The sequence below is a fragment of the Acinonyx jubatus genome, chromosome A1 (genome assembly GCF_027475565.1).
Source record: "Acinonyx jubatus isolate Ajub_Pintada_27869175 chromosome A1, VMU_Ajub_asm_v1.0, whole genome shotgun sequence".
NCBI lineage: Eukaryota > Metazoa > Chordata > Mammalia > Carnivora > Felidae > Acinonyx > Acinonyx jubatus.
The window spans coordinates 26,396,513-26,540,691 of record NC_069380.1 but is presented as its reverse complement, the minus strand read 5'-3'; the positions used below and the strand labels follow the sequence as shown (position 1 = coordinate 26,540,691).

The 144,179-nt window shown below is 37.7% G+C and overlaps 2 protein-coding genes and 1 pseudogene across 9 annotated transcripts; 2 read left to right on the top strand and 1 right to left on the bottom strand.

Moving 5' to 3' along the window:
• Window positions 1-26,104: 26,104 nt before the first annotated feature.
• On the bottom strand, window positions 26,105-98,168 carry CCDC122 (coiled-coil domain containing 122). 5 transcript variants are annotated; one of them, XR_008295634.1, is made up of 7 exons: window positions 88,924-95,144; window positions 88,294-88,409; window positions 78,649-79,047; window positions 77,768-77,884; window positions 67,226-67,463; window positions 46,362-46,406; window positions 44,435-44,486 (listed from the first exon to the last, which is right to left on the bottom strand). XR_008295634.1 is itself a non-coding variant. In XM_053215959.1 (6 exons), exons 2-6 carry the CDS (start codon window positions 88,967-88,969, stop codon window positions 67,314-67,316), a joined length of 828 nt encoding a protein of 275 aa, XP_053071934.1. In that variant the 5' UTR covers window positions 88,970-89,013; window positions 98,037-98,168; the 3' UTR covers window positions 66,884-67,313. The 5 variants fall into 5 exon arrangements, 3 of the variants coding, with proteins under 3 accessions (XP_053071934.1, XP_053071930.1, XP_053071938.1); XR_008295637.1 differs by lacking the exons at window positions 44,435-44,486; window positions 46,362-46,406 and adding an exon at window positions 26,105-26,179; XM_053215959.1 differs by lacking the exons at window positions 44,435-44,486; window positions 46,362-46,406 and adding an exon at window positions 98,037-98,168 and having other exon boundaries at window positions 66,884-67,463; window positions 88,924-89,013.
• A 50-nt stretch (window positions 98,169-98,218) lies between these two features.
• Window positions 98,219-111,777, top strand: LACC1 (laccase domain containing 1). 4 transcript variants are annotated; one of them, XM_027064890.2, is made up of 7 exons: window positions 98,219-98,355; window positions 99,465-100,074; window positions 100,725-100,903; window positions 101,637-101,802; window positions 104,585-104,810; window positions 106,442-106,602; window positions 107,596-111,777. In XM_027064890.2, the coding sequence occupies exons 2-6, from the start codon at window positions 99,516-99,518 to the stop codon at window positions 106,599-106,601; spliced, it is 1,290 nt and encodes a 429-aa protein (XP_026920691.1). In that variant the 5' UTR covers window positions 98,219-98,355; window positions 99,465-99,515; the 3' UTR covers window position 106,602; window positions 107,596-111,777. The 4 variants fall into 4 exon arrangements, with proteins under 4 accessions (XP_026920691.1, XP_014924412.1, XP_014924414.1 ...); XM_015068926.3 differs by lacking the exon at window positions 98,219-98,355 and adding an exon at window positions 98,414-98,765; XM_015068928.3 differs by lacking the exon at window positions 98,219-98,355 and adding an exon at window positions 98,465-98,739.
• Window positions 111,778-116,444: 4,667 nt separating this feature from the next.
• Window positions 116,445-140,065, top strand: LOC128314142 (reactive oxygen species modulator 1-like; annotated as a pseudogene).
• Window positions 140,066-144,179: the final 4,114 nt, after the last annotated feature.

Below are 144,179 nucleotides of genomic sequence, written 5' to 3'. Positions count from 1 at the left end.
GTTTCATTAGCTTGAGGAAGCACAGTATCATAGCCATGCACTGACTCCAAAGTACCATGTGTTCTCAGGCCCTGGGACAATGGGGCATTATCACCGGAATGGCTCAAATGTAGAAAGATCAGCTTGGTTACACTGGAGTCTACAAACCCATAAGCTCACAAGCATCCCCTTATTTATATGTCCTGATTATTTTCAGGTGACAAATAACTCTCAAATTATGTTCAAGACCCAATGTTCCCATTATGTAGAAAACCTACCCAGATCTACTTTCTAAGCGTGTAGTCACAGACAAGGACAAGCTCTGGCCAGTCAAAATCCTGCAAAGGAGTTAAACTAATCTCATCATCAAATGGAAGGATGGGAACTGAGAGTTCTCACTAGAAGGATGAAGAGGCTGTCCCAGCTGCAAGTCATCGTAAGCTAGCTGGCCCATCATCCGCCCGGCTACAGCTGTATCCAACTCTCAGTTCACCCAAAGAGATTCACACTCTCGTGGGGCCAAAATGAGTGTCTCTCTTTAAAAAAAAAAAATGCCCAATTGAAAATAACTCTCTAATCTGCATCCTTTCAATAGAACTGAAGTGCACTTCACTAACACAGAGCACGGGCATCTTGAATTAGCAGAGAACTATTTTTAACACATGAAGGATAAGATATGAAATTAGTTTCACGGGGAATGAGAACCTTGGAGATTATTTACTTTGCCTTAATTACTTTGACTCACCATTAATTTAGCTTTCCTAGGGTACTAAATATTTCACGCTAAGATTTTGAGACTAAAGAAACTTGAGCACAAATTTGGAGCTTTGGAAGTCTGCAGCAGCACTTCAGCACCGAGGCACGGATGGCCCCATTGGGCATCAAAGGCTATTCATGGTGCACTGCTCAGTGACATTTTCAGTTGCTGTCTCCGTGTTGTTTTAGCCCTGGGACTAGAAGCTCTGCCCTGACTATGCAGGGAGCCACACTTTATCCAGCTTCTGTTTAACTCATCAGCCAATAACTTCACTGGTGCTCACAGCTACTCTCGAGACTGCCAAATAGGGCAAGCAGCAATCGCCTCGAGCCAAGGAGAGAAAAGTGTAGACTGCACACTTAAAGTTTTTCATGATTAGTGCAATTGGGCAATGGAGTCAATTCCCAGGGAAGGTGATGAAGGAGACACTACAGCAGGTATTCTGTCATCGGTTCATTACAGCATCAGTGGGAAAGAACGTGCCCGGTTCCCACCAAAGCACTTACAGCGAGCAGGGTCTGCCATATACAGCTGGCCATTTGCCAAAGCCCGGTCCTCTGCCCCATGGCTCTTAATCGGCTGTCCACTGGAAGACACCACAAACGACGGGCAGTGCATAGCAGCCGCCAGGAGCCCAAGGAGACCAATACACTTGTTGCCAGATGCAACACAAGACTCACCAAGACCACTCAATCTGTCAGTGCCCTCCAGCTCCCCCTGGCATTTGGCAATTAGAGAGGCGGAGGGTGGTGAGAGACTGCACAAGGTGGAGCTCTCCTTTTGGCCCCTGCCCAAAAGGAACTCTTCCTTCTTCAAAGTGACAGAAGGACTGACCCTGTGCTACATAATTCCATTCCTGTGAATTTAAGCTGTTGCTTTTCTCTACTAAACATGCTGCATACACCCTAACAGTCTTTCTTTTCTTTTTTAGTGGAAACGTATTTTTGCTTTTTAAAAACATAAGTTGCCTTTTTTTTCTTCTTGTTGATCAGGAGGGTGTTTGACTTAATTGATTCATGTCCATCTAGCAGTCTGAGCCCAAAAAACAGAGCAGCCAAGCTCACACATTTCTAAAATTCTATCACTTCTCTACTTTGTAATAAAATTCTGTCATGTAAATAGGCTTCCGTGATAAACCTTTCCAATTTAACAATAATAATTTCTTTCTTTAGCATATTCACAGCTTTAGAACATGCTCACATATACCATGCACTTAATCTTATCTATTTTTACCATTTGGCCCCTTTCCTCAAGTTTCAAGCTCATGAAACAAAGTCCCAACTCTCAGTGCCCACAGGTGAGCCTGTTCCCTTTGTCACTATTGATCCAAATTCCTTATTTTCTAGGTTGTACATCTCATCCAGGTCATTTGCACTTTGGGTTAATTTTCATCATTTAAAAATTTCAGGTGAATCTCTTTAATGCCATCTTAATTTTAGAACTAACCACTATATTCCTTCTTTTACATCATCAGTTAAAATAAAACAAAGCCAGTTGTTATCAATAATTTCTATTTGGGAGAGAGGGACCCTTATGGAGCAAAATGTGGTGGGATAAAAGGTTCAAAATTCTTGCTTCTTCCGCATACTAGCTATGACAGTGGACAAGTTAATCTTCCTGGGTTTTGGTTTCCTCTTACTGTTGACAGAAAAAAGGTTATTATGAGGATTAAACAGGATGGCATCTACAACTGTGCCAGAAAATACTCAAAGGGACATTCACTGTAACTCTGAGATCTTCTGCTCAGTTTCCACTCAAATGTCCTTCTCATTCACATGAATACGGGCCATCCTAACAAATCACATCTGTCATTGGTTCCCTGGAAGTGTGTCACCCATGAGCTGCCCCGTTCATTTCCTCAAAACAATGACCAAGGTCCCACCATCTCAGAGATCACTGATTTCTGCGTTAGCTTTTTCTACTAAGTTCAAAAACTTCAGAGGTACAATAGAAAGTGCAGACTAACTGCATGAATGGCCACCATCCACCAGCACTTTCCAGACATGGGAATGAAGAGGTAGACAATGCAGAATGACTGGAGAGCACATGCCACTGAGAAGACACAGGGTGGCACTCAGGGGCACCCAGTCAATTCCTGAGCCATCGCCCACCAAAAACTAGGCCTGCAGCTGGAAGAATGTATTCCTCTCCATCCTTCCCTCTTTGCCTTCCTGGTGAAACATCTTATACACGGAAGCTTTGATTAACCTCAACTTATGTCAGGTCAAGTTTGTCTTGCTTGGAGAAATTGTGACGCCTGAAATTCTGCTTCAGTTCAGAAGCTAAAAACAAAAAAAACAAAAACAAAAAAAAAAAAAAACAAAACCAAAAACCAACACAAAACAAAACCACACACAAAAAAAGCAAACAAACAAACAACAGCCTCTCAACAGGCAGTTGAGGGATTTCAAAATATAATTGGCAAGAGTATGGTTTACCAGCTTAGATGGTTTATGTCAATTAAAAAATGTAAAATGGGCATATCTTTTGACCCAGAAATTCCTCTAATAAGAATTTATCCAAATAGGATTACTGCAAAAGAATAAAGTATACATACAAGCAAGTTTAGGGCAGCAATAGTGTTTAGACTGAAAAACTGGGAACAACTTAAATGTCTATCAGTAAGCCCAGAGTAAACTCTAACAGAAACCATTAGCTGCCTCCTTTGCAAGTTGTTTCACCTTCTTTTCCAGAACTCTGAGTTCCTTATTCACAAACTTTGGATGGGATTAGCATAAACTGTTACCCAGATCTGAAACAATCAGAATAATGGCATTCCCTTGGTCACATTACCTAAGATGATCCAGGCAGAAGAAGCCCAGGATTTTAGTTCAGTGACTGGCAGAGGCTCTCTTTCTCTGGATAATGAGCCCCTGGAGCTGCAGCTATTTTGCTACCATGAGGAGCATGAAAAAGAGTAGGGAAAAGAAAACTATAAAGGAGAGAAATCCTAAGTCCCGATTAAATTATGCCTGAAGCCCTTACCAACTGGATTTTTACTATATTCTTATTATTTAAGCTACTTTGCCCTGGGATTTGTATTGCTTACATGAAAAGCATCCAATAAGAGTATTCAATTATTAAAAAGATAATATATATTTATTGGCATGGACAGTTGCCAACCACATGTTATTAGAAAAACATAGACTACAGAATAACACATACAGCAAAATCCCATTTACTGAGAACTTCATCTGTACATAGAATATACATAGACACACATAAATAGAGATGATAGAGAATTATACTTGGAAGAATTTTACAAAAATGTCAACAATGGCTAACTCTAGTATTTCAGAGGAATTTTACTTTCCTTTTTGTATTCTTCTATAGTGTATGCTCTTACACAACAACATGCATTTTTGTGGAACAGAAAAACTAAGCTTTGAAAAAAGCTGGCTATTTACTGATTCTGTTTATCTTTGGTGGAAAATAAATGAACCGCTTTTCTTCAGATCCCTCTCCAAACCTAAGTGGTCCAGGGAAAAAGATCAAAACCCATCAGGCACTCAAAATATTATTTCATTATAAAACTCTAGGATGAAGCAATGAAACCACTTTAAGATCTGAATTTGTACATGCTGAAAAAGAAACACAGCCAGAGGTGCCCAAGTGTCTTTCCAGAAGAGTGGAAATAATATTAATCAAAATGAAACATCTTGTAGGAGCTGAGCACTTCATACTCAAACAGAGGAAGTCCTAGTTGGGGAGGGAAGAAGGGATCTCTTGCAAGGATGCCAAGAGACACCAGCTACTTGCAGGAAGAGCAGGTACCATTGAGGCCGCTTACAACCACTTTGGCATGCTGTTATGCTGGGTAAAATAGAGGGCTTAACCCTTGACTGCTGCTGGATACCCACACCCTTTCCTCAGGGACCCTAATGCCCAAGGACCCAACGCCACTCCCTTAGTAGGAGTCTTCTTTCACTTACTTTAAGATCTCCAAAGGTAATAGTTTCAACAACAACAACAACAACAACAGAAAACTAAATTCTCTGTAATATCCTTCAGTTCTAAAATTATAATTTAACCAAACATGTTAGCGAAATTGTGGTGGGGGAGGGAATTATTTGAACGGGACAGTAACATCTGAATGTCGTAGACTCTGGCTGCGAGTTGACAGCTCTAAAAAGGTAGTAATGGCTTAGAAAAACCTACCGACGGCAAACAGAAACCAGAAGTCAAAGACAAAATCTTGATTTGTTGATTGGTAGATTTTTACCAAAGCTTGTAGGATTTTCTGACTATAAAGTCTCAAAAAACTCTGGCTTCTAAATTCAGTTAATTGGAGTTAACATGTCTTTAATAGGAATCCTGTAGCTACAAGGTAACCGCAAAATATACCAGGATAGTTGGTTTTATGTGTTAATTTCCAGCAGTTGTATGTGTCTCTTACCATAAATTACTACACTGTACCTACACTGTATTTCATAAGAATGTCATTGTTCTCAGTCAGTCACCATTTAATTCTGGGAGAGGCACAATACTCCAAGAAAGAAAAGAATCAAAAATAAACACCACCCATAGAACTGTCTGTATTACATGCTTGTCTTTAAGATCAAGTTAAAAATTCATCTCCAAAAAGCATCCATCCCACTCAAAATTACAAGCGTACACTAGGTTATCCATTTGTTTATTCTGTGTCTCATTCTAATTCATCCCACCTTGATGGACTGTTGACAGCCTGCAATCTTAAAGGGCATCAGAATGAGAAAGAATGACAAACAACAATAAATGGTTCTCAAACCTCAGTTCCGAGAAGAATCCCTTAAAGTCCCTCTTTAGTCCATTTGCATCAGTACCTTGAGGTGGGCTTACGTACCTGTACTTTTAACAAGCAGACTACCTAGATCTGAATAGGGGATGAATTATCCTTTGGGAAACAGTTACGTGGATAGTTAAACAGTGACTAAGTCACTTACACAGATAATCAAACTTAATTATATAACTCCATATTGGATCATTCCACTCTTCTCTTCACTAATCTTGTCCCTCATCCAGGAAGCCATCACCATCATCTGTCTCTGAACTTGACCACTACTTCCAAGTCTGCTGTCTTGCTTCCACTCTTCCCCTCTCCAATCCCTTCTTCAGAACTTGCCAGAAAGATCTTACATGCTACAGGTAACACGACATCACTCCTTGTAAAACTCTTCAATGACTGCTTAATGGGCATGGCGTTTCCATCAGGGGCGATGAAAATGTTTTAGAACAGACATACCAATGGTAGTTGGACAATATTGTGAATGTACTAAATACCATTGAATTATTCACTTTCACACAGTTTGTGTTATGTGAATTTCATCTCAACTTTAAAAAAGAAAAAAACAAACAAACAAAAAAAAATCCAAAAACTTCTCAATGGCTTCCCATTGCACTTAGGATAAAATCCAAAGTCCTCAGCATGGCTTAGCAGGTGTGGCATAACCAGGCCCTAAGCCACATCTCAGCGGCCTCCCCCCCAGGTACAGTCCACCCTCACTCAATGCACTGCACCAACCCGAGTATCTTTCAATGGCTCTAAAACCCAAGATCTTTCTCAGGTGAGGGCTTCACAAATGGTACTCCCCAGCTGGATAGCCCCAATCATTCTTCAGATCTTCATTTGTAAATTATTTTCCTCTATAAGCCTTCTCTGACTACTTCATCCTCTCTATACCCTTTCAGAGAAACCTGGTCTTTTCCAAGTTCTTGTCAAGAGTTCCAATTACAGAATTATTTGGGGGTTACTTAATGTCCTTTCCAGTAAACTGGGGGCTCCCAGAAGGACAGGAACAGTGATCATTTTTGTTCACTGCTGTATTTCCAGCACCTAGCATGAACTTGGCACAATAAGTGCCTATTCATTGGGCAGAAGGAATATGCAGCATGCTTTCCTCCAAAAACATTAAATCTTTACTACAGAATGAGTACCAAGCTAGGTCACAATATTATGTGAGATTTAAATATATATCTACCAACTTTATTCTTTTAACAACTAGATGAGAAAAATCAGAGACTACTCAGGGCCAACTCAACATAATAGAGTGCACAACCAATGCACAGAAAACAACTCTCACTTCTACAGTGCCTGCTTTGTGCTTCTTGATAGATTGAAGTTCCTAATGCCCAAGAAAATTCCATTTAAAAACTCTCTCCTCATGCCACAGCACATTACTGAGTAATGAGGAAAGAAACAGGGATTATATATTTACAGAAAGATGGAACCGAGGTGGGTAAAGACCAGGATTCAGAAGGATGTCTTGGGAAACTGTTGGCGGCTCTCACATAGGCTCCACTTTCCAGAATAAAACTGTATAGAGCACTCCCAGGGGAAAAAGGACCCTGAACTCAGTTCTGAGAGATGTAGGAAAAAGAGAAATAGAGGAGAAACTCGCGTAAGAGCAGGCATGATTGGTACTTTGTTACTAAACAAACTGTTCTTTAGCGATTAGAGATGAGCAAGTGATTTATTTTTTTCCGATCTTGCACTTGTATTAACTAGAACCCTAATTTTTCCATGAGGCTGAAACATGTCTTTATTACTTGCCTTCAAAGCTTATGCCCATTTAAAATAAGCTTATTTCTTTTCCATTGTCAGCTTGCCCAGAGCCGCCTAATCTATAATTCTCCTGCCCAACGCTCACCACTTCTGATCATTATGGAGAGCAGAGGCAAGCAAGTGGCCTTCCAGCTTCCAAAGAGATCCATCTGTTCATAACTGTGTGCACTAGCTGCAAAACACTCCCCAGCCCTGTGTCCACCACAAGGACAGAAGAACATCAGGACCTGAACACATCCAGAGCTCATGCCACAGGCTACTTTTCAATATTTAAATTCTTCTTCAGCCAAAGCTTTGGATTTTCCCCGACCCTAATCCACAGTCCCAGTAGTGGTTTGCATGGCTATCCATTTAAAGAGTATCCCACGTGTGTGCTGCAGTGCCTAAGGGTACTATTCCTGGCCTTGGAAGATGGGGCACCTACAACTGGATTATTTGTGTGACCTTTTACACATCTTAGTTGGAGATAGCTTGAAAGCATTTTCCTTGCTCCAACTCCCAGTTCCCTGTGCTCACCTGGGGACCCGCCTGGAGAAAAGACGAAGTTGCTCAATGTGACCAACTATGAGACCAATATGGTAGCAACCAATAAGACTGCTCTCCAACCGGGGGAGGAACCTGAGTGGTCAACCTTACCATCCCAACACCTTCCCTAAGCATACTGTTTCTCTTTCATATCCCTTCCTTAAGGTAGTATGTGTGGCCATCATGGTGGTTCCCAGCTTTGCTTTCAATGACATGGCTTCTAAATATGCTTTATACCTGAAGATTCTACGGAGTCCTATTACCTTCTGACAAAGACATTCTTATTCAAATTCTTACCATTGTTTTTGTTATAGAGTCACATACTCCTACTTTTATAGGAGAAGAGGCGGAGGACCCCTGTAATACAAATAAACAGCATCCTCATGCAAGAAAGTGAAGTGACAGCAAAACCAAATCCTAATGTAGCAGATGTATGCCCCATAAACCAAAGAACATTCAGGAGCGAGTCATGAGACCAATATGTTAACATGGGCATAAGGGTATTACACATGGAGATGAGGTCAGTAAGAACCGCTAGCAGAAAATAAGATAGGGAAGATTAGTAAAAGAGCGGCCCAAGGACAAAATAACAAAGACACTAGGGGAGGCTGCAAAATTACCAAATATATTAGACAAAGGGAAATCAGGTTGGAAAACCAAAGACTGGAAGCAGGTGAATAATCAGTCAAGAGACTGGGATTCTAGGTGGGAGAGGTGAGATTACAAGTTACAAATTCTGCCCTGACTAGAGTTTGCAAGATTTTTCCCTTGGAATACGCCAGAATGTCAGAAACAGAAAACCTCTTCAGATTTATACCATTTCCATGCTTTGAGGAACTGCAGAATATCTAACTAGGAAAACAGAAATCTCTTCAAGCATTTTTTACAAAGGAAATTTAATATAGGGACTTGGTTACTCAGGTGATGGTGGAGCAGAGAGCCTAACAGGATAGCGAGGCAATCCAGAGATCAGCAAGAGCAGGAGGCTGCTACCTCCCCAAGGCTGAAGAGACAATGGCAGGAGGGTATGTCTCTGGGGTCCATGGGCCAAGGTCACTTGTGAGCAGCTAGCACCAGAGCCAGTGTGTCAAGCACGAGTGGTGCTACAGAGGAGGGAGTCTCACTGCCAGGGATGCTGCACAAAGCTAGAGAAAAGAAAAAAATGCCTTGGTCTTGCCCTTCTCCCTGCCCTCTCTTCCCAGTGCCTCCCACAGGCTGAAGACAGCAGGCCAGCTGACTCAGGAATCTAGGAGCACAACCTGAAGGGGTGCGCCCCCTCCGACCCAAAGATGAAAAGGGGAGGGCAAGGAATGCCAGAAGGAAAGGACAGAAACTCTGGTACAAGAAAGATGAGTTACAATAGGATTTAATAAGGAAGCTTCTTTTGCAATAGACATACTTTTAAAAGGTTTGTGTATTGCCATAGAAAGGCGCCAGTAATAAAGTGGTTACCTAGTAATAAAGTGGAAGCTATACCATGGCCTACTGACCTTCCTGCCATGTTAGGTGGCCCTTGATTCCACTCTGCAGAATCCCAGACTTGAAAGGGGGTTAAGGAATCTATTCTACATTACCCTTTCTTCAGTTACAGCTAAGCCAGCACAAGTCCAACAAGTGAATTTTTTTCAAAATTTTAGAATGAAAAAGACTCCTTGAAAAGTAAAAAAATATCCCCTGAGTACTGACTAGAAAAAACCTGGCACATATACCCAAATGATTACAAGTAAAACTGGGGAAATATGAAGAAGATATGACGGACTCTATCAACCAATATCCTGGTTATGATATTGTGCTATAGGTTTGCCAGATATTATCATTGGGGGGAAATGAGCAGAGTGTACGCAGTATCTCTCTGGGTTATTTCTTGTAACTGCATGGGAATCTACAGCGATGTCCGAATAAAGTTTAATTTAAAAATATCATAAATACGTTCATAATATTCTAAGGCTGCTCTCCTTGAATTGTGTTGAACACAGTCTCTCCAGCCTCCTTATGCTCACATGCCCCATATTGCCACTGCCTTGACTCTGTTCTGCCTGTTAAGCAAGGCCCAATAAGCTCTCTGCTGACCCATTCTACAGCTTCTTATAATGCAGTCTTCTCCGTGTCATCGGCTCAAGGCTACTTTTGCAGAAAGGTGATGGTGTGAAGTTGCTCTTGTTTGACGATTCAGCCTTGGCATATCTGACTACAGACAGAGCCAGAATATAAGTATTTGTACATGGGACAATTAGAAGGCTGCCTCCTTTTATTTCATATCAACTAACAAGCTTTAACCTGTTCATTTCATGATTAAGCATTTAATTCAGAAGAGCTCTTTTTACAGATTTGCTCTTCCCTTCTCCCGCCCTCCTCTGTACCCTTTGGTCTCCTTTGGGAGTTGGTGGCCTAAGAGCTGGCAGGGGAAACTGCAACGAAAAGCCTGGCATTTTGACAGAGCAAGAGAAAAGAACTAGCCCCAACCCCAGCTACCACTCATTCACTTAGCTAAAATACAGGGTCTCAGAGAAGCAGGAAAAACAATAGACCTAAGTACAGGCTAGGACTTCCAGAAACTGATGGTGGATGAAAATCTCCTCTTAGTCAAGAGTACAGGGGTGGGGGGAGGGTGGGAATCACTATTCATCAGAAAAAGGACGTGCGTCACAGGCATCTCTGCAACTCTCCTTGTCTATAACTCCACAAATCCTTCCTGTAAAATGTAACTTTCTTCCTTTAATGATCTAGTAGTGAATTATTTATATTCTTCAATTTATCTTCTTGTCTTCTTTTATTTATTCCCAGACTTGTGCTCCTTAACTCTAGAAAGTCTGACCAAGATTACAGGCAAGGCACAGGAGTCTCAGCCCTTCAGGGGTGCTGAGCTTAATGCACAAAGCAGGGCCACGATGCATGGCAGAGAGAGGATTAAAATCTCATTTTTGGAACGGCAGTCAGCTAGGTGACCACACACATGCAGGCCTCCATGTCCTGTTGACTTTTCCAGACAGCTTTCCATCACAACCCATCCTGCATCCTTCCCCCACCTCCATCCCCACAGTTGCCACCTTCACTTTGGTGCTGACCATTGCTTGCCTGGGCAATGCCACCTCCTAACTGATCTCCAGGCTCCTGACTCTTCCTCCATGAATCCACTTGCCACACACCTGCGAGCATGATCTTGCTAAGAAGCAAATGAAAAATGACAATGCCTACGTCTTAATCCTTCAGTGGCTCTCCATCATCACCTGAGACCAAGTCTCCCAAATTTGCCTCTTTATAAAAACCAGTGGGGGCATTAATAAAAAATAAAATTAAATAAAGCAGATTCTTCAGCATCTTATGTTGGGATCCTCCAGAAACAGATCTTGAGACAGAATGGAAGTACAAGTTATTTATTTAGCAGAGGATCCTAGAAGCACTGGTAGAGGAAAGAGAGACAGTCAACAAAGCACAGATATCTAACAGATTGCCATTATGGGCAACTGAGGTTCAGTTTCACTAGGCAATTTAGGGACACAGTGTGGAACGTGTGTCAGTTATCACACCAGAAAGTCCAAGATGCTAGTGTATTACCTCCCAGCTCCCTTCTGTCATTGGCCTAGGTCCAGTCCTGAGGCCATTAACTTCACTGCCCAACCACGCTGCCTTACATGTGGGAGAAAAAGCCTCCGCGTAGAGAACAAGAGGTACTTGCAGAAGCATTCTGCAGACATGAACTGGAGCAGTGGGCATTTGGGCAAATAAGTATGACACTGACCATGTCTGCTCCAACAGGCCATGTCCCTGAAGATTTTGGTACAGTGGGTCTGGGGTGGGACCCAGGAATCAGTAGTATAGCAGGAATTGCATGGAATTGTGTTCAAGAGGCAGATTGTGAAACTAATATCATGAAGCTCAAAATCTTGTATGGGTTTCACTAGGTCCACCATTGTGTGTCTGCCGTCCTGCTCTCCAGACCTACTGATCCTCCTGCATAGTCACCTTTAAAGTCACATTTGTGCACTTCCCTGCAAACAGCATATTCTCGTCTATGAGCAAGAACTGTGCCTTAAGAATCTTTATGATACCCAGGGCCAAATACTGCACCATTCATGCAGTAAATGCTCAATAAATCTTTGTTAAAGAAATAATCCTAAAAGAAAATAATACGATATTATTTAAGTGTTCCCTGGATAAAACTACCTTCCCTATGCATCAAAATAGTAGGTACAATTCTACTAGTGAAACTAAACACATAATTATATTAATATATATGTTATATTACATAATTATATTTAGAACCCAATGTATGCCACATACTCAGGAATCTCTCCAGGAAAGTATTACAGCCTTTTAACAGTATACACCTTAACACATTTTTCCCCCAAAAGGGAGTCTTGATAGAGATGGGCAAAGAGGGGACATGACTTGGCCCTGGTCAACAGATGTGGTAGCTCCCTCTCCCCAACCTGGAGTGACCCGAGGTCGGCCATGGGAGAGGTGTTTTTTAAAAACATAGCAGGACTAATTCTCTCGCAGAAAAAGGGAACTCAGGAAGCAGTCTGCTGGAGCTTTGCTGATACGAAACTACTAATTAAGCCCTACAAGGGAGATAAACAGCTGGGTAGTGGTGGAAAGCTGAAGGATGTTTGAGACTAATTGGAAGCATGTTAAACTTTACCTATCTTGTGATCCTGCCATGGTTGTCCCCAGAGACACTATCACTCTCCACCTACTTCACAAGGATGGCACAGGACAAAGAAGAGAGACTTATTTCAATGTCACTGAACTCTTGGGATTATGACTTCATCCAATGACCAGAAATTTGGTACCTGGGATCTAGAATGGTAACTCTGGGCTCAATCCCTTAAGTGCAAAAACAGTTGTTGTGGTTTTTAAGCTACTAAAAGTGCTCTCTTGCAAATGAGACCATAGCAGAGGTCTGGCCACTCACAGTCACTAAAGACCTCATCCATGGCTTTTTCCCCACTGTTTGGGATGTTAACCACAGCCCCTTGGCCACATTCCAGTCTGGATAATTACACTGGGGCTAGCAAACCTCACCCTCTAGCTCCAACTAAATAAAGTATTCCTTTGGACTAGCTACCATAACCTTTGTTCTGCTGCTGTGGGCTATTAAAGAGCTATTCTGTACTTAGGATGGCTGTATTTGTGAAAAATCAATACTCCTGGTATAACTTTCTACACTGACAAGAAGTATATCCCACAATATCTCACTGGCTAAGTTATTTTTTTAATATAGTGCCAGAAACAATTAGAAAACTACGGTAATTTCTTCTCCATCTTCTCAACTTATACTATTCATGCAGACACCGACTGAAGTGTTTGCAACATTATATACACTAAAGGAGGGCAGGTGAATATTCCACAAAATAGGTACTGTGTGTCTACTACATGCCAGGCTCTATTGTAGGTACTGGGAACTGTCGTAAGGGTTGTGGGTTATGTTCTCAGCATAATTTGAAAATCTTACAAAGGGAATAATTCAATGAAATTCTTCCTATGCTACTATATTTCTGAAAATCTGAATATATACACTTTACTAAATATACCAGCATTACCATGCACAGAGCTCCCAATAAACACACTATTCCTGTCCACTCTTAGAAGAGTCTATAGGACCTTAAACTCAATGTCTGTGTAGGTATGTGTGTGGAAGGATATGTCTGTCTAAAAATAAGAAAATATGCTTTCTTGGCTAGCTTGGAGGGTAACAAATGGGATGCTGCCTATGTATACGTATATATACATATATATGTATATATACGTATACATATATATATGTGTATATATACGTATACATATATATATGTATATATATACACATATACACATATATATGCTTGTTTTTAGCAATCATCCTATTAGTTTGGGTGAGAGTTTACATGTTATAATAGCGGAAACAGACATAAGGAAATTGAAAACATAAATATCTTTTGTTTAAAGTTTCTCTTTACTGTATGAAAAAAAACCATAAATCAAGTCTTTTAGTGTTCTACTACAAAGATGAAAACAAGAAAAGGGGGGAAATGTAAGTATTGTGTGTTTGCACATTCACATACACACACATTATCTTGTACTTGAAGATAGGATAGGGAAGTTAAACATCAAAATTCCAGTGAGTTAAATTAAATGCATGAATGACAGAATATTTAACATCCCACCTCGCAAAGAAAAATGGCTCAGAAATTTTAAAAAATAATAATAGCAATATTGAAATTTCAATTAATCCTAGAGGATCTGAAACAAGTACTTGCCCTGGACAAACTATAACCAGACTGTGGAAAATAGTTTTAAAAATTCAGTGAAGTTCACTTGAATCTGCCAAATTATTATTCTGCTTGAAAATTCTCCTAGCTAGAACAAGTTAATAGCAGGCTTCCAAAACTAGGTTAAACATGCTCTAAATCAATTTATTCCCCCCTATAAATCTGCTAAAGTGCATGCTTTTCTGGTGAAAATGGTTCTTCAATGGTACTTAATACTGTCACTTTATTGTTTCTCCAACCAGACCACTTCAAGTTTTTCTACTGCAATTATTACATTAAAGTTAAATGCCTATCTTTGACATAAATAATAAACAATGAAATACAGATTCTTTAAAATAGCATAAGGAACCTCAAAATGTATCACACAGGCAATACATTTCCTAAGTTTAGAAGAAATGCCTAATGATGCATCTGTGATCCAAGTTTGCCACCCAGTAATTTATTCATTATCATCTTAGAGTTAAGAAACAATTGGCACGATTACATCTCCCACAGATACGCGACTTGTCCTCCACCAACATGCTTCAGGTAGCATCTTTGGCAAGAGAGCTTTGATAAAAGACTGAAATGAATATTATGTAGCGACACAGTCTGCCCCATGTACTTTAAAGAGCCCAAATCACTACACCAACAGTATTTCCACCACGTTGCAGACAGAAGACCAGAACGAGTGATTAATTAGCTGTAATGTTTAAACTCTCACTGGTATACAAGCTGACCAACACAATCTTCAATCTCATCCCTGTTTAAAATTCACTCAGAGAATAATAGATCATTAAAGATTGTCCAAAAGTATAAACAATTACCAAAGCAAGGGATGGGGCTTCCCCACTTGGGGGGAAAAAGACAGGAGTCCTAGGACTTTTTATATTGAAGGGAGAACACATGATATACAATGCCTCTAACACCATAATCTAGCCTGGTGTCAATATTGAATTTGTACTCCCAAATATTGCTGTATTTTCTAAGTATCTTTATTAGGATAAAAATCTTTTTTTATAAACTTTATGTAACTAAAGGACAAGAATAATTCCAGGGAGGAAATGGGGGAAACTTTCCAAATGTGACCCAAGGGAAGACATTCTAGAGATGGTTCTGTCACCAGGGTCAAGTCACATGACCTCACTGTGCCTCAGTGTCCCATGAAATTAAAGAATGAGGCCAGAGCACAAATCTCTAATTCCCTGCTAGCAGTGAAATCCAGCTATCTATTTAGGTGTCACGGAGAACTCAAGTTTTTGTAAAACCCCAAAAGCATCTGACAGCAGCAGAAAATGTGCTTACAGTGTCTAACGACTACAAAGGGAAGAATGAGAAGGGTCTAAACAAGTCACCCTATCTTGCATCTTTCAGTTTATACTAGGATTAAGAGGGCAACCGAAATTAGATGCTTCATTTCATCCCACAGTAACAATGTAATTCTTATGACAAAAAAATGTAAATACTCTTTTTAAAAACATCCCCCAAAAGAAAGAGCTTCACCTGACTCAAATGAAACTTAGATCTGTCTCACTTGGAGGGCTTCAATGCTTGAGCTACAGTATGGGTATCAGGATGTGGAAGCAGCTGTCACTGCTTTGTTTTTCATTCACAGTAGGTGGTTGCCAAGCAACAAAATACTATTGTCTGTTTCCATGATCTATTGGCCAATTCTACTGGTAATAATGCTTTCTACAGTTTAAAACAGGGCCACCTTTTGGACAAGAAGAAATGAGAAAAAATTTAAGAATGACAATAACACATATATAAATAAATACACTGAATGTACCCCAAAATGACGTGTATACATATATAGCTGTGTGGGTCTATACATACATATATTTTGCAGATATACATATGTGCGACTATATACATTCATTTTCTACCTACCTCAAAAGCCATCTAACTTTGATAGGCCAAAAACTAGAATCTAAATCCCCTGAAGGCAAATCAAAGTATGACCTAGAGATACAAAAACATAGTAAGACCTATTTTTTCAACAATAGCAATAATTTCCAGTTTGCCAGATGTATCAAATCTGTCCCTTCCATACAAAGTCTTACAATCATAAAATCAATTTTGTCTACTTATATACAAATAATATCAAAAGGAAAACCTTCACTATCTATCTACTTTGGAATTACCTAACATATTTAACATGCTGTAGGACTTACTGAGTTTTTATGTGCTACCACTGCATACAAAGATAATAATTGAAATGGGAAAATACTGTTGCTGCTTACACCCAAGAATCTTAAAACACATTCATTTTTAAAATAATTGAACTGTTCTCCTTGGAATAGCCTCATGTGATTCCCCACTTTGTTTTGATATGGGTCCCTGGGGAATAGCAGTCATGCTATGTTACTCTTGCATATTTCACTAGCTTGCAAATAAAATAACACACAGTGTACTCAATATAAAGTTGTCAACATTAACTTGCATCAGTTGCTGTTTGTTTTGCATTGACAAGGCTTCTAAAGATAAGAATTACAATATTCTTAGATGTACAGACACAACATCAAAACGGCCTGAAGGAATCAAAGCTTGAAAATGCTAGAGGCAATCACGTTTTGAAATAAAGAGAAATCAGTATCATTTATACATAATTTATACATACATATATGTGTGTGTGTGTGTGTGTGTGTGTGTGTGTGTGTGTATGTATGTATTGCTGCAAAGGACCTAAATAACGCCAGAACAATCTTTGGATTTTATGCAATGCTCATCCGTCTTCCTTCACAATATTTCAAAAGCACTTTGCCTTAACTATTCAGTGCATCCCTCTAAAGGAGCTTTTAAGTTCACTTTTTGAAATTCATTGCCACTTGGAAATCTATATATTACAACAAAACGGGAATAAGCAAAATCCATTACATGGCTTGACATCATTACTATAAAGTCTCCTATCAAAAGGACAACGCCAGCAAAACAGAAACAAAGTGTGCTAATAATGAACTAAATATTATCGAAAATTACCCGTTTCTGGAACGGAGCCTTCTTCAGCAGAACCCACTCGCCTCCCGGGAGTGCCCGTATGGGTTTCTCCTTCACATGTCACCCCATAAATGACCCAGTTGTTTTTTTTCCCCTTAGCTTCCCAAGTTCACCCACCTTCGTCTTCCTTTATCCAAGAAACAATTTCCCTCCCACTTTCTCCATCTTCAGATCTCTTAGCCACCCATTACTTTCTCCAAACTACTGGACTCAAACTGCAGCCCAGTCTGCCACGAACCGTCCCCACATGCATTTGTTTCCCTCATTCTTCTAGATATGCTTTCCAAATCTCTACCACCAAACAAATGCAATACTGATAAAAGTAGGGTTTCAAGCCAGTTTTTGTTTTTTTGTTTTGTTTTTTACTTACAGGAGCAAAATGTTGAGAGAAAAGGAGAAGAGGAGTGTATTCGGAAGGAGAAGGGTGGGACACGGGGATCCTACCCACCCGGGCTTCCCCACCTGTCGACCCCACTTTCCCCATGTGCGCGCCGCGGGATGACAACCACAACACTCCAGAACCACCCCCTCCGGGAAGGAGGCGGGGTTACGCCTTCAGCCAATCAGGATCCGCGAACTCCGGGTGTCCAACCTATGGGGTGGCCGTGGCCGTGCAGGGGGAGGACGTGGGGTGGTCGGGGAGGGGCCGCGTCCGTGGGAGGCGCGCACGTGTCGAGTCCAGAGAGGCAGGGAGGCGGAGAGGCGGCAGGCGTCCAGGACCTGAGGCGCGGACTCTGCACCCTGGCAGCCACCGAGTCCAGCTGCCCACTGCCTCTTTTGCCTTCGACTCGGCGAGCCAGGACCTGCTCCCGCCGAAGAAGACACGTCCAAGGTGTCCGGGTTCCCCGTGTAAGGGGACAGTCACAAAATAACAACAGTACCTAGCGCAGACGAGAAGGGGAGTAAAGTTTCCGGCCCGCACCACAGCGGAGTCCGCCAAGACAGAGAGGACAAGTGGTGCAGGGCGAGAGGGTGACAACCTGACAAGAAGAGGGTAGCGGGAGGGCTGCGCGAGCAGGGCTCCGTCCCGGGTGCCGTGCAGGGGGCGGCGGGCGGCTGGGTGCGCTGTCCAAGGTGCAGGGGAGGTGGGAAGCGCGCGGCGGGCTCGGAGCCCAGAGCCAACACGGGCTGGCGGCGGCGGGGAGAGCAGGACACAGCTGTCTGGAGCGCCGGGCACCTCCAGGCTCGCAAAAGTGACAGGGCTGGAGCTGGTGTAGAGCGGGGAAAGGCGCGGGGGCTGCGCGGAAGCCTCCACGCTTCCACGTACCCCTCCCCACCAGCCTCACCTCTAGCTCTATTCCCCTCCCCCTCCCGGGAGCCCACTCCCCTCCAAGCCTCCGTCCCGGGGCCATGGCGGGGGCGGGACCGGGGAATCCCGGCACCGAGCCCGGACACCCCAGGGATGCTGCGGGCCCTGGAGCTGCTTGCTTACCTGGATCCGCGATACCGGGAGCGGGAGCAGCCCGCCGCGCGGAGCCGGGAGCCGGGCGCTGGGCGCGGCGCGGCTCCTCCTCGCCTTGTCGTCCTCCTCGTCCGCTTCTCCCGGACTCCGTCCCGGACACGAAGCTGCAAGACGCGGCCCGGCTGCAGCTGCGGTTCCCTGTGCTGCCTCCGCCGCTGCTGCCGCAGACAGAGGACGCCCCGTGGCGACTGGAAGCCTGTGTGAGTAGCGGCGCCCGAGAGAGTGGGATCTGCTGGAGACTCCGCGGCTCGGGGCGCGCGGGCGTGCGCACGCGCGTCTGCGAGTGTGAGTGTGTGTGAGTGTGTGTGTGTGTGTGTGCGCGCGCGCGCGCCCACGGGGTGGGGGAGTCGCGAGGAGAGGGGGGGGAGAGGCCAAGAGATGCTGGTAGGGACTGAGGCAAAATTCTTTGCCCCCGGAAATCCGTAAATCCAGCGAAGGAGGATCGAACGTGCGTCTCGCCGGGGGGAGCTGCCCGCGGGGCGGCGGCAGAGGGGGAAGGGAAGGCAGCGCCGCGCGCGGGCTCCGGATCCGAGCGGGTCTGAGCCGAGCGGAGCGCGCAGCCACGGATGCAGCAGAGGCGGTGCCCGTAGCCCTCGGTCGCGCGGCCCCCTCTAGGGAGGGGCCGAGTCGCTCTCTCCCGCCACCGCCGCCGCTGTCCGGACTTCTCGGCTAAGCGCGGAGGGACAGAAATCGGGACACCACGGTTGCCACTGCCACCTTGGAGGCGCTCGGCCCCTTAGTGGGCCGATCGGAGACCCGGGCGCACGTGGCCGACTACCGGCGGGAGTCGGCGTGTGCAAGCGCGGCGGGCGTGGAGTGGGCGGTGGAACCCCACCGAGCGCGGCCCACCGCCTCGCCAGTGTAGGGATGCGGGGCGGGGAGCAAGGGTGAGGTCAGTCGGGAGGGAGGTGAGCTTGCACTGTCCGGGGGGAAGGGAAGGCGCTTCTTACTCCAGGTAGAATGCTGCCTCTTTTCCTCCTCGGAGGCCACTTTTCCTCAAAGTTAATCCACTTCCCAGGTAAAAGTGCCGGTCGCCTCTTTGTTCGGATTCAGCTAACTGTGCAGGATCAGAGCAGCGTCTTTTTGAAGTCAGGCTCGGCCAAGAAGGGGCCCTTGTGACCAGCCTGGCGCCGCTCTTGGCCTGTTAACTCCCATACTCCTTCATTCATCCAAGCCACGTTGTGTATACCTTAGAAATAAAAATTTTAGACACATTTACATACCTTCTTCCTAAAAGACATAGCGTCTTTTCCATTTCTTGCTTTTCCAGTTCTTGCTTATTTTAAATTAGAAGTGCAATTTTATTCACCCAAGAATTTCTTGAAGGATCATAAGGTCTGAGTAATACTTGAAAATACCCTTCCTGGCGGGATTCTTCCACGCAGGGATTGTGTTTTGCATACTTTCGCATGCCCTCCAGTACTTCGCACAGTACCTCGTACATTGTGTGTTTTCTATAAACGTTGAATGAGTGACATTGTTTTTTAGCTTCACATATCCTGAAGGCAAAGACTTGGATGATGGGAAAGTCATTACCACCCCACTAGGCTTACTTGATTTTAACTTGCACCATTTCCCTGTGTGTGACTATTTTCCCCTCTGGCTGCCAGAGACCCAATGTAAAAAAAGACTACAGACAATAGTGACCCATTGTGCAGCCTTACCAAAGTGTGCAAGAAGAGAGCACTCTGCAGGGAACCCAATGGGATATCCTGTGTGTAAGAGGGCTAAAGCACACTTTATTTTAGTCCTGGGGGAATCTAATCTCTTAAAATGTGAAAGTCACTGTTCATTAGCAATTTATAATGTCCCTTCTAGAACAGAAGGACAGGAAAAAAATAAAAACTTTTAAGAGAAATGCACATTTCTACTAGCTTGTCGGGTACAAGCTTTTCTCTTATAAAGAGCATTACTTCATGGACACTGACCAATGCAAGGTCACCCCAGACTATTTCTGCTGTAGCACCAAACCCACGTCCTTCACCCTTGGTATTTCCACAGCCGTCCTCTTAGAAGTAAAAGCCCTCAGTTTTACATTCCACGCTAAATTTCAATTTCTTTGAACTCAGGCTCTTGTATGAGCTGCTTCCCTCTCCACTCATGATATCACAGCTTTAAAATGTAGTTGAAATAAAGTGACAATTAAAATGGATTTATTTGGGTTCTACCAGTGTGTTCTCTAGTGGGGGTCCTTTTAAGTAACTTCTTCTCTGTCCCTCAGTTTACAGTCTTCTTAAGAAGCCAGGTGCTTTTTTGTTATGTAGAACACCTATATGTTTAAAACTTCTACTTGAAAGGAAGCTCTGGAACTTACAGGAGGAGCAGAAAAACTCTTGACACCCCAAATGGGTTCCTGACAGCCAACCTAAAATAGGTATGAGTCAAAGTCTTGCAAAATAATTTTAAAGCTTTGTTTTCCTTAGAGAGATGCCTTTAGGCTTCCCAAGTGCTTGTCTTGGGATGCAGAATGTAACCAAGTTTTAACTTCTCTGATGACCACCAAAGGGGGCAGTCTTCTCTTTGTAAAATAAATGCATTGAGAAGAAGCCAACATTTAAAAATAGTAATGGGAGCGCCTGGGTGGCTTAGTCGGCTGAGTGTGCGACTTTGGCTCAGGTCATGATCTCACGGTTTGTGAGTTTGTGAGTTGGAGCCCCGTGTCAGGCTCTGTGCTGACAGCTCAGAACCTGGAGCCTGCTTCGGATTCTGTGTCTCCCTCTCTCTGCCCAGCACCCCCCCCCCAGCTCATGCTCTGTCTCTCCCTCTCTCTCAAAAATAAATAAACATTAAAAAACTTTTTTAAATAAGAATGTAGGCTTATAGCAATCTTAATTTATGTTCACTTAAAAGATAAACAACAGAAAAGATAACAACATAAGATATATAGTGTTTATGACCCACTTAAAGATAAAAGTTTGGAGGGACAGCCAGGATCAAAATGCCATAAACCATAGGCCCTCACGCTACTTAAACACTACATAATAATAAAATGTGCTGCTGAGAGATTCACTGTTATATGTTATCATAAGTAGGACTGAATCAATAGCATAATCATAAAGGTCCTATTTTTCTTCCTAAAAAGGGCATGCTCCTTAACAGTAACTGCTTTTTTCAATTTGCAACAATGCAATACACTAGTCAAACATTAACTTTCTTAAGAACATAGTCCTGGGGAAAGGTGGAGTAGGTAGAGAAACACTTTAACCTGATTTGACCACAACTAACTAATCTATTCTGTCGGTCTAAATTAAAAAAAAGAAAGAAAAAGCTTTCTACCTCTAAACTCATAAATTTTGGGTGTGAGATGTATCATGGATTCTACAGTCAACTTCTGCTGCTGGGAGCATATGGCCTCACATTCTCTGAAGTGAGGTGGCAAGAACCGTTAGTTGAAGTGTTGCTGTTGATTTTAAATGGTTGTGAGCATGCATAAGGAGACAGGTAATTTCCCCCCATAGTCAGGTCCCAGATCACTTAGTCCATTAGAACTTTATATGATTTAAAAAAAAAAAAACCCCAAAAAAACCAACCTTGACCTGCACCTGGACTCAGAGTGCCACTTTGGTACAGAGTGTCACTCGGGAACAAGGAGAAGACAGGAGCTATCCTGTTTGCATCCGTGCTTTTATACGTTGCTTTATTCCAGGTACTACTTACGGTGCTTAATTCTGAATAAAGATCTTTAAGAAAGTCAAAAACCAGAGGAAAAAAAAGTTATACTTTATTCCAAGCAAAAGTAGATAGGTTTCTGTCATCATCAGTGCTGACATTTATGGTACAGGTGAATATATTAAATAACACCCCTTTTTAATAGTTTCTGATAGAGTTATGGATTTCCTGGAAGCTGAAGAAAGCTATGTATCCTCTCCTCAGGAAAGTGAACATATGAAGATGTAAAAACAATTTTTTTTAATTTTTTTAATGATTATTTTTGAGGGAGTGAGTGGCGGAGGGGCAGAGAGAGAGGGAGACAGAGAATCCTAAATCGGCTCTGTGCTCTCATGGGGCTCAAACTCAGGAACCCGTGAACCATGAGATCATGACCTGAGCCGAAATTGGACGCTCAACTGACTGAGCCACCCAGGCTCCCCTGAAGATGTAAAACATATTTGAGTAAAATTTCAGGAGTTAAGGGAATCCACTCTGAAGCTGAGGTAAGGAATCCCTAACATACGTCCTTTGCACATTGAGATTTACAGCTATAGAGAGATGAATTGGTAGATTTACTAATATCCTCATTTCTAGTTTTAACCTGATAATTTAGTTGATTGTCAACACCAAAAAGATGCATAAACAAATCAGGAAACCAAGCAAGTATTTATTGAGTACCTACTTCATAATTAATTCTGTTCCTTATGCTGTGGTTTTTACCAAAAAGTATAAAGTGCAATCTGTTTCTGCCTTTAAAGAGCCTATCATCTAGCTATCATTATTCTTAGGAACAAAAAAGCTAACATAAGCATACTTTAGCACTTGACCAGATACAACTAGCCTCAATTTGAATTAACTAATACAACTTTTTAAACCAATTGTTAAACCATTCCGTTGAAAATTGGTTATTAGCGACCTATGTCTAAATGCATGTTTTTATATTCATACACCCCTAGTAATAATCACTTAGACTATTGCATGAAGTATAATGTAAAAAGCTAGTTTATTGCTATATTCTGAATTTTAGATTAGAGATAAGAATAAAATTGCTGGCAAGAAAAAATGGACTATGTTGGCAATGGCAGCTATGGATTATCTATCACAGGATCCCTGGGAAAAGTGGAATTGATTAGGATATATTAGAGCTAATATTTCCATTGATCAAAGAATTAGGGGGGTACCCATGCATTTTGAAAAGTCTAGATCTACAGAGACCCAGCAGTCTATTCTTGGAGAATTTTACGTAATATTTTATTTCAAATTATAAATGAATAGAATATAAATATAAAATAAATATTATAATATTTATTATTTAACATAACATACTATTAACATAATATTTTACTAAGGACTCTCCTTAAAACTTCTTAATTTTTGTGTTCGCGGTTTCTTTTGGCTTGCTGACACAGAATTACTTTTGGTTAATATAATTTTTAAAACTGCAACTCCTTCACTTAATTCATGACGGAATTATGAAGAGTACAAAAGCAGCAACATAAGGAAACAAGAAGTTTCCAGTAGTTAGAGTGTTACCATGAATTCCCCTCCCACTTATACAGTGGCACAGACAGAAAGCCAGTCACAAAATTAGAACTGTGGAAAGCCCAACCATCCACGTGTTGAACATTTTACATAGCCTGCCTCCCCAAGGACCCCAGAGACTTTCATGTGGGGAAAGCAGGAACATCAATCATATCTTTTTACTTTTCCGGCATCTTAGCATCATATAAAAATAGTACTGGGCACCAAGTCATAAGATCTAAGTTCAATCCTATTCTGGCCTACAGCTTACTGTGAGACCCGGGGCAACTCACTTTCGAAGCATCAGGTGGCCCTCCTGTGTAATGCGGATAATAATAACTGACTCATTGGTTAAGACAATTACATGAAATAATGTGAGAAAGGATCCCTCACATCGTAGGAGCTAAGTAACTCTGTGAAATCTTGGATCTAAATAATAATTTTTTAAAAAATGTATGTGGCAGAAAATTGGAGCACGTACATGAATGGGAGGCTCCTGCGGAAATTTTGGAGGTTTTTGTTAGAAGATAACTCAAATAATGTTGAATGATTTGATGGTTCCTGGGAGTCCCTTCCAAGGATATTTTAGGAAAACCACAGACAACCAAAAGTTGGCAGAAACAGACACATGCAGGATATTGTGGGTTCCATAATTCTAGAGGTGCTGTAATTCTATAAATTCTACTGCTATTGCAAAACCCAAGCTTTTGTGTTCATTTGTTTTTAATTAGTCTCTGTTTTTTTCAGTCACACAGATTCTCCTTTCCCAGTGATGGTTTGCCCTGCTAACTTGCCTATGTGAACATTTATTTTAAAAATTAATACCAATAGTAATTTTTAAAATCAAGAATAGTTCACTGTTTTCTGCCCCCTCCCCTTAACTGTGAAAGTGGTATATGTGTTCGTTGGGTTAAAAAAAAAAAAAAAAGGCAATGCAGAATGTATAAGGAAGAAAAAATTGCTGTTACATCACCTCTCAGGGACCAATCACCATTACTGTTCTGGTATATATCCTTCTAGACATTTTATTTGCATAGATTCATTCTTTAAAAAGTGATTCAAGTCAATGTGCAGCCATTTAAATGCATACTGGCATTTTAGTAAAAACGGTTCACAAAAAAGTTCAACAGTTTTGTTCTGTTTTGTTTTTTCCTTTCATACACTTTTCTTCCAAGATGGGCCCTTTGTTCATCACGCAGCTTAAACAGGATTTTAGCCAATCATCTTTGAAAACTTCCCTTCCTGGGGTGCCTGGGTGGCTCGGTCGGTTGAGCTTCTGACTGACTTCAGCTCAGGTCATGATCTCACCATTCCTGGGTTTGAGCCCCATGTAGGGCTCTGTGCTAACAGCTCAGAGCCTGGAGCCTGCTTCAGATTCTGTGTCTCCCTCTCTCTCTGCCCCTTCCCTACTCATACTCTGTCTCTCTCTGTCTCAAAAATAAACATTAAAAAAATTTTTTTTTAAAAGAAAACCTCCCTTCCTATTTCCCCACTTTCAACACTTCTAACAATGAGTCCTTTTTAATGACCCTTTAAAAACTTAGTCTCACCTTGAGCTGACGTGATCTGGAGTCACAAGCCCTGCTCCTTGGCCTCTGGCCATTCTGTGGGTGCTTTGCATTACTTAGCCTCCACCCCCAAGATGAGGTCCAGCTCTGACCTTGGATCTGGTACTGCATTCCCTGATGGAGCAAAAAAGATTCTTGATTTCAATAAGTAACCAGAGTGTGCATTGGAGTGACCATCTACTGGTTCAACAGAAGGTCTGTGTAGTGGTGAATTATTTGAGTTCATGTTTTATGTCAATTGCTGCAGGCAAAATTTGGGAAGTTTGTTTTATTTTGCTTTTAGGAATCTATAAACAGTCCTTCGCAATGCAAATGCCAGCGATAATTCCAGTAGAATCTCCAACTTTCGCAATTGAGCATGTTCACTATTTTACCCAGAAGCTATCATTATTAATGAAACATATAACAATGTTTGTTTATAATTTTGCTGGTTCGCTAGTTGTACAGAAGGCTACAGGTTCCCAAAGTAAAACAACCACAACCCAATCTGTCCCCCTACAAATCCAAGAGACCAGGCCCTCTGCCACCGCTCTTAAAACGAGCGCTAAAGAACTGACAGAAGGAAAGAAAAAAAGAAAACGAGGTGAGATTAATTACATATAGTTCTCTGAGAAATATATGCCCTACATTGTGAATTACGAAAGTTTTAAGTAAATAAGTTACAACATTGTATGTACAACTCATAAAAGAAAATAATGAGATAATAAAATGCAACATATGAGACAAGCTATAATCTTAGAAATTGTATACAGGGAATAACAATATGTATTAAAAAGTTTCCAAGAATTGATAGCATGGGTCTGACATTAATCAAAGGAGAGAGCCATCAAATTTAGCAAATGAGAGAGTTTCAGCAACTAGAAACGTATTCTCTTATTGCACATGATTACTTACCTTGATTCTTTCCTGTGCCAGATGTCATAAGATGCCATGTTCACACCATTAAATCTGAAAGGTAAGGTGAGGGCAGAAACAGAAAATCTGAGACTGGGAGACAGGATGAGGCCAGTGCTCCAGAACCAAGTCCTTGAGAGTTGAGTAGCCATAAAATGATCCTCATATGTGATACATGGCTTGGTTGAAGCTCCAAGAGATGGATGCTATGCACTTTAAATTTGTTTGACTCTATTCTCAAAAACCAGCCTTTGAATTATTATAATAAAAACATTTGACCAGAGGAACTAAGAAAAATTGAAATAAATGCAACAATAATTTTAATTTACTTTCTGCTAAAATATGGTATGTTTTATATCCTTTAACCTAAACTTCACAAATTAGAATCACTAGAATATTTTTTATAGTTAGCATAGAAAAATAAAAATATGCAATTTAAGATCAGATTAAGCTAGATTTAAGTCACAGGTATGTCACTCTCTGAGTAAACTTGGGTATGTTTCTTAACCTCTCTAGGCCTCAGTTTCTTCATCTGAAAATAGGGGTAGTTTAATACCTAACTGTTAAAACATTTTGTGATGATCAATGAGACAACACTAAGCATTTCCTAATGTTGACCTGCCCCTGGGGGATACTAAGGGCATATAGAGTTTACTTTCTTTGATGGTTAATTTTATGTGTCAACTTGACAGGACCATAGGGTGCCCAGATATTTGGCTAAACATTATTTCTGGATGTGTCTATGAGAGTGTTTCTGGATGAGATTAGCATTTGAATCAGTAGAGGAAAGCAGATTGTCCTCCCCAAAGTGGGTGGGCATCATCCCATCTGTTGAGGACCCAAATAGAACTAAAAGGCAGAAGGGAGAATTTGTTCCCTCTGACACCATTGGTTCTCCTGATTCCCAGGACTTTGAACTCCAACCAGAACTACACCACTGGCTTGCCTAGGTCTCCAGCTTACACACAGCGGATCGTGGGACTTCTCAGCCTCCATCATCATGTGAGCCAATTCCTTACAATAAATCTCTTTAAATATAGATATTGGTTCCCCTTCTCTGCAGAACCCTGACCAGCATACCTTCCTCCACCACCAAATGGACTTTTGAGTTCACATGTCTGTTTTCTCTACATTTCTTCAAAATGTCAGTTATCCCTTCTAGTTTCTATCAGTGCAACTGATCATAGCTTCTCCTCCGCTCCAAAGAGAATTCCATTTCACAGACTTGGGAACATCTATTTTTCAATACAAATAGTCTCGCTTACTTACTTCCCATGTCTAGACTGTATTCTGAATACATAAAGTATTTATTGGAATTCAGTTTTTCAGATACACTGACATCTGTAAAAGAGCATCCCAAGTAGAAAGGCATACATCTGACCTTGCTCCTTCCTGATCAACTCTGCTCACCCTTCACATCATACCACATATTCACCCTGAAAGGAATCAGTTTCTTGTGATTTCAGCTAGTACGAATCCGTTCCTCAGGGCCAGACCACTACTCCGTTTTTTGAAACTGCAAAACTGTGGACCAAGCCCCAAACCATGAAGGTTTCATTAAGGGTTACATCCTATGTGATCCAGCCTGAAACATTCAGTGCTTCCTATCATAAAAATCACAAGTTTTTGGAAATAAATGAACTGAATTTCTTTTTCATATTTAAGACACTCCAAGAGTTTTCACATGGAACATGTGTATATTTATATTTCTTAATCTGGGGCATATAAGGGATTTATAATCAAAGTATGAAGAAGAGTTTCCTGATAAAGTGATTCTATCTAAATTGAGTTAAGAAAGACAGTGGAATTGTCCTTTTATATATGTCCATATGAAGCTCTTTATAAACAGGTCTAAATAAAAGTGTTTATATACAGTACTTACTAAATCCAGACATTAGTGATCAATCAAGTACTCTTTGTTTTTAATGTTTATTTATTTTGAAAGATAGAGTATGTGAGCAGAGGAGGGACAGAGAGAGAGGGAGATCGAGAATCCCAAGCAGACTTCACACTGTCAGCACAGAGCCCCATGTGGGGCTTGAACTCCCAAACCACAAGATCATGACCTGAGCTGAAATCAAGAGTCCGTCATTTAACCGGCTGACCACTCATGCACCCCTCAAGTACTCTTTTACTCAGTTGATTCTCTGATACTGTAGAATAGGAAAAGCCAGACCAAGATGTTATTGTGATACATTTTAATGGTTTTATTCCATGACAATTATAGAAGGAAAAATGAAAATAAATAGCAGTTGGACTTTAGCCGCTGTTTTAGTGAGATAATCTCCATTTTAGATTTCTAGAATGGAGACAGTAGTCTGGGCGAGAAGAAACAAGATTTTGTTCTTACTTGGTAAAAGATCTCGTGTTAAAGATCTTGTTTTTATTGTAGGAGGGTGGGGAGAGAGGGAATATGATATGCCAGTCTACCTGCTATGGATGGAATGTGTCCCCCCCAAATTCCCATGTTGAACTCCTACCCCCTAAAATGACGTTATTGGTATTAGGATGTGGGACTTTTGGGAGGACACATCTAATAAGGTCATGAGGGTGGACCCTTCAAGAAAGGGATTAATGTCCTTACAAGAAGAAATACAAAAGCTTGCTTTCCACTTTATGAGGGTATATGGAAGAGATGGTCACCTGCAAGCTAGGAAGAGAGGCTTCACCAACCCCAGAATCAGCCAGCACCCTGATCTTGGACTGACTAGCCTTCAGAACTGCAAGAAATAAATGTTGGTTGTTTTAGCCACCCAGTCAGTGTTATTCTGTAATAGCCTGAACTAAGACCCTACCCCAAGAGTTAATGTAGTAGTTGTTGTCTTTTACTTTAACTGCCATGTAGTAATCTGTTCTTGGACTAGAAGACTGTTAGAATTTCCAGGGAATCATTAACGTCTTGCTAACAACCATGCATAATTATGTGAATGTGTATGTGTTTTACTCGTATAAGCTTTGTCATTAATACAGTTAACTAGAACCTTGTTTCATTCTTACAGTGGAAATGTCAATTATGACTTTGGGTTTGTCTTATATTTTTCAAAGCCATTTTTATTCTCTTTTCAGATTCCATGTTATACATTACTACTTATAGCTGGATGCAAATAAAATAAATGCTTTAAATGTTTTGGTAAATCTCCCATCAAGGCTCTTTTTTTGAGCATCTTAAATATATGAAAGAAATATGTACTATAGGTATGCAAAACCATAATCACAATCACACCTTCACAGTTTGGGCGCCTAGGTGACTCAGCCGGTTAAGTGTCCAACTTCAGCTCAGGTCACGAACTCGCCACTCGTGAGTTTGAGCCCCGAGTTGGGCTTTTTGCTGACAGCTCAGAGCCTGGAGCCTGCTTCCCATTCTGCGTCTCCCTCTCTCTCTGCCCCTCTCCCACTCATGCTCTGTCTCTTTCTCTCAAAAATAAATAAACATTAAAAAAAATTTAAACCTTCACGGTTTAATTGACATTCCTTAAGAAGGCAGTGTTTGCCCAGAACTACCATTTCACAGAATCCTTCTAATGACTGCATCACTCTGGAAACCAGTGCAATTGACTTATAAATTCTACAAGTGGAATAAGATGAGGGGTACAAGGGACGATGCTTCCAAATTCAATCCATGCTTTGAATTTGCTTTTTAATTTATTTTCCAGGTCTTTCTTTTCCTAGCCTGTTATGATGGTGCTTTGTTGTAGACTGTTGATTTATTTATGAGGAGTGAAGATGGAAAATATATCCTTGTGTCAGAAAGCCTGGGTTCAAGCCATGCGTCTCCCACTTATTGTCTTACTTTGAGTAAATTATTTTACCAGCTCCTGCTCAGTATTTTCATCTCTAAATTAGAGAAAATGGTAATGCTCATCTCCCAAAGCTATTATGAAGATTAAATTGAATTTTTCACATAAAAATTTTGTAAAATCTAAGGCATCGTATAAATGCTAAAACATTTGGAGGGTATTACTACAGTTGTTACTATTTTAAAATATTAATATTTTCAAAGCTAAATATAGTAACACAGTCAACCATGAACTAATTTACTTGGCATAGTTTCTAGAGCAAAATAAAGAATGCATTTGCAAAGTGAGATGCTGTTCGTTCATCTCACACCAGTGATTCACTCATCTAAGACTCAGCCTGGTACAAAGCATGTAGTAAGGTGTTCAGTACATCATGTTATTTATCCCCTTCTTTTAAAAAAATTTTTTTAATGTTTATTTATTTTTGAGACAGAGACAGAGCATGAGTGGGGGAGGGGTAGAGAGAGAGGGAGACACAGAATCCGAAGGAGTCTCCATGCTCTGAGCTGTCAGCACAGAGCCTGACGCAGGGCTCGAACTCACAGACCTTGAGATCGTGACCTGAGCTGAAGTCAGACGCTTAACCGACTGAGCCTCCCAGGTGCCCCTCCCCTTCTTTTAAAACAACTTTATTTCTTTTCAATCCTCCCGTACCTTTCCTCTTGGTTTATATTATTGGGATTATATTTTTGCAGTAAGCAAATATCCCAAGGACTATGAAAAATGCTGATAGCATTTTTCCATCTAAGAACCACATTGGCCCTTTATAAACACATTAATGATCATCACACAACATTGTCTATCTTGAATGTTTTCGCATCTTTTTATCATGCATGTCTGCCTAGTTTAAAATCACAGGGCAGGAACTCTGTCTAATTCTATTTGTAAATCAGAGAGAGAGCATTGTTGTTCAATAAATGCCAAGAAGCGACAGCATCCATGTGAGGTGAATAGGTGGAAATTATTATTTCTGTGTATAGAAAGGTGAAAATAAAATGGGTACTCTACAATTTTCAAAGCATTCTCATATCGATTATCTCGTTTGTCTATCACACCGACATTGTGAGGAAGCTAGAGAGGGCAGCTTTACTGTTAGCCTCCTTGTATGAAGGCAGAAAGTGAGACTAAGAGGTTAAATGCCTTATCCAAGACCCCTCAGCAAGTCAGCAGCACAGCCGGAGGGGAATCCAGACCTGCACAGTCTCTGCCCTGTGGTCTTCTCAACTGATGCTGCAGGAACTTCATAGCAGTAACCGTGCCGGGTCTGTGAGCATGTCAAGAAGCATCAAGAAGCTTATCTATTTTCTTCCCTTTGGGTCTCAGCACTTAACTCTGACCCTGGCCCACAATAAGTGCTGCATAAATAGTTGTTTAATCAATCAATCAATCAATTAATTACTTAATATTATGACTATTCTATCAGCAGGACTCGAGTTAATTACTGAGTCCCGATGTCCTTGCGGTCCAGACCGCTGTTCAACCCACAAAACTATTCTGTATTGCTACTTTTCTGTTTCATTTAGTGACCCTTGTGATGCCAGTTTCCAGTACCACTCTCCGTCCTATCATTCTCCTACCAGGTTGCTACCTCTGTTCAGCAGCTGCCCTACATACTACCTCTCTAATAGACTCAGCTATAACCTGAAAAATCCAATAAATGAAGGGCCTAAAAAAGTATACGTCTAACCTTTCATTTCATTACGAAAGTATGTGATATGTTGACTGCTAAAATCTTCAGGGCTGTCCAGAAATCAGAAACTGATACGAGGACACACATGACTTACAATTGAGAGTCTGCTATGAATGTTCTCTGTTCATGCTAATGGCAAATGGAAGGTCTAAGACATTTGTGTGCTATATTGAGCTTTGGAAAAGTGTGAAACACACAAGCTGGATTGGGCAGTAAATGAGTTGGGGAACAGTAATAATGAAGGGAAGGGTGTGAGAATGGCTGTGCACACAGTGGCTACTTTTCTTAGATGTGGCAGGAAACAGTCAGTAATCCAATTAGCTAGACCAAATTTGAACCGAAGGCATTGCTCATATAGTAGTTGTAGAGTGTCTTTACTTAGTGGTGCTAGAATCAAATGACTGCACACATTTGATATGGGCACTAGTTTAGGGACCAAATCATCATCCTCGACATCCTTTCTATGTATGCTGTCATTTTGCAGATGTCTTTTAGTAGCATTTTGGCTAATTATCTTTTCAAAATGGTTCATCAAGGAAGCCAGTGGTTGAACTCACTAAGTCTTATTTCTTAGAATCAAAACCAACTCAACAGACCAACAATCCTTTCTCACCCACACAGCCTCTATAAAACACACATATTGTTGAATTACAACTAACCTTATGTCTGTCCTCAGTTCAGTTCTTCATTTTCCAGAGAAATCCACAAAACATGGAACTATTTCTCTTAGAAGAAAATCTTATTTGAAATGAATAACTTATAGTAATATATTCTAATAACATTTTGAGTATTATAGAATATACAACCCCTGGATTCATTAGTGAATCCAGTATCAACATGTGCTAGTTCAATTTCATTAACCCTTCAATAAAACCTGAAATTTTAGGTTTGTACCCAACTTTTCCTATCAAGTGAGAGATCTGAGAGACATCAGAGAAAATGACAGGAGAAAGTGGGTCTAACTCCCTGAAGTCTTCTTTATGTTTATTGTGCTTGACCTTAATTTCCATGTACTGATTAGGCACACATTAAGCAATGTCTCTGAACAGGGCAAAAGAATATATATATATATACACATATTGACACTAGCTAAATTAACAAACCTCGATATCTATTAACCTGTCCTATTCAAAGTAAAACAGAGAAAAATACTTGTTAGGTATTACTCAAGGATGAGGAACTCATTTTTATTAATAGGAATGAACAAATGAATGGCCTAGGAGCAACAGAATCGTGATTTTCCCTTTGGTGTTCTGTTAATTCTACAGTATATTTCACTCTGCTTAATGTGTTTTGTACAGCATTATTTTTGTTAAACTTCAAATGTACTAATACATGCTTTTAAAAGTGATTCTATTGTTATTTCTCTTAAAGTTGTGTGTAAAAGTAATTAACAACTCGTTTTTAGTTGTTGTCTAGCCAGATTCTCGTATATGAAGTTGTTTCAGGGCTTACCTTTGTTCTAATTTCTAATCAAGTATTGAGTCTCTCCTACATTTCAGGTATTGTGATAAAATACACTTTCTGTAGGGCATGCATGATTATTCTCATTTTTTATAGATGACAAAGTTCTGTTCCGGAAAGGTTAAGTAAGTTTACAAGGTAAGAAGACTAATAATGATTAGTATGTATCCAAGAATCCAGATCTGTGGTCCTCCAAGGTCTATACCTTTGTCAGTATATCCTGTGGGCTGTTAAATTTTAAAAGCATCAGGGTTTAATATGTATCTGTGTAGTTGCACACATGCAAACACACACACAGCAGGATGCTTTTTCCTTTTTAAAAATAGTCTTGGCATTCGAAACACAAATTGCATTGGAAAGACAGGAGTATCAGTAGTGAACTTCTGACATTTTGGTATATACCTGGCTTAACCTTTGCAAAATCTTAATTAGCATTGGGCCGACCTTGATAAATCATCCTTACTCTTAGTAAAATAAATATGACTTGTGGAAGAGATAGTTTCCCATTCTCTGCACTTTTAAACAGTTCTGGCATCAGGTATAAAAACTACCAGTAGATTTAATAAGCTATTTATTTCTATAATGAGAGAAACCCTTATTATTCACTAGGAATAGACTGCATTTGGGGATACTATAATAGATGACAGAAACAACAATTGAAATTCTGAATACATTAGAACCACAGCATGTTGCAGACCAATTAAAATTGACAACCAAGTGAAGCAAATACACATGGATAAATATAGAAAATTCAAATTGTTGTTAGGGTGATTCCCCTCCTTTCTGCCTTTTCTCTTTTCTGGGTGGTATTTTTCTTTCTTCTGAATATTCCTGTTCATTTTGTTAATCTTTTTCTGCTCTGCTTCTGAATTTTAATCAAATTGAATGCTTACAGACATAAAATTTTCATTCATAGAATACCTTGGCACTTGGATGTATTTAGTGCCCTGATGTTGGGAAACTATCACTAACTGGAAATACTAGCTTTTGTAGATAATAGATAATTTTCATAATCTTAAACCAAGATGGGGAAAGTAGATACTGTGCTAAATGTTTCAGCCACGTGTTCACCTTTCTGTATTAAATTAGTATTGGCAGCTGGGTAGGAGATTACAGGGTACAGTTGCTTTCACCTTCAACAGTAAATGGTGCTTGCTGAATTGCCTCTATGTGCCTCTAAAGCCCAAGAAGCTTTAAAATACACGTTTGATGCTGATGATCAGAAAACACAGTAAATTAGCATCACTTAGGTTGATGGGGGTGGTGGGGGGAGAGTGGAGACTAATTATATTGCTAATGGAGATAATGGAATTTGTGTTTCTGAAGTTCTAACAGTTTTGCATAAGGCCTCCCTGATTCTAGGAGATTAAGTTTAATAGAACAACATAAACAACAGTCTGAGTAGCTACTGTGGATCATGCATTGAACTGGGCACCCAGGGTCATAGGATTAGAGGTCATAGGATTAGGGCACCATACCAGTGCCCCTTCTGATTCCAGTGACCTACCTACATTAACTGTACATTAGTTCATTCTCGTGTCAAAAAATACGATAAAGTATTTGTTCATAATGTGTCACACTGTTTGAAAAAAATGAAGTGAGAGAACTAGGTGTCATCCTAATACAAACATAATTTCATTGAAACACAGGTGCCGTTCTGGCCTGAAATTGATTTTTAACCTACATAGTTTTTGAAGACAGAGTATCTGCAAAGTATATGAGGACTAGTGGGGAGGAGAAATACAGCTATCTTGGCAGCAAGTGAAAGAAAAGGAGCAAGTTAAATGCTTTCTACTCTCAGACATGATTAATAATCCTTAAGTACTGTTCTGTTTAATAAATTGTGACAGAGTTACTCAATGTGAGTCTGGAAAAGGACATAATGATCGGGCTCCTTGTAAGTAATGCTTTTTAAAGATGGAGGTTGGATTTATATTATTGCAAAAACAAATAGGTTTGGGGGCGAGGGGAATGTTTCCTTACTGAATTAACTTGTAAAAAGTAGCAAACAGTGCCATCTACTGGGATTTAATTTTCTCTTTTTTACAGGTTTTTCAGAGGATCCTTAATTATGCACATTGAATACGTGCACACAATATAAATAAGACATAAATTTTAAAAGCCCTTGGTTACCTGTCATGAAGATTGCAAGATTTTTTTAAATGGCTGTGTTTGTTTCTTACTAGTACATTCCAAGTCACTTTACTATTGGTATTTAAAAAAATATTCAATAGAAATAATTGCCTTCACAGTAATCTACTTTGACATTCAAAAAAAAAAAATTTCTGGGACGAAAGTTAAATCACCTTACATGGAAGCATAATCAAATAAGAATTGAGGAAAACCTCCACAGGTCTGTGAAATAACCCTCTCCTCTGCTCGGCTGACAACTCTCCGGTCCATCCTCAATCTGATCTACCTGAGAGGCCAACTTTTTCCTTCTTTACAAAGAAAAGGAGGGAAAGGGGAACACTTTTCTTAGTGAGGAGAGCCAGCGGTGTGTACAAACGTTCATTTCATGCTACACACGGTGGAGAAGACGGGGTTGGAGGTGTCGTCCCCAACACTTGCCCGGAAGGACTCAGCGTGCTGGGTCATCTGAGTTCTTTCTCTACCAGCCAGCGTGCCCTTGGTCGTACACAAGATGGCTTGTGAGCCACACCCTGGCAACATGCCAGCAGCGTTTCTCAAATTGTGGTCCTCAGTCCACCTGTATCAAGATCCTCTGAGGAGCTTATGAAAGACACATGTTCTCAGCTTAGTCCTAGGACATGCTGAATCCTAAACTTCTGGCCTGGCACCCACTTTTCACTTAACAGGCTTTTCTTATGCACACTGGAGTTTGATGACCACTGTCTAGAACCCTGAAATTCTTTACTCTGTAACTTCTGTGGTGCCTAAGATCAAACTGCAGGTGGGTGAGCCTCCAGTGATCCATTCCAGGCCTCTTTTGGGAGAATTGTTCTAGAACAGGATGTGCCTGCACATTAGCACCATCGGTGGTACTTTTAAAAGTTGTACATTCCTGGGTCTCCTGTCAGTGGTTCTGATTCACAGAGCAGCTCCCACCACTGTCCACACTGATCCTGCTGCTCTAGGGAAACTCCCGGACCAATCCTACAAAGACAGTTCTCAGGAAAACCATGGAGCCGACAGCATTTGCCGGCTGTCTCCCCACTGGCTTTTGAGTGCACCCTCTTCCTCTTGGCACCCCGCCTCCCCTGTGGGCCGCTCTTGTTTCACTTAGTCCTCATACTCTGATTCCTTTCAGTTATCCCATTCTTGATAAAGCTTGTTGATGGCAACTAACCTCTCCCAGAGCATTAGCTTTTAATGAACTTACATGCACACGGGGTAGCCATGAAGTCTAGAAACATAAATATTATCTTGTCATATGCTTGGTATGATAACAATAAACCATTTATTTTGTATCTAACTAGGTTTTCAGACTTGATGCTCTTCCTTTAGTTAAAACGTCAATGACTTTGACTTGGTAAAAGGACATGGAGGCTTTTATGGTGATGGGCGTGCATGGATCACAGAGCACACCGTGAATGGTGTGGCAGTGTGGACAGAGGTTTGATTACCTATCCCTTTGTGGAAGTTTGCTCATGTGAGGTATCACCTCTCCTGGCAATGCTGGTGCACACCAGGAAGGCATTGAGGCCTCCTGAACATCAGCAAACCATTCATGTCTCTGACTTCCCCCACACACCGCAGTGACACCAGGGAAGACATCTCCAGGACCAGGAACCGCCTCTTTTCACTTATCCACACCCAATTCAGCCATCAAACTCAGCTTGGGTCTAAGCCCCTATGAAGCCTTCTCCTAGGTGAGCCGTATCCATAGTGTCCTCCTCCTTCTCTAAAAGCAGAGTCCTTATGGTCTGAGCCACTACATGACAACCAATTACAGACTGTTTTTAAATAGCTCTTAAGTTGTGGTGAAGAAGAGTATAAAGAAGAATGATTCAAAAGTGAAAATTTGCGATGATTAGTAACATGAGTATTATCACAATTGATCTGTCCAGCCCATTGAAAATATGCTCATTGGAGGCAGGGACCATGTCCTATATTTATTTATATCTTCCACAATATCCCACAAAGGCCATGTACTTAATAAATAGCTCATTTGAGGGGTGCCGGGGTGGCTCAGTCGGTTAAGTGTCGACTTCAGCTCAGGTCATGATCTCTCAGACAGTGCGTTTGAGCCCCACATCGGGCTCTGTGTGGACAGCTCAGAGCCTGGAGCCTGCTTCGGATTCTGTATGTCCCTGACTCTCTGCCCCTCCCCTGCTCTCTCTCTCTCTCTCTCTGTCTCTCTCAAAAGTAAATAAACATTCAAAAAAATTTTAAATAAATAGTTCATTTGATGCGACTTTTCCTCTCATATCTCTCCTTAGGAATTCAAAGTCTCTTTGAATGTAGGGTTTGTTGACTATTCTGCAGATTGGTGATTACAGAGTCAGAGTAGGGTGTGTCTTAGATTAAGAGAGTCTCTGGGCATTATTATCTTTTTATTCAGATTCAGCCCCATCCCAGACCAAGTCCTTCTTACTTAGTGGTTTTAGAAACCTGTGCACTTCATTCAATCCAGCTCTTATTGGTTCTCCACACTACTCCCTTTATACAGAACAGCTCCTGAGGCAATTCCATTATTATCCAAGTGGAACTTTTGTCCTATTTCCCAGAGTCCTCCACAGCTGTAAGACCCATCCACTTCTCAATCATTGCTGGTTTATCTTTTCCAGTGGTCACAATTCTAGCTACACATCAGAAACATTGGGATAACTTTGTAAAATGCTGATCTCCAAGCCTCCTAAACAGGTTTGACTTAACCAGTTTGGAATAGGACCAAGGTTTCAGTATTAAAAAAAAAAAATCTCTTAGATAATTCTAATATGTAGCCAGAATCGAGAACATTCCATTTTTCTTGTGCTTAGCTAAGAAGATCCTATTTTGCCTTACTCTTACAATTTAAGTCAAAATTCTTGGCTTCAGGTTTAACTATTAAAAATTAATAAATGCAAGTATAGACATTTACAAAAAGTAAGCAGTGATATAGAGTATCTCTACCCTACTTTCATCACCTTAGGGAGATACTAGAATCCTCAGGTATTTTAAAGGTTTCAAGGCAAGGATGCCCTAATGGGTTGAAGAACTACTTTGTTAATGCATTAATTATAAAGTGGCATGACATGGAAAGCTCTGGTAAAACGAGATCTCGAGAATCCTCACCAATACTCTCTTCCCAAACATTTTTCCCAATCTTTAATGCCAGAGAAATGAAGGAATCAAGAGATGTAATTTGCTGTGAGGAGAGGGTTGCTTTGAATGGAATTTAGAAATAGGACTCCCACTCAAATGTACTGCACACTGGCTGATGTTGCCAGCTATCACATCTAACCCGGTTTAGTGCCCACTCAGTGCACTGTTTCCAAGATTTTAGATGTTAATTACCATTGAGAACAATAGCATGGGATGTTTCTCAGCCCATCACTCTGCTTTGCCTAGCACATAAGTGTGCAGGGGATATGTGAATGACTAATAAATATATGTGTGTAATAGGTTTCACTAAAATAAAATGATTCATATTTGGACAAAATGCCCTCCTCCATCCATTTGAAGTTGTTTCGTTTAATTTTATTCTACACTATTGGATCCCTAATATTTCTGTCAGTAATCAATGGAAATGATGATGGCTTAAAATCTGCATGTCTAACATTTACTTCATCAGGAAAAATTAGCATATCTGAAATACATAATTAGTTTATCAAACGTGTTTTTAAACACATTTACAGAATGAGAGTTTTTATCTGCCAATTTCACTGAAGAAGCGTTTATGGACATCTAGGGAACTTAGAGTATGATTATGAAGGAACTCGTAACCAATTGAGGGATGAGCCTGGGAAGAATAGAATGAACTATTGATCTGAAATTATTGCAAAACTATGTCATCCTCCCAGAACATATGTGCTGGGAGTTGAGAACAGCCATTTCTGTTTCTGTTCCATCTTCCTTGCTTTTTGTTTCTTTCTTTTTTCTTTTTTCCTTTTTTTTCTTTTTTTTTTTTTTGTTTGAGAATTTTAACAGATTTGAGAGGTTTAGGTTTTGTTACCTTCCTAAGGATTCAGGGATGTGTAATTGAAAAATCAAAAAGGTTTGACAAGTCAGAAAGAGTGAGAGGCAGAACACATAGACGTGTGATTCTTGAGAGACTCCCAACCATGCTGCCTTCCTTTTAATTTGCAGACCCATTACGTAGGTTTATTTACTTTGTTCTCCCTTTCCCGTTAACTAAGTATGTCCGAGTTGACCCAGCAACATTTAATACCTCTTTAGTGATAAAGAGGAATCTAGTGACACAACAGCATCATATACTTTTAAGTATGAAATTTTGTTGTTTTAGAACTGTTAATATTGGGTAAAAATGCCCAGCTAACAGTTTCTCCTCCCCAGCACAGAATACAAGGTTTTCTTGGTATCTTGAAAACTATAAGAGAAGATCAATGGAACAGAAAAGTATCAAAACATGATGGTCCCCTGATGCCACAATACGGACAAGATAAAATCTAGAAAGTGGATCGTGAACAGAAGTCAACTTTGTGACATTAGTGATTAGCAGTGACTTGAGGATTTTGAGCTACTACTGACAAAAGAGGAAAGAGGGAGGCCAGTGTGGGGAGAGGAGGGAAAGAAATCTCTTCCTCTATATTGCTCTACTAAAGAAGACTGTTTTTCACTCTTGTTATGAGGAGCACACATTTTTTTTTTTTTTTTTTGAGTTGAAATGGTTTCTGGTTGGGAACCACTGAGATTTCTGTCCCTGCCTCTTCTGTGGTGGAATTTATCATATTTTCCCTTCTGTTTCAGCATCTGTGACATGTCATATCCTCTTCTACTTGTTAAACCATATAGTCTTCTTTGAATCCTGTAGCCCTTGTATCCAGTAGGAGCAGAATAAACATTTAGCGAATGAATATCTTTTTAAAAGAAGACAGTTTTTAAAATCTTGAGTGAGGGGGTGCCTGTGTGGCTCAGTCGGTTAAGCGTCCAACTTCAGCTCAGGTCATGATCTTGCAGTTCACGAGTTCGAGCCCCGCATCAGGCCCTGTGCTGATAGCTCAGAGCCTGGAGCCTGCTTCAGATTCTGTGTCTCCCTCTCTTGGCCCCTCCCCCAGTCACGCTCTGTCTCTCTGTCTTTATCAAACATAAATTAAAAAAAATTTTTTTTTAATCTTGAATGAGAAACCAGAAGGTACTCTTCATTGTATACCATAATTTCCATGGTTAAAATTAGTTAGAAAGTAAATTGTTCCTTCAGCCTCGTACTTTGCCTAGGACAATGGCAGTTGACTTCTCCTATGTAACTTTCAAAAAAGTCCAAGGAAATGTATTGTAATAGGCAACAACTTCTTGGCATACACTAATAGATGATTAGAGCCATGTGTTACACAATTCCAGAGGCAACATTCATATAAGGGACTTACCATTTTAGCAGGTGTGATTCTCAAACTGTAAACGTAGAAATGCAAAGAATATCGATTTATTTTTTATAAATCATCTTAATTTCTGACTCTGGACTTTCTATCATTCATGCTTGTGAGGAAATTTAACCTCCACCTCTCTTGGAAACTTCCCCTTCCCCAAATGTGCCACTGTTCTGGGATTTTGTACATCAGCAAGTGAACTCCACAGGGGAGCCAGGTTTGAGCCAGCTCAAGGACCCCAGCAGAAAGAGGCTGTGTGTGCACCACTAGAAGGCGACAGCTGCAGGGGACAGTAAGAGGTCGTTTGGAAGGTATCCACTAGGGAAAGGTCCAGACTAGAGTTCCTTGAATGAGGGGTATGTAAATAATCTGCAAATATAACCTAAGAGAGAGACTCTACATCTGACAGAACTACGAACAGCGACCTCTGAGTAAATAGGCCTTTGCTCTTTCTACTCAGCCCTCCTGCTCCACCTTGGGGTGAGAAGAGAAGGTGGTGTCAGCAGTTGAAGTTTAGAAGACAACAGTAGGGACAGCCTGCCTGTCCTACTCCTAGTACCTAATTAAAGCCTGGAGTCAGACCTCACCTGACAGAAGAAAAGCTTTAGTCAAAACAGGAAATTAAAGTTAGGCCTGTTGCTTACCTAGGAGACTGTAGCTATGGTTGAAATTGTCCAGAAATGCTATAGGATCTCTCTGAGATGTTGCCAGGTGGTAGGGAGGAGACACCCACCAGAACACAGATGAAGACAGTGATCCTGATTGGATCCTACTGAATTCATGCTCATTGTCACGTTCCACATGCTCCGTCCTTTCCAGTGTGATGGCCTTCTGATGCTACCGTGCTCTCCTTCCTTGACAGTCATACCTATGACTTGAAGCTGTTCCACACTAGGCTCTTCTGCCTCCCTGGACATTTCCAGAAGACTGCATCTGACTCCTGCCCCAGGACCTCCCTCCTTGGGGAAAGCACTTTCCTTCCTTCTACTCTTTTCAAAAGTTTGCTCCTGCAAACATTTTCTCCCTAATGCATCCTCTATAAGCACTGGAAGTTCTTCTAGGGGCTTTGTTTTATTTTTAGAAAGAAAAGCCAGAAAGGACAGGGACAACTTCCTATACCTGAGGCATAAGAGCACAGAGCCAGCTATTGGCTTAAATATGGAAAGGGTAAAGGAAAAAATAGGTGAGAAAAAAAATGTAAATCATATATCAAAATATTATCCAGCTCCATTTTGATTTCTGATGGATTTTAGTGATCTTAGATTTGATTGAATTTAGCTACTGGATGCAGAAGACAAATGTACATAAGCTAATCCTAGCATATTTTATACCTTGATGTGCTTGCTTCTTCCCTTATGCTTTATATGGACTATGGAACAGAAGCATCACAGCATGGTGGTTGAGAGCATCTGAATCCAAATCTTAGCTAAGCCATTATGTCATTCTGTGACCATACACAAGTTCCTTAGCCTCTATGTGCCTCAGTTTCCCCACATATGAAATGAGAATGATGATAGTAATAGCATCTGCTTCATAGGGAGGTTATGAAGATAGAGTTAAGATTCATAAAGTGCTCATGAGAGTGTATGAGACATTGTTGATACTTTTCTTGTTCTTTACATTCTGGAATCTCTATGGGGCAATAAATTGCTACATGTGTAGCATTCCTTAGTTGGACAACTCAAGACTTCCTTGAGTCCTCCAGACTAGGTCATTCTCTTAGCAGCTCCACATATTACTTTTTTAGAGCACTTAGCATCTTTACAGTTCAATAATTAACCTTGTAGTTACTTAACATCTGCTTTCCCTGCTCCGTTATAAGCTGCATGACTGCAGAGAGCACATGTATTTTTTTTTTTACACTGTATCCTAATAGCTTGCACAGAGTGACTGCTCGTAAGTATTTTTGTTAAATGAGTGAATCTGTTGAAATGTTAGGTGTAGTGGGAAGTGTGGGCCAAAAGGTGTGACAGCATGGGCCAGCCTACCCATCTAGCTGCTTTGCTTGTATGAAGATACAAGGATTTGGGGAGGTGAGTTGGCCTACATTGACTCCTGAGACCTCTTACAACTCGTGCAACTGTCCAAGGCTTTCTCTCACAGTCAGCATGGTGTTCTATCTGACCTTGTGTAGGTTGGGGGTTATAGGATATATTCTGGAAGGTTTTATTCAACCATTTGTCAAAATAAAATTTACCAGGCTATTTCTTTTCTACTTTTAAGAGGCATAATAAAATGGTATCAACCCCTTAGCTACTTTTAAAGCTATAAACACTAAAAACATCTGAACTCAGTTTTTGGCTCTAGGAGAGAAACTTAAAAACTTAAATTGCTACATATTTATTTAGTATAGTTTAATATTTAAAAAAGAAAAAAAATCCTAGGTTACTTGAAGGCCTTGTGGCTTGCTCCAAAGTTAGTAGTTTCCAGTTTAACTTGCACTAATGGGTAGGTCAGCTGAGGACTGCTTGGGGGAGAGGGAATTACATTAATGATTACAGACAACACTGACTCTTTCAGACTTCATGTTTTGAAAATCCTTATGGGGTACCTTGGTGGCTCAGTCAGTTGAGCATCCAACTCTTGATTTTGGCTCAGGTCATGATGCCATGGTCATGAGATTGAGCCCCATGTTGGGCTCTGTGTTGATAGCATGGAGCTTGCTAGGGATTCTCTCTCTCCCTCTCTCTTTGCTCCTCCCCAGCTCATACTCTCTCTCTCTTTCAAAATAAATAAACATTTTAAAAAAAGAAAATCCTTATGATGGAATAATATTCATAGAACACTATATAAAAAATATGGTATAGTCAGGATTTCATGTCCAAAACAACCTAGAGGAGTACAACTATCAGATGAACCCATTGTGCAGACTCTCAGGGATATGTTTCTCTTCTCTCTTTGCACCAAGCAGCCCTCTCACCTGCCACCCAGCCTCTGAATCTCAGTGTATCTGATTCAAACTTTCTCTTTTACTTCCCCGAAGTAGTTAGACCTATGTACTGTGGTCATTCTAGCACGCAACAGCTGTGGTCTGAAATATCCAAGCCTTTCCTCTCCACTTTATCAAAATCCTGTCCATCATTCCAAAAGCATCTCATGCTCTTCATTCCTCTGAAATTTTGTGAAACATAGTGATACTTCATTGTACTTACCCTTTCAATGTTGCTGAAGTGATTAATCTGTTTCATGTATTACTGGCACAACTGGGTGTAAGATAAAGGAGAGAAAGAACTATGTACTGTCCATTATATTATGTTCCAGAGGTATGCAGTTAGTAGATGCACAATTGTTGAATAAGTGATCCAGAATTTTTAAATAAATGATCCAGAACCTTGGAATATTTAATTAAATCAAGTTACATATTTGTGTGGTGCCCAAGCAAATGTCTAATATTTCTTAGGTGTTCAATAAATATTAGCACTCCACTTGTAATCTGAGATACTGAATTTAGTTTTAAAATATACCAACAGGGGCGCCTGGGTGGCTCAGCTGGTTAAGCATCTGACTCTTGATTTCAGCTAAGATCATGATCTCACAGTTCATGGGATCAAGTCCCACACATTGGGCTCTGTGCTGACAGCATGGAGCCTGCTTGGGATTCTCTCTCTCTCTCCCTCTCTCTCTGCTCCTCCCCTGCTTGCTCTCTTTCTCTCTCTCAAAATAAATAAACATTTAAAAAATAATAAAATAAAATAAAATAATAAAATAAAATAAACCAACAAACCAAACAAACTACTTCCCAGGTATGTTTTGAGTTCAGCCTTATCTTTTATAACTTATATATTTAGCGCTATACTACCATATTAAGAGAATAGCTATTTAAAATCCATAATTATTAAGAAAGAAAAGTTAAAATGTGTTTGATGTACTGAATTTATTTAATCCAATTTCCATCCCATCTTTTGCTGTGCTTCCTTATCCTGGACAACAGAACATACCAAAATAAAAATGGCAAAACTGAATTTAGTAGGTTCACCATGGATTTACTCTAATCTGTATCACTTAGACCACTAATGCCAATCCCTCTTTCATAGCTTTATACACCATTTCATTTGCTCAAATGTGCTAACTCCACACCATCACCCTCAGCTCTTATCCTTCCTCCATCTAAACAAAAACTCCTTCCATTTCCCTCCTCTCTTTAAAATTTAATTTTCCTGGGGCACCTGGATGGCTCAGTCCGTTAAGTGTCTGACTCTTGATTTCAGCTCAGGTCATGATCTCACGGTTTGTGAGATGGAGCCCCATGTGGAGCTCTGCACTGACAGCATGGAGCCTGCTTGGGATTCTCTCTCTCCCTCTCTCTCTCTGCCTCTCTCTCTCTCTCTTAAAATAAAAAAGTAAACTTTAAAAAATAAAATTTTATTTTCCTTATCTGACTTTTTTCATTTAGCAAAGTACTCTCTAGCTCCATCTACATCATTGCAAATGGCATTCACTCATGTGGAATTAAAGAAACAAAACAAGCAAAGGGATAAGAAGAGAGAGAGGCAAACAAAGAAAAATACTCTTAATTATAGAGAACAAACTGATGGTTACCAAAAGGATGTGGGTGGGAAAATGGGAGAAATCGGTGATGGGGATTAAAGAGTGCACTTGTGATGAGTACCGGCTGTTGTATGGAATTGTTGATTCACTATATTGTACACCTGAAACTAACATTACACTGTATGTTAATGAACTAGAATTTAAATAAAAAAGAAAGAAGTTTCCTTTTCCTTTAGTTATTTTCTCTTTTTTTTTTCCCCATTCTTTCTCAGATGTGATTTTTTCCTCAAGGCTACCCCCTTCCTCTCTTCCTCTCTTACCATCTTGTATCTGCAGTATTGCCCTTTTCAAGAGCTCTACAAGTTTGGTCAGATTTCCCAGACCCTAGAAAATCCTCTTCCTAACCCTTTTGGCTACTTTATAAATTATTGTTTTATGTTTGGCTTTTCATTTAGTATCTTGTTTCTCAAAAATGCAATCAACATGTTATCTCCATTTATCTGATTTTTGTTTGTTTGTTTGTTTTGATGCATGGAATCTCTCCAGTCCTCACACCTAAGGCCACAAATTCCAGTCCTATGGGAGTGAGCTTGTGCTTAGATTCTAGGTTAAATCTAGTCATAAGGAAGCAACTCTTGCTCTTTAGATTCCCAGTTTCAAATCAACATGTCAAGTGCTCCAACCTGGAACTAGATTCTGCCTATATCACTACTACTAGAACTTACTAAAGCCAACCATCTATCAGCTTCAATTTCTGCCTGTTGCTGACCTCTGTTACACTCTTTTTTCCTCCTTTCATGTTTGGACAAATACACATCAAAACATTAACTTCATTATTGATAAAGCTGATTGGGAAATGTGTCTGTAGCTGTTTGGGCGAATAGCTTTATTACATGGGATTGTGTCCTATCATAGCAGCCTAGAATATACCCTGTCTCCACTTGGTTTGCAGGCTAGCTTACAGGGAAAAGGGGCTAAGCCTTCTTCCAAATTAATTAAAAATATGTTACTCATCTACTGGGATGAGAGATAAGCTAAAAATGTTCCTCCCATAATTTTCCATTCCTGGAGAGTAGATTGGACATTCTCTTCCCTTTATGGAAATATGAGTCACGGGCAATAAATGTTCCACACCATCCATCTTCTGCCTCCCTGCTGGGGCTTCTCCCAACTCCTGCTATGCCCCAGAAAGCTTGTCTAATCTTAGCCACCATGCCAGCCCTTCTGTTGCCAAATACACTCACTCCTAAACCCTACATACCATGATTTCTGCCTCAGAAATCAACCATAGGATCTTAATTACTCACTCTGGTGACACCTTTTCAGTCCTTATCTTCTCTGACTTCTCAGCTCTAAAATTTGTGGAAAAAGAGGCAAAGATCATGGATTCAGGCATTATGCTTTTATACACTAAGTTTCTTAGGTAATTGCCATTGTTTCTAATCAGAAGACAATTCTCTTCATAACCAAGTCCATCTAGTGTAGGTTTTTCTAAAAATCAACATTCACATGAAAATGACTTTCAATTGATGTAATAGAGAAATAGGAACTTTGGAGTAAAAACAGATCAAAGGTTAGGTTCAAATCCCAATTCTGACCTTATTAGTTATTTGACTTTATCTACTTTCTCATTGCTTTGGTAATCTTATTTATAAACTGAGAAATTTATGAAATAATTAGTACTAATTTTATTAACAGTAGTTAATATATATTAAGTACTTAATTTTAATCTCCAAAGACTTTATATACATTATCTAATTTAATTCTACAACAAGTCCATGAAGTAAATCCTATTATTCCCACCCTACACATTTAAAATTGAGACTTAATGAATGTAAGATATTTGCCCAAAGTTATACCACCTGTAAGTGATAGTTTGGAACTAATCTAGTAAAACATGTATTTGAACTCAGGCTTATATAACTTCAAAGTTAAAGCTCTTAACAATTGAGTTTTTCTTTTTTCCCTATACTTAACTGTATACAAAGACTTCCTACAGTGCCTTGTACAGAATATGAAGTCATTCATTCGATAGTTATTATCATTATCATCCTCCTCATCATTATGGTTATCTCCGTTACTATTAAGCAGAAGATTACATTCTAACTTGACCAGCAGTCTTTGTATAGTCTTTTATCAATTTGGTGTGTCATCATGTTTCTACCAAAAGGGGTCAACTCTTTCTCTGAAAACCTTACAGTGTTATTCATGCACAAATGAAACGATGGGCATGTTCCATTATAAGTTAAGTGTAGGCAGACACATGAAAAGATGCTCAACGTCACCCATCATCAGGGAAATACAAATCAAAACCACATTGAGATACCACCTCACACCAGTCAGAGTGGGTAAAATGAACAACTCAGGAAACAACAGATGCTGGCGAGGATGTGAAGAAATGGGAACCCTCTTGCTCTGTTGGTAGGAATGCAAACCAGTGCAGCCACTCTGGAAAACAGTGTGGAGGTTCCTCAAAAAGTTAAAAATAGAACTACCCTACCACCCAGCAATATCACTACCAGGAATTTATCCAAAGGATACAGGAGCGCTGATTAATAGGGGCACATGCACCCTAATGTTTATAGCAGAGATTTCAACAATAGCCAAATTATGGAAAGAGCCCAAATGCCCATCAACTGATGAATGGATAAAGAAGATGTGGTTTATATATACAATGGACTACTACTTGGCAATGAGAAAGAACGAAATCTTGTCATTTGCAGCAACGTGGATGGAACTAGAGAGTGTTATGCTAAGTGAAATAAGTCAGAGAAAGACAGATATCATATGTTTTCACTCATATGTGGAATTTGAGAAACTTGACAGAAGACCATGGGAGAAGGGAAGGGGAAAAAAACAGTTTCAAACAGAGAAGGAAACAAACCCATAAGAGACTCTTGAATGCAGAGAGTAAACTGAGGGTTGATGGCGGGGGGGGGGGGGGGAGAAGGGACAATGGGTGATGGCCATTGAGGGGGGTACATGTTGGGATGAGCAGTGGGTGTTGTATGTAAGCAATGAATCACAGGAATCTACCCCTGAAACCAAGAGCACACTGTATACACTGTATGTTAGCTAGCTTGACACTAAATGATATTAAAAATAAATACATCAATACATCAAATACATATGAAATTAAAAAATAATAAAATTAAATTAATTAAAATAAAAAAGTGCAGGGAAATTTTCCTATGAGACAAAATACAAAGGAAATAAATAAAAACAGTGATAAATTTAACTACATAAAATTAAACAACTTTTGCGTGGAAAAGATAAGTACTATAAACAAACTAAAAAGACAAATGACAAACTGAAATAAATATCTGCCACTTGCACGACAAACAAAACTTTATTCTGGCATCAAGACAGACACACAGACTAATGAAGTAGAATACAGAGCCCAGAAACAAACCTTCACATATATGGACAATGATTTTTGACAAGTGTGTGAAGACCATTCAATGGGGAGAGGAGGGTCTTTTCAACAAATAGGGCTGGAAAGTGGATTTCCCCATGCAAAAGAATGAAGTTGGACTATTACCTTACATCAAATATAAAAATTAACTCAAAATGGATCAAGGACCTAAATCTAGAACCAAAACAATAAAACCCTTAGGAAAACACATAGAGGAAAAGCTTCATGACTTTGGATTTGGCAAGGATTTCATGGACATGATACCAAAAGCACAAGCAAAATGAAAAAATAGATAAATTGGATTTCATCAAAATTGAATATTTCTGCACATCAAAGGACAGAGTGAAAAGTTAACCCATGAAGTGGGAGAAAATATTTTTGAATTATATAACTGATATGGGATTAATAATCCAGAATATATAAAGAACTCCTACAACTCACCACCACCAACAAAAATAACTCAATTAAAAAAATGGACAGGGGCGCCATTGTGGCTCAGTCAGTTGAGTGTCCAATTTTGGCTCAGGTCATGATCTCACAGTTTATGAGTTTGAGCCCCACATTGGGCTCACTGCTCTCAGCGCAAAGCCTACTTCAGATCCTCTGTCCCCCTCTCTCTCTGCCCCTCCCCTGCTCATGCTCTCTCAAGAAAAAACACTAAAAAAATATTTATAAAAAAAAATGGACAAAGGACTTGAACAGACATTTCTCCAAAGAAGATATACAAATGGCCAATAAGCACATGAGAAGATGCTCTATATCACTAATTAGGGAAATGAAGATAAAAACCAAGTGAAATACCACTTTATATTCATAAGGGTGGCTAATATAAAATAAGATAAGCAGTTGAAAAGATGTTGAGAAATTGAAAACCTTGTGCATTCCTGGTGGGAATATAAAATGGTGCCGCTTCTGTGGAAAAGGCAGGGTGGTTTTTCAAGTAAACATAGAATTACCATATCATCTAGCAGTTCCACTGCTAGGTGAATACTCAAAAAGAATTAAAAGCAGGGACTCAAACACGAACTTCAGAGCAGCATTACTCATAACAGCAAAAAAGTAGGAAAGCCTCAACTGTCTATGGAGGGGTAAATGGATAAACAAAATGTGGTACATACATACAATGGAATATTATTCAGCTTAAAAAGGAAGGAAATCCTGGCGCATGCTACAATATGACACTATGCTAAGTGAAATAAGCCTGACACAAAAGGACAAATGTTACACAGTTTCACTTACATGAGGTACCTAGGGAAGTCAAATTCATGGAGATGTAAAATAGAAAGGTAGTTTCCAGAAACAGGAGGGAGGAAGAATGGAAAGCTACTGTTTAATCAGTACAGACTTTCAGTTGAAGATGAATAAGTCCTGGATATGGATGGGAGTGAAGTTGCTGGTTAACAGCACAACAATGTGAATGTACTTAAAGCTACTGAACTGTACACATAAAAATAGTTAAATGGTAAATTTTATGTTATATATATTTTACCACAGTAAACAACAACAACAAAGGATTATTATTGCTTACACAAGAGGTCTCAAAGAATTGAGAAGAACCATCAACTCTAATTTTTTAAAGGGGTAAACATTTTAAAAAGAATTCACAGAAAAAGAAATGTTTATGGCCTTTGAACATATGAAAGATGCTCAAATTCAATTATTAGAGAAATGTGAATTAAAATGAATTTATATAAAAGTTCACTCTCCCATCATGTGGGCAAAAATCCAAAAGCTTGACAATGTACTCTGATGGCAAGACTTTGGAGAAGCAAGCAGTCTCATACATTGCTGTTGATAGGGATACAAAATGGTTCAACACAATGGAGAAAAATTTTATAACATCAAGCAAAATTGTGTGTGCACATTACACACTTTATGTATATTTATATATATAAAGTATATATAAATATATATATGTATTAAATATATATAAAGTATATACAAAATTCAACTTAGCAATTCCACTTCTAGAAATCTATTCCAAAGACATACTGGCTAAAATAGAAAATGACATTTTCACAGGAGGCGTTCATTACAGTACAAAAGATTAGATTTTGTAAAAGATTGTAGCAAAAGATTAGAAAAAAACTCAAATGTTCATTAAGAGTTGAATAAGCTATAGGGGTCAGGGGAGGGTAAAAAAAATAGAATTGAGGGGCACCTGAGTGGCTCAGTTGGTTAAGAGTCCGACTGTGGCTTATGTCATGATCTCACTGTCCATGAGTTCAAGCCCTGCGTCGGGCTTTATGCTGACAGCTGCTTCGGATTCTGTGTCTCCCTCTCTCTCCCACTCCCCCACTCGCGCTCTGTCTCTCTCTGTCAATCTCTCTCAAAAATAAATAAACACTAAGAAAAAAGAATAAGCTATGGACATCCATTAGAATGGAAAGCTATGTAGCTATAAAAAATAAATTAGATTCTACAGAAAAAATTAACTTGTAATTATATTATTAAAAATAACATCATGATATTTTGAAAATAAATATTCATAATAATGTGATTCAGCAACTAAGATTTTCAGCATTAGAGGGAAAAAACATACACCTCGGAAATTGAAGGTAAAATTGAGTAAAAACTACATGTAATCTTTGAATTTAAAATACAGTATAAATTCAGGTGTTTTTTTTTTTGTCCAAAATACTGATATCTCCTACCTCCACCTACTGAAAAACCCTAGGAACAATGACAGCCTAAGTTGCCCTTGTAAACTTAGTTTGCATTATTAGAAAACTACCTCATATAGGATGAAATATGTTTCTACAAGCAGCTGATGAGACTATATCTTAATTATCAAATCCTGGTCTGTACCTCTCACAGGACAATATCCAGGCAGAATATAACCAGAGATGTGACTAGAATGTTGAAGGGACTTGAACTTCTATAAGTTGTTACAAAAGAACTGGGAATATTTAGCCCAGAGAAACAGTCTTTGGGCTAGATATGGGCTAAATATTCCTAGCTTTTTGAGACAAAACTCACTATCACTTTTTAAAAAATGGAATTAGAACATATCATTCATAATGTTTTATAATCTACATTTTGTCTTAACTCAGTCAATGAATTCAGACTCTTGGTAATATGCATATTAATAAGCTCTTTTTTTCCATTATTTAATTAGGTATATTTGGCCTTTCCCTTTTTTATTCCCTCCTCTCCAGTGCCCATCATTTTAAATAGTGCTACATTTTAATTCAGATTCAAAGAATGCTTACAATTTCAAGGACTTAGGAGAATATCGAACTTATTTGCCTAAATCATGATGTATTAGCAATTACAATAGTTAATATCACAGAATACACATTTTCTCTTTGGTACATGGGATATTAAACCACATTACTATGGTTGCTTATCAGCTACTTGGTGCTTTTCCATTTCTCTATGTAGATTATTTTTCAAATAACCTTGGTTAAAGCAGCCATAATTGTACTAAACTGTATCTGAAAATTAAAGCATCTGGGAAACATCCTAATGAAAGCTCAAAACTCCCTTTGTATGAGAAAATTAGCACTCTCTAAGGCCTAATAAGCATGGCTAAGGATACCTCTGATGCCAAAACTCTGAAAAGTACTCAAAACCCCTGTGCCATCAGCTAATGGAATATTGTAATTTAAGGGGAAAAAGTAAAGAATATTTGAAAGTGATTAAAAGAGAGGCTATTTTCAGTGGTGTAAAGAGTAATAGAATAGACACAGAAAGCTGGTTTCCTGAAAATGATTTTGCTACAAATGTAATTAGGAAAGATATAAAGTGTGTCATTGGGAAAATTACATTAAAATTATAGTTAAACTTCATAATTATGCATAACCCATAGAGAAACAATAAAAACAAAGTGAAATTTTCCCAAATTACCCTAAATATGCATTAAATTTATGATTAATGTACAATATTAAGAGAAATATTCTGGTTTTCATTTTTAATACAGATTTTCTTTCTATTCCCATACAGTCTCATTTGTTGAGTTGTATTTTCATAAAGCTTATTACCAGCTTTCTTTTTTAAAGGATAGAACATTTTATCTAATTTTTCAATATATAAAACTCTTATAAAGCATGGTTCAATCAAAGTATTTATAATTGAAGAAGACAAAAAGCATATTTCTTGTGGCTTGTTAAGCATGTTTACTTTCATTAGGGCTAAACTAAAAACATAATTTCATTTTCTAGAAAGGCATTTTTTAAAACGTTTGTCTTTTTTTTTTAATTTAAATTCAAGTTAGTTAACATACAATGTAGTCTTGGCTTCAGGAGTAGAACCCAGTGATTCAAAAAAGTTTGTGTTCATAAATATTCACATTTTGATTTAAAATCATAAAAGTAGATTTTGGAATAGTCATGGAACAACTAATTCTCATGTTCTTTTATAGATGATAAATGAAATTATCTGTTATTTGGTATTATCCAAACAATTCCATGCCAGACTGTTCATAATAAAGCCCAATATTTAGAAGTCTAAAATTATTTTATTTATTTATTTTTTTTTAGAGAGCGAGAGAGCACCAGCAGGGGAGAGAGGCAGAGCTCCGGAGAGCGAGAGAGGATCTTAAGCAGGCTCCACACTCAGCGCAGAGCCCCACACAGGTCTCAGTCCCATGACCCTGGGATCATGACTGGAACCAAAATCAAGAGTCAAATGCTCAACTGACAGAGCCAACCAGGCATTCCTTAACCTGTTTTAAACAAGGATTTGTACATAAGTTCTCTAAGTTGTAAGCAAATATTTGTGTTGATTCAGAAATCATAATATAGGTTTCTTAGTATTTCTAAGCCGTGGCATTACAGAGAAATTGAGGCGGAAGACTGAGTTAGAGTTAATTCCTGAATGTAGGCGAGAACTTCAAGGCAAAGAGAATAATGCGTGAAAATACATGCTTACAGAAGAGTTAAAATTTTGCTCTGACTGGAGTATAGGGTTGTTAGATTGAACAGGAAAAAATGAGGGTGAACAAGCGGGTTGGGACAGATTTGTAAGTGTTTACTAATTAGTGATGAAATGGATTTTGTGTCCACGTAAAGTTTTTCTTTTTTTTTCTTTTTAGGAGAAGCATTACATGCTCAGTTTTTACTCATAGAAAAGAACTCAAGCAATAGCATTAACAATAGTACTAGAGCTAAGAGAGACGGAAGATAGGAATGTTGGGAGATATCAATAAGAATATTGGTTGATTATCTGATTCACTAACTCATTCAACATACATCAGAGTACTATTTATACACTCCAAGTATCTGCTAGGCTGTGGAGATGCAAACAGGAATAAAAAACTTTCAGGGTCTGATGAGTGGAAACAATCACAAGAACTTACAATGCTTTGCAGTTCACCTCAAACATCATGTCTTCTTTTAAGCCTCCCTGCCTCCATTTGGAATTAAGTGCTCCTCATTTTGTGTTTCCACAAAGTTGGGTTAATTGTTTCTATTGCAGGGTGCTGTACATTGTATTTGAATCTGTTATATATATGTCTCTCTTGCCAACTAAATTGATCTCCTGGATGAAAAGAATCATGCCATGTTTATTTTGACAGTTACCTAACACAGAGAAGGTATAACTTGAAAATTGTTTCTTTGCAGTTAGTTCAGTGTTTTCAGCTATAACCTGTACTAGTTAGCTTCTTTTTTAGACAATGTTACAAAAATGAAAGTCTGTATTCAAGTTTTGATCCTATTGCTGGCCCTCACTTGCATTTGCAGTAGTTTTAAATTATTCATATATCAGCTAGAAGTTTTGAGGACCAGAAACATTAACTTTGAAAGCATTTTGAAGTTCAGAGCAAAAAGGATTATATTTACTTTAGCTTAGGATAAAATAATTTTCACAACAGCAATAATTGTTTTTGGGAATTATTAATTTTATATTTTGAATGTTGCTATGGTTAAAAATATCACAAAGATATAAGATATTATTAGCAGTAAATACTCTCAAAGTTACAAATTTTAAAAAACCATGCTGGCAGATGCTGTGACTTTCATATTTACAATGTTCTGTCTTATAGATCCATATGTCTTGGTAGTTTTCTGAGTTAATTACTCTTAGGCTGCAACAGACTATTACTCCAGTGTTCTTGAGCTATAGGTAGCATAATGAATTATTAGAAAAGAGAATTACTAATTTAAAAAAATGGAAAAGATGGGAAAGAATGGCTTGAGAGAACCAGAATGACTATATAAAGAAGTAGGGTCTGTGGATGTGCACACATGATTTATTCCTGTCTCTGTATTGTCATCTGGTTGGAATGAGAGTAACATAGATGTTTTCCGTAAATATTACCCTTTTGGTCTGCTTGCATGAGTCTTCTAATACAGCTGTATAAAGTCATGTGACTTTAACACATTTGGAGAAATATCCTACACTTTGAAATTGGGATCTCAGAATCAAGATTTATTTAATAAATTATCGTATGCAGCAACATAGTAGTTCCTAAGAACACTAACATCAAAAAAGATAAATGCAACATAGTGATTTATTTACTATATTTGAAGGCTAATAGTTTACTTTTATATTCACACTATATATATGGAATAAAGTTTGTGCCTTTGGCTTTTTAAATTTAAAGCAAATAAATGATATCAAAATTATACTAAATGGGACAGTGATTACATTTCAAAGGTGTAAGTTTCTTTTTTTTTTTTTTTTTCTCTGCTGCTGCTGCTGCTACTGCTGGGAGAGGGATTGATCTGGAATGAACAGCAGGAGTAGAATAATTGTCATCTCTTAAAAATAGATTTCAGTGTGTGATTATTTTTGCAAGGGGACTTACTTTGGGATTCCCAGAAGCAGACTCTGAGCAAGTGATTTATTACTGAAGCCCTCCCAGGTGAAATTGGTAAGGGAAGCCAGACTAGTAAGGAGAAAGCCAAGCAAGGCGGCAATCTCAGGCAAAGTCTTTTTTGAGGGAAGCAAACCTCCCACAGTAAGTCTTAGGTGAGAGCTATTGGAGGCAAAAACATGCCTTAGTTGGGAGAAGGATGCTCATAAGGGATAAAAAAAAAAGATCTGAGAGGATCTGGGCAGAGTCCGGACTATGTCCACTGCACAGTGTTGCTGAGAAAGCTGATCTCTGTGAAGCATCTCAAAGTAGAAAAAAGAGATTCTCTTGCGTAAGCCAGTTATAAATGAAGAGATTGTTTTCAATGTTCAGGATCTAACTTTAAGCCATGGATTAAACTTTGGAGTTACAACAAAAATGAGAACTGGAGCCTGAAGATGACACAGCTACAGCTCTGCAGAGACCGAAAACAGGTGAGCTCTGAATGAGGCCATGGCATTTTTAACGGAAAGGAATGTTAGAAAAATGAGAGAGTTACACTAGTTATTAAAAAACTGTGCAGGGGTAAATTACATTGACAGATTGAGACTGAAAGGCTTAGAAGATGAACAACCCAAATTACTGGAAGATTAGAAAAAGACTGGACCTTTCTGCAAGGTGAGTGCTTAATACAAATCTGTATGAACCACAAATTAAAATAATATCAACATTATCTAACAGCCCGGCAAAGTTAATGTTACATCTAAGGAATGGAAGTGTCTCCAAAGAGGTCTCACTCTAAAGGATGACAGACACTTAAGGATGGCTCTATACAGTCTCTGTGGAACAGGCAGATGAAGAGAAAACTGTGATATTTTCAGCCAATTGGATGTGCTGACATCTGGTTGGATCACTGTGCATGAGTTAGTTAACATTAGTCACTGAAGACAAAACAACTCATGCAGATTGCAGGCTTGCTATTTATTTATTTATTTATTTATTTATGCCAGGTACACAAAGAAAGCAGCACTGTGGACTCAAGGAGACATACATAGTCTTGAGAACACCTTGATGAAGCTTCTTCAATACAAGCAAAGTGATTACATTTGTCTAAATACTATGTCAAATAATGTCAGGGGGAGTAACAAATAGTAGATGAGGGGGATCATATGTCTTGAGTTAAACATTTGGGACAGAAACTATGTCTTAGATTGTTAGTGTATTATCACTGTCTCTAAATTACCTTGTGCTGTGTGGACTGAGAAATACTGGAACACATCTGATATTTATGTGTTTTATTCCAATTTGGACATGACTGTTATGCCAGGGAACTTTTGGATAATAAGCCTTTAAAAACTATTTATTGCATGAACTCTGATTTTCCTTTTGAATACATCATCTCATTAATTAAGAGATTTAAATTTCATTACTTGATGTCTCTCTTCACTAGATTATGTAAACAGCTCTGCCATTACCAAATCACATACTATTTTTATTTTTCTAAAGTTTGAGATCTCAAAGCCATCGTTTAAATTGAAAATTACAGAAAAGAAAAAGCAATTTGGAGCATCCCATTCTTAGCTATGTATTGAATAAAGCTATCCTGCTATTAGTATCTGTTTCAATTTATTTTTTCTGGTTTTGGTCATAGTTCAGCAACATTCAGGAGAATATTATATGATAAATAATGTGATATCGAAAACCCATTACTCACACTGCCAAATTTATCAGAAAAGGAAAAAAAAACCCTTTCCTTAGAAATACATTATAAATCCAAATAAACAAATATAACATAGATTATTTTTGAAAGGCATATAATTTTTAGATTCTGATCATTAGCTTTAGTTATCCTTAGCTTAATGAAAAATATGTGTAATATTGAAAATATAAGCAACTAACAAATCAAATAGTTGCAAAACTATAAGCTCTTCTCAATCTACTGATTCCTCTGCCAAAAAATGGTCTCAAATCTCCATATCATTAATATAGGCCTGAATGATTTTTATATGAGCAATGGATTCCACATTCAATGTTAGGTGATACAGGAACATAGAGTTTTCATTGCAGTCACCTATATGAATTTTAAAAGGTTCCAAAGTAATATTTATAAGCAGGATTTCACTTCACTTAGCAAAATGTTTACTGATATTGACCTTGATGTAGTGTTAACTACATTTGAGTGCTTTTTAAAAAGACTATTTTTAAGAGCAGTTTTAGGTTTACTACAAAATTGAGAGGAAAGTACAAGATTTCCCATATACTCCTTGTCCCTACACATGCAAAGCTTTCCTCATTATCAACTTCACTCACCAGAATGGTACTTTCACATCATAATCACTTAAAGTCCATTGTTTACCTTAGGGTTCACTCTTGGTGTTATACTATGTACGGATTTGGATAAATAGTATAATGATATATATCCATCATTATAATATCATACAGAGTATTTCTACTGCCCTAAAATTCCTCTGTTCTCTGCCTATGCATCTCTCCCCTACCCTGCCCCCAACCCTAGGAGCCACTGATCTTTTTATTATCTCCATCGTTTTACCTTTTCAGAATGTCATATGGTTGGAATCATGTGGTATTACTGCCTTGTCAGATTGGCTTCTTTCACTTAGTAATATTCATTCAGGTTCCTCCAAGTCTTTTCATAGCTTAATAACTCATTTCTTTTTAGGACTAAATAATGTTCCATTGTCTGGATATACCACAGTTTATGTAGCTAATCACCTACTGAAGGACATTTTGCTTGGTTCCAAACTTTGACAATTATGGATAAAGCTGCCATAAACATCTGTGTTTTGGCATAGACATCAGTCTTTAACTCCTTTGGATAAATACCAAGCAGCACAATTGCTGGATTGTATGGTAAGAATATGTTCAGTTTTATGAGAAACCACCAAACTGTCTTTCAAAATGGCTGTATATTTTGCATTCCCACCAGAAATGAATGAGAGTTCCTGTTGCTCCACATTCTCATTAGCATTTTGGTGTTGTCAGGGTTCCTGACATTGGCCATCCTAATAAGTGTGTAGTGTATCTCATTGTTTAATTCACACTTCCCTGGTGACATATAAAGTGGAACACCTTTTCATATGCTATTTGCCATCTGTCTTCTCTGGTGAGGCTTCTGTTAAGGTCTTTGGTCCACTTTCAAAATCTAGTTGTTTGTTTTCTTGTTATTGAATTTTAAGAGTTCTTCATTTTAAATAACAGTCTTTTATCAAATGGAGCTTTTGCAGTATTTTCTCCCAGTCTGTGGCTTGTCTTATCATTCTCTTGTGACAGTGTCTTTTACACAATAGAAACTTTTAATTTTAATGAAGTTTAGCTTATCAACTATTTATTTCATGGGTTGCCTTTGGTGTTGTATCTAAAATGGCAACACCAAACCCAACATCATCTAGATTTTCTCCTATGTTACCTTCTAGGAGTTTACAGTTTAGCATGTTATGTTTGGGTCTATGATCCACTTTAATTTTGTTGTTGTTGTTGTGGTTTGTTTGTTTGTTTTTAAGCTTATTTATTTATTTATTTTGAGAGAAAGAGAGAGAGAGAGCAGATTGAGTGGGGAGGGGCAGGGAAAGAGAGAGAGAGAGAGAGAGAGAGAGAGAGAGAGAGAGAGAGAGAGAAACACAATATATCCCAAGCAGGCTCTGTGCTGTCAGCAGAGAGCCCAATGCGGGGCTTGACCTCACAGACCATGAGAGCATGACCTGAGACTAAATCAAGAGTCAGTTGCTTAACCAATTGAGCCACCCAGACACTCCTTGAGTTAATTTTTGTGAAGGGTGTAAGGTCTGTGTCTAGGTTCATTGTTTTGCATGTGGATATCCAATTGTTTCAGCACCATTTGTTGAATGGGACTATCTTTGCTCCACTGTATTACCTTTGCTCCTTTGCCAAAGATCAGTTAATACATTTATGTGGGTCTCTTTATGTAGCTGTCTGTTACATTTACCTATTATTTCACCAGTACATCACCATCTTGATTACTGCAACTTGATAGTATGTCTTGATGTCAAATAAGGTCAGTGCTCCAACTTTGTTTTTCCTCTTCAATACTGTGCTGGCTAGTCTTTAGTCTTTTGCCTCCCTCTATAAACTTTACAATCAGTTTGTCACTATCCATAAAATAACTTACTGGGATTTTGATTGGGATTGAATTGAATCTGTAGATCACCTTGGGAAGAACTGACATGTTGGCTATAATGAGTCTTTCTACCAGTGAACATGGAATATCTCTCCATTTATGTAGTTCTTCTTTGAACACCTTCATCTGAGTTTTTTACTTTTTCTTATATAGATCTTGCACATATTTTATTAGATTTGTACCTAAGTATTTCATTTTTAGGGGTGCTAAGTAAATGGTATTGTTTTAAATTTCATATTCTACTTGTTCACTATTGTTATATAAAAGCATTGACTTTTTTATATTACCCTGAAACTTTGCTATAATTGATTATTGGTTCCAGCAGCTTGTTCTTTTTTTCAATTATTTTCAGTTTTATACCTAGATTATCATGTCATCTATAAACAGTTTTATATCTTCCCTAATCTGTATACATATTATTTCTTTTTCTCACCTTATTGCATCAGCAAGGACTTACGGTATGATGTTGAAAAGGAATGATGAGAGAAAGTATCCTTGCCTTGTTCTAATCTTAATGGGAAAGCTTTGAGTTTCTTACCATTAAGTATGATGTTGGCTGTAGAATTTTTTTATCAAGTTGAGAAAGTTCTCCTGTATTGTTACTTTACTGAGTGTTTTTATTATAAATGGGATTTGGATTTGTTAAATGATTTTTATGTATCTATTGGTATAATCACATGATTTTACTTTTTTAAGTCTGTTGATGTGATGGATTATGTTAATTGATTTTTGGATGTTGAGCCATAATTGTGTACCTATGACAATTCCCACTTGATCATGGCATACAATTTCTTTTATACTTTTTTGGATTTGATTTGCTCATATTTTGTTGAGGATATTTAAATTTATGTTCACGAGAGATATTGGTTTATAGTTTTATTTTCTTGTAATTTTTTTGTCTGGTTTTGGTATTAGGTTAATGCTGGCCTCATAGAATGAGTTAAGAAGTATTCCCTTTGCTTCTATCCTCTGAAAGAGATTATAGAGAATGGGTGTAATTTTTAAATGTTTGGCAGAACTTACCACTGAACCCTCTGGGTTTGGGGCTTTCTGTTTTGGAATGTGATGAATTATTGATTCAATTCCTTAAATAAATATAGGCCTATTCAGATCATCTGTTTTTTCTTGTGTCAGTTTTGGCAGATTATATCATTCAAGGAATTAGTCCATTTCATTTAGGGTATCAAATTTATCGGCATAGAGCTATTCATAGTATTCCTTTATTATCCTTTTAATTTCCATGAGATCTATAGTGATGTCTCCTCTTTTGTTTCTGATATTAGAAATTTGTGACTTGTCCTTTTTGTCTTAGTTAATGTAGCTAGAGGGTCAGTAATTTTACTGATTTCTTCAAAGAACCAGATTTTGGTTTCATTGATTTTTCTCTACTGATATCCTGCATTTTATTTCATTGATTTCTGCTCTAATTCTTATTTCTTTTTGTCTACTTACTTTGAATATAATTTACTGTTTTTTTTTTCTAGCTTCCTAATGTGGAAGTTTAGATGATTAATTTTAGATTTTTTTTTCTTTTCTAATATATGCATTCAATGCCATAAATTTCTATCTAAGCACTGCTTTTACTGTGTTCCACAAATTTGGATAAATTGTGTTTTCATTTTCATTTAGTTCAAAATATTTTATAATTTCTTGAGATTTGTTCTTTGATCTATTTATTTGGAAGTATGTAGTTTAATCTCTACCTATTTGGGGATTATTCCAGTTATTTTTTGTTATTGATTTCTAGTTTAATTCCATTATGGTCTGAGAGCAAATATTTTATGATTTCTACTCTTTTAAATTTGTTAAGGTATGTTTTATGGCCCAGAATATTGTCTATTTTGGTGAATTTTCTATGTAAGCTTGAGAAAAATCTGTATTCTGCTGTTGTTGGATGAAGTAGTGTATAGGTGTGAGTAGTATCCAGTTGATTGATGGTGTTGTTGAATTCAACGATGTCCTTACTGCATTTCTTTTGGTGAATCTGTCCATTTCTGATAGAGTTATGTTGAAGTCTGCAACTATGATAGTGGAGTTATCTATTTTTCCTTGGCAGTTCTATCAGTTTTTGCCCCACATAGTTTGATGCTCTGTTGTTAGATGCATCCACATTAAGAATTATTATGTCTTCTTAAAGAATTGACCCCTTTCTTACTATGTAATGTCCTTCTTAATCTCTAATAACTTTCCTTACTTTGAAGTCTGCTCTGTTATGAAAGTATATAGCTACTCCTGTTTTCTTTTGATTAATGTCAGCATGGTATATTTTTCTCTATCCATTTACTTTTCATCTGTATGTGTCTTTATATTTAAAGTGGCTTCATATAGACAACATATGACTTGTGTTTTTTGATCCACTCTGATAATCTCTGTCTTTAATTGGTGCATTTACATCATTGACATTCATAGTGATAACTGATATAGCTGGATTCATATCTAGCATATTTGTTAATGTTTTCGATTTTTGCCCTTGTGTTTTGTTCTCTCACTTTTTGTCTCTCACTTTTTGTCTCTCACTTTTTTTGTCTCTCACTTTTTTTCCTGCCTTTTGTGGTTTTAGTCAAGCATTTTATATGATTCCATTTTCTCTTCTTGGAGAATATCAGTTATACTTATTTTTTAACTTTTCTTAGTGCTTGCCCTTGAATTTGTAATATATATTTACAACCAAACCAAGTCCACTTTCAAGTAACACTATACCATTTCACTGGTAGTATGAATATCTTTTAATAACAAAATAATCTTAATTCTTTCCTCCCATGCCTTCTATCATTGCCGTCACTCATTTCACATATAGAAGCATTCATAACATATTTGTATATATATAAGTGTGTATATTTGAATACATTGTTGCTAACATTATTATTTCGAGCAAATTGTTATCTGTTATATTAAGAATAGAAAAATATGGGGCACCTGGGTGGCTCAGTCGGTTAAGCGTCCGACTTCAGCTCAGGTCATGATCTCACAGTCTGTGAATTCAAGCCCCACGTCGGGCTCTGTGCTGACAGCTCAGAGCCTGGAGCCTGTTTCAGATTCTGTGTCTCCCGTTCTCTCTGACCCTCCCCCACTCATGCTCTGTCTCTGTCCCAAAAATAAACAAACGTTAAAAAATTTAAAAAAAAAAAGAATAAGAAAAATACACCAGGGGTAAGGGAAACAAAAGCAAACATGAACTACTGGGACTTCATCCAGATAAAAAACCTTCTGCACAGTGAAGGAAACAATCAACAAAATGAAAAGGCAGCCTACAGAATGGAAGAAGTTATTTGCAAACAACATATCTGATAAAGTCTTGGCATCCAAAATCTATAAAGAATTTATCAAACTCAATACCCAAAAAAACAAATAATCCAGTGAAGAAATGAGCAAAAGACATGAATAGACACTTTTCCAAAGCAGACATCAAGATGGTTAACAGAAACATGAAAAGATGCTCAACATCACTCATTGTCAAGGAAATACAAACCAAACCCATAATGAGATACCACCTCACACCAGTCAGAATGGCTAAAATTAACAACTCAGAAAACCGCAGGGGTTGGTGAGGACCCTGAGAAGGGGACCACTTTTTCACTTGTTCAGGGGAAAGCAAACTGGTGCAGCCACTCTGGAAAACTATGGAGGCTCCTTAAAAAACTAAAAATAGAACTACCCTTCAATCCAGCAATTGCACTATTAGGTATTTATCCAAAGGATACAAAAGTACAGATGTAAAGGTGTATATGCACCCCAATGTTTATAGCAGCATTATCAACAATAGCCAAACTGTGGAGAGAGCACAAGTATCCACTGACTGATAAATGGATAAAGAAGATGTGGTATACATATACAATGGAATATTACTCAACCATCAAAAAGAATGAAATCTTGCCATTTGCAATGGCATGGATGGAGCTAGAAGGTATTATGCTAAGCAAGATAAGTCAAACAGAGAAAGACAAATACCATATGATTTCACTCATATGTGGAATTTAAGAAACAAAATAGGTGAACATATGGGAAGCAGGGAGAAAGGAGAGAGGGAAACAAACCACAAGAGACTCTCAATGATAGAGAACAAACTGAGGGTTTGTGGAATTAGGTGGGTGGGGAATGGGCTACTTGGGTGATGGGTATTAAGGAGGGCACTTTTTTGTGATGAGCACTGGATGATGTATGCAAATGACAAATCACTGAATTCTACTCCTGAAACCAATATTGCACTGTATGTTACCTAACTAAAATTAAAAGAAAAAAAGAATGAGAAAAATACAGTGTTTCCTTTTACCTTCACTTATTCCTTCTTTGATACTCTTCCTTACTTTATACAGATTCAAGTTTCTTACTTATATTATTTTTTATTTCTCTAAAGAACTTCTTTAACATTTCCTGTGAGGTAGGTCTACTGCATTAAATTCCCTCAATTTGTCTGAGAATCTTTATTTCTCCTTCACTTCTGAAGGATAATTTCATAGGGTACAGAATTCTAGGTTGGTGGATTTTATTCTGTCAACACTTTAAATATTTCACACCACTCTCTTCTTGCCTGTATGGTTCCTGAGGAGAAGTCAGTTGTAATTCTTATCTGGAGATAAATCTCACAGTATTGTGGGGACCTACCTCTGCCTGGGTTCCCCTGGGGTTTTTAACTCTTAGAGTATGCCAGGACTTCAGAAATTTATCAATTACAGTTAGGTTTTCCTGTCCTGACACTGTTTCCTATGGCAGTTTGTGAGTCTCTGCTCTGGCCAGCAGTGCCTTGTTGTATTTGCCTACCTGTGTCTCCAACTTCAGAGACAGTGGTTTCCCTTGTGTCCTCACCTCTTAGGGATCCAAGAAGAGTTATTGATTTTTCAGCCTATTAACTTTTCACTTGTTAGGACGGTGTGGTGACCTATATGTGGAATTCCCCCCTTTTTTTAACCATAAGATTTCTCCTTTAAGTTAAATTTGTCTTATGCCTTGTAATTTATTTTAAAAATTGATTAAATATACAAACAAAATATTTATTTAATAATAAAATTGTAAAATTGAGGCTTTCTTTGGGATCATTTCTTGCAGGATATTTTATGTAGCTAAAAAAAATAGGACAATGAATTTCAACTCTGCCCCTGATGAGCTGTGTGATAAGATCTTAAGCAAGTCCCTAAGCCTCAGTTTCCCCATCTGTAAATCAAGGACAATAATATATACTTTAAGCCATTATTCTCATTATTCTGAAGAGTAAATGAATTAATGTATGCAAATTGCCAAATAGGGCATTGCATAGTTGCTCAATTATGTTACTATTGTTGCTATTTCATATCTTTAGTCTTTTAGAAAATAACATGATTAATCAATTGACTAGAATAACATGGCCTAACAGATAACACATAGATCATTTATACTGTCCATGACAGTGCCTATGATAGCTGCTTTGACAATGGAAATCACCAATGTTAATATATGACTTAAAAGTAGATATCAATTTATTCACATTGGTCAACTGTAATTTGCCTATACACTGCACATATAGTAAGTAATATTTTGATATATAACTGTAGGTTTTTTTTCCTCCCACTGCTTCCTTGCACTACGTACCTTTTCCTGATCATTTAGATAATAGAACTTAGCAGGCTAGAGTCAGGACACAACTACTCAGAATTTAGAAGTCATTTATCAGCTTTGAGCTTCACATTAGGCTTTTGAAAGAGTCCACAGTAGGCACAATAGTGTTAAAATCATAGCTTTCCTTTGCAGAACACGGGGCATTTTGAGAGAAAAATTTGCTGAGCTCCAAAGCACTGAGAGACTTGAAAGACTCATTTTATACCAGGAATCAAAGAGTCAGGAAGAATTCGTGAGTAGAATAACAGGCCCCAAAGAGGTAAAATTTGTCCTACATACAGAAAAAGAGAAGTAAACATGAGCAGAAGAGATCTTGTGATTGGGTGAGGAGGCTGACCACATTAATTAGAGACAACAACTGCAGTTGTGGCATAGGCAAACTCCTCAAGACCAAGAAGATGGGTTACAGCTCTGCAGAGGCCAGTGAGAATGCTGCTTGGACAAGGACCCTTCCCCTGATGACAAACAATGTAAGTGTACTGCCCATCCCCTGCTCCAGGAATTTAGACTACCTCCAAGAAGAAAATGAGAAGAAGGAGAATCTGACTGAATGATTACTCAAAATAGACTGAGTTGTCAGGCAAAAGTGTATGTGACAAAGGCCATTAAGCAGAAGAGCTCATATTCTAATCTAGATTCAGCTATAGAGAAATTTAAAAAATTACTTCATTTTCTAACTGCAGAGTTTATGATTATGTTGAGATATCATATCCACTAACTATATGATCAGGCTTGAGGATACCTCAAGTTTTAGTTCTTCTTGGTTAATCTGAAAGCCTCCATCATCTGAAATGATTTTCAAGATTAGAAGGAGAAAGGAAAGAAAAGAATTTCTCTTTCAAATAATTCTTTCATCTGTCACAAAATTTAAAATAGGTACATGTATTGTTATCATGGGTATTTCAGAAAACTACATTAAAAACAACTTTCTCAAATAGAACACATTATCTTAAGCAGATTAAACCTATTTTTCTATCTTAATTTAAAAATAATTTTCACAAACATAACTCAAGGTGTTTAGCTATCACGTACAAATATTTTGAAACCTATTATAAGCTTAAAAAGTTTAGAAAGCTAGAATTTTTCTATTATAAACTGTAAATAAAATTATAAAGTATAATTATAAAAATAACCTTTTAAATATGCAAAATACACTGAAATATGTTTATATCATCAGCCTTTGTGTCAGCCTTGTCTTCCGCCGAGCATAGTGGATACTCTCTACAATCTGCAGGTTTAACCATTTTTAGTCTAACTGCATTTCTGAGTCATGCACCAAGGCTGATTGTGTTAACAGCAAAGATATTTGACATGTTAGCCATATTGAGCCATGCTAATTCATAATAGGATTATTAATGTTAGACATAACAAGATTATTTATGTCAGGTTTTATATCAGCTATCCTCTTACTTAGTCGTAGGCACAAAGAAAGGTGAGGAGAAAATGGACTTGAGATACCTTTTTGATGTTGTTGCTTTGAAAGCATTAAGTCCTAAAAGTAAATATTTAAAAACCATTATCCTCAATATTTTTTTTGTTTCTAAAAATTTGATTCAATGGAGCCATAAGAAGGAGCATTTTTATCTTAGTATCAAGTTAAATTTTGAAATGTTGCCATGGGCATAGTATATGACTTCCAGTGAGAAAAAATACATGGTAGTGTATACTGGTTAATATTCTTTTTTTAAGAGCTCATATTTGCCTTGCACGATGCTATAACATCAATTTCATCACAGAATATTACTAACAAATTTACAGACAGAAAAGTAAACAAAAAATTTTATGCATTGCAACACTCTAAAATTATGTTATCTAATAACAAAGAAAAAAATGATTGCCACCTTCAGAATAAAAAACTGAGTAAAGTACCTGAAGCACTGAACATATAATAACATTATTATAAATGTCAATATTTATGGACTACTGTGAAGGCAGTGGTAAAAAAGCAAGTTTTAATAAAATGTTTGAAACAATCATTTAAAATAAATCATTTAAAATAAATCATTTAAAATAAATCATTATAACTTCAAGTGTTTCCTTCTAAATTTTTACCTCATATGATAGTGCAAACAACACATTTATAAAATAAGAATCATGAGTACAGTTTATCTTATACACTTAAAATGTTTATATAGAATCTTGCACTATTCTGACATAAGCATTCCTATTGTCTCTCTACTGTTGTCAATTGTAGGCTTGGAAGGTAAACAGGTAACTGATTCAAAAAAAAAAAAAGAGAGAGAGAGAAAATACATCTGTTATTAAGACAGACCTCTGGTAGTAGATGCTGGTTGTTAAGAATCCAAAGAATTTTCTGTTTTGTTGGCATAGTCTATGTTCTACATTGCCCTTTAGCCACGTTAGTATTTCATTCCAATGCGTTTTCTCAGTTCAGCTGCAGTTTTTTCCAGTTGTTGAATGTTCGATTGCCATTGTCTTCTATTTGACTGAAGCTTGTTCACTTGACAATGCAAACGCTTAAGAATTGCATTATATCTCTTATGTTGTACCTATTAAAACAAGAGTACACATCCTGAATCTCCCCTCTGCTTTTCCCCCACCAAAGGTCACTCGTTTTGTTTCCAAGTTCCTGCCTTAGCTCAGACCTTCTTTACCGTTATTATACCATGGGTCCTTTTGACAATATGGTGAAGACTATGGACTCCTCAGAATAATGCTTTTAATGCATAAAATAAGACATACATGATTACAAAAAAATAAATTATATCAAAATACAGCTCTGCAACAGCATCAGGGGAATGGGGACAGAGACATCAAATTGCTACCATAAAGACAAAGTGAAAACTTGTCAACTGACACTTCACATAAAGTTCTATAAACTTTATGTTGTTCTAAGTTTTCATTTTTGTTAATTCTTTAAGTTCAGATAATTCATTGAAACTGGTGAACTAACCCTGCTAATATGTTTACAAAATAAAAAATGACTTGAAAAGGATTAGAAATAAATTAATATAAAATGAAACATCATATTAGATGTGAAACTATATTCAAAAAAAGATTTTTTATACATTGAATATACTTAAGAGGATATATATTTATATCTATATTTCTATATAAAAACATACATATCCACTATACATAATATATTTATATATTATATCCACTGGTATATACAATAGAATATATTCATAAGAAGAGAATAGTTGCTGAATGTGCACATACTGCTGTTCATAGAATATATTCATAGCAATAAAATAACTAAAACAAATTTTTGTTTAATCAGTAAATTTGGTCAGTTGCATAGTAGCATGTTTCTAAAATTATTCTTCAGTAGTAAGCTATGAAACTAATACACAATGGATCAGACTAGAGATGTGCAAGGTACCCTTAGTGGGACTCCAGATCACCAGTCATAGCTAGATGTCACAAAAGGTATTAATACACCTAAAGAAAGAATATATCATTAGAAGAGGTTTTGTGAAGAATGTAGCACACACATAGGAAAGTTAAGGAGTCATGTGCTGGTAGGAACTGATTATCTGACAAGTATAATTGTGTTATGGGGATTGGCTCCTTGAGCACCCAGAGCCAGAGTCCAAGAACATTCAAACTCAGATGACTGACTTGATTTCCATGCTCACTAACCAACCCCTGCCTTCCAATGTAGTTCCCTTACAGGGAGAAGCACCAATGGCTGACACAAGTTATCTGGTTTCCTTGAGAATTTTATTATTGTAAATTAATAAGCTGATATTTGAGTTATCAGTTTCTTGTGAACTGATACATCAGTTTCTTGTGAACTTACTAGCATCTCTCTATGTCTAAGCAACTCTGGGATACTAACAAGATTAAGTTTCTAAGCTCACAAGGCTAAAAGGCAGTTTGGCCAAGAAGTGACTTTATTTTTTTCTTTTTCACATGCCAATATTTCATTTGTCTTATTTTGTATTATTTTAATTCCAGCTAGTTAACATACAATGTTATATTAGTTTCAGGTGTACAATATAGTTACTGAACAATTCCATACATCATGGAGTGCTCATCATGACAGGTGCACTCCTTAATCCCCATCACCTATTTCACCCATCCCCCCCCACCTGTTTCCCTCTGGTAACTAACTAGAATTTAAATAAAAACTTGAAATTAACAAATAAACAACCCCCCCCATGCATACAACAAATGAACAAAGGGAAAAGAGAGAGAGAGAGGGAGAGAGACAAGAAGTGACTTTGTAAAGGCAAAGTTCACATTGTGAGCCTTCTTGAAAGTCAGCCATTTGTTCAGCCTCTACTGATAACATTCAGACTTTGAGATGTGTCTTAATGTTCAAATTTGATTATCTGTAGGCAGCCAAGGATGTAAATGGTTCTGTACAGATAGTAACTTTTTGCCTCTAGGAAGTGGATGGGCCACTACTCTCATTTAGTTACTGTTTCTGGCTAGGAAGAAACAAGCAATAATGAAGGAGAGGTGGTGGTCACAAAACACAGTGGCAAAAAGAAAACAAGGCCCTGTATAAGCCAAATCTGACCTCATCCACTACTGTTTTCTTCCTTCCCTCCATTCTAGCCACACTGCTCTTCTAATCTCTGAGCCCAGGAATGGTCTCATCTTAAGACCTTTGCCCTTGCATTTACTTTTTCCTGGAAAGCTCTCACTCAGATCTGCAAGCCTAGCTCCTTCACTTCTTTTAGGATTTTGCTGAAAGAGACCTTCTCAGTGCAGCTTTTGATGGCTAGAAGATATAATATTTCATCTTCTCTCTCCTTACACCATATTACATATTCCCTTCTCTGCTCCATTTTTTTGTCCTTAATCCTATCCTTAGCTAACATGCCATATATTTTACTTACATATATTGTTTATGTCTATGTCTCCAACTAGAATGCAAGTTCAGGAGGACATATATCATTAGAAGGGGTTTTGTAAGGAATGTAGCACACACATAGAAAAGTGAAGGAGTCATGTACTATTTGAGACAGTTTTTGAAAATCAAATGGCTGCTACCCTATTTTGAGAAGAATGTTATATAAAATATATTGCTAAATTCCATATTGTTCATATACAGAGAACAAATTGGTGGTTGCTGAGGGGAGACTGGATGGGGGATGGGTAAAGTAGGTAAAGGGGATTAAGAATGCATTTATTGTGATGAGCACTGAGTAATGTATAAAACTGATATATTCATACCCAAAATGATGTTGTTATGTTATGTTATGATGTTATGAAGTCTGTATGCTAATCAAATTTCAGTTTAAAAAAAGAACACCTCATCTATAGGGAGAAAAACAATTTGGATGACAGGATTTTTCATCAGAAATCATGGAAGTCAGAAAGAAGTGGCACAGCATTTTTCAAATGAGGAAAGAACTTTCAACCCAGAATTATTTTATTTTATTTTATTTTTTTATATTTAATATAATTTATTGTCAAATTGGTTTCCATACAACACCCAGTGCTCATCCCAACAGATGCCCTCCTTAATGCCCATCACCCACTTTCCCCTCTCCCCCACCCCCCCATCAACATTCAGTTTGTTCTCAGTTCTTAAGAGTCTCTTATGGTTTGCCTCCTTCCCTCTCTGTAACTTTTTCCCCTCTTCCGCTCCCCCCGATCTTCTGTTAAGTTTCTCAGGACCCACATATGAGTGAAAACATATTCAACCCAGAATTCTATATGCATCAAAGATATCCGTCAGGAGTGAAGGGGAAACCAAGACACTCTCAGATGAAAAAAAACTAAAACACTTTGTCACCAGCAGACCTATTCTAAAAGAATGAATTTATTTTTCTAAAGAGACAGGAAATGATAAAAGAAGGAATTTTAGAGCATCAGGTAGGAAAGAAGAATATGGTAGAGCAAAAATATAGGTAAACAAAATAGACAAAAGAAGAGGTTACAGCTACAGGGTATGATGTTTCCTTTTTGAGGTGATGAAAATTTCTAAAATTAAATGTGGCAATGGTCAGAAATTATTGATAAATATACTAAAAACCATTGAATTATGCACTCTCAATGGATTAATTATATGGTATGCGAGTTCTATCTCAATGAAGTTGTTTTTAAAAACCAGAATAGTGGTAGCCTGGGGGAAGGAGCACAGAAGAACTCCATAAGCATGATGGGTAAGTGTTCTATCCTGATCTAGGTGATGGTAATAACAGGTGTAAATATATATCTTAGTCAAAATTAGTCAAACTAAACCCTTTCATTTGTGTACCTACTCTTACAACTCTTACCTCAAGAAAGAATATTAGAGTTTAAAATTACTAGGTAATTTCAAAATCCTTTCCAAAATACTTTTTACCAATTTACACTCATACCAACAGTATATTAAAATGTAGGTACTCCACAGAGAACTCCCTTCAGATGTAACTTGAATTGATCTTCTGCACAACATATCATAGTGAAACTGGCAAAATACAAAGATAAAGAGAGAATCCTGGAAGCAGCTAGGGATAAATGGGCCTTAACATACCAGGGTAGACACTTAAGGTTAGTAGCAGACCTATCTACTGAAAGTTGGCAGGCCAGAAAGAGTGGCAGGAAATTTTCAATGTAATGAACAGGAAAAAGATTCAGCCAAGAATCCTGTATCCAGCAAGCCTGTCATTCAGAATAGAAAGAGAGATAACGGTTTTCCCAAACAAACAAAAACTAAAGGAATTCATCACCACTAAATCAGCCCTACAAGAGATCCTAAGGGAGACGCTGTGAGTGAAAGATTGCAAGGACCACAAAGGACCAGACACATCACTACAAGCATAAAACTTACAGATAACACAATGACTCTAAACCCATATCTTTCAGTAATAACACTGAATGTAATGGACCAAATGCTCCAATAAAAAGACATAGGGTATCAGAATGTATAAAAAAACAAGACCCATTTTTTTGCTGTCTACAAGAGACCCATTTTAGACCTGAGGACACCTTCAGATTGAAAGTGAGGGGATGGAGAACCATCTATCATGCTACTGGAAGTTAAAAGAAAGCTGGAGTAGCCATACTTACATCAGACAAACTAGACTTTAAACTAAAGACTGTAACAAGAGATGAAGAAAGGCATTACATAATAATTACAGGGTCTATCCATCAGGAAAAGCTAACAATTATGAGTGTCGATTCACTGAATTTGGGAGCACCCAAATATATAAAACAATCACAAACATAAGCAATCTTATTGGTAAGAATGTAGTAATTGCAAGGGACTTTAATACTCCACTTACAACAATGGACAGATCATCTAGACAGAAAACAGATAAAGAAACAAGGGCCCTGAATCATAACTGGACCAGATGGACTTGACAGATATATTTAGAACTTTTCATCCTAAAGCAGCAGAATATACATTTTTCTCAAGTTCACATGGAACATTCTCCAAGATAGATCACATACTGGGTCACAAAACAGCCCACAATAAATACAGAAGAATTGAGATCATACCATGCACACTTTCAGATCATAATGCTATGAAACTTGAAAACAACCACAGGAAAAACTTTGGAAAACCTCCAAATGCATGGAGGTAAAAGAACATTGTATTAAGGAATGAATGGGTCAACCAGTCAATTAAAGAAGAAATCAAGAAATATATAGAAACAAATGAAAATGAAAACACAATAACCCAAACTCTTTGAGATGCAGCAAGGCAGTCCTAGGAGAAAAATACATTGTAATCCAGGCCTATCTCAAGAAACACGAAAAATCCCAAATACAAAATCTAACAGCACACCTAAAGGAACCAGAAGCAGAATAACAAAGAAACCCCAAACCAGCATAAGAAGAGAAATAATAAAGATCAAAGCATAACTAAACAATATAGAATTAAAAAAAACAACAACAGTAGAACAGATCAATGAAACGAAGAGTTGACATGTTGCAAAAATAAACAAAATTGACAAACCTCTAGCCAGGCTTCTCAAAAAGAGAGAGGAAGAGGATCCAAATAGATAAAATCATGAATTAAGATGGATTTCTCACAACCAATCCCTCAGAAATACAAGCAATTATAAGAGAATAGTAGGAAAAATTACATGCCAACAACTGGACAACCTGGAAGAAATGGACAAATTCCTAACACCCACACACTACCAAAACTCAAACCAGGAGAAATAGAAAATTTTAACAAACCCATAACTAGTGAAGAAATTGAATCAGTTATCAAAAATCTCCCAACAAATAAGAGTCCTGGACCCGATGGCTTGCCTGGGGAATTCTACCAGACATTTAAAGCGGAGTTAATACCTACCATTCTCAAGCTGTCCCAAAAAGGAGAAATGGAAGGAAAACTTCCAGACTCATTCTATGAAGCCAGCATTACTTTGATTCCTAAACCACACAGAGACCCCACAAAAAAGGAGAACTACGAGCCAATATCCCTGATGAACATGGATGCAAAAATTCTCAACAAGATACTAGCAAATCGAATTCAACAGCATATAAAAAGAATTATTCACCATGATCAAGTGCGATTCATTCCTGGGCTGCAGGGCTGGTTCAACATTCACAAATCAATCAGTGTGATCCATCACATTAACAGAAGAAAAGATAAGAAACATGATCCTATCAATAGATGCAGAAAAAGCATTTGATAAAATACAACATCCTTTCGTAATAAAAACCCTCAAGAAAGTTGGGATAGAAGGAACATACTTAAACATCATAAAAGTCATATATGAAAAGCCCACAGCTAGTATTATCCTCAATGGGAAAGACTGAAAGCTTTTCCCCTGAGATCAGGAACACGACAGGGATGTCCACTCTAACCACTGTTGTTTAACATAGTGTTGGAAGTCCTAGCATCAGCAATCAGACAACAAAATGAAATAAAAAGCATGAAAACTGGTAAAGAAGAAGTCAAACCTTCACTTTTCGCAAACGACATGATACTCTACATGGAAAACCCAAAAGACTCCACCAAAAGACTCCTAGAAGTGATACATGAATTCAGCAAAGTCGCAGGATACAAAATCAACGTACAGAAATCAGTTGCATTTGTATACACCAATAACGAAGCAACAGAAAGAAATAAAGAAACTGATCTCACTTACAATTTCACCAAGAACCATAAAATACATAGGAATAAACCTAACCAAAGATGTAAAAGGTCTGTATGCTGAAAACTATAGAAAGCTTATGAAGGACTGAAGAAGACACAAAGAAATGGGAAAACATTCCATGCTCTTGGATTGGAAGAATAAACATTGTTAAGATGTCAGTACTACCCAAAGCAATCTACCCATTCAATGCAATCCCAGTCAGAGTGCACAGAGCTAGAATAAACATCCTAAAATTTGTATGGAACCACAAAAGACCCCAAATAGCCAAAGTAATGTTGAAAAAGAAAACCAAAGCGGGAGGCATCACAATCCCGGACTTCAGCCTCTACTACAAAGCTGTAATCATCAAGACAGTATATGGTATTGGCACAAAAACAGACACATAGACCAATGGAATAGAATATAGAACCCAGAATTGGACCCACACATGTATGGCTGACTAATCTTTGACAAAGCAGGGAAGAGGATCCAATGGAAAAAAGTCTCTTTAGCAAATAGTGCTGAGAGAACTGGACAGCAACATGCAGAAGAATGAAACTGGACAACTTTCTTACACCATACACAAAAATAGACTCAAACTGGATGAAAGACCTAAATGTGAGGCAGGAAACCATCAAAACCCTCGAGGAGAAAACAGGCAACAATCTCTTTGACCTCAGCCACAGCAACTTCTTAATCGACACATCTCTGAAGGCAAGGGAAATAAAAGCAAAAATGAACTATTGGGACCTCATCAAGATAAAAAGCTTCTGCACAGCAAAGGAAACAATCAACAAGATGAAAAGGCAACCAACGGAATGGGAAAAGATGTTTGCAGATGACATACCAGATAAAGGGCTAGTATGCAAAATCTGTAAAGAACTTATCAAACTCCACACCCAAAAAGCAAATAATCCAGTGAAGAAATGGGCAGAAGACATGAATAGACACTTTTCCAAAGAAGACACCCAGATGGCCAACAAGCACATGAAAAGATGCTTAATGTCACGCATTATCAGGGAAATACAAATCAAAGCCACACTGAGATACCACCTCACACCTGCCAGAGTGGCTAAAATTAACAAATCAGGAAACAACAGATGTTGGCAAGGATGTGGAGAAATGGGAACCCTCTTGCACTGTTGGTGGAAATGCAAACTGGTGCAGCCACTCTGGAAAACAGTGTGGAGTTTCCTCAAAAAGTTAAAAATAGACCTACCCTACCACCCAGCAATAGCACTATTAGGAATTTATCCAAGGGACACAGGAGTGCTGATGCATAGGGGCATATGTACCCCAATGTTTATAGCAGCATTTTCAACAATAACAAAATTATGGAAAGAGCCTAAATGTCCATCAAGTGACAAATGGATAAAGAAGATGGTTTATATATACAATGGAATACTACTTGGCAATGAGAAAGAATGAAATCTTGCCATTTGCAGCAACATAGATGGAACTGGAGGGTATTATGCTAAGTGAAATAAGTCAGAGAAAGACAGATATCATATGTTTTCATTCATATGTGGATCCTGAGAAATTAACAGAAGATCATGGGGGAAGGGAAGGGGAAAGAGAAAAAGTTACAGAGAGGGAGTGAGGCAAACTATAAGAGACTCTTAAAGACTGAGAACAAACTGAGGGTTGATGGGGGGTGGGGGAGAGGGGAAAGTAGGTGATGGGCATGGAGGAGCGTACATGCTGGGATGAGCACTGGGTGTTGTATGGAAATCAATTTGACGATAAATTATATTAAAATGTACACACACACACACACACACAATAGAATACTACTTGGCAATGAGAAAGAATGAATTCTCACCATTTGCAGCAATGTGGATGGAACTAGAAGGTATTATGCTGAGTGAAATAAGTCAGAGAAGGACAGATCATGTTTTCACTCATCTGTGGATCTTGAGAAACTTAAGAGACATCCATGAAAATTAGTTACAAGCAGAGAAGAAGGGAGACAAACCATAAGAGACTCTTAAATACAGAGAACAAAGTGAGGGTGGATGGGAGGGTGGGGGAGAGGGGAAAATGGGTGATGGGCATTAAGGAAGGCACTTGTTGGGATGAGCACTGGGTGTTGTATGTAAGCCAATTTGAGAATAAATTGTATTTAAAAATAATAAAATTCAGGTGCTCCATATCTTCCCAACTGTAATATTGATAATCTAAGGGACTAAATATGGGACCCCATTGTGGTTTTAATTATCAATCCATTATTATTAATTAGGTTTGTCAATTTTACCAGTGTTTTTGGATATTCATGTTTCAAAAAATAAGACTTCTCATATTTTACCCAGTGTTCTACTGGCTTGTTTGACATCTTTTATCTCTTAGTCACTTGTATAAATTACAAATACCTGCTCTCTATGAGTCTTATCTTCTTTATTGTAATGGTACATTTTAATAATCCAGAAATTTATGATATTGTCAAAAGCAATATTTAATCATGCAGTTGTATGTGTGTGTGTGTGTGTGTGTGTGTGTGTGTGTGTCTTTTAAAAGAAATAGTTCTCTGACACAAATGGTTAAGTTTGTCTCATATATTGTCTTGAATCTTCCTGGATGTAGTTGTATGTGTTATAAGACAGAAATATAATTTTATTTCCAAATTTGCTTTATTTTCCCATATGGCTAACTTATTTTGTTTGTACCATTTATGATGGATTATATCCGGAGTCTTTTTTCTATTTCATTAATCATTGTACTTCTATTTTGATGCTGCTGATAGTGTCTTACTGTTTCCAGTTTTATAATAAATCTTGATCCAGAAGGTAAAAAAGTAATCATTTATTTAGGTTACTACTAAATATATGATAAAGTAATGGTATTTCTTAGAAAAATGTTTTGTAAAGGTGAGGATTTTTATCTTCAAATTCCTCAGATGCTTTTTTATTGTGTTAAATTAGCCACAAGCAAACATATCTTTTTAGTTTTCAAATTAATGTCTTAAGGGTGAAAATCATTTATTTCACATAATATTTCACATATTATTTCAAATAATAATTTCACATAATAATTTCAAATAATAAATAATTTTTTATTTCCTCAACAACATATTCTTTTCTATTTTTGTTCTCCATTTATTTAAATCATAATGGTCATAGAAGTCTACTAGTGGTACCCCCAATTTAATTTCATTTTCAATTTTGCATATCAGTTTTTTTATTTGATTCTTAATAATTGAAAGCGTGAAGTCAGAAAGGATTAGGATACTAATGACTTCCATTGCCTTTTACTCTATTTTAAGGAGTTTCTGATGTCTATCTAGTAACTCGATAGCCTCTACTTTCTAGCTATTAATTGAGTACCAAGTTGTTGATGGAATGAGACCTGGAATAATTCCCAGCCACATTTAAAATTTTTTTTAAGTATTTATTTATTTATTTATTTATTTATTTATTTATTTATTTAGAGCATGCGCATGCACACACACAAGTGGAGGAGGGGCAGAGAGAGGGAGAGAGAACCCAGGCTCTGCGCCTTCAGTGAAACCCAGATGTGAGATCATGACCTGAGCCAAAGTCAAGAGTGGGATGCTTCACCAACTGAGCCACACAGGCACCCTCCCAGGCCATATTTTAATAGGAATGAGTGTTTTCCTTTTTGAATACATTTCACATATTTAAGTATCTGAATGAGAGAGTTATTTCTGGTAATGATTTGAACTTTATTGTTTTTTATAGTTCTTTTTTGTTCTCTAGCTGTTTTAGGAATTGAAAATAAACTATGGAAATTATAAATATAGTATATGTTAAGAAATGATACCATAAAACATTGAAATCCAGATAATTAAGACTTACCTCTATTTCCTTTCTTAATTTTTCATGTGTCTTTTCTTCTTCCTCAAGAAAGAAAGTTTTTTCAATGATAGATTCTTTTACAGCTATAATTTTAGCCTTCAGCTTTATAATGTCTTCCTGCATATTTATAAAATTTAAAATATACAAGTCAAACAATGAAGGATCAATATAAGTCCAACATTTTCAATGTTTCTATAATTTAAAAAAACTAGACATCATATTTAATTTTGGTAAACAGGATTAGAACATTACTTCTATAGGTACAAAGAATAAAGAACTGTTATTCAAACAAATAAACCTTTGATTTAAAGACATAAAATTAAAACTAAATGTAGATAAGACATAAAAAATAAGTGGTAGTCATAGTGGCAATTGCCCAGCAACAGTATAAAGGATACTTTTAAATTCTCTAGCAAGAAATGATAGATATTTTAAATTTATATCTCCCCATCTTCAAACAATACTCTAAAAAATAGAAAATGCTTAAGGTGCAATTATTAATTGATGCTGTTTGTATAACAGCATTACGCGTACTAAATTGATTTGAATTGGTTGTATCCATTAGCTTAAGCTAGGGCTTCAACGTTTTTGTGAGTCACCAGTTTCTGCAAAAAAAATGGATTAATTGTTCACTGCAATTCTGTTTGAATTTTTTTATTAATCCACAGGGGATTTGAGAACAATTCCTTTATGCATTTGTTCATTTGGCATAGTTGTTATATAACTCATGTATTTAAGTTTTTAGAAGTTGTGAAAATAGTTTCTAAATCTAGTTAAAGCAGCTATGGGTGTTTTATTAAGTTAATGATAAATTTATCACTTAATAAGTGTGCTTGAAAAAAGGAGTAATAGAAAAACCTTTGGTAAGTGATATTTCAAACCTGTACTTGTTTTATGTGGTTTCCTTCTGGATTTTTGAGATTTTGCATAAGTTCCTCTTTCATTGTTTTTAGTTTTCTAACAAGATCTTGTTTTTCATGGAGTGTAGTCATGAATGACCTTTTGCTTCCAACTTCCCACAAACTATCTTTATGCTCTTTTATTTTTGCATAATATTCATTATATCTTATCATGTGTTCCTCAAAGTCTTCTTGAGCTCCTTCTATGTCAAATTTAAGCTTTACATTTTCTGTATGTAAGGATTTGATTTGAGTTTCCAGGTTCCCACACTGTAGTTTGGTATTCTCGATGGCAGCATCTTGCTGATAAATTTGCCTTTCTGTTTCTTTAGTTTCTGCAGAGACAGATGCTATTTGTTTTTCAAGCTCATGGAGTTCATCCTGTAAAATATTTCAATATTATTATTATTATTAATTTATGATACTCAAAAGAGGATACTATTGTTTTGATCCATAATTCATGTTGTAAAATCACAACATAAAAATACATATTTATCAGATATTGAAAAACTGTTATACAAAAAGAACCATTCAATAAGTAACAAATTATCTTATAATCTTGAAGTGAGTCCAGAATTACATATTTCTTACTTTTTAATGGTCATCTAATTCAAAATATTAAAATTTATCGTTTGTGTTAACATTTCATATTAAAATGTACTTTACAATCATTTAAATAATATATTTATGGAATCAGAAGTATGCACTGAAGAAAGATAATATGATGAAAATTATAAAGCCCTAGGTTAAAAATCAAAAGATCTATATTCTAGGGCCCTTACTGCCATTTACTAGTTGGTATGATCATATATAGCAAACTTAATTGCCCTATCTAAACCTAAACCTCACTTTATTCATTTATAAATAAGTATAAAGATGTCTGCCTTACCTCTCTGGGGCAGTTGGCACTTCTCACCAGCACCTCCTTTTTTTTTTTAATGTTTTATTTATTTTTAAGAGAGCATAAGTGGGGGAGGAGCAGAGAGAGAGGACAGAAGATCCAAAGCAGGCTCTAAGCTGACAGCAGCGAGCCTGATGTAGGGCTTGAACTCAGGAACTCCTAGATCATGACCTGAGTTGGAGTCGGATGCTCAACTGACTGAGCCACCCAGGTGCACCACCAGCACCTCCTTTTTATTTTTTTAATTATTATTTTTAATATAATTTATTGTCATATTGGTTTCCGTACAACACCCAGTACTCATCCTAACAAGTGCCCTCCTCAATGCTCATCACCCACTTTCCCCTCTCCTCCACCCCGCATCAACCCTCAGTTTGTTCTCATTATCCAAGAGTCTCTTATGGTTTGCCTCCTTCCCTCTCTGTAATTGTTTTTCCCCTTCCCTTCCCCCATGATCTTCTGTTAAGTTTCTCAAGATCCACATATGAGTGAAAACACATGGTATCTGTCTTTCTCTGACTTATTTCACTTAGCCTAATACCCTCCAGTTCCATCTATGTTGCTGCAAATGGCAAGATTTCATTCTTTCTTATTGCCAAGTAGTATTCCATTGTGCATATAAACCACATCTTCTTTATCCATTCGTCACTTGATGGACATTTAAGCTCTTTCCATAATTTGGCTATTGTTGAAAATGCTGCTATAAACATTGGGATACATGTACCCCTATGCATCAGCACTCCTGTATCCCTTGGGTAAATTCCTAGTAGTGTTATTGCTGGCTCATAGGGTAGTTCTATTTTTAACTTTTTGAGGAACCTCTACAGTTTTCCAGAGAGGTTGCACCAGTTTGCATTCCCACCAACAGCAGCACCTCCTTTTTAAAACATAGTTTTCACACCACCATTCTTCTCTGGTTCTCCTCAGATACCTGAACATTCCTTCTCAATCTCAGTCATTCCTTCAAATATAGGTCTTCCTCAGGGTGCAACCATTGTCATCTCCTCCTCTCATTCTATGTATATTCCTTGGGTAATCTTACCCATACTTACATCTAGAGCTACATATATGCCAATGATTCACAGAACATAACTGGCTGTTAAGTCCTATACCCAGGTATCACTGGCCATTTCAAATTCACCACGTCTCCAAATCAGACTAATCTTTCTCCCCTTCCGATCGTGTTCTTCCTTGCATTACTTATCTATTGTCAGGATCACAAAACCTCAGTGACATACAACAATACATATTTATTGCTCACAGCTGGAATGGGCTAGATGCTGACATTGGTTAGATTTGTTCAAATGTCTGAGAATTGACTGGCTGTAAGATGGTTTGGCTTGGCTGACTGGGCTGGCCATGATGTCTTGGCTTTGCTTCATATATATCTTACCCTCTAGTGGGCCAGACCAGGCATATCCTTCCCATGATGATAGCAGGTGCAAAAGAATGGAAGCATCCTTTTTATGGAATTACGGAAGAGCTTTTTCAAGCTTCTATTCATAACATCTGTTAACATCCCAGCTAGTCATATGATGCAACTCACAGTCAAAGGGTAACAGTATGCCCACCCATGGTAATGATACATGGGGAAGGGTATGAATACAGACAAGGATGAAGAATTGGGACCAAATATGTGAATTACCATACCCCTGGATTCCCAAACTAATTAACGAATGGTACTACTTTGGGAGCCATCCCTAATTATTTCCTTCTCCTTATTATCTATATCTGTTAATCAAATTTTATAGATCCTCCCTCCAAAACAACTCTGCAGACCATCATCCATCCTTTTTTTTTTTTTTTTTTTTTGTCTAGTATGGCCATTCTCTTTAAATAAATTTTTAATTTTGGGAAGGGGCAATGCATTAAAAAGTCAGACCAAGTTATCGTTTTCCTGGCAGAGACAAGAAAGAGAAAAATACAATATGTTGAGGAACCTCTATTTTTATCTCCAGTTCTGATATTTCAAATACCCACTTGATTTTTTTATTTGGATACCCAATAGACATCTCAACTATACATGTTCAGAAAATAATTGACACACCCAATATGTTCCTCCCCTAGTCTTCCCGATTTCAATAAATTGCACCACCTTATACCTAGATACTCAAGACCTACAATTCATTCTTGATTCTTCCCTTTACCTAACTCCCCACAGCCTAATTCAGCAAAACTTGATGGTTGGGCCTCCAAAATAAAATCCCACATTCACTTCTGACCAATTTCTTTATTGTGGCCGGACTCCTGCCTGGTCTCCCTATTTCCATCCCCCCCCCCCCCCCGCCACACATCTGAGCTCCATATATCAGGCAGAAGAATCTTTCAAAAACATAAATCATATCATGTTACTTCCCAGCTCAGAACCTTCCAGTGGTTTCCTATTGCATTAATAATAAAATTCAAATTCCTTAATGTAGCTTACAAAGCTATATATCCTCTAGCCACTATTTACTGTGCCATCCCTCTCACATTCTACTCTCGCCTCCTCCACCTTCCTTTCTGTTTATTAAATGTGCCTAATGACTTTCTATTGGAGAGTAATTGTGATCTCAACCTTAGATGTGTCTACCTTTAGTTATTACCTATTGGGGTCTTTGTCTTCCACAATTCAGTTTTATTATTACTCTTCAAATAGTCTTCTCTGAATTAAAATATAGATTGACCATCCATCCTTCTACTTGCATTACTCTCTATACATTATTGTATTTCCTTTGAAACACATCAATTAATGGAATTACCTTTTTTGTTTTATTTCTTTATTGCCTGCCTCCCCTGACTAGAAAGTAAGCCCCCTGGGTGCAGTAACCTTGTCTATTTTCTTTACTATTATGTTCTCAGGTCTTAAAATTGTACCTAGTACAAAGAAGGTGCTCAATAAATATTAAATGATTGAATGAATGATGCACAGGGACACATGCACTGCCAATTAGATGAGGCTATTAACACTATTAATCAATATGGGGAAAGATATTTCCACTGATTTGGTAATCATTTCTTCTCTCTCCTGGACTAATAGGTTATTAATGTTTCTCCCTGGCTTTAGTCAATTCCTCCTTCAATCCATTTCTTTCACTAGAACTATATTTTTTGTTCTCCTCCCTCTCCTCCCCTTCTTCTTCATGCCCAATGCCTCCTCCTCCTTTTACGTCTCCTCTTTCTTCTTCTGTCCCTTCTTCTTCCCCTCTCCCTCTTCTCTTTTTTTGTTTATAGACTTATTGAGGTAGAATTTACATAAACTGCACATATTTAAACTTTACAATTTGATGAGTTTTGATTTATTTTTATGCTCTTGAGACCACCACAATTAAGATAATAAACATCCATTACCAACGAGCTTCCTCCTGCTGCTTTGCAATCCATCCTTCCTCCCCATCTCTCCATTCTCAGACAACCATTTATTTTCTGTCTCTTACTAAAGATAAGTTTGCATTTTCAAGAATTTTTTATAAATACATTATCACAATATATACTTTTTAAGTCTTACTTCTTTCAGCATAATTACTTTTAGATACCACTGTATTGTTATACGTATCATTAGTTCTTCCTTTTTATTGATGAGTAGCATTCCGTTGTATGGGTATACCACACTTTGTTCTGATGGGTATTTTCGTTGTATGCAGTTTTCCAGTGAGTATACACTTTCATTTCTCTTGGGTAAACAAATATCTAGAAGCTGAATGGCTGAGTTATACAGTAAATATATTTTAACCTTTTAAGAAACTGTGAACTGTTTCCTAAGTGGTTGTATTTACATTCCGAATAACAGGATCTGAGAGTTCCAATTCTTCCATATCTTGCATCTTCTTTACAATACCTGGTATGGTCAGTCTTTTTAAATTTAGTCATTCCAGTGGTATAGAGTAGTATCTCATGATGATTATAATTTGCATTTCCTTAATGATGAATATTGATATTATCTTTTCATTTGCTTGTCTTTTGTAATATCTTCTTTAATAAAATGACTATTCAAATATTTTGTCCAGGTTTTAATTGGGTTGTTTGCCTTCCTGAGTTGTAGGATTTGTTTACATACTGTAACTATAAACACATTGTCATATGTGTTTTCAAATAATTTTCCCAGTCTATGACAATCCAAATGTCCATAGGGCCCCAACAAATATACCATATATTCATTTTTAAAAGTGTCTCTTGAGTAGAAATTTAAAAATATTTCCGATGAAGTCCAATTTTTAAATTTTTGTGTCCTATTTAAGACATCTTTAACCAAACTCAGTATCACTAAACTTTTCTCCTATGTTTTTTCCTAGACATTTTATAGCTTTAATTCTTACACTTAGGCTGCTAATCCATTTTGAGTTAATTTTTCCATGTGGTATGAGGTGAAAATTGAGGTTCACTTTTTTTGCATGTGGCTGTCCTCTACCATTGTTGAAAGATTATTCTTTCTCTAAAGGATGGTCTTTGCACCTGCCTTAGCCAGCTTGGCTGTTATAAAAAAATACCATAGATTAGGTGGCTTAAATAACAAGCATTTATTTCTACAATTCTGAGAAATCAAGGTGCCAGCAGATTCAGTTCCTGGTGATGACCTTGTTTCTGGTTTGCCGATGGTTGCCTTCTTCCTGTGTCCTCATGTGGAAAACAGAGTTCTGGTTTCTCTTCCTCTTCTTTTTTTTTAAACCTTTTTTTTTTAAGGCTTATTTATTTTTGAGAGAGAGAGAAAGTGCTGGTAGGGGAGGAACAGAGAGAGGGAGAAACACACACAGAATCCGAAGCAGGCTCCAGACTCTGAGCTGTCAGTATAGAGCCTGACACGGGTTCAAACTCATGAACTGGGAGATCATGACTTGTGGTCAGATGCTTAACCGACTGAGCCACCCAGGCGCCCCTTTTCCTCCTCTTCTTATAAGGACAGTAACTCTATTATAGTGGCACCACCCTCATAAAGTCACCCAAATCTTACTTTCCAAAGGCCATACCTCAAAATTTCATCACACTAGAGGAAACACAAACATTCAATCCATAATAGCACCTTTGAAATCAATCGATATGTGTGGGGCTATTACTGAATACTCTGTTCTGTTCAATGGATCTGTAGGTCTATCATTATTCCTTATCATACTGTCCTGATTGCTCTATAATAAATCTTTAAGTCAGGTAACATATGAACTTCTACATTGTTTTTCTTTTTCAAAATTGTTTTGGCTATTCTACGTCCTTTCCATTTTCATATGAGTTTTAGAATCAGCAATTTCTCAAAAAAAAAAAAAAAAAAGCCTGCTGGGATTTTGATTAGAATTGCTTTTAAACTATAGATAAAATTGAAAGAACTTACATGTTAACAATACTGACTCTTCTGACTCTTGAAAATGGCATATCTCTCTATTTATTTAGGTCTTTATTTTCTCTCATCAGTGTTTTCAGCATACCAGTCTTAAGACAAATTGTCTTTGTCTGCTTGGGCTGCCATAGCAAAATACCATAGACTCAGTAGCTTAAATAACAGACATTTATTTCTCATGGTTCTAAAGGCTGAAAGTGTGTCAGCATGGTTGGGTTCTGGTGAGAGCTCTCTTCTTGGCTTGCAGACAGCCACCCTCTCACTGTATCCTCACAGCAGAAAAAGAGAGAGAGCAAGCTCTCTGGTGTTTCTTCTTACAATGGCACTACTCATGTCAGGAGGATGACTTCATCTAGGCCTAATTACCTCCTAAACCCCCCATCTCCAGATACAATCACATTGGGGGTTAGGGCTACAACATATGAATTTGGGTGAGGGGGACACAAACATTCAGCCCATAACACAAACCTTTTGTCACATTTACCTATAAGTAAATGATAATGCTACTGTAAATGATATTGCTATTTAAATTTTAATTTCTGGTTGTTTCTTTCATATACTGAAATACAATTGATATTTATATACTAATCTTGTACCCTGCAACCTTCGTAAACTCACTTATTAGTCCTAATCTGTTTTTTTTAAAGATTCCTTAGGATTTTCTAAAGATAATCATGCTACTTGTGAATAAAAGTGGTTTACTTCCTCCTTTCCGATATGGATGCCTTTTATTTATTTTCCTTTCATGATTGCACTTTTTTGAACCAGCAGTATGACAGAAAGAAAAGAAGTGGTAAAAGCATACATCCTTGCCTTGTTCCTGATCTTAAGGGAGAAACAGTCTTTTGCCATTAGGTATGAAGTTGGCTGTAAGATTCATAAATGGATATATATGCCCTTTTTAGATTAAGGAAGTTCTACTCCTAATTTGCTGAGAGTTTTTATCATGAATGGATGTTGGATTATGAAAAGTGTTTTTTATGCATCTATAATTCTCTTTCTAAAATATAAAGGTAATCATTTGCAAACCCATCAAAACCTTCCCATCACCTTTAGAATACATCCAGGTTTCTGATCACAGTATATATCTCCCACCATGTCTCAAAACACACCCTATGCTATACTGCCACCAAACTACATGTACAGTTGACCCTTGAACCACACAGATTTGCACTGCATGGGTCCACTTATAGGAAGATACACACACAGTACTGTCCACTATAGGAAGATTTATACACACACACACACACACACACACACACACAGTACAGTACTGGAAACGTATTTTCTCTTTCTTGTGATTTTCTTAATGACATTTTTTCTCTAGCTTACTTTATTGTAAGAACACAGTAATTAATACGTATAACCTACAAAATATGTGTTAATAGATTGTTTATGTTATTGGTTAAGTCTTCTCGTCAACAATAGGCTATTAATAGTTAAGTTTTTGAGGAGTCAAAAGTTATATATGTTAGGGGTGGGCGCCCCTAACACTCTGTTATTCAAGGGTCAACTGTAGGTCTATGAATGTATCAGTGTATCAATGCTACTTCATGCACCTGTGGATTTTCTTAGGATCTTGCCTGGATGTCTGGAATACCATCCTCCTTAGCACCTAACCCTTAAACCTGTCCCAGATACCCAATTATCCAAGTGAATCCCAACTATCTTCTTTTTTTAAAGACTTAAAAATTGTTTTAATTTTATTTGAGAGAGAGAGAGAGAGAGAGAGAGAGAGCGAGTGAGCAAACAGGGGAGAGGGGCAGAAGGAAAGAGGGAGAGAATCCCAAACAGGTTTCATGCTCAGCACTGACAAGGGGCTCGATACCACAACCCTGGGATCATGACCTGATCCAAAAATCAAAGAGTCAGATGCTCAAGTGACATAGCCACCCAGACGTCCCTTCAGCTGTCTTCTTTTAAATTCAACTGAAAAATCACTTTGTGATCACTCCTTTTTCAGTGTTAAATCTGCCTCTACTGTTGACATTACTACCCTGCATATAATTATGTATTTATTTGTCTTCCTCATAAATAGATGATGAGCAACTTAAGAGTGAGGACAATGCTTGGCAAAATACTTAATAGAAAGTAAGCCCTGAATATAAGTGAAATAACATTTGTGCAACTTATTGAAGATTGAGAAGTTTTACGGATAATTTCTTTATAAACTGCTAAGACATTATTATTTTTGTATTATATTCTATTACAAAAAATATATTCTTTTCTAAAAGTGACTAATGCAATGCAGATATTTGTAGGAGATCCGTATTACCATGAGAGTATGATTATCATCATCATATGAATGATGAACTAATACCTAAAGCCAATATCAAAATCCAGCTCTATACTGTCCACCAGGGCCCCAGCAGGATACTTTACACATATTTACAAATATTAATTCATTTAATCCTCATGAAACTTCTAAGTAGGTCATATGATTATCTCCATTTTACAAATAGGAAAATGGAAGCACAAAGAAATTAAACCATGGAGCTAAAGGTAGCAAACTTTGTCTTTCAAACTAGGCAGCTGGGCTCTAGAGCCTATTCTTTTCATTTCCATATATATTTAATAATAAACTTTACAAAGCAGATAGTAAAGATACGGTTTCCATTTTTGCTTCTTTAGCTATATTAACAGAATATAGTTCATCTAAATGTGCTGCATGCCAAACAACAACAACAAAACAAAAAACAAGTATGGCTTCCAGATTCCTTGCAGTGGAATCATGAATATATTATGAAATATAAGGAACACAAAAATGTTTCTTATCAACTTGAAATGTTCACTGACAACTATAACTCACAAGCCATGGCTTTAAAAATACTAGCTTAGGGGCTCCTGGTTGGCTCAGTCGGTTAAGCATCTGACTTTGGCTCAGGTCATGATCTCATGGTCCGTGAGTTCGAGCCCCACGTCGGGCTCTGTGCTGACAGCTCAGAGCCTGGAGCCTGCTTCAGATTCTGTGTCTCCCTCTTTCTCTGCCTCTCCCCTGGTTGCTTGCTCACTCTCTCTCTCTCTCTCTCTCTCTCTCAAAAATAAACAAAAACAAAAAAATTTTTAAAACCCACTAGCTTAAAAACTTAACTTTTCTTCAATTTAACATTTTAGAAAAAACTATCAAATAGCAGTGAATTTAAAATAATTCTATGTGATAGATGGGTTTTATATGTACATACTACAGTTGCAATGACATTGCTGAATCCTTGTATATTGGGTGTGCAAAATGTTCCATGACACTGGAATACTTGTATACACTTCATTTAGGGATAAAAGATTAAGAAGGAGTAAACATGAAAAATAGAAGTTTAGAAATTGCCTCCCCAAATTAAGTATCCTCAATAACTTCTCTATTAATAATTTAATATAGTTTTAAAGACAGTAAAGGCTCATTTAAAAACTATATGAAATAGGTTACCTGCAAATGGAATAGAACTTTTTTATTTTTTTCTATCTCTGATGTTTGTGATTGTTGTTGCTTTGCAACTTGCTCTACAGCAGCAGTTAATGAAGATGTGCCTCGGTTAGCCAGAGCTAGACAAAAGAATAAAGTACGTAATACAAATTTAAGTGTAAACACTCAAAGAAAATTAGTGTTTCTTTATTCAAAGTTATGAAAAATGTGATGTTTCTCATCAATAAAGTAGATTTAGGGTTGATAATATTCCCTTTCTGACCATAAACAAAACCAAAATCAAATGCCATAATAATACACAATTCAGAATCACCTACTGTAATGTTATACCTGTTCCTGTATGGAACGGTAGAAATATTTTGATTGTCCTATCTATTTTATCCAGACCATTTATACATATACATACAGTGCTACCGTAACAACTATATAGCGATTATAGTTGATGAATTTTCATTATAGGCCTGTATTTCCAGGTTGTTATGCCTTTTCTAAACAACATATAAGTTCCTTCTTCGAGAAATTTAACAGTTCCCTTCTGTTCTATTTGGCTATAAATTTTAACACAATTATCCTATCATACTACCTTTTTATTGTTGCCTATTTTTTATTTGTTTCTTAAGATTGCTTCATTACCTTCTTCAGGAACTCCTTGACTCTTCATTTCTTTGTTGCCTGACATTCTTCTGTGTCTCTTCCCCCTTTTTGATTCACCTTTTTTTGTGCCTATAAAATAATCAATATTGATAATTTCTCACTTTTCCTTGTTGTTTTTTTTTTTCCTGTCATATATCCTAGTGATCCTGAAAGCAAATTAATTGTCAAAAACCTCAAAGGGATGGCAAGGATATTTTATCATTAGTTCCTAAAATTAAAACACAATGGTTAAGTGAAAAAGCTTTGGAGGAAAACTGAACTGTATTTGAATCTTGGTTCTCCTGCTTTTTAGCTGTTATGACCTTGAGACAATTTCTTAACTTCTTTGACCATCAGGGTCCTCATCTATAAAGCCTCACAGTGCTGTCATAATAATTAACGTAATATAGGTAGCATGCTTAGCATAGTACCTGACATATATAGTGAGTAATTATTATGGACTTTGTCTAGGGTTTCCTCTTCAGCTTTCCCATCTATGTCAGTGTCCCAATGCTAAGTCCTCAGGCATCTTCTCCATACTCACTCTTCAACTGATGTCACCTAGTTGCATAGCCTTAAAACCCACTTACAGGTTTTATCCTATTCATATCTCTAATCTGAACATCCTTCTTGACCTCCAGACTCATACCCAAATTGCCTACCTGATATCTTCACTTGGATTTTTATAGGCATTTCAATTTAATATAGTCCAAACTGAACTATGTATTTCTCTGTTCACTCTACCACCACCACTAAACCTGCTCCTTCACAGTCTCCTCCATCTCAATAAATGAAGTTTTTCCTGTTTAGGCCCAAAACCCTGGAGACATTAGTAAGGAGTTCTCTAAAAAAAAGTATAGAACAGGAGGGAGCAAAGCTAAATAAATGGCAGCTCCCTCTCCAATAAATAAATAAATAAATAAATAAATAAATAAATAAATAAATAAATAAAATAAAAAAGTAGAGAACACTCAGCAATTCAACAAGACTTCTTCAAGATAATCATAAATAAGAGTTCATTGTGGATGTTTCATAGGCCCTTTGGGAAATCCCTTAAGATACTCTCCAAATATGTGGCCCAGGACTTCTGTCTCAATTATCTACCCGAAGCACAAGCCAGAATCTTGACTTTTCTTTTACATGCTGCATGCAATTCTTTTAGCAAAACCTGTTGGTTCCCTCTTTAAATTATATTAGGATTCACTCACTACTTAGCACTTCCAAATACTATCTTAGTAGAGAAGCCTTCCCTGATAACCTTCTTTAAAACATGACCTCCCCTTCTTCATTCTCCATTTTCTGACCCTGCCTCATTTTTCTTAATAGCATTTGTCACTACTGACATTTTATATACATTTATTTCTTCCTATCTCCCTTTACTAATATAAGGTCCACAAAGGTAGAGACCTGAAACAGTGCCTGGCACTTTCTAGGTGTCTGTTTGTAGTCTATCTTCATTCCAATTTACCCTGTTCTACTGATAGAATCTCCTAAAATACTGTTCCCGCCATGTCAACATCACAACCAAGCTTTCAACTTCATCACAGATGGCATCTTCTTTAAGAAGTCTTTTTTGATCTTTTTGGGGAGATATAATCCCTCCCTCTTTCTGGTGCAATTTTTCTATATCTGTTATACTGTGATGACAGTTTAGGTTATAAAGTAAGACACAGCCAGCTTTGAATTCAGATTGTACCACTTACTAGTTTATTAGGCCCAACCTGGGCCTCAGATTCTTTATCTATAAAACAGAAACAATAGTAATACCTGTTTCATTAGAATTATTGTGAGGACTCAATAATGCATGACAACATTTAGCAAATTCCTGCTACTTAACAATTTTTATTCTTTTTTTATTAAAAAAATTTTTTTTAATGTTTATTTATTTTTGAGACAGAGAGAGAGAGAGACAGCATGAACAGGGGAGGGTCAGAGAGAGGGAGACACAGAATCTGAAGCAGGCTCCAGGCTCTGAGCTGTCAGCACAGAGCCCGACGCAGGGCTGGAACTCACGGACTGTGAGATCATGACCTGAGCCGAAGTCAGATGCTTAACCAACTGAGCCACCCAGGCGCCCCTACAATTTTTATTCTTATTATTTCCATCATTTTATACATATTTCCCCACTAGACTATAAGCTCCAGGAAGACACATACAGTGTCTTACTCATTTTTGTATTCCCTAAAAATTTGTTGGAGAAATCTTAAAAAATGGAAAACATTAGATTTATAATAATAAAAAATCACATAACTGTTACTTCTTGATCTCTATTTCTAAAGCAACATAAATTGAAAAACTCTTGGGTGACATTTATTTAAACCAACTATTTGTGAAAGGATATATGCTTTAAAATTGGGAAAGTTGTAGTTTTTTCTGGATCTCTATTGCAGAATGGACAAAAGATAAAAAAGAAAACAAACTACTGCCATCTACTGATAATTCATTACAATCATTTAAATCAATGAAAACGAGAGTTTAGAGACTAGACAGTATCAATTACTTTCTTTTTTTTTTTTTAACATTTATTTATTTTTGAAAGACAGAGAAGGCAGAGTGTGAGCAGGGGAGGGGCAGAGAGAGAGAGAGAGTAACACAGAATCCGAAGCAGGCTCCAGGCTCTGAGCTGTCAGCACGGAGCCCGACGCGGGGTTCGAACTCACGAACCATGAGATCATGACCTGAGCCAAAGTCAGAGGCTCAACCGACTGAGCCACCCAAGTGCCCCTCAATTACTCTTTCATTCAAACCATATATGTGGGTACATATAATATATAAGGTATTTTGAGGAATATAAAGACAAATTAAGTGACTCTGATTTAAAAAAAAACTACAGTATTTGATAGTAAATGTTCAAACTACATATAAAACACAATCATTTAGAAAATATACTTTCAACTAAAAAATTAGCTTTACAGAAAATAAGTTAATAAAAATACTACACTAAACTATCATTTTTCTATATTAACTATAATCAACATTGAGTACTTACAAGTAACTGACATTGTTCTAAGTGCTTTTACATGAATTATCTGTATTTTCCCTCAGAACAATCCTATAAGCTAGATATTATTTTTACCTATATTTTATAGATGAGTAAACTAAGACTTGGAGAAATTAAGAAATTAGACAAAGGTCACACATCCAACAAGTAGGAAGGATGGAATTTGAAACAATTAGGATTCAAATTCACATTTATTAGGCACTTAACATGTATGAAAGCACTGTGATAAGCATAATTTGTGCATTATCTCTTTTGCATTGAAGAGGCAAGCCCCTCTATTTGACCCTTGGGATATTTTTAAAAGGCCATGGTTCCAGCTTTTGCAAACTCATCATCTGGTACCTTCTCCAAGTTAATGAGCAAAATAAAGCAAGACTGTCAAACTCCTCTGGGCTTTTGAGAGCTTTTGGCTTAGAAGCACTACGAGGAGGTAATTGTGTATGTGCAACCATGTCACATAAGCACCGGTTTTCATTCTGAATGGGAAAGCTGTCATGTGACAGCTAGGCAGTTAAAGTAGCTTATAATTTCATCCTACCCTTTTAAAATAGCGACTTTTCAGAAAACAGAAAATATTACCAGAAACATAATTTTTGTGTGAAACTATTTTTGCTTTCTAAGTGGGTGGGGGAGTTTAATATCTAAAGCTGATATTTAGCTGAGAAAGCTAAAGAAAATTAACCTGGGGAAAGATGAGGTCAAAGAGTTCCCTGGAATCGAGCAAATTTTAAATTATGGTCTTTGTCATAAACATGATGAACTCAGATCTGGGTGGTTCAATTCTAACAAATAAAGATAATAGTGGGGAAAATGTCACCCACTGCACAAATAAGTAAGAATACACACTTTTCAGGTAAAAAAGAGTGTAAGTCTTTTCAATCACATGTTTTTAAGAGAAGTTATAACATCATCCAAAGGAACTAATTAATTGGATCATTAAAAATGTATTCATACCTATTATATACTAGTGTGTTGGGATCTGCTAAGAGTAGTCATTACTCTCTTCTTTGACTAGGCAATGTGATTAAGGTTTCAGGATGCTGAAAACAGAAAGAAAAAAAACCAGGATTTGCATGTTCCTTAACTTCCTATCAAAGACAATACAGGCAACATTAATACATTAACCACCCTGCTTCTAACTTTCTACAAAAGGTGAGATTTCTCTGAATGTTCCGCTAGTAATGGACTACCAAGATGTCTTGTTTTAAAGTGTAAACACACAAAGATTGATCCGTAGCTTGAATCCAAGCTTTAAGGGATAGCTAGGCAACTGTTTCAAATAGAAATGATAGGTGTATGATGAAATCCAGTCACAGCCTACCTACGTGTTTCATTCAGGACAGTAAGAAGCAAGGTTTTTTGGGGTTTTTTTTTGTTTTTTTTACTCTGTGTACAAGTAAGCATGATTTCTAAACCAAGAGGAGCTTGTAGGTTGAATGGTGCCCCCACACCTATATGTCCATGTCCCAAACTCCAGAATCTGTGAATGTGCTAATTTGGAAAAATGGTGTTTGTAGTTGTAGTTAAGGATCTTGAAATGAGATCATCCTGGATTTAGGATTAGCCCTAAATCCAATGACAGGTGAGAGATGGGCTATGCAAACAGTGGGCAGACCATATATAAATACAGAATTCTGACCTACAATTGGCAGCAACCAACTCAGGAAACCAACCTGTTTCCTACAGTAACCAGACCAGGAAACCATCCTGCTGTCTATAAGCCAGGCTTGTAGGAAGCCAGACCACTATCTCTAATAACAATTCTAGAAGCCAAACAGAAACTTCTGTAACAACTGGCCCCAAAAGACGAGTGTTTGCTGGTTTGCTGAATAACTGACAGCTTCCCTAATTTTTGTCACCACTTCTATCTTGGGATCAATCAGAGAAAGCCAAATATGCACACTTAGCCAATCGCATAGGATGCCTTGCTTCTAGTTAGCCCACTTACAGCTTCCCCATGCCAATTGCCTCTAATCAGGGTATACTTGAAGATTTCCTTTTTTTCCACTATAAAGCTTTCCTACTTTGCCAACCCACAAGTGATGGTGGCCGACTTCCTTGCCATAGCAAACTCTGAACAAATAATCTTTGCCTGTTCTCATATGGTTGGCCATTATTTGCACACAAGTGTTCTTACAGCAGAAAGGTAGAGGGAGATTTGAGATTCAGATGCACATTAAGAAGACCATAGGAGGCTCAAGACATGGAGCCCCAAGCCAAGGAACGAAACACCTGGAGCTACCAGAAGCTGAAGAGGCAAGGAAAATGAGACACTTTGAAAGAAACATGGTCATGAGAACACCTAGATTTGGGACTTCTGCTTCCATAACTACGAGAGAATACATTTTTGTCGCTTTTAGCTATCCAGTTTGTGGTAATTTGTTATGGCAGCCTTAGGAAATTAATATAAGCTTTTAACAAGGAAATGTGCAATATTACATTTACTTTTCTTGAGGGACCCATGAATTAATGTAAATGTCTTAAAAACAACTGTTCGTTTTTCAGAATTTCATTTGTTTTCATAAGAAGATTAAAGATCTATATGGTGATAGAAGAACTTTTAGGGATTCCCTCAAAGTTTCCTTTAATAGCCAGGCACTATCTCTGTCCTCAGAATGCTCTACGTCTCTATGAAGGCGATAGACACACAGTAAAATAATTAAAATGTAGAGGTATAGTAGTTGCTCTCTTAGTCTACTTACACTAAAAACTCTAACCAATTAACTCATTCTATTTCCTTTATAAATCATAAACTGCTGATTCCCACATCACGCTGATTAGGAAACTACTCTCCCGTGAATCTGTCTACTTCTGCTCCTATCAGTACAATCTGACAGTGAGTTACCTGTGTTTGTTCCCAAACCTGTTTATGCCAGTTGTACTTGTTATTCTGCTTTCATAATTTAGTAATATGTAAAGCGATGAAATAGTGTGGAAATAAATTTCATTGTTTCTTTAAAATCTAATGTTTAATATTCTGGAAAGACCCCCAAACTGTGAGTTGTTTGAATGTGTGAGATCACAATAAAAGATTATAAAGGAGAAATCTGCACTCAGACAGCTCTGCAAGTGCCTTTATTTTCCTCTTAAAGGAATAAAATCTTAGGAAATCTTCGCTGATGGTTTAGAGGTGTAGTTTATGCAAGAAATGCAACACAAAACTCTAATCAGCAGAACTTGTGCAAAGAAAACGCCATGGCTTTCTCAGATTGGCAACAGAGCATATCACGACTCTCGGGTTAAACTGACCAAAACACATAAAACAAAAACAAAAAACAAACAAAAAATAGCTTTGGGGTGCCTGGGTGGTTCAGTGGGTTAAGTATCCAACTTCATCTCAGATCATGTAGCTCAGGTGGGGATCTCAGGATTGGTGAATTAGAGCCCCACATTGAACTCAGCTTGGAGCCTGCTTGGGATTGTCGGTCTCCCTCTTTCTCTGCCCCTCCCCCACTTGCATGTGCTCTTTGTCTCTCTCTCTCAAAATAAATAAACTTTTTTAAAAAGCTTTATTTAGAGAAAAGTCATATACTATCAAGTTCATTCTTATAAAGTTTACACTTCAGAGCACCTAGGTGGCTCAGTAGGTTGAGTATCTGACTTCGGCTTAGGTCATGATCTCATGGTTCATGGGTTCAAGCCCTGAGTCAGGCTTTGTGCTAACAGCTCAGGGCTTGGAGCCAGTTTTGGATTCTCTCTCTCTCTCTCTCTCTCTCTCTCTCTCTCTCTCTCTTTCTGCCCCTCCCCTGCCCACTCTCTGTCTCACTCAAAAATAAACAAATATTAAAAATATTTAAAAAATAAAAAAATATGAATAATACCTTCAATGTTTAATTGACTTTTTCAATTTATTAGTAGGTTATGGGTCCAGAGTACATCAATGAGAGGGCTTCTTCTGTGTGAACAAAATGCTAAGGAAGGAGCAATTAATTCTGTCTGGTGAGAGGATGGGGACTCAAGGAAAGTTATGATTGGCTTTAAAGATCTTAAATAAGCAGCAAATAAATAAGTGTCAAAAGAGAAGGGTGTTCTAAGTAAAAGGAATAGCAAATGTAAAGGATAAAAATCTTGTAGTTCATCCAAGGAACAGCCTTTAGTTTAAATGGCTTGGGAATAAGGCATTTGTTTTTTCAAACCTAATTATGCATCTGAATCATCTGTACACATTAAAAGAAAACAAATAGCAGGGAAAAACAAGCCCAGACTTGACTCCCAGAGATTCTGATTTAAATGTATATGGAGTGGAGTCCCTAGATTTATTTACTTTTTTTGTAGGTTCTACTTGTAGTTCTGAGGTGCAGCCAGGATTAAGAACCACCCAAGTGGGGTAAACCGGGATGAGGGAAGAGAGAGTTAGGAGATGAGGCTAGATAGTAGTCTAGGAACAACTGGTGAAAGGAAATAGTATGTAAATACAACAAGATGACAAACTATCTCTTTCCTGGTAGCTTAAAAACAATTTTTTAAGGTTTATTTATTTTTGAGAGAGAAACAGAGCACGAGCAGGGAGGGGCGGAGAGAGAGAGGGAGACACAGAATCTGAAGCAGGCTCCAGGCTCTGAATTGTCAGCACAGAGCCTGATGCAGGGAACTCGACTCTCCAACCTTCCAAGGGGATCATGACCTGAGCCCAAGTCGGCTGCTTAACCGACTGAGCCACCCACACGCCCCTGAAATATTTTTAAACTTTTGACTGCCACTACTGTTTCAGGAAAAGAAAATGAATTCCCACCATTGTCTATAAAAACAGGGATAAACGTTTTAAACCAGCTTTGTAACTCAAAGATTTCTATTTTACTTAAGGTAATACTTAACATAAAACTCAGAGAGCAGAGTGCACCTTCTGATCAAGTGTACCATCTACCACTCAGGGTTTTTAACAAATGTCCAACAAAAATCATGAAAATACAAATTTGGACAGAACACCTGCCAGGGATACTAAACAGCAAGTTCCTGTTCTGGGCTGGTGATCCCATCACCTAGTTAAATAGAATGGAGGCACTTGCCCACTTCCAAATGCTCTTCTAAACTCCCAGATATGTAAGGCTCTCTCTTTCAGGTTAAATTTCTTCAGCAAGATACAATGAAGACAAAAGGGACCTCTCCTTCCATCATAACCAGTTCCACAGGAAGCACCCTTTCTCCTACTCCGTGAAGGTCGAATTGACTCTCCCTTTACCATAGCATCTGCCTTCCATGTAGCAGCTGTTCAATATTTTTAAATGATTGTTACCCTCTTCGAGGTTAGATAAGGGATGCTAATTTATTACAGTTCTAAGAGTCACTGCCTTCTAATGTTCTACTAGGGGCTCATATTTTTAAACGGGCATACAAAAAAGTCAGTACAAGGGGCTGTATGGAGTTTTGGTCCCGTCAGCAAGTAAGGCGGAATCAGCAAAAAGGCAAAGGAAGGTTCAACCAAGTTGTTTCCGGGAACAAACAACACACTGTAAAAAACAACAGCAAGCGGCCGCCTGGGTGGCTCCGTGGGATAAGCATCTGACCTTGGCTCAGATCTTGCTCTCCGGGTTGGTGAGTTCCAGCCCAGATCATGCCCTCCGCTAGTTAGCCCAGAGCCCGCCTTGGATCCTGTTCCGCCCCACCCCCCTTCTGCCCCTCCCCTGCTGGCACATTGTCTCTCAAAAATAAACAAACATTAAAAAAAAAAAAAAGCAAGAACAACAAACCAAATCCCCGCCCCAAGAAGGCCTATTACTTGAACCATAGGAGGTTTTCAGGGTTGGGCTCTAGGAATGAAACCAAAACTCTGGCTCACACAGCTGGTCCGGGACTTCTTGGGCGGGATGGGAGTGCCGATTTGGGGAAGCCCACTCCCGGAGACGGAATCCATTCACAGAATGGCGTCTGCGATTGGTTCCCCACGACGTTCTCCCGCCTTACCCCGCACAGGGGCCAGCCCGCCAGCCCGCCCCTTCGCGGACCCTCCTCCTCCCCGCCGCCCCGCTCCCCTCACGGGCCTTCAAATCGACCAGCCGCCCCGCTCCCCTCACGGGTCCGGCCTCCCGCCGGCCAGCTCCTCGCACGGGCCCCCCAGTCTGGCTGCCCGCCCGCTCCCCCTCACGGCCCGCCGCCCTGGCCCCCGCCCGCTGACCCGCCTGGCTCCGGCCAAAGGGCCCCGGTTCCTGTTTCTCTTGCCTAGACAGGGCGGCAGAGGACGGCCTCGACGGGCCGCGCTGACCCGGAACTACTGAGGTGGCCGCGGGGGCCGGCTCTCGGCTCTTCCCGGACTTTCCCCGCGCCGGGGCTCGGCCCGCCGTGGCCGCTCGGTGCCTAGCCCTCTCCCTCGAACTCGCTCGTGCCTCCTTGCCGCTCGCCGGCCTGGCCGGCCCGGGCCTCTGCAACAGCGGGACCCCCCGGCCGTCGAGTCCACGCAAAACTGGCACGCCACCCCGCGGCTGGTAGGCAGTGAGGTGGGTGAGGTGGGGCGGGCGCCGCAGTGGGCGGGGCCGCGGGGCGGGGCTTAGGATTCCAGGTGCCCAGCTCGCGGCTTCCGGGTTCCGTCCTGGCTCCGGGCTGGGGTGGTGGATGCCGGGCGCTTCCGAGCTCGCAGCAGACTGGGAGTATAGGTCTAAGCGGAGCGTGGGCAGGCGGCACGGGGAAAACTGCCTACGGTGCACGTCCGTATGTCAGGAAGTGCCACAGGGGCGGGGAAGAGGCGGTGGTGGAGCTCGGGCAGGTGGAGACCGAGCGTGGGACCGGGCCGGGACAGACGCTTTTTGCGGCATTTCCCAAGGCAGAGGGGAAGGAGGCCATCACCCTCCTAGCTTCTCTCAATGTTTTTCAAAACTGGCAAGGTGAACTTCAGCGGGAGCCCAGTACGGTATGGAGTGGAGGTTGGGAGCGACCCCTGAAGAGAAAGCGGAGGCCCTGGGGTGGGAGTGCTGGGGCTGGAGGGGTGAAGATCCACTCTGGGCGGGGCCTGGGCCCTGAGTAAGCTAGAGGGTAGGCAGCGCGTCTGATCCAAATCGTGGTAGTCTTTGTGCCCATTGCCCTACTTGGAGTGCTTTGTAAATCCTGGATCGTCTCAGCTTTTATCCCCTTAAAAGCGTGAATTTTAGTGCAGCTCCATTTAATCTGTTGAATTTAAGGCCCCAATGTGTCATATGAAGAGGTGTGACCTAATATGCCAGTCACATCAAGATTAATGATGTGTATAACATAAACTGACACCCTGTAATTAAAAAACAAGGCTTCGTCTAAGTCAACAAGTAATTCCCTACTTAAAACTTGCTGTGTGCAAACACACACACACACACACACAGAGGAACTGTAGTCCTGCTGAAAAGATGTACAAATACTTTCACAAAACAAATTAAAAGATGGTTCTCCTCTCATGGTTCACGTAGGACAAATAGTGGACTGGCTTTAATGGGAGAAGTCTAGATTTACTATTTTACTACATTTTTGGATCCGTGAACCTTTTTTTTTTTTTTTTTTTTTTGATGTAGGCACAAATTTCTGTTGTAACTATAAGAAGGTTGATATAATTTTGCATTCTTAGGCTAATTTTTCTTTATAGGTGATTTCTTAGGCACAGAAGTGTTTGAAGGGCTGCGTACCCTATTGAAGGATGGCAGAAGCAGTGTTGATTGATTTCTTTGGTTTGAAATTTAACTCTCAGAAAAACAGTCACCAGGTATTACTGAAGACACTGAATGCTGTCCGATACCATCATGCTGCCAAGGCCAAGTTTCTTTGCATAATGTGTTGTAATAGCATCAGCTGTGAAAGGGATGGGGAACATAACTTTGAATTGGAAGCAAGCAATGGATTATCAGCTCTCTTGAGAGAGTTTGAGACTGTTAGCCATCCTAGTATGGCTGCCTCTTTGTATACCATTAAACAAAAAATTGATGAAAAAAACTTGAGCAGCATTAAGGTAATTGTACCCAAGCACCGGAAGACATTGCTGAAAGCTTTTATTGATCAACTCTTCACCAACGTTTACAATTTTGAGTTTGAAGATTTACAGGTGACTTTGAGGGGAGGTCTTGTGAAACAGTCCACTGAAATAAACATGATCACAGATCAAGAACAAGAAGCAATCCAGAATGAAATAAAAACATATTTGAGAAGTCTGCCAGCTCTGAAAGGAGAATTAACCATTATCACATCTCCATTAATCTCAGGTATATTAAACACTGTGTTGTTCTTACTGTATACATGAAAAAAAAACCAGTCTTTCTTTCGAGGCTGGTCACCTTTTTCCCCCTCCTCTCTTTTGTAGACTGTAGGGTTTATAAGCTCACTGGCATCAGCTGCAACATGGGAGTATCAGGGATGGCCTTGTAGTGTCAGCAGTGTCGAGGGACAGTCCCTTCAGAGCCACCCTAAATAAATAAATTTGCTTTGTGCAAATTCAGCTTTAAGACAAATCCCCCAGGCTTCCTTTAAAATGAGATTTATGACCCTAAGCATCTCCTATTTAGAAATTCTGGAACCTTAGCTCATTGGCGTTTAGACAGAAGAATGAAATTTAAGAGTCCATCTTACTCTTGGTTAAATGATATTTACTGTGAGCTGTATGCTATAAGGAATACCAAAGACAAATGGGACAGAAGATACCCTTTGAAAAGCAATAGTCCCATGGGGAAGGTAGAGCAAACACAAATCGTGTATAACAAGAATACATGGAGGTACACAGTGCTGTAGAAATTGGAAGCCAGAAAAACATGCAGCTTGAGGTGATCAGGGAAAGTCTTAACTGTGAGTCTGGGTTGGTAATGCTCTATAGTCTTTGTATAGCATATTTTTAATCTTCACTACTTCTATTCGATAGATATTTTCTTGCATGGATTTACTACAAGGACAGGTGGAATATCTTACATACCAACTCTTAGCTCATTCAATCTCTTCAGTAGTTCCAAACGGAGGGATCCCAAGGTTGTTGTCCAAGAAAATCTGCGTAGGTTGGGGAATGCTGCAGGATTTGATGTGGAGAAATTTTACCAGATAAAGGTAAAGTTTTGTTTCATGTTTTAGATGATGCAAAGTATATTCTTGACTCTGCTAATGACTTCATGGACTTTAATCAAGCTGTTTAACTTCTGCATCTGGTGTTTTACTGAAAATGTTAAGATAATGCTTATGGTTGTTTTTCTTAGATCTGTACTCTATAGCTTAAATATCAATTCTGTGATAGATTTCACCTGAAGCTACTCATGTCTAAAAGTACTTTTAACTCTCAGGGTATGGTATCACTGCCCTTTTTGATTCAGAAGGAAGATTCCAGAATGATGGGAGAGAAAGGCTATTATTTTCTAAATCAACATTAGGAGGAACTAGGGTCACAATGGATGCCTTGTTCCTTACAGAATGCTAGGTTTATTTGAATCAGGAAAAGTAAAAATGTCATTGATTTGGTAATTAACTTCTTTCCTTAAATAATACTCTTTGGAAAGTGCTGCAAGTAGAGATTTACTCATCTCTAGTAGATGTTTGTGATGTACTGTATTAAATTTTTAAGTGTTAAAGTGTGTTTTCCTTTGACTAAAATATGCAGAGATTATAATACCAAAAGTTAAGTGATAAGTAAATTTGGTATTTTACCACATACAGAAGTGATATACTTAATGCTTGCTGGTAATATTAAACTGATTGTTTAATTTTGTACAAAAAGTATTTTCAGAAAAGCTTATGGTATGAGAAGTCCTACTTTCAAAATATTTTTATCACACATCTTTGGTATTAGACTGATCATGCCAATGACGTCTGGATTATGGGAAGGAAGGAGCCTGAATCTTACGATGGAATCACCACAAATCAGAGGGGAGTCACAATAGCAGCTCTTGGTGCTGACTGTATACCAATAGTTTTTGCTGATCCTGTCAAAAAAGCATGTGGGGTTGCTCACTCTGGTAAGTATCCTTAATGAAGCATTTAAGGTTTTACCAATTTTGTAGTATAGGCAAAATTATAATTTCTTTACGGTGCGCATTGCAAGACAGTTAATTACATGATATTAAGTATAAAGGGGTAGAACCAGCATACTCTTATTATAGGAGCAGGTGGGGGCAGTACCTAAGTCAAATTATATGAATCAGAGTAGAATTCCCAAAGGAAGCAGTAACCAGGCTGATTGCTGAGGAATTTGCAGGACCTGATTAGGTACCAATGTTTCTCAGCAGGGGTGCCAAAATGTTAACATTTTGGGCAAGATAATCTTATATTGCAGTTTGCTTGGCTTCCAAAATTCTTAATGCCAGTAGCACCCCCCCCCCCCCCCCAGTTGTTGCAAGAAAAGCAGCAACAAAAAGAAACCCTTCATGCTTTTCAGAACATTCCAAAGGGAGTGGTACTGCCTCTGGTTGAGAACCCTTGAAGTCCGGGCAATGGGGAATAGGAAGGTTAAGCATGTTGCAGAAAGGTATTCATGAAGGGGAAGGTACAACAGCATGTGTAAAAGGTATGGAGGTAAGAAAAAGCGAGATATGTTTGGAAAAAGTCATTTAGTTTAATATGTTATAGTCTAGTGTCTTTATTATCTAAAGATAAGAACAAAGGATTTTTAGATGCTGTGTTAAGGTTATGGAATTTTGTTTTCTAAAGGTATTTTAAAATGCTATTTAAATTATCCTGTGGTTACTACTCTATGTGAAATAAGGGATGATCTTTCAGATTTCCTTCTGCTTGTAAATCTAGGACTACTTTGCTTTTTAGACAAAAGATAAATAAGAGAATGGCATATTTTTCTTTTGATCTAGCTAGAGTTATGGGATTGGATGACTAGAAGTCAAATTTTGATTTGCCATTATCAAAATGTTATTTAACGTTTGAGTCTTAGTTCCTGGATATAAAAAAATCTTATTTGTTACTTCTTATAGGTTTTGAAAGGTTTTGAAACATTATTTTTAAATATCAAAGATTAAAGCTGTCAAAATGAAACACTCTTGAACAAAGTTAGAGGTCTGACACTCTCTGATTTCAAAATTTATTATAAAGCCACAGTAATCAAAACAGTATGGTACTGGCATAAGACAGACATATCGACCAATGGAACAGAACAGAGGTCCCAGAAATAAACCCTTGCATATGGTCAAAAGATTTTTAACAAGGTGCCTAGACTATACAGTGGGGAAAGGATAGTCTCTTCAACAAATAGTGCTGAGAAAACTGGATATTCACATAGAAAAGAATGATATTGGAACCTTATCTCACATCATATATAAAAATTAACTCAAATTGGGTTAAAGACCTACATGTAAGACCTAAATCTATAAAATTCATCAAAGAAAACAGTGTAAATCCTTATGAACTTGGATGAGGCAGTGGTTTTATAGATGTGATACCGAAAGCACAAGGAACAGAAGTATAAATAGATAAATTGGATTTCATCAGAATTACAAACTGAGCATCCACACAGTTAAAAGGCAACCCATAGAATGGGAGAAAATATTTGCAATTCACATATCCGAAAAGGGATTAATGTCCAGAATGTATAAAGAACTCCTATAATTCAACAACAACAAAAAAAAACCCAGAAAAATAGGCAAAGGACTTGACTAGACATTTCTCCAAATATGATAAGCAAATGGCCAACAAGCATGTGAAATATGCTTAATGTCACTAATAATTAGGGAAATGCAAATCAAAACTACGATGAGATACCACCTCACACTCATTAGGAAAGCTAATATTAAAAACAAATGAAAATAACAAATTTTGGTAAGGATGTGGAGAAACTGGAACCCTGATGTACTATTGGTGGGAATAGTGGGAATGTAAAATGGTGCAGCTGCTATAGAAAATAATGTGATGGTTCCTCAGAAATTTTTAAATAGAATTACCATATGATCCAGCAATTCTACTTCTAGGTAGAAGTCCTGGTATCCAGTACTTCTGGGTATATCCAAAAGAATTGAAAGCAGGACCTTGACAAGATACTTGCACACCCATACTCATGGCAGAATGATTCACAATGGCAAAGAGGTGGAAGCAATCCAAGAGTCCACAGATGGATGAATAGATAAACACAATGTGATATATACAGACAATGGAATATTATTTAGCATTAAAAAGGAAGGAAATTCTGACACCCGAATGAGGGGTTTGAGGACATTATGCTAAGTGTAATAAGTCAGTCACAAAAAGACACTTTTAAGATTCCACTTACATGGCTTATCTATAGTCGGCAAATTCATAGAAACAGAAAGTAGAATGGTGGGTACCAGGGCGAGGGGAAAGTGGTGAGGGGGAGTTGTTATTTAATGGGTGTAGAGTTTCAGTTTTGCAAGATGAACGTATTTAACACTACTGAAGTATACACTTAAAAAGAGTTAAATGGTAAATTTTATTTTACATATTTTTTCCCACAATTTAAAAAAATTTGAAAAAAGTGAAGGAGAGAGAATACTAACAAGTTATATATAATCCCAGTGGAAACTGAAGCTGTAGAATATTTTTAAAGAAAGTGGAAGCGACCTCCCATTAAATATGTTTTCTATGTCAGGTGCTTTGTATAACATACCTTATTTAAAAACCAGTATTTTAGTTAATTGATTAGCTTAATTAATTTTGTGATTTATTTGCTGTTTCTGGACTTTGAAAAATACACAAACTGTTCATTTTTGAGTTAGATATAAATTAAGGTGCAATGTTACATTTTAACTTCCCTTATCTTTTTTTGTTCCTATTTACCAGGTTGGAGAGGTACTTTGTTAGGTGTTGCTATGGCTACAGTGCATGCTCTGATCACAGAATACGGCTGTAGTTTGGAAGACATTATTGTTGTACTGGGACCTTCAGTAGGACCTTGCTGTTTTACTCTGCCAAGGGAATCAGCAAAGGGATTTCATAATCTTGATCCTGAATGTGTACGGTTATTTGATTCACCAAATCCCTATGTTGACATTCGTAAAGCCACTAGGTAGGTTTGACTTCATTACAGAACTGCAAGTTTGGTTATTGCTTATTGTTTCTTTCTCTCTCTCTTTTTTTTTTTTAATGTACAGTCTCTATGGCATGAGTGCCTCAGTGTTATTTTATTTTATTTTATTTTTAAATATTTATTTATTTTTGAGAGAGAGAGAGAGAGAGAGAGAGAGACAGAATGCACAAACGGGGGAAGGCCAGAGAGAGGAGGACATTGGGTTCTGTGCTGAGAGTAGTGAGCCCAGTGTGGGGCTCAAACTCATGAACCATGAGATCATGACCTGAGCCCAAGTCGGATGCTCAACTGACTGAACCACCCAGCTGCCCCTGTTTCTAAAATGAAAAGTACTTTAGGGGCGCCTGGGTGGCTTGGTCGGTTAAGCGGCCGACTTCGGCTCAGGTCATGATCTCACGGTCCGTGAGTTCGAGGCCCGCGTCGGGCTCTGGGCTGACAGCTCAGAGCCTGGAGCCTGTTTCAGATTCTGTGTCTCCCTCTCTCTCTGCCCCTCCCCTGTTCATGCTCTGTCTCTCTCTGTCTCAAAAATAAATAAACGTTAAAAAAAAAAATTTTTTTTAAATGAAAAGTACTTTAGACAACAATTAGTAACTCCAAGAAAAATTCAGGTGGCAGGTATTTAAGTAGCTGACACACACATATATATAAAAACTTACTTTAATTATGAAATACATTGTCATTTAAGTTTGAATAATGAAATTTTCCTGTCTGGTACCTCTTACTGATTTAAAAGTGAAGGAGGATATATTTACCATGTAGTTTTGAGAGACCTACTTAGACTTCATGTAGAAAAGTTGCCATGTACTTAATAGACATTCCTCAGCTAAAATGTCCTAAATACAATAAACTATCAGAAAGCTGATATTTTAAAATTATTTTATTCTATAACTAGAGGAATATATTTCTTAGAAAAAATGTTAGATAATATAAGCACATAGTCACTTTCAAGGTTTTTATGGCCCCTTACAATTTTGAGTTACAAAGTGTTGCTGTTAATAGCCATTATCATTCCTATAAAGGAAAATTGTCTGATTTGAATTGTGTTTCTGTTCCAGCCAACAAAACCTTGCTGAGATTCTGCTTCATTTAGCACATAAGTAGAAAGGATTGAAATTGATTCTTAAATGTGACTTGTGGAATTAGTGTCACTAATTTATAGTCATATTTCATATCGTAAAGTGTTTATGAAGAAACAGCTTCTCTGTGAAAAATCTGGTTAAGAGGAGGACAGGAGAAGGGCGGGCCAAATGACTAAAAAGCATGTTCTGAATCAAATGAATCTTGTCTGCCAATACCCTGGTAACTTTAGAAGTTTCTTCTGAATAAGTACTTGATTTTGATTATAAAATTCCCAGGTCATGTCTGCAGAACAATATGGAAGGTTTTACAGTTTATATATGAATTTAAATGATTAATGGTGATAAAATCTATCATTTCCTGGACTTGTTCATGTTTTGTATCTGAAAATCAACTTGCCTGGTTTTAAGCAGATCTTTCCCAGAATTCTTTTATACCAATATCCAATACACACACACACACACACACACATTACTGCTTTGTCTATTGGTGAAATAAACTCTTGCTATCTTTTAAAAAATCTTTATCCCAAGGATTCTTCTAGAACGGGGAGGAATTCTACCACAGAATATTCAGGACCTGAACCAAGATCTCAACATCTGTACATCCTGCCATCCTGACAAGTTTTTTTCCCACGTCCGAGATGGCCTTAATTTTGGTACACAGATTGGCTTCATATCAATTAGAGAATGAGGTACAGTAGGTTCTCTCTCGTCTTTCCCTTCTCTCCTTCTTCCTCTTTCCACCTTTCCCTCCCCTCATTTTTAAAAATAATTAATCATATTTAACTTTACCCCTTTATTCTTGTAGGAAGAATTAAGTTTCTACTTTTTATTGAAGCAATAGAGGTAGAAAAGTTAATTTTTAGTGACATGCTATAATATAAAGAATAGCCACTCCTTTTCCTAGTTAATGAAGAATAATCAGTCTAGCATATAAGTATAAAATTAAATCATTTATTCTTTTTAAAAAATCCGGTATGAATACCATTTATCTTCTTTGTACTTCATATCAGTATACTTCATATCATAACATCCTCGTACCTTTCTTTTTTTTATTCTTTTGATTTTTGAGAAGAAATCTTTGCATAAAGATTCTAAATTCTAGAATAATAAAAAATCCTCACATACACAAACTGGCTTGGTTTTCAACTAGATTTCCAACTGATTATAGCAGGAATTTGCTAGTTTTCTTTAAAGGATAAATAATAAATAGACTTTGTAGTATGTGCAGTCTCTGTCTCTACTCAGCTTTGCCATTGTACAGCAAAAGCAGACAGGAAAGACACAGAAACAAAAGAGTACGACTGTATTTCAATAAAACTGTCTTTATGAAAAAAAACAGGTGAGGCGCCAGGCAGGTTTAGCCCACAGGCTATAATTTGCTGATACCTGATCTATAGTCACAGAGCGAGACAGAGTATAATTTCATTAAGTTAGTATTTATTTCAGATAATTTTCTCAGAGTTATAAAAAAATATTTCATGACAGCGATTTAGTGCTGACCCTTTAGCACATATCTAATTTTCCTTAAGTTTACTTTTAACTGAATTAATATTATTTTTAATCTTCACAATGTCTTTAACTCTTTAATATACAAAAGACTTTAGCATACTTAGTGATTTTTACCTTGATATTATAATAGCATTAGTAAGGGTCTCTTATTTGATTTCAATGTATTTTTACAGATATTGACTGGATTTTTACACAACTGTTTCCTGCCTCCTCCTAAACCAACGACAAGAGACAAATTTAGCTGTTTGATTTACTTAAAACCAAAAGGATTATAATGGATAATTCATCTTAGGTATATTTTTCACTATTATCCAAAACCAAATGATTTTTATTTGATTCTAACAAAATCTAGATGAGGATTATTCGTAAAGTGTGGTCTATTTTCTGTGTTGCATGAATCAGGAATAGGTCTGTTCATTTCAGTATTTATTGGGTACCCTCTTTGTCAGGCATTGGTGAAGCATAGGTGAGTCAAAATAAGTAATAATTTTTCCCCTTGAGTCTAATGCAATGGAGGAGATAAACACTTATAATACTTAAATTTAATTTTGATAGCCGTGGAAGAGTACTGAAGAAGAGAGGATTAATTCTCTCTGGAAGGCAGGATAGGGAAAGTGCTATATAGAAAATGATATATCACATGGGCCCAAAAGATGTACAGGCTTTTGACAAGTGAAGAACAACCATAACAGGTAGAGGGAACGCCATGAACTAGGGAATGAAATTGAGTGTGTAACATGTTCTAGAGAGAGAAGTGTGTAGGCAGGAGTTACTGGAAAAACAGGTTGGAAAGAGATTAGTTAAGGTCTCACATGCCATGTCAGAGAGTTTAGAGTTGATTTTTCAGTTAAAGAGTAGGCATAAAAAGTAGGGGAGTGTTTTTATTTTCTCGACATCTGTAACAGGATGGATTTAAATTGCAAGAGACCAGGCCAGAGAGAATTAGTTAAGAGGCAAAATACTTTAAAAAAGAAATAATGAAGCCTAAATGAAGACCATGGAAATTAAGATGGAGGAGAATAGATGGCGAGACGTTTCAGATATAGAATCAGTAGATCCTCTTAATAGATAATGAAGAGGACAGGTGAGGAAGAGTGGGGAAGTCATTGATGACTCCAAGATTTCTGCTTGGTTGACTACCAAGAGTGGCAACAAGAGGAAGAAAGAAGTTTGGGAAAAGGGAGAAGGATAATGAGTTTGACACGCAGACTAAAGTGTATCCAGATGGAAATATTTGGTCAATGACTAGAAATACAGCCCTGTCACATTGGTGGGAGCTGGGAGAAAGATAGAGCTTTAGAAGTTGGCTATGCAGAAATGAGGCCTGAGGCCATTGGAGTAGACTGAATCATCTAGGCAGAATTACAGGATGAGTGAAAAGGAGGTTTGAGGGTGAAACTTCATGCAACACCTGGGTTTGAAGAACCAAGAAGCTGAACCATTAAAAAAAAAAAAAAAGATTAATAATTAGAAATAAGGGAAGAAAACCAGAGTATTCCCATTTTGAAGAAAGAAGCCAGTGTGGATGTGAGAGGAACTCAGAATTTTCAGAGACACAGCGTACAAGAAATTTTCAGAGATGGAATAAAATGAGAACTGAGAAGAAACCAGTGGATTAACCATATTGAAGCTGTTCTATAGGCAATGGTGGCAGAGTCGGATTTCAGGACACCGCGGAAGAGGATGTGTAGGTGTCCACTCTTCTTTGATAGTATTTACTAGAGAAGAGAAAGCACTGGGGGCTGTGTATCTCAAAGGAAGGGGTATTTTTTTTCTTTTGATCAGGAGTTTTAAATATATTTGTAGGCTGAAGAGAGGAGTCAAGCTATGTGTACGTGGGGCAAAATGGTATATATGGCGTGTATTTTTAAAGTGAGTAGTTCATTGCATCTTCAACTTTTTTATTTTATTCATATGTGTCTTATATGAACAGGTAGTAGAATAATGGAAAATTACATTTGTTGGGTATTTACAAAGGGCTTTTATATACATTACCTCATTTTATCTTGACAGCTATTCTGAAATACATAGGCCAGTTGTTATTCTTTTTATTCAGATGAGGAAACTTAAGTCTCATTGAGGTTTAAAATCATATACTTTGTGATAAAGCAGGACTTGAACCCACATCTTAGGACTTCAAATCTCATTTTAGATTTTACAGTTAATCAAAGCTATCTAAGTTAAATTTTTATTTTCAACATTCTATTAATATCATCCATTCATACAGTCAGTCAAAATTTTGTTGAGGTACTAGGATAGGTTAAAAAAAATACACTTGTAGCCTTTAGGAGGTTTAATATCTACTGAAAGGTGGCAGTCAATAAACCAGCAATTGCAATACTGTGATATGTGTTGTTAAGTCGTCACAACCTGATACCTTGTTCAGTTGAATTCTTCTATGCAACTGGTAAGACAGTGTAAAATTTAAATACCTCGTCTCTTCCAGTTCAGGGAAGGCATTAAACATAGGACAACAATTTCAAACTCAGGAAAAATACTTTTGTTTAATGATAACAATGAAGATTAAGAATAATTTCACACATTAAGAAAGGTTGATCATTTTCCAGTTCTTCACTATGCATTATTTTGTTTGAAGTTTATAAATTTACAAGAGGATTAGGTGACCATATTTCACTTTATGTACCAAAATATTCTAAAACAAAATAAAATTATATTTGACTATGACTTTGGATTATCTGTTCCAAAGTATTTAATGAAAAGTCTCCTTGCTGTTTTACTGAGTGAAAAAGTTTTGATTAACTCAGAGACAGAATGACTAGGTTGTTAAATAATTGTGTCTTACTGTTTCTATAAGATCTTTGTCACTCTCAAGCATTTATATATAGGTTTCTGGTACTTTGAGGGTAAAACCACAATGATGATTTTTATTTTTAATAAGTTTAGTTTTCAATCTAAGCTCTGCTACTAACTGCACATATGAAATACTGGTTGCCATTTTATTAAGAAGAGGAATCACGTTTGTAAATCAGATGAGAGTTCATGACATGATTCTTTTGGAGGTACTAAGTATCAAACTAAACTTTGTCTAACTGTAGTTTTAAATTGTGAATAGTAATATAGTGACCAAATAAATGTGCTGTACTCCAGTGCTTTATAAAACAAATGAAAAAGTGATCTTTCCACTAGGAGGCAGTATTTCTACAAGTAGCTTTGCTCTTTTCCTTGGTATAAAGTTGAACCAATCTTACTCTCTGTATTTATTTGTACCAGGAAGGAAAAAAAAAAAAAAAAAGAGGTGCTTTTAAAGTTAATGAATGTATTGCTCTTACTTTATATATGCACCATCTTGTAGTTCAAGTCTATAAAAGCATTTAGGAACCCTCACCCACCTGGATCTATCTCACTTCTACAGAATCTCCAGTAATTCCTTTTCTGTAAGTAGAATTTTGGGGGAGAAATTCAGAGAAGCTTATTCTATGACACATGACAAAAACATAACACCCATGGATTCAAAAGCTGGAGGATAAGATGTCAATTACATGTGAATTATATCATTTTATATTTCAAAGTAGATTTAATAATTGTTTTTACTTGGTTGTATTAAAGTTACACTTACAATATATCCATCCTACTTTTTTTTTTAATAGAGAGCAAGAACGGGGGAGAGGGGCAGAGGGAGAGAAAGAGAGAGAGAATCTTAAGCAGGGTTCACACTCAGTCTGACATGGGGCTTGATCCCACAACCCTGGGATCATGACCTGAGCCATATCACGAGCCGGACGCTCAACCAACTAAGCAACCCTGGTGTCCCAACATCCTATTTGTTACGTGAACTCTTAGATGCCACCAATCTATGGAAGTCCAGCACTTTCAAGAAAGCACTGCTCAGTTATCTATGTGTTTGTGTGTGTGTGTATGTGTGTGTGTGTGGATCTGAGTGTTTGTGCTAAATGGCAAGCAAGAAATGTGTATGTATTATATATAGCCTGTTTGCCCTAAATAATGTAAATTCACACACAACATATTGGATGCAGTGGAATTATGGATTTCTTTTTATAAAGTTTTTGTAACTTGTGCAGTAAAGAATGGGAATCATAGTTTATATGCTTACTGTATGTGTTTATGTGAACTGTGGTCTAGAGCACATGTGTTTCCATTGTAGGCAATGTTTTTAAACTTGTGATATCAGAGATGGGGCGGCTGCTACAAGTAATGAGTTATTCTATGCTAGCTATTTGCTTAGTGAAGGAAATAGAATCTGTCACTACTACTTTTTCCAGATTAACACATTTAGTTTGGACTCATGATGATCACGTATCAATTGTGTAGAGACAAACTTTTCATACTCTCCTTAAATAGATTTTCTTTCTAGAGAAATAAATGCTTACATCGTATTTCCTGTGTCCTTGTGCCAAGTGCCTGTGGTAAACTATGTCCCTTCTAAATCTGGAGCAGGCTTTTTGTTTTATTTAATTCTCAGAAGGCTGGGGTGTCCAGTTACTGTATTTTATTAAATAATTAAAGCTTCCAGCAGACTCTTTAGCTCAAAATGTCACATTCCTTTCTAACAACAACAAAAAGAGAGTACTCTCATTTAATGAGAAACGTTTGTGGAAAATAGATGTGTTCATGACAATTGAGTTTTGAGTTTTTAATATCCTCCATTTTCTTTTCTTTTTTTTTTTTTTTTTTAAATGTTTATTTCTTTATTTTGAGAGCAAGAGAGAGGGAAAGAGAGTTCCAAGCAGGCTGCATTCCATCAGCACAGAGCCAGAGGTGGGGCTTGATCTCACAAACCGTGAGATCATGACCCAACCCAAAATCAAGAGCTGGACCCTCAACCAACTGAACCACCCAGGTGCCCCTATCCTCCATTTTCTTAATTCCTAGTTTTGCATTATACATTGCTTCAATTTACATATTATCAGTACTTCCCTATTCCTTTACTTTCCTTAAGCACATGTTTTAGAGTTTATTTTCTTATCCCACCCCATCATCCTCGTGTTTATAATTGATGTTTCCTTTACATAAGGTAACCTAATTCTTTAAGTTTTATACTTTCAAGTACATATTCAGACTTGGGTATAGTGTTGCTTATTGGACATATCCTATGGGCCCCTCAAAACAATATCCTCCAAACTTAACTCACCATTTCCCCTCCAAAATTTTTCCCCTCTGATGTTCTATTTCAGAGAATGAAACCATTTTTCATGAAGTTGCTCATCCAGAAATCTTTGAGTGTTTCTGAATGTCTCCCTTTCCTTCACCTCTTCTTCCCCTACACTTCTGCCTTTATAAATCTATCATCTGTTCCCATGTCTCTCTATCTTAACTGCCAGACATTCAGATCGTCATCTCTCAGGTGCATCATTTGACCAGCCTTCTAACTAGTCCGCCTTCATTGAATCTCTTCTTTTACTGCCATTATTGTTCTAAAATGCAAATCTGGTCATAGTACATCCCTCTGTACTATATGATGTTTCTGCTATCTCCAAGATGAAGCCCTACTCACTAACTTTTATAGAAGCTATTACGATCTCACCCCTTTGTTACCTTTTCTATTTCTACCACTCCCCACTCTCTATTGCATATTCCATCCATTCTGTGCTTTTTTTCATTTCCTGGAATATACCATTAAGCTCAGTCAGACCACAGAGGTTGGTTTGTATTCAAAGACTGGCTAGAACTCAAATTAGGTTCAAGGTTACTTTTACTTAGGTTTTCTCCTGAGAAAACAAGCAGCACCGAGGACATACATAATATAAACATCTAAGTGAATGGTTACAGCACTGGAGTGTCCCCCCCCCCCCCTCCCAATTCCATAGAGACATTTGACCAAAATTCAGTTGTCAATGTAGTGTATACTCAGCAATATGCCAGGTCATATATAGAAGAATAGTAGTTTTTGTTCCATTAGGCAGGGTGAGGGGCTATGTTAATGTTCAAAGGTCTACCTTCTACAAAATATAACAAAATTTTGCCATATCTAAGCAGTATTGTATACGGTGTGCTCTTGGCTTTGGGAGTAGATTCCCATGATTCATCACTTACATACGACATCCAGTGCTCATCCCAACAAGTGCCCTCCTCAATGCTCACCACTCATTTTCCCTTCTCCCCCAGCCCCCGCCATCAACCCTCACTTTGTTCTCTGTATTTAAGAGTCTCTTATGGTTTGCCTCCCTCTCTGTTTGAAACTATTTTTTCCCCTTCCCTTCCCCCATGGTCTTCGGTTAAGTTTCTCAAATTCCACATATGAGTGAAAACATGATACCTGTCTTTCTCTGACTGACTTATTTCACTTAGCATAATACCCTCTACTTCCACTCACATTGTTTGCAAATGGCAAGATTTCATTCTTTCTCATTGCAAAATAGTATTCTATTGTATATATAAACCACATCTTTATCCATTCATCAGTTGATGAACATTTGGGCTCTTTCCATAATTTGGCTGTTATTGATAGCCCTGCTATAAACATTGGGGTACCTGTGCCCCTATGTATCAGCACTCCTGTATCCTTTGGATAAATTCCTGGTAGTGCTATTGCTGGGTGGTGGGGTAGGTCTATTTTTAACTTTTTGAGGAACCTCCACACTGTTTTCCAGAGTGGCTGCACCAGTTTGCATTTCCACCAACAGTGCAAGAGGGTTCCCATTTCTCCACATCCTTGCCAACATCTATTGTTTCCTGATTTGTTAATTTTAGCCACTCGGGCAGGTGTGAGGTGGTATCTCAGTGTGGCTTTGATTTGTATTTCCCTGATAATGCGTGACATTAAGCATCTTTTCATGTGCTTGTTGGCCATCTGGATGTCTTCTTTGGAAAAGTGTCTATTCATGTCTTCTGCCCATTTCTTCACTGGATTATTTGCTTTTTGGGTGTGGAGTTTGATAAGTTCTTTACAGATTTTGCATACTAGCCCTTTATCTGGTATGTCATCTGCAAACATCTTTTCCCATTCCGTTGGTTGCTTTTTCATCTTGTTGATTGTTTCCTTTGCTGTGCAGAAGCTTTTTATCTTGATGAGGTCCCAATAGTTCATTTTTGCTTTTATTTCCCTTGCCTTCAGAGATGTGTCGATTAAGAAGTTGCTGTGGCTGAGGTCAAAGAGATTGTTGCCTGTTTTCTCCTCGAGGGTTTTGATGGTTTCCTGCTTCACATTTAGGTCTTTCATCCAGTTTGAGTCTATTTTTGTGTATGGTGTAGGAAAGTTGTCCAGTTTCATTCTTCTGCATGTTGCTGTCCAGTTCTCTCAGCACCATTTGCTGACAAGACTGTCTTTTTTCCATTGGATCCTCTTCTCTGCTTTGTCAAAGATTAGTCGGCCATACATGTGTGGGTCCAATTCTGGGTTCTATATTCTATTCCATTGGTCTATGTGTCTGTTTTTGTGCCAATACCGTATACTGTCTTGATGATTACAGCTTTGTAGTAGAGGCTGAAGTCCGGGATTGTGATGCCTCCCGCTTTGGTTTTCTTTTTCAACATTACTTTGGCTCTTTGGAGTCTTTTGTGGTTCCATACAAATTTTAGGATGTTTATTCTAGCTCTGTGCACTCTGACTGGGATTGCATTGAATGGGTAGATTGCTTTGGGTAGTACTGACATCTTAACAATGTTTATTCTTCCAATCCAAGAGCATGGAATGTTTTCCCATTTCTTTGTGTCTTCTTCAGTCCTTCATAAGCTTTCTATAGTTTTCAGCATACAGACCTTTTACATCTTTGGTTAGGTTTATTCCTATGTATTTTATGGTTCTTGGTGAAATTGTAAGTGAGATCAGTTTCTTTATTTCTTTCTGTTGCTTCGTTATTGGTGTATACAAATGCAACTGATTTCTGTACGTTGATTTTGTATCCTGCGACTTTGCTGAATTCATGTATCACTTCTAGGAGTCTTTTGGTGGAGTCTTTTGGGTTTTCCATGTAGAGTATCATGCAAAAAGTGAAAGTTTGATTCCTTTGCCAGTTTGGATGCCTTTTATTTCATTTTGTTGTCTGCTTGCTGTGGCTAGGACTTCCAACACTATGTTAAACAACAGTGGTGAGAAGGAGACCCAGGCCTGTCATGTTCCTGGTCTCAGGGGAAAAGCTTTCAGTCTTTCCCATTGAGGATAATACTAGCTGTGGGCTTTTCATATATGACTTCTATGATGTTTAAGTATGTTCCTTCTATCCCGACTTTCTTGAGGGTTTTTATTAAGAAAGGATGTTGTATTTTATCAAAGGCTTTTTCTGCATCTATTGATAAGATCATGTTTCTTATCTTTTCTTCTGTTAATGTGATGGATCACACTGAATGATTTGTGAATATTGAACCAGCCCTGCAGCCCAGGAATGAATCCCACTTGATCATGGTGAATAATTCTTTTTATATGCTGTTGAATTCAATTTGCTAGTATCTTGTTGAGAATTTTTGCATCCATGTTCATCAGGGATATGGCCTATAATTCTCCTTTTTTGTAGGGTCTCACAGAAGCTTTCCTTCCGTTTCTATTTTTTGGAACAGCTATTAACTCTGCTTTAAATGTCTGATAGAATTCCCCTGGGAAGCCATCTGGCCCAGGACTCTTATTTGTTGGGAGATTTTTGATAACCAATTCAAATTCTTCACTGGTTATGGATCTGTTCAAATTTTCTGTTTCTTTCTGTTTGAGTTTTGGTAGTGTGTGGGTGTCTAGGAATTTGTCCATTTCTTCCAGGTTGTCCAGTTTTTGACATATAATTTTTCATAGTATTCTCTTAATTGTTTTTATTTCTGTGGTGTTGTTGTGATCTCTCCTCTTTCATTCGTGATTTTATCTATTTGGGTTTTCTCTCTTTTCTTGAGAAGTCTGGCTAGTGGGTTATCAATTTTGCGTATTCTTTCAAAAACCAACTCTTAGATTTATGGATCTGTTCTACTTTTTTTTTTTTGATTCTATATTGTTCATTTCTACTTTAGTCTTTATTATTTCTATTCTTCTGCTGAGTTTTGGTTTTCTTTGCAGCTCTGCTTCTAGTTCCTTTAGATGTGAGGTTAGGCTTTTTCTTGTTTTTTGGATTTTTTGGATTTTGGATTGTGGGATTTTTCTTGTTTTTTGAGATTGGCCTTGATTGCAATGTATTTTCCTCTTAGGACTGCCTTTGCTACATCCCAAAGGGTTTGGACTGTTGTGTTTTCATTTTCATTTTCTTCCATATATTTTTTAATTGCTTCTTTAATTGCCTGGTTGATCCATTCATTCTTTAGTTGGATGTTCTTTAACCTCCATGCATTTTGAGGCTTTCCAAATTTTTCTTGTGGTTCAAGTTTCATAGCCTTGTGATCTGAAAATATGCATGGTATGATCTCAATTCTTTTGTATTTATTGAGGGCTGTTTTGTGACCCAGTATGTGATCTATCTTGGAGAATGTCCTATGTGCACTCAAGAAGAATGTGTATTCTGTTGCTTTTGGATGAAAAGTTCTGAATATATCTGTCAAGTCCATCTGTTCCAGTGTATCATTCAGGGCTGTTGTTTCTTTATTGATTTTCTGCCTAGATGATTTGTCCATTGTTGTAAGTGGAGTATTAAAGTCACCTGCAATTACTGTTTTCTTATCAATAAGATTGCTTATGTTTGTGATTAATTGATTTATATATTTGGGTGCTATCAATTAGGGGGCATAAACATTTACAATTGTCAGCTCTTCTTGATGGATAGACCTTATAATTATGATATAATTCCCTTCTTCATCTCTTACAGTCTTTAGTTTAAAATCTAGTTTGTCTGATGTAAGTATGGCTACTCCAGTTTTCTTTTGACTTCCAGTAGCATGATAGATGGTTCTCCATCCCCTCACTTTCAATCTGAAGGTGTCCTCAAGTCTAAAATGGGTTTCTTGTAGACAGCAAAAAGATGGGTCTTGTTTTTTTTATCCATTCTGATACTCTATGTCTTTTCATTGGAGCATTTAGTCCATTTACATTCAGAGTGATTTTTGAAAGATACAGATTTAGTGTCATTGTGTTATCTATAGGTTCTATGCTAGTGGTGATGTCTTGTCCTTTGTCGTCTTTGCAGCATTCCACTCACAGAGTCCCCCTTAGGATCATTTGCAGGGCTGGTTTGGTGATCATGCACTCCTTTATTTGGGAAAGCCTTTATCTCTCCTTCTATTATGAATGACAACCTTGAAGGATAAAGGATTCTTGGCTGCATATTGTTCTTAACACATTAAATATTTCCTGCCACACCCTTCTGGCCTGCCAAGTTTCAGTGGACAGGTCTGCTACTACCCTTATGTGTCTACCCTTGTAGGTTAAGGCCCATTTGTCCCTAGATGCTTTCAGAATTCCCTTTATCTTTGTATTTTGCTAGTTTGCTATGATATGCTGTGGTTAAGATCTATTCCTTTTGATTCTTAAGGGAGTTCTCTGTGCCTCCTGGATATAAATGTCTGCTTCCTTCCCCGGATTAAGGAAGTTCTCAGCTATAATTTTTCAAGTAAACCTTCTGCCTCTTTCTCTCTCTCTTCTTCTGGAACTTCTGTGATACAGATACTATGTTTCATTGAATCACCTAGTTCTCTAATTCTCCCCTCATGGTCTAGTATTTTCTTATCTCTCTTTTTCTCAGCTTTATCATTTTCCATAATTTTATCTTCTTTTTCACTTATTCTCCCCTCTGCTTTCTCCGTCCTTGCTGTCACTGCAACTAGTTTATTTTGTACCTCATTTATAGCATTTCTTAATTTGTCGTGACTATTTCTTATTTCCTTGATCTTTGCAGCAATAGATTTTCTGGTGTCTTCTATGCATTTTTTAAGCCCAGCTATTAATCTTAAGACTATTATTCCAAATTCTTAATGAGATATATTGTTTATATCTGTTTTGAGCAATTCTCTAGCTGTCATTTCCTGGAATTTCTTTTGAGGAGAATTCTTCCATTTCATCATTTTGTTTGGTTTTCTGTCCTTTACGTGTTTTAATAGCTTATTATGTGCCCTGCTACTGTGAGAACTACCATATTAAAAAGGGGTCATACACTCTCCGGGGCCTGGCCCTTCAGGAGGTGTTTTTGGAGTGTGTTGTGTGCTCTCTGTTATTTTGACTCTAGTTGCTTTATCTCCCTACTCATAGTGGTGGTTTGGACCTTCTTCCACTTGTGCTTTGATTTGTTCATTGAAGTAACCCTGGAAAAAATTCAAAATGGGGGTGGTGGTAGAAGAAGCCTTATTCCATACAAAGAGAGAAATGACAGGAGTGGGGAAAAAGAAAAGAAGAAAAAAGACCAGTTAGAGAATCAGAAAAACTATACTATATGGCTTAATCCAGAGAGAAAGAGGAAAATAAAGAAGAAAGAGATACAGAAGAGGTGTAAAAAGAATAGATTTAAAATGTCCCATTAAACAAACCACCAACCAGAATAGAGAAGAGAAGAAATAAGAGGAAGAAAAGAAAGAAAAAAATTATATATATGTGTGTATGTGTATACATATACATATACACGTATACACACACACACACACACACACACACACACACACACAATTGACCAAGAATCAAACCAGAAAATGCAAAAACGCTGGGAGGATATCTGATGCTGCCTTGGAACCAGTGGCTGTGCTGGTTTGGAGGAGGGGCCGTCTGGTTCGGTCAGTGTCAATCTCGGTTGGCAGATGACAGTTACCAGGCACGGAGGGGCGTGGTTTGGTGTAGGTGGGTCCCGCCTCCACTGTGGCCCTCTGTCCTATTCCCTGAAGCCCCACCTAGTTGGTGATGGAGAGAAAAATGGCACACCCAGTCTCTTTTCCCTGGACTGGGTGTCCCAAATCACTGTGTTCAGGCGTTTGTCACAGTGCTGGGTGGTCGCGAGTGGGCTGGCTTCTCTTGCTCTACAGTCATTCATGCCTCCCATGTGCTTGTCTGGGATTCAAACCCTGATGTCTTAAATTCCTCTTTACCTGCCCCTGTTCCAGGGTAGTGCCACTCCACCCAGCCAGGGGACAAAGGGCCTCAGGCTGGCCAGCACCTGCAGGGTCTTTTGTCCTTGGAGAGGCTATATGCCTTCTTCCCACAGCACTCAAGGGAGGGGACTGCTCTGACTGCGCCTCTGAGCTCGCTACCAAGCTGGGGTTCGATCCCCTCCTCCCCAGGTGCACGCACAGGGTGGCTGGCCCCAGTCCAGAGGAAGTCCCACAACCCTGGTTCCTCACTCCTAAGGCTGTTTGCAAGTTAGAAATTGGTTCTTTCTCCATTTTTTCCATTCCCCGGTATGTGGTCCAGAGAGGTTTTTCTCTTGTCCAAATATAATCCTACACTTCCACAGCCTCTCTTTCTCTTTCTTTTGTCTCTCCACAGAGGGGGATCCCTCCCCTCCTTGCCTACGCGGCCCATTTTATCTCTCCCAATTCACAATCACATGCCTATGGCCCACCAAGATATCCCCATGGGCCCCTGGAGATATTTCTGTCACTCTGTAGCCCGTCTTCTGGCCTCAATACTGCTGTGTTTGAGAGATGAAGGAATTTCGGGCCCCCTACTTCTCTGCCATGTTGACTCCTCCAACTCATAGCCATTCTTTAAGACTCAGACCAGGGGTCATCTTTTCCAGAACATTTTTGTTGGTCATTTTCTTGAGTACTATCTTGTGTATCATTTTTTTTTATAGTCCTCAGTGTACTGATTTTTAAATGTTGGTCTGTTTACTTGTCTACTGGTATATGTCAGCTCTATCAGAGTAAAGACCAGGTCTTACTCATCTTCATTTTTTAAATATCTAGTGAGGATTAACACATTGTAATCACCTATATCTATAGAAAGAAAAAAGGGAGGGAAAAGGGGAGGAATCCTTTATTGATCAGCACAAAGTCTGAAAGGATAAAGATAATAAACCATTTGGGGCATTGTTGTGTGTGTGTATTGTCATTTTTTGCCAAGTAGTTTTCTATCTTCAATATTTAGGTGAATTTATTTAAATATAAATTATAACAATACATTAATGTCATTTTGAGGAAAGAATATCTAAGATGGAGATCTGTTTTAAAGTGTTCATCCATGTTTCTTTAAAACATTAGAATTTCCAGTTTCCAATTCATGTAACAATATAAACTTTAAATTATTGCTTTAAAAAACATGCCTTCTATGGGAATGATACATGTTAGAGATCAATATGTGTTTTCAAAACTGTTGATTTCTTTCCACTCCTGTAATAATATATTCTAGTATTTATCTTATATTACACAAGAGCCTTGGTCCCTGACCCCATGGAATGAACTTACTTACATCCCATTAATGAAAGGAATACATTCATTTAATCAAATCACTATGACAGGGATCCAGAGAGTGCAGATCAAACAGGTAGTCTCTTCCATGAAAATTCAATAGCTTGTCAATAGTTCTGTTGATATTTGAAAGTAAAGTAGTAAAAGTATTTTGTTTTGTTTTGGTAGACTCTATTTCTAGAGCAATAGTTCTCAACATTGGCTGCATTAATAGACTTACCTGTTAAGCTTTAAAAATCACCCCAAATCAATTCAGTTAGAATGGCGGCTACGAGTGTTACACAGTAACATCAGTGTACTTGAAAGCTTTCTTGATGATTTTAATGTGTAGCCAATGTTGAGGACCACTGCTCACTGGGTACTTTTATATCTTCAATGTTTAGCTGAACTTATTTAAATAATGATATATTAAAGGCACTATAAAGAAAGAACTTTTGCAATAGAGATCTATTTTAGGGCTTTCAGCCATGTTTTTTGTTTTGTTTTGTTTTGTTTTACCCATCATTAGACTTGCTTGTTTCCAACTTGTAGTAAATTTGAGAATATTGAGTCCAATCTGATCTAAATTTAAAACTTCTTCTCTTCCCAACTTGGACCAGACAGGCATTGTTTGATCCCATTGGCAAAAGGCACACTTACTTACCACTTATTATAAAAGTGGTGGATTCCCCGAGTTAAAGATTTTTAACATAGGACACAAATAGATGTACAAAGAATGCACCTGGGTCCCTCTCCAGTGCGCCTATGGGACTTGGCAGTAAGGGAAACTCACTCAAATGTAATTTCATCCTACTTGCTAATTGTGAATAATGAAGTCATTTGTGCCTAACTCAGGCATCTCATGTCTTCTGTCAACATTCATGAAACAGTGATAGGCTAACTTACTAGCTTATAAGTAGGATTAGATGAATAAATCCCAGACCCAGCAAAGAACAAGCACCCTAGTTACTTGACTCCGTATCTAGAGTTGCTCAAAAGTGGATGGATAAATCTCTTCATGAGGATACTGCATAAACATAGCAAGATATAAAACCCCAAACTAGTTTTCCTTGGACTTTGAATGTTCTTCCAATTGCGTGAATTTTATTATTCTTTTTAGAAAACATAGTACATAGGTTTAGACTTATCTACAGAATACCAGAAGAATCTTACGGAGTTATTCCATGAGAAGTATATTTGTTGTGCCCCTTCAAGTTGAACCACTAGGAAATCTCTCCATAAACATGACGTCAATACATAAATGACCCAGCTTCCATCCATTGTCTCTATATATCCCTACTCTAATAAATCTTTATTTGCTTTCAGATGAAGGGAAACTCAAGATTATTATGCCAAAAATGTAATTGATTAAAACTGTTAGCACCCTGGGGAGTCAAGGTTTAAATGTCTAGTCTCTGCCTTGAGAACCCTTTCTGCCTTATTGTAAGTTAAATACGCCTGACTTGTTTTATTGGAAATCCATGGACATTAAGTTTCATTGGCATTAATGAGACTTTAGTATCTAAAGCAGAGGTAAGAACGCTCAATATTTTTCTCTCATTGCTGAAAGCCTCTGATAATGTTTATCAGAATACTTCGAAAATGTATATTAAGATCTAGTCTGGCATTCTAAATGAGTGGTAATGCAGGTTTGGGTCACTTATGATATCTGACCTTCACTGAGCATAAACATAGCTTTAACACTAACATGGTCATAATTAACCTCTTACTGTCATCTTCCTTTGTCTTTCCCTTTGCAAATGCTTTGTGTATCATGCACATGCATCCACTGGGTGGCAATATGTACTCAAGAATGTATACTGTTTCTTGTCATTACCCCCCCCCCCCCCCCCACCTAACTGAATTTAAGATGTCAAACATTTTTATGTGGAAAATAGCCATTGTATCAAATAATAAGAAAGAGTATTGTCGGAATTCAAGCCCCTAACTAGAAGTGACTACAGACATTTTAATAATGTGAGTACTTCCTGCCACTTACTGACAACCACATTGGCTCTCCTCCCAATATGTCCACAAACACACATTTGCAAAATAAGTGATTCTTCATGCTCTTCCCATCTCTCAGCATTTTATGGATTCATATGTCACTCCTTGAAACATACACATGCCCTTTTTAAATCCCCCTAACCTATTTTTCCAACTCCAATACTCTTATTATCTTCTTATTTCTGTGGCTCTTGCCTGACAATGGACCCTTCCCTTTTTCCATACACATTTATTCAAAAAATCAAATAATATAATGTTAAGAGATTTTTACATATCATTAACTTTGACTACCTAATTTTTTTTCCAGATGAGCCAACTGAAGTCCCAATATAAAGTCAATAATGTTAGTGCTGGACGGGAGATTAGAAGTCATCTACTTAGAGATTCTACATATACCAGTGTTGAGACCCAGAGATCTAGTGACTTTCTTAGGGTCAGCCCACAAGTAGTGATGTGGAACCACACATTTACTCTCTTGACCTTCAGGCCAGAGCTCTTTTCACCACAGAGCTTTGCCTTGTTTAATCATTGATTTATACACTTAACTAATTCACCCATTCAACAAAAATTGTTTAAGTAGCGGCTCTGTTCCTGGCACTGTGCTAAGGTTTGTAGGTACAAATTTGGATAGTTTACACCACTTTAAAAAATTGAATCTAAAATTGGGTAAACTGCCACCAGGTGGCATAAGTCGTCAAATTGGCAAGGACATTTATTAGGCAGTTTATAGGTAACCATTCAGTTTTCCTTCTTAGACATTTTTTTTTTTTTTTCAAACTGAGATGGTGAGAACTAGTCTGAATGTGTAATCCAGACTTCTTTTCTGTTAAGGTGCTGCCAATCTGCCAGCCTCCCAGGTACAAGTCTTTGAGTTATTTTTCTGTTTCATGTTTTGCTGATTGAGTCACTGTTCCTTCCCTCACCTTTAGCTTCTTTATAAAAACCTTCAAGTTAGCAATGTCAGGAAATGTCAGGAAAAAAAAATACCTTGGGCTAGTCTCAGCCTACTGCAAGTTCACTGCTACTTCTGAGCCTTTGTTCCTGCTGTTCCCTTCCCTAAAATTTCTTCTCTTTTAAACTCATCCTTGACTTGCCAGTATCCAACAAATATTTGAATGGTAATTATGGTGATGGTAATATATGAAAGGCCAAACCACGTACTCTGTTTCCATACCAGAATTTGCGATTTCCCTCTCTACCCTTTTGAGAGTAAAGAAGATCTAGTCGGTAAAATGGGTATATGAAAATAGATTGAAGGCAATTACCGGACCATAGTATCAGTCTTGCAGTGGTGGTCGAGAAAGAAATTGGTCCTTGAGTTAGGCTTGAAGGTAACTCAAATAATATAAATGGGTAGAGTCAAAGGTGGTTTTAGAATAGTGAGATGAAATAGCATGGTATTTCAAAGTTTGGCAATTTTAGCATGGGTAGAAGGTACGATGTGTATAGGTAAATGGCCAACGTTGAAATTAAAAAGAAAGGGACAGATTATGAGGGTCCTTGAATGACATGCAAAGAAGTTAGGACTTTGTCCTTTAGGCATTAAAAGTCATTGCAATATTTAGGAAGGAGGGTGACACAAACAGATTTGTATTTTAGAAAGATCATCCGTAGGTGTATGTGGCATGGATTGGAAAGAGGTGAGACCAGATACAAGGCCAGCAGTTAGGAAATGACCATAGAACCTGGTGGGGGGTATTAAGGCCTGAACCAAGGTAAAAACTGTGCTGAAAGAGAGTCAGGGATGGATCTGAGAGCATCAACAGAATTTGACAATATGATATTGTGATTTCTAATAAGAAATATGTATTTGGTCTTTGTCCCCTTTCCTGGCAGAGAACTGCTAAAACTCAAGGAATTTCCTAACAGCAGAGAACCATAAAGGTGTCTTTTTTTACGTTAATGAGACGACTTTTGGAAAACTCCTTTGTAACCAAAGGATGGGGTCTGGTTGCCAGGAAAACTGAGGTAATACTGAAAGGTTTGGGACCGAAAGTTCCCTGAAGGAAAGGGAGCAAGAGCCAGGACTAGAGGTTGAATCAGTCACCAACGGTCAGTGACCAGTGGTTTAATCCATTGTGTCTATGTAATGAACCCAAAATGATGGGTTTCTGAGAGCTTCCAGGTTGGTGAACACACAGGGATTTGGAAGCAGTGGATCACTCAGAGATAGTATGGAAGCTCCCTGCCCTTTCCCCATACCTTGCCCTATGCATCTCTTCCATCTGGCTGTTCCTGAGTCATATCCTTTTATAATAAACCAGTAATCCACTGAGGAAAATGTTTCTCTGAGTTTTGTGAGCCATTCTAGCAAATTTTCAAACTTGAGGAGGGAGTCTTGGGACCCTCCAATCTATAGCTGATTGTGACAACCTGGATTTGGGATTGGCAAATAAAGTGGAGGGGGTGAGGGTAAGAATGGGTGTGGGGGATGAAGACAATCCTGTGAGACTGAGCCTTTAGGCTGTGGAATTGGATGCTATCTCCAGGTACTGTCTTCACTGAGTTGAATTGTAGGACACCATCTGGTGTCGGAGAATTGGTTGGTGATGTGTGGGAAAATTTCTCCCCACAAATTGGAATTGGTTACAGAACATTCAGATGAGGAATAAAATATGAGAGTAAGGACAAAATGCTAGGTGGCCACCAGGTTCCTGGCTTAGGTCACTGGGTGAATGGTGATGTCATCAAATATGATAGAGGATGCAGGAGGCCAGACAGTCTTTAGAGGATGGTGGTGAGTGTCTTGAGTTTACTTTAGGACATATTGTCTGATTATTTTCACTAATCAACTTCATACATTATGAACATATAGGTTAGAATGAAAGATCTCAGTAAAGAAAAACTCCCTTATAAACATTCATCCATTAACATGTCTGTCAAAAATATTTTAGTGCTTCTTTTATGTCTTATAAGGAGTCAAGTACACTAGGTATGTGGACCACACATCCCAAGTTTTCCACAGTAGTTTCACTTTCATATTATTCTTTTCAATAGAGGCAATTCATTAAATGTATAATTAATGTGATTTAATTTTTATGTCTTGTAAGACTTTGCTCATAAGTTCAAAAGCATAAGTTTTAAAAGGCTTAGTAAGGCCCGAGTCCTACCAATAAGAAATCTGTAGTCTAATCTGGAAGAACTCAACATCTATTAAAGAACCATTTAGTGCTAAATTTTGATATTGATTTTGATAAGTGGCTGTCATTTTTGGAAGGAGGAATCAGGGCTAAGGTGAAGCTGGAATTGCAGCAGTGCTCTAATAAGGAATCTGAAAAAGTATCTGAAAAAGCAGACAATGGGTGAGGAAAGCAGCATTAGGAAAAACAGTAAGTTGGACATGGCCTCAGTGTGTTCAATGGAGACTGAGGGCCATGGCCTGCCTATCTTGATTAGTCTTTTGATTCAGCCACAGAGAGTGGCTGATAGGTTGTTCGACTCCTATTCCTGCTTTCCCACACCTACCTCCTCTTTAGTATTCACTGTGATTATTTTTCTAAGGTATAATGAAGATTTCTAGCGATGCAGTTTCCATGATTTCTTTTTCCATTCCCTTGCTGTCTTTTTAAAATTTTCATCTCATTGTGAATTTCCACTTTTCTGACCTACATCGTAAAAGTTTGCTAAATTTTATATTCCCTAATCGATCACCTTAGTTTCTATGTTTGGTAACATTCCCATTTGCCTATGAGGTCCACATGCAGCCTTTTGAGGCAATGTAACTGAAATTCCCATTAGAACTAACTGTGTAATAATGAGATCTTCCAACATATTTTCAAGAGCTATGGACAAATAAATGTGGAAGTGAAACATCCGTAATGTGACAAGGATATGTATCAGTGCCTCCTGCATGGTAGGCATTTGATAAATCTTTTCAAATGAATTGGTTTTATATAATAACCTGTTCATAAGGAAAAGAATGCATCTTTTCTGGCGTATGCTTTGCATAGCACTTTTTACTATCAGAACAAGAAATACAGCAGGAGGCTCAAGGGATAAGCAGTTAGGCCATGGTTCTGGGTACAATTTCCTCTGGCATCTCCTTCAGTCAAGTCAAGCTGACTCCTATGCTCTGAGTGGAGGTGAGGGTCAGGGAACTGGTATGCCAACCCCCTTCTGTCCACCGGGCCCTGGCCCAGAGATCTGTATGAAGTATATCAAAACACTCGTCCAAATGGCTAATGTACACTTTAGCTATCTGTTCACAAATAGGAGTTCTGAATGCTTTGGAAACAGTTTGTTCTTTAAACTTTGTGAGCATTCCTTTTATAATTTGTTTATGCTCTTTGTTGAATAAGCTACTAATGTCTCTGTTAGAGCAAAATTAAAATTCATTTAGGCTCACTTTGATGGTTAATCACAAATTTCATTTTAGCAAAGTCCAAATTAATGAGATTTTTATTATGTATGTATGTATATGTATATAGGGTTACATGTGTATGAATTAAGAATGATAGCAATTTAGAACTGGGAGGAAACATACAGAAGAGTTCTGTTTAAAGCTTACATTTTACCGATGAAGAGATTTGTGACTGGTAAATTATTCTTTTTTCTTGTACTCAAGAGACTAGTTCTATATTTAAACACAATCCAGAAATAGCCTCTTTAAAGACATAATTTGCTACGATTCCATGACTCTGGAGCAGGTTACATGTTACATAATGCTCTTATTTTTATTAGCTGTGTCTTATCATCGTCTGTAAGTCTGCAGGCACTTTGAAAGTAGAGATTTTGTTGTATTTGTTTTGCATTTTACACAATACCTGCTTCATCCCACATCTGATACTGGACTGAACATTAAGCCATCTGTAGGCAGCCATGATCCTATACTGAAATTAAGGAAACAGGCCTTAAGGTGGTAGGTCTCTTGTGAGTTTTGCACATTTTCTTTTGCTTCAGAACATCTGATAGTTTCCCTAGACCTTGTTTGCTGATAGAAACCTAACCAATTTGACAATAGATTTCATATTAAAAAATAATAATAATATAAAAACAGGGAGGGGGACAAAACAGAAGAGACTCATAAATATGGAGAACAAACTGAGGGTTACTGGAGGGGTTGTGGGAGGGGGGGATGGTCTAAATGGGTAAAGGGCACTAAGGAATCTACTCCTGAAATCATTGTTGCACTATATGCTAACCAATTTGGATGTAAATAAAAAAAAAAAAAAAACAAAAGAAAGAAAACAAGTTAAAAAAAAGAAAAGAAAAAAAGAAACCTAAGTTGACAGTCTTCACCTGATATTATAAAGCTGCGTCTCTGCGTTCAGGCCCTCCCATCCCATTGTTTCCCCACCCCAAAACCAACACCTGATTTGGACTGGACTGAATTTACCATTCCCCAGTTTGGATACAAATTAGAATTGTTACCACTGTATCAGGCCCCCTTCCTTGTGCCCCTCAGCTCATCCTCCTTCCTGACATGCTGAGTATAACACAGGCAGCCTGCTGTAATCTCACTCTTTGAGAGCTTAAACTATTGCTTACCTGTCACTATTACACAAATGAAATTGGTGTTGAACAATTTGAAAGAAAAGATTTTGTCATTAATTATTCACTTGACAAGTATTTATTGAGTACCTAATATATACGAACACTGCATGATGTTGCATGTGCTAGAGATACAACAGGGAACAAGACCAAATCCCTGCCCTCATGGAGTTGACATCCTAGTCCAGAAGAAACATGAAAAACAAACAAATGAATAGATATATAATATAAAATTATTGCTAAAAAGTAAGTGCTGTGAAGGAACATAAAGCAGGGAAAAGGAAGAGAAGGTGACATCACTAATCAAAATCACTAACGTGAAGGAAATGCAAATCAAAACCACAATGAGACATCACCTCATACCTGTTTGCATGGCTATTATCAAAAAGACAAGAGATAACAAGTACTGGCAAGAATGTGAAGAAAGAGAGCCTTGTGCACACTTGGTGGGAATTGGTGCAGCCACTGTGGAAAACAGTATGGAGAGTCCGCAAAGAATTAAAAATAGAGCAACCAAAACTGGGTAACTGAAGACATGAATGAGATGCTGGTGGTCATGGGGCCCTATAGACAGCCGCAGATGAACTGCTTCGACCCCATGAAGATGGGCTTTTGTGATGGGCTGTGCAGTGGGTGTGGTGGCTGAGGCACTTTCTGGCACCTTTTCCTCAGGAAAAGGGTTAAAGTGTGGGGTCAGGGGTTGATGGTGGGATCAGGAAAACCATGATGCAGGGTGGCAGCACCTTTGGCACATTCATGGCCATCGGGATGGGCATCCAATGCTAATCAGGGCAGTGGTTGCCCACTACAGCTACTCCTTCCCATCAGTCCCAGCTCACATACTATAATAAAAGGTTTTGAGTAGTTAAATAAGAGCCACCATATGATCCACAAATTCTACTTCTGGATATTTATCTGAAGACAACAAAACCACTGATTTGAAAAGATAAATGTACCCCTATATTCATTGCAGCATTATTTATGATAGCCAAGATGCAGAAACAACCTAAGTGTCTATCAATGTATGACTGGATAAAGAAGATCCACATACACAATGGAATATTACTCAGCCGTAAAAAGAAGGAAATCCTACCATTTACAATGACATGGATGGACTTCAAGAGCATTATGCTAAGTGAAATAAGTCAGATACAGAAAGACAAATACCATATGATCTCACTTATATGTGGAATCTAAAAAAATATATATATAAATAAAAGAAACTCCCCCCCCCCGCCAAAAAAAAACCAAGCTCATAGATACAGAGAATAGATTGGTGGTTGCCAGAGGTGGGGGTGGGGTGGGCAAATGAGTGAAGAAAGTCAAAAGGTTTAAATTTCCTGTTATAAAGTAAAGAAGTCCTGAGGATTTAATGTAATAATGGTGACTATCATTAGTAACACTATAATGTATATTTGAAAGTTGCTGAGAGAGTAGATTTTTAAAGTGATAAAAAAATAGAAAAAAAATGACAGGAGGGAGTGCTGCTTTAGAAAGAATGATCAGGGAAGGCCTCGACTAGAGACATTTTGGAATCATCTGCACAGATGGTATTGACAGTCATCGGACAAGTGAGATCATGTAAGGAAGAAATGTACTTAGTGAGGAGACGTCTGAGGGCTCAACCCTGAGGCATTCCAGCATGAGAGGTAGGGAACTGAAGAGGATTCAGGAAAGAAGGTCAAGAAGGAACAGCCACTGAGGTAGAAGGATAGGCAGGAAAGTGTAGTGTTCTTGGAAGTCAAATTGAGAAAGTACTTCAAAAAGGAGGACAATCAACTTAGACCAGAAATCAACTTTAGAATTTGACAATTAGAAGTTAATTGGTGATCAAGGACACAACAGTTTTGTTGAAATAGTGAGACCCTGATAGGAGTTAAGTTCTAGAGAGAATGAGAGGAGAAGAAAGGGAGAGTGAATGTGCACACTACCTTTGCACTACATTGCTACGAAAGGAAGCAGACGATAGGCAGTACCTAGAGAGGGCTGTGACTAAGAGAAGCTTTGATTTTTCTAAAATGGGAGAAAGAACATCACTTTTGTGTACAGAGAACAAAGATACAGCAGAAAGAAAGCTGATGATGCAAGAGAGAGGGGTTATCGTATAGGCAAGTTGCGGTGAGATTCAGTGTGCGTGCAGACCACATTTCCTCCAGTAAAAGCCTAACTTTCAGCCAAAGAGTTAAGGCATTGCAAACGAAGGCAAATGGGCAATGGTAAATTAACCATTTTGGCAAGTGTGTATTTCATTTCTGCTCCATTTTGCTCTCTCTCTCTCTTAAGTTACTATGCATAATATAAATGAAGTTATACTGATAGTAAGAATGTTGATATACAGAATTTTAGACAGTGACCCTTCAGTGAAATTAATGGTATCTTAATGAATTATTTGTGGTTTCGAATCCTAGAACAACTTGAAATGTACACTCTTCAGTGTATGGTAAATAAACTATCACATCCTTGCAATTAGACCCATATCATTAAAGTAATAGCAGCTTCCCTTTTTGTAGCATGTCTGCTAATGGAGCTTTAGTTTTCTTGAGGAAAGCCTCAGAGAAAACCCAAATGGGAAAAGTATGACCCTACCAACAGAAAATACAACCTTTCCTGTTTGGATTTTTCTCTTTATAGTACTTCAGCTCTTAGTTCCCAGGCATAAATAGGGGTAGAAACTGACCTAAAGTCCAATGTACTTAAAAAAACAAATTCTACAGGATGAGGAATTTCGATGAGATAAATAAGAAACAAGATTTTCAGGACATCACAGTTGTGATCAGAAAGGGGAGCACTCTCAGTGAATATAAAACCTTAAGACAGATGAGATGGATTCCTGTCAGTGTAAAATTAGAGACTTTTAGATTTAGAGAAAGACAATAAAGATCATGTATTCCAACCACTTTATTTTACAGATGAATAAACTCAGTGACCGAGTGATTAAATTACTTAATACGAAGATGCAGAGGTGATTAGTGGCTGTGTTGGGTGAGTTTTAGAATTAACACAAAGAAAACTAAAATATAATAATGATGATAACATTTATTGAGTGCTTTCATATACCAGGCGCCGTGCTGACTACTTTACAGTCATAACCTCAATTAAAATTTACAGCAACGGTTATACAGAACTATACGAGGTGGAAAGTAGGAGATTTCTTAACTGCTACTTAATTGACTTACCAAATTCACTACTTATCTCCATTACCTTCTCTTTAAATAACTGATTGATGCAGGTGCCATGATGAATACTTGAGGCTGGTAAGTTTCTTTCAAAAATTTCTTTCTACTTATCTAATCTGTAATCTATCGGTAGGCATAATCTACATTGGTGTCAGTATCACCTGGGGACTTGTTTAAAAAAACATACCCAGACTCCAAGGCTTGATAGCAAGTGTCCCTCATCCTCTTTGGACTAGTGGCTACTCAAGACATGCTTGTCTTATGGTAAAAGGCAGGAGTTAAGAGAGCAAGACCAATTGTGCAAGCACAGTTCAAACTTCTGTTTATGATACGTCCACGAACATCCCGTTCGCCAAAGCAAAACAAATGGTCAAGCCTAAGTTTAAGGGGTGAGAAAATATACTCTTCTCATTAAGGAGAGGGATGAGGGTGAATATTTCTTAAGCAGTGATCTAATCTACCATCTGAATTTAAAACTGGTATTTTCTTGTTTACAAAAACAATACTCAGTATGTTGTTAGCAAAAGCAGTGCAAATAGCTGACTCGGTACAGTATAATGAGTGACTTTTATTTGTTGGTGTGTGTTAGACGTTCAAGATACAGAGATGGGTGAGACAGTCTCTGCCCTCAAGAAGCTCAGAGACAGATTTATAAGCAAATCAGAATTTAGTGTGATGAGGGCGTCTGGGTGGCTCAGTTCGTTAACTGTCTGACTTTTGATTTCGTCTCCTGTCTCAGGTCACGATCTCACAAGCATGAGATTGAGCCTGAGTTGGGATTCACACTGGGCATGGAACCTACTTGGAATTCTCTCCCCCCCTCCCCTGCCCCTCCTCTGCTCATGACCGTTATCTCTTTCTGTCTCTGAAAATAAATAAACATTTAAAAAATTAATGTGATGAATGCAGCAAAAGCATTTACAACTCTCTAGGGTTAGTGTTATTATTTTCATTTTATACATAAGAAACTGAGTCTAAGAAGGATTAAATGATAAATGTCCAATATCATATAACAATCAAAACTGAAATCCCAAGGTGCCTGAGTGGCTCAGTCAGTTAAGTGTCTGACTCTTGATTTTGGCTCAGGTCATGATCTCACAGTTCATGATATCAAGATCCTTGTCAGGCTCTGTGCTGATTCTCTCTCTCTCCATCTCTTCCCCTTCCCTGCTCATGCTCTTTCTCTCAAAATAAATACACTTTTTTTAAAAAACCCAAAAAACTGAAATCCCACCTTTTTTTAGGGCAGAGGGTTAAAACCCTAAACTCTACCTGTCATTCCATACAACCTTCCTCAGAAAATGAGCACAAAAGTGATTCGTGTAATACCTCATGTGACGCCGGAATCCTTGTCTCCTTAAGACAGCAAAAAGCCAACATCTCAGTGAATTGAATCCTGTGATAAAGGGTACAGAGTGGATTACATATGCTTTCCCCTGCTTTGTAAATCTGCCATTTCTACTATTTGTCTTAGATTCCCCATCAAACTAACCTTTCTGAGATAATAGAGATCTGAGATGCTTGAGGATACTTTGGTCAGTTTTAAAAATATCTGAGTCACAGGCCATAGGCTTTTAGTGGATGGAGTTTTTGTAAATATAAACTATTGTGATGATAAAGGGAAAAACTAAATGGACTACTGGGGCTTCTATTCCTGAGAAGTAAAAAGGATTATGGGCATCAATAAAGTATCCTGAGGGCTAGAGGGTATGTATAATTATGACTTTCAGCTCTGTTAGCCACCATAAGCTATTGCTATAATGTTCAATATCAATACTAGTATGTAATAACTGTTTTAGTATGAAATGGCTCTTCATATTTGTGCAGAAGAATATCCATGAGCTAATGCTTGCAGAACATTCACCATAACCCTGTTAAGGCAAATTATAGGTACCATGTTTTGTTACCATGTTGAGAGAGAGAGAGAGAGAGAGAGAGAGAGAGAGAGAGAGAGAGAGAGAAACTAGGGCACCGGTGTGGCTCAGTCAGTTAAGCATCCGATTCTTGGTTTCAACTCAGGTTATGATCTCCCGGGTTGTGGGTTCCAGCTCCTTGTTGGGCTCTGTGCTGACAGTAGAGAGCCTGCTTGGGATTCTCTCTCTCCTTCTCTCTTCGACCCTCCTCTACTCCTGTGCTCGCTCTCTCTCTCTCTCTCTCTCTCTCTCAAAAATAAAACAAAAAAGAAACTTAAAAGAAAAAAAAAGAGAGATGGAAACCAGCTCTTCACTTGGGTAAAGTAACAAGTCACTGAAAGAATCCAGGACTTGAGTCTAGCAACTACTAGCTTGGATAGTAGACTTTTGGCTCTTGAAAACTTTTGGGGAATGTTAAGGGCACAAACACAAACCCAGCCACTAAGTCTTAATTTTATGTGACCTGTCAGAAACTAGCACATTTAATGCTTAGGCAAGAACCAGGATAATTACGAATGTTAGAAAGGATAAGGAAGCTTGAATCAGAACAATTTTTCTGTGCCATCATTTTATACTGGAGGATGTTTGTGTTGTGTTTGTTTCTTGCAGTGAGTTTCATGTTGGTTCTTTGGGGTCTGGATGTTGGTTCACTTCAGTTATAGTTAATGTAATAATAAATGCCAACATTTTATTGCTTCAATTTACCCTCTTCTTTCCCAATTCCCAAGCTTGTCAGCACCAGAGGGATCCCTTCCATGCATGCTTCGTTCTGAAAGTCCGTCTCAGTATTGAGAGTTTCTTACACAAACAGAAGTCCAGTGAAAGCTGCAGACATTGTTTCCCCTTCTTGATGAATGAGCTTTGGAGCTGAGTTGGACCTGTTCTTCAGGGAGTTCCCACTATTAAATCTGTTAGAAAACACTTCAGTAGACCTCTAATAGAATCTGGAAAATAGTGAGGAAAAAAAAATATACATCACTCTTAACTTCAGCTCTAGATACTCAAAAGAATTTCTTATTTACAGTGGGCAAATATCCTTAGAGAGTTTTAGGAGCTATTCCTGTCTGTGTACATTTGATATAGAAACGAGGGTTCAGGTTGCCTCTATCTCCTAAGAGAATATTCGATTACACAAAAAGGAGGTGAGGTGATGGCCTGAGGTTTTATAATGACTTGTTTATGAACATATGTGAGCAGGCCGCTGGTATAAAGAACTAGACCTATTAAGAATCAATATATTTTCTTTTCGTTATCTTTCTTTTTGTCTTATTCTTAAAAAGATAAGTGGATAAAAAGGCTTGTTGGCCCTCTTTATTTGGATCAGGAGTTAAACATTCCCTCAGCATGGGATAAATTATTGAGAAAGGGTAAATTAAAGAGTTAGAGCAATTTGAAATGAGAATGCTTTAGCCTGTCTTTATGTCAGTAATAGATATTACCTCATGGCAACACTTCAAATTTTCCTCAGCCTGCTTGTAAGGGCTGGAATTTATCAATTCAAGCATTTCCATGACAAAAAGTGGATGTCTCTATCTGAATTTCACATAGTTGCATCTAGCTGAAGGTAATTTTTCTTGCTCTTTATATATATTTAAAAAATTTTTAAATGGCAAAAGTTTCCAAGGGCATTTCTACTTTTTTTTTTTGATCTTTTTTTGGTAAAACTACATGCTTCAATAGTCATTTGCCCAATGAAGTGATTATGTCCTTAATTATCCCCATGACTTTCAGGATTATGGTTTTAAAAATTACGTCCTACAGAAAAATCATGTAACTCACCCTAGCATCTTTTAGAAATTACACCCTTTCTTTAAAAAAAAATCCTACCATTTTTCTCTCTCGTAAAGATTGAATAACTTGCATATCCTTTTTGTTTTAAGGCACACTATTCAATTTCTTTCAGGCCATTGATTCAGTCATTATCCTCTATATAACTATGATTCAACTAAAATTATTATTATAACTTTTTGATAAAAATATCTTTCTTTTATTTTGAGAATTGGATAGATACATTAGTGTCTTTCTTTCTTGTGAGGGAGCCTTTTTGCTGTTATGTAGGTTCCTATTTTATTTGGATATCTCTAGATTTAATTCAATTTAATTTATTTGGATATCTTTAGACTTTATGGTAATGGGACTTATCTTTCCTTTGGATTGACACCTGTTCTGTGCCTTTCCCTTTCTGTACTTTTTTCTACTCATGATTCAGATGGTACCCCTGGTCTACCTTTAGGAGGAGTTAAGTGATCAGGTGTGACGCACATTTCTTTTGTCCTGTAATAGGGAAAGCAGAAATGATTATTTAATGAAGAAGTGTATAACAAATGAAAACTAGAGGTTGAGATGGATGAGCTGCTTTTCAAAGAGCCTTCAGAACGCCAGTATCAGGGCCAGAACCCAACTTCTTCCTGTCTGATTTCAGATCCTAGATTTGTTTATTGGCTCTGTTGTCTCTCTTCATTGACCAGTCTGCGAGGCAAAACAATGACTGAGAAATAACAGGAGGCTAGTTTAGATCTTCCAGGACAGATTTGGCCCTGGGAACTCTATGTCCTTCCCCTAAGCTGTTGAAAGTTCATTGACACTCTGAAGGAAAGACATCAGAATTTTTCATCACTCATCCATTAATTAACACATTAATTTGTGTTACTGTTTACTATGCCAGTTACTGTAGATATGCAGAGATAATTACAGTTAACAGCTTCCATTTATTGAGCGAATTCTTTTCAGGGAACTTTGCATATCCTCTTTCTAATCCTCACAACGATCTTTCAAGAGAGGAGTTGTCTTCCTTTTGCAGATGTGTAAACTGAGACCCAGAGAGATGAAGTGACTTGTCCAAAGTTACACAAGTAAATGGCTGAACTGAGATTTTAACTCCAGTCTGTCTAACTCCACACTCATTCTCTTTCTATTATATCACATAGTCTGCTCATTAACTCTTTCTTCCAAAAATAAGACTTTGTCTCTGCCTTTTAAAGACTTACAAGTATGTAAAAGATCATATATCAGATGGTTCCATTTATATGAAACGTGCAGAATAGGTAAATCTATAGAGACAAGAAGGAAAATTAAGGTTTGCTGAGGGTAAGGGAGTGCAGAGTGCAGAGTGACTGCTAATGGTATAGGGTTTCTTTTGCAGTAATGAAAATGTTCTAAAATTGTTTGTGGTAATGGTTGCACAACTCTGTGACTATACTAAGAATCATTCAATTGCACACTTCAAATGGGTGAATTATATGATCTGTGAACTAATCTCAATAAAGCTGTTATTTTTTTATAAGGTTAACAATATAGTATAGAAGATGGATTTATAAACAGCTAACAGGATACCAAGCAATAGGAAACAGTATGAACAATGCACTCTGGAAGCTCAGGGGAAGGTGTAGTTGTTAGGTCCAGGGAGCTGGAAGATGGCTTTATGAAGTAGGTGCATTGGAGCTGAATCTGAGAGCAAAATTAGAATGGTAGTGGGCAACTGAGGGTAGAGGCTGAGAAGACAGCATGGGCAAAGTCACAGGTAGGTGCAAGGACAGGGTTCTGGGTGGCAGATCATGGGAAGTCATCCAGTTGGAAGTGTGTGAACAGTGAGTGGGGGGACACAGAAAGAAATGAGATTGGAAAGGGGTCTATGTGGAGGGTCTTGAATGCTATGCCAAGAAGTTAGGCTTTATCCTGTACACTCTGATCTTTTTCATGGTGGGAGAGAGTATATTTTACTTTAAAAAATTTTTCAGTTTATTGGGATATAATTGACAACATTGCATATATTTATAGTATACAAAGTGATGATTTGACATTCATATACTATGTGAAGTGATTACCACATATCCATCACCTCACATGGTTACTATTTTTTATTTGAGTGTGATAAGAATGCTTAAGATCTATTCCTTAGCAAATTTCAAGTGCATAATGCAGTATTATTAACTATAGGCACAGTGCTGGACTTAGATACCCAGACTTACTCATCTAATACCGGAAGGCTTATACTCTTTGATTGGTATCTCCCCATCTCCTCTACCTCCAAAACCCTGGTAACCCACCAATCTAGAGAGAGTATATTTTAAAATTGGATCTGAGTTGAGATTTTTCTACATCAGAATTCTACTTTCAGGAAAGAAACACCATACATTAAGCTAAATTAATGTTGCTAACTTGATTTTTCCTGATTTTGTTTTAATATGTATAGTATATAAGTATACATTTCTTTAGGTTTCATATTTGTATAAGTGTTTAAAGTATAAAGAATTTATATCTAGTTGTATGCTTTTATTAAAAAAATAAAATAATATGGATTATTTTAAAAATTTCAATGTAAAGGCAGTTCATAATTTAAATAAGTGAGAAATATTAGTCCAGGAGATAGAATATTAATCAGTGCCTCTTCCAAACTTGACCTGGGGAGCCCCCATTCTCTACAAGGGAAGACTCCTCTGAGTGTCCTGTTCTGCAGAGCTGAGAATCTGTACCTAAATCTCAGTACCACTACATTATAGTAGAATTTTTATACAGTAACAAAATAAGAATATCATAGTTTGTTAATACAAACACAAAATCAGGAAAATCTGACCTGTTAAGAAATGAAAATTTAGATAGTTGAACCATTTTGAGTAGTCACTAGGCATGATCTTAATGTAGGATGGAACCTTTGATATAGATTTTATTTGATGACTGCAAACTTTCTTTAGAAATAGTATTGCTCTAATCACTGCTATGAGTAACATAGGAAATGAATGGCCAAATATCCAGCAACTTTTACCCCTTGTCTACTCATTTGATTTAACATTCTAACAGACTGATTTGGCAAAAAAAAAGATTGGCTGATAATTTAATCCTTGAAAGAAAGAAAGAAAGAAAGAAAGAAAGAAAGAAAGAAAGAAAGAAGAGAAAGAAAATGGAAGGAAAAGGAAGGGAGGGAGGGAGGAAGGAAGGAAGGAAGGAAGGAAGGAAGGAAGGAAGGAAGGAAGGAAGAAAAAAAGGAAGAAGAAGAATTTCACGGTATTTTAAATCACAGGCATTGGGAAGTAGTAATCTTTTTTTCCTTTCTTTGTTTCAGAGAGACTACAATTGACATGACCTTGAATATAAACTCAGGGTCCATTTTCTGGTCAAAAAGATATAGGCACTTTGAAAGTTAAAAAAAAATATACTAAGTTTTCCCCCATCTCCTTCTATGTTTCAACTGTGAACTGTTGTGTCATGATGCCTTTCAAAATAATGCAAGAAGCAAAGTTAGTATATGTTGTCAAAAAAGACCTTGCTAAAATTTGAAAAATTTCTAGGTAACTATGTTTTTATTATCCTTTATAACTTAAAAATTAAAACATTAAAAAATTCAAATGTTTATATGTTCCCTATCATCAACATTTAAATTAAAAGGTCATCACAAATTCAGTAAATAAGTGGGTAAAAGGAATGGAAGGAAGAGGTATTTTATAATTACTTCAGTTTTTACCCCCCAAAATTAAGTTTGTTATCCATACTCATTTCACTTGTTTCTCTTTTATTTTTATTGGTATATCTGTCTTTTTGTTACTCTTTACCTCCTTCATTTTCTATCTGCCTTTCTCCTTTTCCTTCTCGTCTCTCTCTCTCTCTCTCTCTCTCCCTTTTTGCCTCTTCCTCACTCCCTTTTTCCCCTTTCCCCCTTACTGGACCATACTTGGGAATAAAGGGTAAATTATAAAGATAATTTAGAACATATTTTGTGTATTGAGTATGATTTGATATTATTACTCTCTTAAAATGTGATGAATTAAACTTTTTATGTTTTTTCTTCCTAAGAAAGCAAAGCAATTACTTAGTTTTCTTTTATGTATAACCATTGATGAGAATGTTGGACTTCAGTATAAGGGGTGATGGAATCAGGTGTGTGTAGGAATAATACCAGCATGCACTCACTGTAATTTTCTTTAGCTGAGAGAATTCTTTGGGGCTCTAAGCACCCATACCAAGGTGTTTTCTTTGCCTTCTCCCTCCTCCCTACTGTGGTCCTAGCATGTAGTGCTCATCTGGAGTTAGATTATATGAATTTAGTATGAGTTTTGTTTGCACATATAAACTAGTTCATTTTCCCTAATTCCAACATCAGTGTGCACATCTTTGCCTAACTGCTCCTGCATTTGAGAAATAATTAGAAATTGACAGCAGTGTTTGGGCATCCCTTTCTGATATTTCAACAACACTGAAGAGAAGTGGAAGCAGAGATTCCTCAATGTCTCATAGTAAGAATACCCTTCCTTTTTCTTCTAGGACTTCTAGCAATTGCTTCTTAATTATTTGAGACCTCAAATTGCCTCACCAACACATTCTTATTAAAACTCTTGCCCATATAGGAAGTGAAATTATTATTTCTACTTATTGAGACTGAAGAACAGGAAATGAAATCATTATTGTGGTCACTGAGCAAATCAACCTGGGAGCCAGGAAAGGGTCTCAGTAGTACTATAGGGCACTTGACCATTTAGTATCTAAAGGAGGCAAAAGGAGCATGTATAATTATTATCCTTCCAGTGAAATCTCTGAATGAAATTCTCTAATATCTTATGACCATGCTAATCACACTTTTACAACTATAAGTACTAGTTTTTATTTGATACTTTTCCAGGGGCATTTCTGCCAGAGAAGGGATCAAATCTTATTATAAAAATATAATGATGGGGTGCCTGGGTGGCCTAGTTGGTTAAGCATCTGACTCTTGATTTCAGCTCAGGTCATGATCTCATGATTGGAAGATTGAGCCCCATGTCAGCTCCACACTGGTGTGGAACCTGCCTAAGATTCTTTCTCTCCCTCTCTCTTTGCCTCTCTCCCCTGCTTGCACTCTCTTAAAAAAAAAAAAAAAATATATATATATATATATAGATATATCTATATATATCTATATAGATATATCTATATATATACACACACATATATACACACATATATACATATATGTGTATATATGTATATATATATATATATATACACACACATATATATATAATGAAAAGTATAGATAGTAAAACTAATTGGAAATAACTAATAATTTAATTAGTGAGTGACTTAAAAGAGATAATAGTGTGTGTGGTTTGTGTTCTTGAAATCTATGCAGCTAGATATTTTTTGTTAAAAATAAATTTATTCTGAAAGTTTATTTATGGCAGTGGAAAAGTCAGAGTCCAGATAATCAGCATTATTAACAGTTTTATTTGATAAAAGTGAATATTGGTGTTATGGAAAGAGGATGTCAAGATAGTAATCTCCCATGGAACCATTTCCACTTTCTGCAATACATCAATAAAGAGTAGAATTGACAAAAATATACCAGCCACTAATAATACTCAAATTGTTAACGTCGTGTGAGAAATATATTTATTTTATTTCTTTCCCATGGTCAGGCTCAAAGATTGAGGGCCTATGACTGGAAAATGGATTGCTGTGAGAATACTGACTTTCTGATTTAGTCAGAATATCTCCACCCCACCTATCTAAGTAAGTTGGGTGGGTTTTTTTGTTTGTTTGATTTTAGGATCCAAATCTATTGGAATTTAATCCTTTTAGGAAGAGTGTCAGTTCTAGGGATGCTACTAGTTGGAGTTTCTGGTCCTTACTATAGTGCCCTTCCTTCAAAAAGCCTCTGCTTCATTTGTTTTGGTTTCTTTTTCTTTTTGCCTTCCATTAAGTGACTCCCTCTCATGTGTTCTCATTCTAAATTCTAAGAAAGGAACTCATTTTGGGTGAGGTGCCCATCTTTATTTCAATTTGCTTAATTAATGGAGAAGAGGTAATGCAGTACAAATGTAATAGCAGAGGTTGAAGGCGAAAGGCCAGTCGCAAAGAAGAGGCGGGGACTCAGCAGGTTCCCTGAATGTGTCTACTTCAGGATTGCGGGTTTTCAATAATCCACTAATTAGAGACAAGGCATTGGTGGTTTATGAGAGAGTCTGTCTAAATTTAAAAGAGTCGCAATAATTGAATACCTAGGAGAACTGGAATTTGAGCAAGTTAAGAGCCCTATGCCTTAATACGGTCTGCGGTTAATAGGCCAAAAATAGCCTAACTCTACTTAAGTAAGGAGTGAATGGTGGAGGTTCCACTTCCGGCAGGATGGCTGAGAATTTTCCAGAATTGAGTTAGGCTGTAAACCCTCAGATTTAGGAAACATAATGAGTCCCATGCCAAAAAACATAGGAGACAACATTATAGTGAGACTACAGAACACCAAAAATAGATTGTTAAAAGCAACTGGGGGAAAAAATTAAAATATATAAATCAGTTATAAAAGGTAACTCTTAAAATGCTGTATGTGTTTGGAATTTTAACTATGAATTCAATTTCTTTAAAATATATAAGGGTAATCTAGGCTAGCTATTCTTAGGTGAGCTGTGGTTATTTGTGTATTTCAAGGAATTTTTTGGTTTCATCCAAGTTGTAGAATTTATAGGCATAAACTTGTTCCCAATTTTTCTTTTAATGACTATACGATCTTTAGCAAGGATCTTTCACTCTTGATATTGGTAATTTATGTATTTTCTTTACCTGATCAGTCCAGCTAGAATTTATTAATTGTATTAAATTTTGTTTAAAGAAGTCAAGGTTTTTTGGTTGTTGTCTCATTGATTTTTCTCTATTGCTTTTCTGTTTTCTATTTCATTAATTTCTGTTTGTATCCATTTTAAATCCTTTTTTATCCCTATTTTGGTCTTAATATACTGTTTCTACTTTCTTCAGGTACAGACTTTAGTCATGAATTTTGAGTCTTTCTACTTGACTAATATATTATACTATAAGCACTTAATACAAATATATGATACTCCTTAAGCACTCTTCAGCTGGATCCAACAGATTTTTAAATATCTTGTTTCCATTTTCACTCAGCTTAATTTCTGATTTCAATTATGATTTCTTCTTTGGCCTATGGGTTATTTAAAAGTGTGTTGTTTAGCTGCCAAACACTTGGAGATTTTCTGAATACATTTTTGTTGTTAATTTTTAATTTAATTCCATTGAAGTTAGAGTACATATATTACATTATTTCATTCTTTTTAAATTTATTAAGACTTTTTTATTTGTCCATAGTGTGGTCTAATCTGGTGTTATGGGTTGACTTGTGTCCCCACAAAAGATAGTTCAGGTCCTAACCCTGGTACCTGTGAATGCAACCTTATTTGTAAAGAGGGCCTTTGCAGATCTAATAAGGTCATACTGGATTAGGGTGCCTATCTTTCAATATCTGTGAGAGAATAAATTTCTGTCATTTTTAAGTTACTTAGTTTGTATAAATAAAATGGTATTTTATTATGGTAACCCTAGGAAACTAATACATCTGGTAAATGTTCCATATACATTTGTAAAACATGTGTTTGCAGCTCTTGGTTTCAGCTCAGGTCATGATCTCATGGTTCATGAGTTCAAGCCCCAGATGGGGCTCTGTGCTGACAGTATGGAGTCTGCTTGGGATTCTCTCTGTCCCTCTCTCCGCCCATCTCTTGTTTGTGCTCTCTCTCTCAAAATAAATAAGCTAAATAAAAACAAACAAACAGACAAAAAAAATCAGTTGCCAGCGTTAGGGAATGAATAGAGCACAGCTTTTCGGGCAATAAAAATACTATGTGTGATATTATAGTGATGGATACATGTCATTATACATTTGTCCAAATCTATCAAATGTACAACACCAAGAGTGAACCATAAGGTAAACTATGGACTTTGGGGGATTATGATGGGTCAGTGTACATTCATCCCTGGTGAAAAAAAAAAATGCTCTACTCTGATGAGTGCTAATGGAGGAGGTTATATATGTGTGAGTGCAGGAGACATATGGGAAATCTCTGTACCTTCTTCTCAGTTTTGTTATAAACCTAAAACTGCTCTTTAAAAGTCTTGGAACACCTGGGTGGCTCTGTTGGTTAAGCATCTGACTTCAGATCAGGCCATGATCTCACAGTTCATGAGTTCAAGCCCCACATCTGGCTGCCTGCTGTCAGCACAGAAACTGCTTTGGACCTCTGTCTCCTCTTTCTCTGCCCCTCCCCCATTCACAAGTGTTCACACACACTCTCTCTCTCTCTCAAAAATAAACAAACATTTAAAAAATAAAATTAAAATTAAAAAGTCTTAAAAAATAAATAATGGCTTCTCTACACTGAATACTCTGATTGACTACCATAGCGCTCACTATTCAGAGGGATTCAGTTTTGCCAGAGGAACACAGGCCCCTTTTAGAATTAAGATTTGAACTTATTTTTTGGAGAAGTGTTTTCTAGAGCCTCCTTTCCTGCTTTCTGTTGTTCATTATTTTCCTCATTATCACCCTGTTCCTGATGGCCAACATCTAACAGCATAATAGTAAAGGAGTGATGTCATATATGTATCCTAAGACATTTGTCTTACTCTTCCTTGTGTTACATTCCTTTTTGTGCTTGAATCATCTACCCTGTTGTGAATCGTATCTTAACTTTTTTTAATGCTTATTTATTTATTTTGAGGGGGGGTAGGGACAGCATGCATGCTGGAGTGAGTTGTGCAGAGAGAGAGAGAGAGAGGGAGACAGAGAGAATCCCAAGCAGGCTCCACACTGTTAACCCAGAGCCTGATGCAGGGTTTGAACTCACAAACCATGAGATCATGACCTGAGCGGAGATCAAGAGTCAGAGGCTTAATGGACTAAGCCACCCAGGGGCCCCTGAGTTTGAATTATGTCTTAACTTTTTATTTGTCTTCTTTAGCATTTATACCTGTCCTTAGAAAGGATTCCATAAATGCTTATTAAGTTGAATTGAATCTAGGCAACAGGGTAAAACAGACCCAACTAATCCACTCTAAATATTGCAATAATCTATCAGAGGGATTAAAATAGAAAAAAAAGATGCTATGAGCATGGGACCTCGGGATGCTCTGGCATAAAAAAGCATTTCCTGAAATGTGGCAGATTATCAGTACTGGCAAAGTGAGAAGGTAGGTATGTCGATTACAGGGTGAGAGGTGAGTACT

Coding starts and splice junctions, on each gene's coding strand:
- LACC1 (XM_027064890.2), top strand. CDS start 99,516: ATGGCAGAAGCAGTGTTGATTGATTTCTTTGGTTTGAAATTTAACTCT. Junction 100,904..101,636: donor AGAAATTTTACCAGATAAAG/GTAAAGTTTTGT, acceptor CTTTGGTATTAG/ACTGATCATGCCAATGACGT. Junction 101,803..104,584: donor ATGTGGGGTTGCTCACTCTG/GTAAGTATCCTT, acceptor CCTATTTACCAG/GTTGGAGAGGTACTTTGTTA.
- CCDC122 (XM_053215959.1), bottom strand. CDS start 88,969: ATGTCAGGCAACAAAGAAATGAAGAGTCAAGGAGTTCCTGAAGAAG. Junction 88,410..88,923: donor TCAAGGAGTTCCTGAAGAAG/GTAATGAAGCAA, acceptor TCTTTTGTCTAG/CTCTGGCTAACCGAGGCACA. Junction 79,048..88,293: donor AAGTTCTATTCCATTTGCAG/GTAACCTATTTC, acceptor AATATTTTACAG/GATGAACTCCATGAGCTTGA.